The 105,379-nt window shown below is 42.2% G+C and overlaps 2 protein-coding genes across 2 annotated transcripts; both read left to right on the forward strand.

Annotated features, from left to right (window-relative positions):
• The first annotated feature begins 24,571 nt into the window (after nucleotides 1-24,571).
• On the forward strand, nucleotides 24,572-33,824 carry meox2a (mesenchyme homeobox 2a). The gene is made up of 3 exons (XM_041942519.1): nucleotides 24,572-25,474; nucleotides 29,835-30,007; nucleotides 32,876-33,824. The coding sequence occupies exons 1-3, from the start codon at nucleotides 24,916-24,918 to the stop codon at nucleotides 33,092-33,094; spliced, it is 951 nt and encodes a 316-aa protein (XP_041798453.1). The 5' UTR covers nucleotides 24,572-24,915; the 3' UTR covers nucleotides 33,095-33,824.
• Nucleotides 33,825-37,711: 3,887 nt separating this feature from the next.
• On the forward strand, nucleotides 37,712-84,564 carry agmo (alkylglycerol monooxygenase). The gene is made up of 13 exons (XM_041943153.1): nucleotides 37,712-38,108; nucleotides 41,473-41,603; nucleotides 42,176-42,327; nucleotides 56,216-56,319; nucleotides 56,878-56,973; nucleotides 59,758-59,824; nucleotides 59,934-59,999; nucleotides 61,365-61,444; nucleotides 61,842-61,976; nucleotides 64,425-64,541; nucleotides 67,365-67,447; nucleotides 69,378-69,483; nucleotides 84,095-84,564. The coding sequence occupies exons 1-13, from the start codon at nucleotides 38,001-38,003 to the stop codon at nucleotides 84,173-84,175; spliced, it is 1,326 nt and encodes a 441-aa protein (XP_041799087.1). The 5' UTR covers nucleotides 37,712-38,000; the 3' UTR covers nucleotides 84,176-84,564.
• The last annotated feature ends 20,815 nt before the right edge of the window (nucleotides 84,565-105,379 follow it).

Genomic DNA, 105,379 nt, shown 5'->3' on the forward strand with positions numbered 1-105,379 from the left:
GTTACTATTACGATTACGACTAATACCAGATTATAATAATAATAATAATAATAATAATAATAATAATAATAATAATAATAAGCAATACTTGTTTAGCACATTTCATACAAGAATGCAGAAAAGGGTAAAATAAGGAAATAAAGATAAAAATAAAACCCACTGAATTGTACTAGTGCTATGAATGACCAGGTTCCTCCTGCGACAGTGAGGATGAGTTACGGTTCAGTGATGAAGAGCACGAGGTAGAGTCAGACAGGTATGTGCTGTTTTACCTTCAGGTGCGTTTCCTGCACTTCTGAGTGAAATGAACGCTGCAGCATGACCTCAATCCAGGAGCCAATCAATCAGTCAATCAATAAGTAAATCAATCAATCGATCAATCAGTTTGTTTGTTTTTTTTTACAGTAGATTTACTCAAAAGGCCCCCACATGTGTTCGTAAAAATGCCTTTTAACGTTTTCCAGCAAACGGAGACGCCGAGCTCTGCTGATATTTTAATTTACTATTTCCATTATTGCACAATGTTGTCATATGACAACGTACCCCCCCCACACACAAAAAAAAAACCCACCTAAGAAAAAATATTTTTAAAAAAATTGAATATGTTAAAGTTAATTTTAACTGATAAAAAGCACAAAACATTCCCACGATAGTCTAATGCAGTGCAGGGTTAATGACGTTTTTGGTTCTTTGTGAGTTCTTTGTTCGATGTAGTGAAACAAAACGTTTTTCATCGTGTACATTGTTTTGTGGTTTTGAATTTAAAGGTTATTTTGGATAAACTGGTTGTGTCGTAAAAAAAAAAAAAACCCAGGAAGTTTAATTATGTTAATCTTGATTTTTTAATTTACTGAAAGCAAAAATAAAATGAAATAATAATTGAAATAAAAAATACTAAATATTTACACACATAACAACACTACTAATAGTCATTTAGGGTTGTTTTTAATTGTTTGTGTGACTTCCTGAGTTATAAAACAGCTGCAAATAAGCCAGAAGGAAGTTTAGTGCCACTTGAATCCATTATAATAAACCCATCTTCAATGTGCTTTCATTGTATATTTGTAGAAATTTCCCACAGCACTTGAAGGCAACAGAAAAATACTGCGTGGAAAACAAATAGTGGATAAATCCAAGCAGGACCAACACTGTTGGGAAATAACTTTCATTCAGTCTCACCTGCTGGTGTTTAAATACAACTCTGTTATACATTTTTTAATTGTTCTGTCTTCTCCGGCCCCCGTACCCACTCCCACATATTTCCTCCACCCCAGTGATCCGACCGCTCCTGAGGGCCAAATGAATCCCACATTTCTCCCCTCCTGAGCACAGCTGAGGCTCGCCTTATAAACGAGGCTCAGCAGGACGTGGGATCTCTTCCTGACAGCCGCGTCTGACACAACCTGCTGGAAGGGAAGCTTCGTCTGCCCGCTGCAGCCTCGGCACATGTGGACGGGCCCCGGGGCCCCGCGGTGGTGCTGTGGTGCACCGCAACCGTGTGGCGGGCAACCTGGTGTTGAGTGGCAGTGTTGTGAAGATCTGCCGCGGTGGACTGCAGATGAGGGCAGGGTTTCATTCAGTGCTGTAACATGAAGTTTTTTCTTCACCACAAAAAGAGCAGCAGCAAAATCCAATAGAGTGAAGAAAGAAAGAGGCAAAGTGATCCAAACAAGGTTTTTACCATCATGTGTGATATCCTACAATGAGTGGAGGAGGAAGGACTCGAACCCTCCAACCCTGAAGTGAATTAAAGAATAACACAATGAAAGAAAAGTCTGTCATTCATCGATTCACTTAAATATTCACAGGAAAATGCACCCGAATATCCACAGTTCAAGGCTTCAAAAGAGTTTTTTACTTTTGGATGAAAACTTTTGTCCACTTTGGAAGAACTTAAATTCTTCCAGGTCAAGTGAAGAATGGTAGAAGAAAAAGAAAAAGTAGAAATATTTCATCTCACAATGTAACTGCAGCACCAGATAAATACAGTAAAAACAAAATGAAAAAATTAAGTAAGGAAAAGTAGAAAGTCTCTCAAAGCAGAAATGTCAAAGTACTGAATCCTCAAAACTGAACTTAAAGCTGCATTAATTGATTTTTGGCCAGTAAAGGGCGGCAGAAACAACAAGATGACAGAAACACATTACTGACACATTTTACTCTGTGTGACGTTGTTGTCACTAGCATGTTAGCACACAGTCGGCTACATACACATCCAGCAGTTACATTAGCATTCATCTATCTTTATTTTTTTTTAGCTCTGTGTTTGGTCTCTACCAACACCTGAGAGAATATCTGATAAACACACACACACACACACACGTTGTCCTCAAATGTGGTCATCAAACACTTGGGACAGAGATATATAAGCTAATGGAGGCAGAATATAATAAACTTTATTATCGGTGCACTGACTGCATCAATAATAAAAAAAAATACAATTAAACATTAAATTAAACATCTTCTGCATTAAAAACTAGTTTTTATATCTGCTAAGAAGCTCTCTGGTCTTGTAATCTTTGTGGCCCCCCTCACTCAGCAGGACTGAGATCCAAACCTTGTCTACATTAGCGGTGCCAAAGGGGTGGATCAGATGTGAGAGAGAGTTTAGCAATAGGGCGAATTGGTCCAAATTAGGTCCAACAATTTTCTACAATTATGGCGGTGGGAGGACGCGATGGCACATCAGGGCTGATTATTTGTGTTTGGAGGCGGCTGAGCGCTGTGGGTTAATGGGTGCTCCATCATCAGGAAGGGGTGACTCATCTGCTCTGGATCTGAATCTGTGTCTGTGTCTTTTCTGGTGTTTTTGCTGTAATAGTCTTTACAAACGAGGATGCCCCAAAACACATGGGGACAGAAGTGGAGAAAAGAGCATGAAAAACTTTTACTTACAGAAAATAAATAGAAACTGTGCAGAAACAAAAGGAGACACGTGAGAAAAGGAAGAAGATAGATGGAAGGAATTAGATAAGAAAGGAAAAGGGCTGAAGGTGGAAGGAAACAAAAAATTAAGAAAGGAAAGAAATGAAGGAAGGACAAAGTGAAATATGAAAAGAAAAAGAAAATAAGAAATCAAAGAAGCAAGGACAGAAACTATGTAAGGAAGGTTGTATGGCAACACAGAGGGAAGGAAACAAGAACAGAAAAAATGTAGGGGTAGAAGGAAACAAGGAAGGAAGCAAAAAATGCAAGGTTAGAATGAGGAAAGGACAGATGTGGCAAAATATGAAAAGAAAAAGAAAATAAGGAGTCAAAGAAGCAAGGATAGAAAACAGAGGGAAGGAAAAGAAACAAGGAAAGAAAAAATGTAGGGAAAGAAGGAAAAAGGAAGGAAGCAAAAAAATGTAAGGGAAGAAAGAAGGAAGTAAAGAGGAAAAAGGAAAAATGGAAAGAGAAGAAGGAGAAAGGAAAGCAGGAAGGAAGAAATCAAAGGAAAGATGGAAGCAAAATTGGAAAAATGGCAGAAAGGAAGTATATGAAAATTAAGAAGGAAAAATGTAGGGGGGAGAAGGAAACAAGAAAGGAAGCAAAAAATGCAAGGAAAGAAAGAGGAAAAGGACAGATGTGGCAAAATATGAAAAGAAAAAGAAAATAAGGAATCAAAGAAGCAAGGATAGAAAACATGTAAGAAAGGGTGTATGGCAATACAGAGTGAAGGAAAGGAAACAAGGAAAGAAAAAATGTAGGGAAAGATGGAAAAAGGAAGGAAGCAAAAAATGTAAGGAAAGAAAGAAGGAAGTAAAGAGGAAAAAGGAAAAATGGAAAGAGAAGAAGGAGAAAGGAAGGCAGGAAGGAAGAAATCAAAGGAAAGATGGAAGCAAAATTGGAAGAATGGCAGAAAGGAAGTATATGAAAATTAAGAAGGAAGGAAAGAAGGAAGAAGAAAAAGACCAAAAGAGAGAAAGAAGGTTGGATGCAGAAAACAATCAAGAAATGGAAAGACAGTGTGAATAAAGAAGGCGAACAGTTAAGAAATAGAAGGAAAGAAGGAAAGAAGATCAGTCCGTCACCGTGGAGCTACTGAACGTCTCTCTGACAGAAGCTGACAGAAGAGGAGAATGAGATTTAGCACAAAAACACTGATGTCTCCTCTTGAATTGTGAAATATTTCTCTTCACTTTGATGCCAGTGAAGTTAATCGAATCGAGCTGAAACTGAGAGTCCTGCTGTTAGTTGGAAGCAGCTGTGGATTTGGCCGATGGTCCGGCGAACTCGCCCCGCCACCCTCCTCCTCCTCCTCCTCCAGAGGACCTCCATCAGCCGTGTTGCAGCTCTGTTTGTGATTCAGACGATGAAATATCAGCAGAGCTCGGCGTCTCCTCTCCGCATCCATCCTGGCGGCTTTCTTCGCTCCTCGACTCCCCCGGCGCCGTTCGGTCAAGCCCGCCTCCAGCAGGCGAGACAGGACGTCCATCCATCACCGCTCACACCCACACAAACACACTGAGAAGTTACAACATCTCCATATTAATAAATGTCTGATTAGTTGTTCTCCATCAGCGTGGACAGGCTGCTTCTCAGCACAAACGGTACGTATGAAAAAAATCAGTGCGCCACCTACAGGATGTTACGTCATGTGCGGCGGTGGAAGCACTGATACCACAGCCTGGAAATACTCAAGTCCTGTATTACAGATAGTACTCCAGTATTTAAATATAATTTAAAATGTATGTAATGTATGAAAAGTCAGTAGTTTTGTACTGTTTGCTACTTTAATCTACAGAAATGCATACGTTTGTAGCCTTGCTGTCCTGTGGGAACCACGTATCTCTAAAAAAATCTTAAGGCCATCACTTTATCAGAAATTTTCACATTCAAAATCTCCAAATTTGGAGATGCATGGTTTTCAATGGACAGGAAAGGTATGAAAAACTGTAATCTGAAAAGCTCACAAACTCACAAGTACTTCAGATTTGTTCTCACAGCATGTACAGTATCTACATGAATACATGTACTTACTCAGGTACCCACACATCGCCTCTCTCAAAGGGCCATAAATGTGCTTCTAGTGACGGTCAAAGCTCCACCAGACTCCCTGTTTCCCTGTTCTTCCAGCAGAGACAACAGTAGCTGCTCATGGCTAGTTAGCATGTCGCTATCTGTGTTCACGTGGTCATGGTCCCCTGTTTGCACAGAAGACATAACCACAAAGTTTTACTCCTCTGTTGAAGAGGAGGGTCTTTAAATGCACAGAATGTAGTTCCTGTTGTTTGTTGTCGAGTAGCGGATCATAAGAATAACCACCGCTGATGATGAAAATCTATCTGATGTCACTCCGGCAGAAATCGTGTTCACCGACGATGTGACGTATTTAAGTTTTATTCACATTACTAGCACATGTTAGCTAGGTGGTCCGCCGTCTGCCTTCCTCACTTCCTGTCATCTGGTGTTTACTGGAAGTTACAACAACTAGAGGCGCCAAAGGTGACCAGATGAAAACACACCATAACCCTGAACAAAAATACGGATTTGTCCGGGTTTGAACATCATTGGAAACTTTTGAGATAATACACGACTCAACAAAATATATGACATAGGTCTGGTAGTTTCTAGACATTTTAATGCTGAAATGTTACATATTATGCCAGGAAGCAGGAGAAAAACATCCTGTAAACGTCCTCCATTAAAGGTCCAGTGTGTAAGATTTATTTGGCTCTAAATGAAATATAATATTGATAAGGGAGTTTTTTCCATTTTTAGATGCTACTGTAGGGGAGGGGTGAGGCGAGGGGTGTTCAATTAGTCGTAATCTGCAACCTCACCACTAGATGGCACTAAATCCTGCAAGATTCAACCTACAGAAGCTGTTCTGGCCGGGTTACAAGTGTCTCTGTGGTGATTCAAGCAGCCTCGTACAGGCGGCGTTCGAGGTCGGTTGGTGACCACCTGTGTGAAACGGTTGTTGGCTAACATGCGGGATTATGAGGCGGGAGGTGCCTCCTTTCATTACCGACTACATTTATTGTCTTTTAGCTTTTCAGGGAGTCGCCAACACCCACATGAAAACACTCGACTGTGAATCATATCAGCGTTTAAAAAAAAAAACTCAACTATCTTCTTCAGAGAGAGAATTTTTTTTTTGAAAAGATCAGTTTATGCGGACAAAAAACAGAAGCTCAGCACAAATCTGTTTCACACCCACACACACACACACACACACACACACACACACACATTCACAAACTAAGTACACCGTGGAGACAAATCCCCAGCTGATCTTTCCCATGAACATGCCTCTCGGACTCAGCGCTCTCCCCCTTCACCAGGGCCGAGCTCCGAGCCCCGGCTCCCTCCGGACCACGGTGAAGGACTGCAACTATTTTCTCCGCAACGAAAACCTCAAACACAACAACAGCGAGTTAGTCATCGCGACCTGCCATAACATCTTGATTTGTGTTATGGCGTGGGAGCTGCGATGCACACACACCGGCGCTCTCTGCAGCGCCCTTTGAGGGATCAACTCATCGGTTGTGCATGAAACGGACTCGGGGTTTTGGAAGCTCCCCGCATCTCTCCCCCGAAAAATGATTTATGAGGCCGAATCATTCACAGCACTCACTTCCTGTCAGTGAAATCTCCAGACGTCCTCCTCTGTTTTATACTGTCACGTCCCATCTAGATGGCTGCCTGTGGAATTTAGTGCACGGCTGGATTAGTCTTGTCTGCACATGTGTTTCGCTGCGGGAAGCTCTGTACCATTTGACCGTCCTTGTTCGGTTTTAACTGCTTTTCTTTTTTCTTTTTCATGCACAGACTCACTCTGTGTTTTCTTTATATTTCTTAATCATCTCTTTGGCAGTCGGTTAAGCATTCGTACTGACAGAAATACAGTGTCCTGCAAGACTCTCAGGCTCCTAAATTGTTCAAACCTCTGGCTCTGAGTTTGGCTTCATCAGTTGGCTTGACGACTTCCTTTCCGATGCCGCTGTGATATTTTACAGCCTTCTGCTCAGACACTTGAAGATGCTGAAACACTTGCACAAGGGTAGACAGAAGAGAGAGAGAGAGGCAGAAAGTGGCCGGTAATATTTCAGTGACTTCAGCGTTCATCCTGACTGAAGGATCCACTTTGGCTTTTTATTGCAAATTAACTCTGGGCCTCCAAGTAGCGCCATGCCCGGGTGGTATTTATTGATATGCAACAGCCCCTGAGCGCCTAATTGGCTGTTTTGGAACTGACCCGACCTGCGATGGCTCCCTCAGCTGCCAGCTCTCCTCCCAAAATGGCTGCCCCAACCGCAAGCCTTCGGTCGGCCCAGCACTTTTCATGGAGCTCGGCTGTAAATCCTCTTTTTCTTTTCCCTCCTCTCTCCAACGTCTTCATTACTGAAGTCGTTTTGTCAGCACACCATTGAGCGTAACAGAATACCATGCTGACCAACATTTAGGTCATTTCCTCCTCTTAAGACCAGATATTGCGCTGCCGCAAAGGTAGCCGGATTGCCAGATTGGAGCCCTGGGTTGCCAGATTGGGGACCCGGCTAATCTAATTAGAGAGTGAGGGAAAGAGGCCCAAGGGGCCCGCAGGAGTGGGACTGTGGTGGAGCCAGGACTGGTTCCCCCTTTTGAAAAACTATGCACCGCAAAATACAATGTGGTAATGTCTGCGGGCCTAATTCTTCCGGAGGGGAGAGAGCAGGACTCTGTCCTGCAGACAGCCACATCCCTCGCTTCAGAGGGGGGAGAGAGAGGGAGAGAGGGAAGAGGGGGGCAGAAAAAGAAAGAGGGAGCAGAAGAAAGAGAGTCCGAGGATGATTTATGTCCTGCTGTGCAGACGCAGAAATAAATCCAGCGACCTAGCGCAGAGGGGGAAGCAGGTCATAAAGCACAGGATCAATTCAGAACTGGTTCCCTTTTTTGAAAAACCCCAAATGAGCTAAAATCTCCTCCCATGTCAAAGCCAATCGCTTTGTTTTATGTCATCAAGGCCTTTTATGATAGCGTTCCCATTCTTAAGAGGGAGGCGTGGCCGTCCGTCTGTCGATGGCACACGAGGTTCGGGCTTTGGAGCGAACTCGCGGCTCTCGAGCTGATAATTAGGGTCTTCGGTGGTGAACGTGGTGATAGCTGAGTGGGAGGCCTCTTTTAAAAAGCATCGCTAATTTGAGCCGTAGAAGTTATTGGGGTTATTGCTCCTCGCTTTACCTCCAGCCCTCGGCGGTGCGTGGGTCCCGCCTGCTGTCTTAGATGTCACACACACACACACACACACACACACACCCTCATGCACCTCCAGGTGGCTGAGAGCTGCGCATATATTTCACACCCACTCTGCTACGATCAATTTCACCTCCTCGCATGCGTCCAGTTAAGTGTGCAACTTTTACAAGGGAGCGCAGGATCAGTTTCAAACTCCCCCACAAAATCCCAGCTTCTTTCCATCTCTATTAAACGGACCTGATGTTGACCAGTAAAATGATCGCTATGCTTATGAGTGACCTCTGGAATCTGCTGGGGGGGGACACAGAGGCAACATCTATCTGTTATCCTGAAGTACGAAGTGAACTTGTGGCACTTTTTAATTAAGGAGGGGTTGACAGAAGGAAGTAATGAAAGAGGCGAATAAGACATCGTATTAAACAATCAACACAAAATATGCAAACCACAAAAGTTTTAAAGTTTTGAGACCATGAATAAAATGGAGTCTTACGGTGAATGCAGTGGTTCTTTAAAGTCAAATATTCTTATTTCGTTTTTTTTAATTAGTTTTGTTTTACAAAGAAAATTATTATAAGACAATGAAACCCGTCCTCACCAGACTGTGCAAACAGGTTATTACGACCTGCATTATTGGTAGGCTGCGACCTCTAGTGGTGGTAGCAATTATGACAGGAGCAAAAGAGCAAGTCAGGTGATGTAGTATCGAGACCAAAACGGAGCTAAAAGACGAGTGACTATGGTAATATGTATGTTTAACATTGCACATCGTCACTTACAAAATAAATTAAAAAATAAAACGTTGCTAACGTTGCTCCGTGTCTCCGTTTTGCAAATGCAACTTCAAAAACTGATCAAATCTAATCATTGCTGCTCGTTTCTGCTGCCTCCAAGTGACAAAATCAATGAATGCAGCTTTGATATAAATATACATTCGCAATTTTTTTTGTGGTCAAAAATAACAGTTTTCATTCTGTTTATCAGCTGCATCCAGTTGTATTTTTTCCAAATCCCGATTTCACATGAATCTGCTGCGCTCGAACCACATTAAAAAACAAGGCAGGGAAAATAAACCAGGGAAGGTCCATTGTTTTGCCAAAAATGTGTTTCCCCTAAAACATGCTTCCTGCAGCTCTGGCTGATTTCAACACCGTGGACAAAAAAAAAACATTTTAAAACATTTCACAAACTTTTAAGCGTTTGAAGTGACTCCTCAGGTTCAACACGATGTTTCTGATCTTTTTATTATAAACCACACACGTCCATGGACTCGGTGAGGAAGCTTCTGGTCAACAGTTTCCTGGATGTTGATGAACTTGTTATTCACAAAGCAAATTTCCCTTGTTATAATTTCATCGAACAGGCCCCGAAGGAACCGCATTTTCAGCATGATACAAATTCTCTTCCTCGCTCTGTCTTTCTCACACGTTGTAAATGCTGCACAAATCCCCCCATCTCGCCTCCGCTTCATCTCTCTGACGTTGACTAATTGTGCTTTGTTGTGATTAAAGCCACCAGATGCTCCGGAGGAACCGGCCAAAACCCTGTAAACTCGCGGCTCTTTTTCTATCGCCGCTCTTTCTTGTGGAGAGCGGCAGGAATGTCAGCCATCTTCCCATCCACACGGGACACCACAACACACTGGTTTTAAGAGCGTGTTTACAGTGAAACGTTCCGCTGATGTGGGATAGATTTATTACTTATTTACTCTCCGGCTTGGCCCGGCTTTTTGTTGGTCCGATTTCTGATCACTTTCGATGCCTCACGCCAGACCACGAAGTGATGGCGGCATGTAAACACACCCGACACGAGCTGGAATCCAGGAATGTGTGTGTTAGTGTTTGTGTGGGTGTGAGAATGAGGCAGACAATCTGTGTATTTCTACACACGCCTGGGAGTGTGTGTATCTTTGCATGGCTTTAGATACTGTGTGTGTGTACAGTGTGTGTGTTCATGCATTTTGCAAGCATATAAGTGTGTGTTCTTTATAAATTGTCACTTATTACTGTGCATGTGTGCAGGAATGTGTCCTTGTGTGTCCTCTTCTTAATGGTGTGTGTCTTTTAACGCTGCGTGTGTTCCTGCAAGTTTGTGTGTGTGTGTGTGTGTGTGTGTGTGTGTGTGTGTGTGTGTGTGTGTGTGCCGCCTCCCACTCAGCATCGTGCAATTAGTCGGTTGTAATCAGCGCCTTATAAAGGATCAATCAGGTGGAAGATAAACACGGCCTGGTTGTGTAACACACTTCATTAAGAAGGAAAATGGAGCTTCGTGATCACAGAACATCGTTGCAGTATTTAGATTAACGTCTGCACTTTTTAACACTTCTACTGTTGGAATGAAGGATCATTCTGCTTTTACGCTCTTTAGAAACTGGGTGCCTTAAAGGATGACTTTGTTTTATTGCAAATTGGGTCTTATTTTCACAGTTTTAACAGCATAGCCTGGCAGGGCACGAAACACAGGCGGTCAAGCTATCAGACAGGTTGTAACGACAGCTACGGTAAGCGTGGAAGGTCAAAAAGAAGGGACAGTGGTGCATGATTACAGCAGACAGTTTACCGTTCAACCGTGTTTTTGCGTGTGTGTGTTTTTATCATCACCACGGTTAACCTAAAATCATTAATAGAAATTAATAAAGCTACAAAATGACGTCCAAATGGTCATAAATCATAAAAATAATCAAATGAATAAAAGAATAAATAGAACATGTATACATTTTCTCAGTGAAGGCATTATTTAAACAATAACACTAGATATATTACATGCATGACAACTCAAGGTCCACATTCTGTCACAGCAGGAAAAACACATGGTGTAAATAACACAATTAATGATGGCTGAGTTCCATTCAGCTGCTTCAGTTTCAGGGCCCTGGTGTTGCTGGCTCACTGTCACACTGTCATAGTTTAGGGGGACACAATAAAACTGAGCCTTCATTAGCGTTATTGCACGTCTGAATGCCTGCTGTGGAAAAAAGGGTCGACTGGAGGCGAGTTTCACCGCTGTCTGTCAAACTTCGGCTGTCTGTACGCTGCACTTTGTGTCAGGAATACGTTTCTTATTTAGTGATAGGTTTGAAAAGCTGCGTTTAACTTTGTTTGTGAAGCTTAAGAAAAACGTGGAAGGAAAACTTCACATTCAAAAGTGACAAAAAGTAAAAAAAAGTTGATGGTAAAGATGCTCTTAGCTTCACAAAATAAAGCTTAAAGTCTAAAATGAGCAACAGAGCTTCACACTCACCTGACACACTGTGATTCATAATTAAGATACACACAATTTATTTAATAATGATATATTGGATTGTAAAATACTACCTGTTTCACTTTCTTTCCTTTTTAGTGATCGTTTATCACCAAGTTCTCACTGAATCATACAGAAAACTGTTCTTATAAGACACAAATATATATTTGTGCCGTGTCACAGTGCGGAACAGTTTGATCTGAAGTATTTAGTTTGCACAGCGTAGTGGAGTTTCCGACAAATCGCCCGGAAAGTTCTTCGATTGATGAACAATAAAAACAAACGGCTCCAGCTGTTGTTTGTGTGCTTGGCAAATATGCAGCACAAACGCGAAATGCAATTCAAACCAAGGAGTTTAAATAATCTGAGTGTATTTGTTCGGCTCACAACAACATTGATAACGAGGCCAAGATCACAATAGTGATGACTTCGTGTGAAGTTTATGTTCAACAATACCACTGATTGTCCAATTACTGTGAAATATTGTCTTAAAAACGCACTGATTTCACCGCTGATTTCTTGTTTAATTCAGTTTCTCTACTTGTGCATAAAAAGCAGCTCTCACAGCTTGTAGATTTTCAGAATCGTACATAAAATCTCTCTGAGAATGAGTGCAAACGCGGGGTAATCTGACAGTTTTGTAGCTAAAATTCAACATCATGAATGAACCATAATGATGCCTCCAGTTGTGTCTGTATGTCAATGGAAGCGTTCACTTTCTTTATCTCTCTTATTGGATTTATTTTCTAATCATTTCTCTCCTTCCTTGGATTATTCAGGTCACATCGGCCGAACTCTGACACTTCCTGCTTCTTCTTCTTCTTTTTTTTTTTTTTTCACAGGAGAGAGCATCATCTTAAACGCCAACAAATGGAAATATAAATCAGTTTTATAGATGACTATCCCTGGTCCAAGTGGCAGTCGTCCCACGCTGGTTCCTGAGCGAGTCTGTTGTTTCAGACTGACAACATCCCGATTGTTTCCTGCTGCATGATGAACTGCGCCGATGCAGCAGTCAGACTCCAGGTGCTGCTCTCTGCTTCACCCTTCACATCTTCATACAGAGTCATTTTATGTGGTCACTCCTGGATTCAGCTCAGCTTTTTGTTGAGCAGTAGGCAACGTTTTCTGTGACAAAGTAACTGCAGACCGTCCGCGGGGAGTTGCTACGATAGTTTATCATCAGCACCGACTCGTGGATTAGTTTTCCGTGTTGATATTTCTGGCTCTCGCTTTCTGGCATCTTCTCTGTTTTGGAATCAAACAGCATCAAGATGCTTTCCAATCCCCCCCCCCCCCACAAGCTACTTATTGTCCAGTTGTCATGCTGAATAGTGACGCACATAAACAACCAATGTTGCAACAGTAGATTGAAGAAAAAAGGTGAAACTGTGACGTCACTGTGACATCGAAAACATGGACACCTGAGTGACAGAAATGAACCAGCTAGCGTAAACGTGCTACAACGAAAATCTAACGTACAGTACAAGAACTCGCAGTTCCTCTCACCTGTACGGAGCATTTTAGCACCTTTCAGCTCAATGTTTTGTTTTCTTGCTCTCGTCAGGGTCGTTTCCAGCAGCAGCAGGCAGCTACTTTCAGCTAAAAGCTCTGATAAACCCACAGTACGCTACCTGTTCAGCACCACGCACAGTAAGCGACTAGCTAATACTAGTGGAGTATTTAAAGGCTGCTTTTCCAGCAGGAAGTATAAATTCCAGATTTTTTTTTACTTATAATCAAACACAGCATGAGTACTTGCCACAATCTTTGTCATTTACTGAAAGCAAACAATCAAAATCTGTTTTAGACAAGTCAGCAAAGTCAGCTGAGTGTGACTGACTGCCAGACACCGATTTCAGCCACGGCATCTCTTTAATGGAAACAGGTCAGAATCAAAGAGACTCGGACGAAATAAAGCCCGAGCTCTTGCCAGATGTCCCAGGAACACCGGCCACTGGCTTGTTTTTAGGGCAACTTCGAAACAAATGATCTACTATATGTTATGATATGCTGGTGCTATTCCCCTCTGAGCCGGCGGTCGGCTAGTTTAGCTGTAGTTTGGCACAGCTATGGTTCGTTATTGCGTATTCGTAGCCGACCGCCGCAGAGTCAGCCGTGTTGTGGCTGGCTGCTCGCAGCGCCCGGCGTTCAGTAATGACATCATCCACTTCAGAGGTAGTTGTCTAGAGATGGCGGATGTTGATAAGATGCCACCACGGGCTCAGAGGGGAATAGCACCAGCATATCATAACAAAATATTGGAATATGAACGAGTTTCGCCGCAGATTATGCGTTATATAGAGGCTGCACATGGATGCCCCGAGTACTCGCATTATACGGATATACGCGCCGCTCCTCTGGGGCTAATTTCTTCAAAAACGACTCCAAATGCCACCAAAGTTGTCTGGGTCAGTAAATGGTCATATTTAATGCTAGAAATAAGGTCCAGGTTGTAAAAAACGAAAGTTATCCTTTAATCGAAATGCTATTTCTTTTTAATTCCCAAATTGCTTTCAAATCCAGCGAAATTCTGGAAGGCAGTGAATTCTCTAAACCATAAGTCTTCCCTCTCATTTCCCCCTGTCGCCACAGCTGATGGGTGTTCAGCATCAGACCATGAAGAGATTTAGTGGCTGTTTATCTCGATAAATCAAAGCCTTATTTTTAAAACAACAGTAGAGAATGGAAACGTGCATAAATTCGCATTTTCTTTTGACAATTTCTGGAAATTTGGTGAAAACGTGTACGACATTTGGACGGGAAGCGGGGCTCGCTGCCACATCAAGACTAACTATGTTAAATCCATGTTGTTGCAGTTCCTCTTGGTCACCACAAGAGGTCGTCATGGGTTACTTGAGTAGATTAGCTGCAATGAGTTGCTCAGAATAGACAACACAGGCTGTGACTGCTGCATGGTGAAGAAGTCCTGTAATAGACACGCTTGATATTACCACGGCGTGACTGTAGACCTTCTGTCCACATTTAAAGTTGCAGTTCCTATGGGGTCATGGCTGGCCTGTAACATTCCAACAGGAAGTCCCACCTCCTCCTCCTCCTCCTCCTTTTGTTTTAATGAAGCCCCTGGGAGGTTCTGGAAAGCCCTGGAACTGAATCCAGTCGATGCCGTCCAAACCGCCGCCTCCTCTTCAGTCCCAGCAAGCTTGGACCAAACCCTGCTCTGCCTCCTGCACACTGCCCCGTCGCCACGGCAACTGCAAACAGGACGGGGGAACAGGGTCCTGCTGAAAACAGGGCTATGATTTCAGCAGATGTCACGACACACAGGCAAACAGAAACGCTCGGCTCTGGTCAGCTTCTAGCGTGACTCTCGGTGGATCTCATCCACAGGCAACACATTTTCTGTATTATCGAGGTTCGGGCTCCGTATTCTTTTCTGCAGCGTGGGTCGACGTTTTTAACAAGGCAGACCAGCTGGCCTGAGGTGTCACAACGTAAAATTCAGGAAATCCACACTACACAGTCTAACAACCTATCTAACCCTGTCGTCATGACAGAGGGGGGTATTTGCACCCCTACAGCATGCCTCTGTATCCTCCTATTGTCCCGACCATGCGTCATGTCCACACTGAGCCGGCGGTTGAAGCCGGTCTCCTGAATGGGCGATGACATGGGATTGTTCTGGACCACAGTCGGGGGAAATGCTTGGGAACTCCACTTCCCAGCGTGAGAGGAGACGGAGAGCAGAACGGCTCCCCAGAGGCTTAGCCGATGACCCCGCTGAGTGCCAAATATGCAGGGGTCACCGGATTCCTATTGGGCAAGAGCTAAATATGACTGACACCGAGCAGCAATAACCCTTGACTCCGGAGCTGCTGGGGAGACACACTATTTATTTGCAGACAGATAAATGTCAAGCAAACAGTTCTGAATTTCAAACATGCCTTCAGTCGGAAACTATATAAGATGATCATGTGTTTGCAGTGTCGCCGTCCTGTGAGAACCACGTATCAGCTTTGAGACGATGCATTTTCAGCCGATACGAGAGGGGTTTTAAATAGTTCATCTATGTTAAGAAGTAGGAGAATTTTCTCAATCAATCAAAGACACATGTCATCCTTCAGTTTAACACAAACATTCAAAACTGGAGATACTTGGTTTTAAATGAAATGAAAAGGGGAACCTGAAAAGTAACTAGTAACTAAAGCCGTCAGACAAGTGTAGTGGAGTGAAAAGTTCAATATTTTCTCTGAGACGTATAAAGTCTCAGAAAATGAAAATACTCAAGTTAAGTACAAGTACCTTGAATTGGTACTTAAGTAAAGTACTTGAGTGGACGTACATAGATCTACATTTGGCCGTTAAATAATCATGAACATCATCATGAAGTTATCTGTGCATCAGTAGGGATTACAGGCTTGTCTCTAAACACATACAGTACATGCATGGACATTCAGTCACGCATCCCTTTCATCGTCTGCCAGTAGAGGTCACTGTTCTCCTGCTGCACCCTGCACCTCCTGTGACCTCAGGGAGGGTGGTGGCTGCACCTTTGGGTCCTCAGGTCACAGTGTGGAGAACCTCGGCAGCAGAGACAACACTGAGCAGGTTCACTGTGTCTGCTGCAACCTCAGAAAGCACTACAGGAATATACAGCTGGTTAAACAATAAACAATCACCCGAGTGATACGGCAAGAAGACCAGAGCAGGCGGAGGAAGACCAGAGCAGGCGGAGGAAGACCAGAGCAGGCGGAGGAAGAGCAGGCGACATCACAGCTGAATCCATAACTACACAAACTGAGGCTTTAATTCTGTGATGCTAACAGTGAGATTCAGTTATATAGAGATTTTAAGGCTGATGCTACAGACTGACTTTCTGATGGTATTTTGTTGTTGAAAAAGTTGTAGAGCATTTCTCAGTTTCCATGAAAGGTTTTCCAGACAAGGTTCCTCTGAGGCGGTAGCTGCATCAGCAAGGTGACGTGTTTTATTTCCACAGCCTTTCATCACAGAGTGCCTCAAAGACCTCGACACGATCACCCGAATCAACCGTCAGATCAATCAGCAGGACAAAGTGATCCAGAAAACAGAACAAGATACAAGCCCAGCCACCTGTTAAATGACAGTATGTTAGCCAGCGATGCTACGGTGGCAACTCACATCTAAAAAATGTTTGTTGTTCCAAACTTACCTCCATCATGATAAATAATAATGTGCATTAATCAGCAGCATCTTCACCTCATTAAACAGAAAGTCTTCTAAAGTCCTCATCTGGCTTCACTTGAATTTAAGGTTGAAAATGACACTTTAATCAGCTGTCATTAAAAGGCATTTTTTCAATAAATTCACTTTCTTTAATGTCTATGTTGTTTTTTGTTTGTATTGTGTTCATCTGATATTCTGTGAAGGAACTTTAGTTTCGTTTCCAGACCAAACTGTTTTTGACTGTGAGCCACATACAGAAGAATATATGGAGTGACGGGCCAGACTTTTACTTTTTGTTGTGTTTTCAGGTTACACTGCAAGAAAAGACCAGAAAACCTCCACATGCCAGAGAAAATTCATTTTCTATCGGAGTAACTCTGTAATGTTTTAACATTACAGTCTAGACACAATGACTGTGTTTGATTTTCTTCTGTGCCAGGCTACCTATCAGCTAGCTCTTTTAGCATTTTCGTTCATTTTGTTGGCTTGAAAAAGCTGCTGTTTTCGCGCTATCAGGCTAGCTGTCAGTCAGCAGTCAGTTATTCTGGCACTGAAGTCGAACATGACGCTCAAAGGCATTCCTTGCAAAGCGGACACACTTCCTCTTTGACTGATAATCATCGTAGGTTTAGTGGCTGTTCAAAATGGCAGCGCCCTCTAGTGTTCAAACTAAATGCAACGACACAGGTGCTAGTCGTTGTTCAAGATGACATCTAGTGTTTGAACTAGGAAGTGCAACGTACATACAGTGCAATTCATTAGACATATGCTCAGGCCATATTGTAGTCTATTTTTAAAAATTCACCTCAGAACGTTTAAAAACAGGCAGTGGGCTGCAGCTGGTCCACAGGCCATAGTTTGGCCCCCCAGTTCTAGACTATTGATGTAATTATCATTAGTGGTAGTAACTGTGGTAGTTCTTTATCATTTTTACAGAGAATAAAATACAAAATAAAAACTGTGCAGAAGGTGTGCCTATAAGGGTTTTTCCCCAAGAGCACCAAAAGAAGGATCACACAGGAAACTTCTGAGAATGGAAATCAACAATTATTATACATAATTAAATATGATAATACTACTAATACGAGTGGTTGTAGTAGTTTTAGCTTTGAACATCTACCAAATCAGAAATAGGCGACGCTGTCCGCCTGATATTTGCTAAAAATGAAATGTGTTTTTACTTATTCTGCTGATCAAACATCCGGTCGGGCTGCTGGGTGAAGCTACGCTGGAAATCACATGAGGTCCATGCAGTTCGAATGATGAAGGTGTAGCCTCTCCTGCCTGAACAGGTGCAATAAAGCCGAGTGGAGAGTGAGGAAGGAGTCCATCAAGCTCAGTCACACAGTATTTAAAAGAGGAAAAATAAGTGAAAGCACCTGAACTGTGGGTGTTTAACTGAAAACCTGTAGCTGACAGTAATCTTATATACAGTAGATTAACAAACAGTTTCCATGTTTTCACACCACAACTCCTCGAACTTCATTTCTCCAATTATTATAATTTACCCTTCAGATCTGCTTGATGAAGCTTGATGCAAAGTATAGACAAAACAAATCACAAGCTTGCCTCCTACAAATTATGTTTATATATTATTGAATTGTTTTCCCAATTATGTTGTGATTAGAAACGTAATTGCTGGCTGGATTTTTTGGTTATTTTGAGTGAATGAAGCTGCATTGACAGACCGCAGCGAGGTGGTCGGGTCGATGGTGGACTCTTTGACACCAGAGTCCAGGGTTCGCATCCTGAGTGTGCGGTTTAGGCAACTCAAGAATTTGGTTAAGGTCATGAAAAGATCGTGTTTCTGGTTTGAAGTCACTGCAGACTTTCTCTATATTAAACCCAGACCACAGTCTTTCTCGAACCTTCACCGAGAGCTGCCTAAACATAACCATAAAAGAGTTTAATAACGCTGCAGTCACTGCGTGAGTCATTGCATCGGGACGGATATTTTGTCAGAAAACAAATGAAATAAGTTGTCACCGTTTCTCCGATTTGTGAAGTGTCTACAATTTTGCGACTTGCCGGATGCGTAAATTAGCAACATCTCCTCCTCATGTTGATAGAAAACGTAAACTGTGCGACATCTCAAAACATATCAATCGCTTCTAAACATAATTTCTCTGACACAGAGCTGCAAATGAAACACCGTCACTGACCCGACGTGGTATAACCGCGTGATGACGCTTAGCAGGAATCAAACGATGGTGCTGAGTCTGAATTAAGTGCTAATGAGATTCACCAGCACCAACACACTGAGTGAACATTGGTCAGGAAACAGGCCGGTCCCCCGTACAGTAACCTAACGGAATAAACGCTCTGGGAATCACCCAGAAACTCTCAGGAACCTAAAGAGAGAAGGAAGCCGTAAAATCATAAAAGGTTGACTTCACTCTTTTGAATGATTTGCCTTATTGGAACAGCATGTTGAAGCCGGACCATCAGAGGGACGCCGGAGTGATGCAATATGGCCAGAGCTCCTGCACAGACATCACACTGCGCCTGCAGCGTTATGAGCTTTGGTGTTGCGGAGAGGACGCTTAGCGTGCAGGGTGGGTTCGGTTGGATGGTAGGTGGGCGGGCGATCCAATTGAACAAATAAAAATCACTAATGGCCCCGTTCACAAATTGAGAAGTCTGGCGTCGCTCCCCGCCTGGCACCCACTCCCACTTGAAGATGGCGACGAGTGTGAAGGGGGCGAAACGAAGGAGGGCGTTTACAAATTTATTCTGGGAGGAAACCGGCTTAGCACTGTGGCTGGCTGGAGCCGGTGCCGCTTTGGGTTTTGGCGGTTGCACCGAGCCCAGATCTAAATGGAGGCTTTAGTGCGGCGACCCCGAGCCGTTTGAGGTGTGGTCTGACTCGGTGCGAGGCCCTGCACAGCATCACACACGTCTACTCCGGCTCCAATGCCTTCAAGCTGGACGCGGAGGGGAACCGTCACACCAGGCAGCTCCAACCGCCCCCCATTATAGATGATGATCTCACCCGGCTGTCCGTGGCCATTACAGACACAGAAAGTGGCCACCTAAGAGCTGCGCTGCTCGCTCAATGTGGCTCTATGAGAGCAGCAAATCTCACCGTGAAGACAGATGTTTCCAGAGATATCATCGGTGTCACATGAGACCTCTTATATCTGCGAAACGTCAACATTTTAGGGGGAAAATCAGCTTGTTTTTGGCTCAATACCCATCTTAGTTTGAATTTATTAGATGAAAATCACAATCAAAAAGGGTCATCTAATTTTCTTTTTCCAAAGCAGCCAGATAATCATTTAAATTAGGTGAAAACGCAGTAAATTACTACGCTCGGCTCGGCATCGCAGCAGTAATAGGCCAAGCAGCTCTTAAGCAACAGAAGCAAAGTGTGATTAAAAGCGTTTTTGATTCAAAAAAGTCAAAAGTCAAAGAGTATTTATTAAAAAGTAAATCTCTTAATTTCAACAACTAATTTTAAAACAGCAAATAGTCTCAAGAGTCTCATTCAAAGTGCAGAAGAGTCAGTACACAAATGGTTTTGTGCGTTTCAGACCACATAAAGTGAGTTAAAAAATAACAGACGCATTCAAAGCTGTCAACATTTTCCTTCATGCCTTCATGCCGTCACTCCCAGAGAAAGCTGCTGTTCTCTTCATGTGATCGAGCTGTAAACGGAGACAACATTTACTGTCTCACTTCGTCATATATCACTGCCATCCCGCTATCGTCCGGACGGACAATATTCCTGACAACTGCTGTAAATCTGTGGCTGAAGTCTGAAGGAAACGAGCGGCGACGACAGTTTGCTCGCCGGCCGCAGATGTTCATCTCAACACTGCAACGCTGTCACTGTCCCTGCTCTGTTATTAGTCCCAGGATCAAACCCAGGAAACGTGATTTATCTCTGAGGCTGATGTGATCCTGCAGTACGGCCACATTATGGACAATTACAATTAAAAAAAAGTTTGTTTCAGTCAATGAGTCAGATATAAATGTGTCTTCAAACACATCAGCTACTTGTAGGCACTGATCTTTGGATGATATCATGTATAACTTAAATCTAACTTTCATGCCAGCTGTGCTTTTATAAGAGCAGACATCAGGTTTTTCAAAAGGTGGAAATATTATATGTGAAGAGAGTCAAAAACTCCCATTAAGGTCAGAAATCTCTGCTCTTAAAGGTTTCAGTGAAGCCAAAATCCTGCAGGTTTATTTACCAGGATGACATTTGTTGTAATCAAAAGCCTTATTTCGGATATATTGGCTTTACTGCTGTCACAAAACACATCAGCTCTAATCTTACTGTGCTTGGCTACATGCTTTATATATCAGGAGAGGCTCTCTGAGCGTTAGACGCTCTGAAATGTTTCCATATTAGCCGGAGAATAAAAAAAGAGGAAAATGTCTAATAATAATTACGCACACACTGGGTCTTTTTAAACGCTCATATTAGCGTCTGAGGCCGAGAGCTACATCAAAGCCCTCTGCAATAAAGCCTAAAACACACCGGGGGCTGTTAAATTTAGGAAAGTGAGTGCAGCGAGATTGGCAAAGAAAACAGGATGAAATTTTATCATACGGTCCCACAGAGTCCATCCGAGCCTGAAAACCTGATGCTGTCGTGCTGCTGCGATCATGTGAAAAATGTTGCAGTTGTTATTGTGATCAATCCTTATATTCACTTGTCCAATCAAATATTTTTTAAGACTTTTCTATAAGCCACCCATTTAGCATTTATAAAAAAGTACATAAAGATTTAAGACATTATTTATAACACACTGTAATGTAGTTGTACTCAGCTATAAATACTGTTTTGTGTGAGTATTAATGCACAGTTCATGTCAATGAAAGAGAAAGAAATAATATAATATGGTTATTAATTATGTGTATAGCTTCCAGTTAAGGGTTTCCACATGACTTTAAGTTGTTGACAAATACATAAATAAACTCTAATGTGTTATAAACTATTTATTCACTCTTTATTTTCTGCTTCTAACTGCAAAGTGGAGGCATTTCAAGCAAAACGGCGCTGTTTTCTTCATGTGTTCGGAGCTTTTAAGGACACGTTATTGGCAGGGCCGCCTTGCTTTTCTGTGGTATTATCTTTTGATTAGCGTCTGCATGCAGCCTCAGTCTGTATTACATCTCTGCAAAAACCAAAACCAAACCCAAAACATTCAGCAAATGACCGTGTAAACTTTAAGTTCATACGAGAAAAGGCCTAAAGTGGTGGTTGCATGTTTGTTTTGGTGACAGCGGCGCTGAGCTGTGTTTGCTGTAATCCTTCCTGCCTGCGTGACTGACAGCCACAGGTTGAGCAGCAGGTCTACCTTCGGTTTCTGTCTACTGCGGAGAAAACGCCACCTCGACCCCGCCGCCCCCAAGCGCCATCTAGATCATCAGATCCTGCTCACCGTTTTAACCTCTTCACCTCTTTTTCCTCTCCTCTTCATTTCGCTGGTCATCACATGGAAGGTTCGACAAATATGAGCTTTCAGAGGCCAATACAGGTAGCTTTAGAATTATGTCACTGATGCTTTGTGCCAATATCTTGAAGTGGGACCGTTTTCATGTCCAAATAAAAAGTTTCCAATTGGATTTTATTCAGTTCAGACTGGAAAGGCATCTGAAACAGCATTTACACCATCACGGGACACTAAAACTCTTCACTGAATCCAAACTAATAACATTTATTTTGGGGTTAGCAGCTCTTAAAGGAACCACTTGTATTCAGCGGTATGGAGGAGAAACCAGGATATAAAAGAAACATTCTCAAATTAGATGAATAAAAAGTGTAAAGAAAAAAAATGATATTGATGGATGTTATGTGGAACCTCAGTCCCCTCTGAGGTGGACAGCATGAGTGGGTGATCGCTGCTATTTTCAAAATAAAAGTCCATTGTTGGCCTGATATGTGAGTGTAAGTGAATTTCACACACACACTTATTCACACAGTGGGAGATTTTGCCTCATATAGCCCAGGAGGGGCGAAGACTAGGACTGACTGAAAACACCCACGCCACAGGCCATCACTGCAGCGAGACCAGCGACAGGATTGGAAACACATGTGAACTAATACCTGCATAAGGCCTGAGCAAATATATAGCCTGAGCTAACCTGCTAATAGCCTTAATTTGTAAGGTAAACAGTAGAAGAGTTTGACACTCACTCACCTAAGGTGCCTTTCCTCTGCTGTGCTGCCTCTGCTGCCTTCCGAGGATTTGGAGGGACTGGGGGGGGGGGGGCGACAGCGGCAAAGTTACAGCCTGCCTCCGCCATGAAATCTGTTAAAGTAATTTTCTCTCAAAGAGGAATTAATTTCCTTTCTCAGGCGGCCCACAGCGCCTGTGGCACAGCCTGGGTCGTCCACCCGGATCCCCAGAGAGTGGAGTTATTGTGACTGATCTGTAGAACCTGTCTGAGCCAGCAAAACCCTGAAACAACTAAAAAATACTTTTATTTATTATTAGATTTAAATCTGATTCAAACACTTTTAATTTGTTAAATTTACAACATACACTATTAGAATTTTATAGATCTAAAGGAGGGAAATATGTGTGTGAGGTGATTATTTATCTTTCATTTGTAATAAGATATGTAGAACATTTATTTACAATTTCTTAATTATACTGCCTGTATAAATTATACAACTTAAATATTTTAATTACTAGACTAAAACCAGATTTTTACAATTTCCTCATAATATCAACATTAAACCAACACCATACACTTACACACCAGGATTATTTCTCATATTTTAAATCCCATACTGTTTTTTTTATTGTATCAGAAGTTAAATAAATAATTTTGAGGGCAAATTAATGTCTTGAATCTGTTTTAGTTGTATTTGAGTCTCGGTAGAGCTCATTATGACAATAAGAGAGAATAAGAGAAGCTGAGGCGAAGGCATCTTTTGTTCACTCTCGGCCTGTTTACCTGCTTTTATTCCTCCTTCACTTCAAGAAAATGACACTTTAATGGCCAAAATGATCTTGTGACACACTGATGTGATTGTATTGAGTGTATTTTGAGGTTGTCTGTGATTAAAATATTTCATCCTTTACAAACTCAGGAACCATTTCCAGGAGTTTATTTCTGGTCACTCACGATGCCACGAGCCACGGATATAACTCTCTGTCTGCATGCACTTACTGTAAATAATGATATTAAATGTCACAGATTGAGTTGCGTTAAACAATACTGAGCAGCATATTGTTAAAGTAATTAATTGTAATTTTAATTAGTATTTGTGACACTGTTTTGAAATAAAAGCGAATAAAAGCTGTTATTTGTAGATCGTGAACTCATACTGGAGGTCAAACTTGTATTTGTGTTTATCGATTGGATGATGTGACGTGTTTCATTGCACAATAAGTTAAAAAGGGAAAAATTATGGTTCCACGGTCAACTCTGGTTATTGCTTTTACATTTACTTGGAGGGCAATTATTTAGTTTCTTGAGTATAATTTTGAAATACAACTTTTCATATTCCTTTAAAAGTAGTGAAGAGGCAAAGGTACAGTGACTAACTAGAGCTCTTAACGTCACAGGATTTCTGTGACACACAAGCAGACAAAGTGAAGGGCAAAGGAAGCCCTCAGAACTTGCCTTCTTCCACAAGACTAACAGTATTTTAAAGGGTCAAAACTGACAAAGACAGGGTGACACGCTCAGTTAACCCCTGACACCTCGGCCCCCTCTCCCTCCACACTCTCTCACCTCCCCTCATATCCCCCCAGCCCCCTCTCCCCCAGCCCCACCCTTGAACCGTTAAGGCTGTTTTCTTGCAGGAAAAAAAGATGGCCACCGGAGGTCAGATCCAAGTCCAAAATAAATTGCCCTCTTTCCTGAGGCTCAGCCATTTTAATAGTACAGATTTATTGTGCTGTGCTTTTTGGAGGGTGATCATATGTATGTGGTCAGTAGCGCGTATGCAGTCTGTGACCCAGCCTCCCTCTCACGTTACACCCTATTTATAACATCCCCTCCGCCGGCTCCCCTCGTTCTGCAGTTCCTAGGAACCTCCTTCTGCTCCCAGCATCGAGCTCCAGTCCCCTGTTCCTCCTGACATCTGAGAGGCTCTGCTGCAGCTTATCCTGGGCTAACTGTTTATCCTGCACAGCCTGACAACGGGCCACATGCTCCGGATTATCTCAGGACACCCATTTCAAAACACACTTTGCTTTCTGCTCTGAGTCGACCATCTGAACTTTTTAACTGAGGGAAAGAGTTCTGGGATAGTCAAAGGGAAAAGAAGCATCCTGGATATGTGCTTGTGATCTTTTTGTTTTTGCTTGATTTAGTAACTACAGCATTTTAAACTTGCCCTTCTCGCCTCTCCTGGAGGGTCGTGTGTGTTTGCACGCGATGGATCACACACTTTTTGGCTGCCTGCGGAGCCCCCACGCCCCGGCTCAGGCCCTGCATCCCGCCTTCACCCAGTCTCCCCTGACCCTGCACGGACGCTCGGACCACGTTTCCTACCCTGACCTGGCCTCTTCGTCGTCCTCCTCCTCCACCTCCTCACCGTCGCCCTGCATCATCTCCAGCTACCCGGTCGATGACGGCCTGTTCCCCGGGCAGCACCACCACCACCACCACCCCCACCGCGGCCACCTGCCCTCCCAGCAGCATCACCATCCGCCTCAGCACCACGCATCCTGGCATATCCCACAGATGCCGTCACCTGGCGGTAACACGCGCCACAACCTTTGCCACCCGCACTCCCACTCAGCCCACGACAACGGGCCCACACCCCCGGACCTGGGCCACCCCGGTGGGCCCAGTATGTGCGCCAGCACCCCGAGTCTGGGCAGCGGCAGCACCCCTACAGGGGCCTCCTGCGTGGCTGCAGACTTTGGCAGACAGACTCTGTCACCTGCTGAGGCCGAGAAGAGGAACAGCAAGAGGAAAAGTGACAGTTCAGGTAAGAGGAGCCGAGTTTTTACTTAAGCCAGAAGTGACTCTAATGGCAGAGATTTAATTCCTCAGATGCTTGCTCTTCAAATATTAGGAATAAACAAGCTGTTTGTGGCACACTGTACAACTATAGACTTAATGTAAAATTCTCTGGAGGTATTTCCCACCTCTCTTTGTTCAGTCTTATTGTTAGTTAAACATCATCACATACTGTAAATATCAGCATTTGTGAGAAATTCCAAGCAGAGCTCTAGAAAAACACAAACATCTGTACTTGTCATTATAAATCTTTCAACACATAACTGCTGGGAATTTTTCTGCTCTGATAGAAAAACAAAAAAACTGTGTGAAAAGCAGTTTGTAGGTGTCGGCTGACACGCGGGGAGGCTGAAGTGTGGAGCAAAGGCCACATCATAGCTGTGTGGGCACATCTGACTACTGCCATGTTTTGTTTAAAAATCACATCTGGTTTGTTGCGACACTCTTCAGAGGGCAGAAAATGAGGCACACAGTAAAGAATTAATGTCATGGATTGTAAAAGACTACACCGGCGCCTCGCGCCACACTAAACACCCCGACAGACTTTCAGGCTTTTCAGCCCTTTTCCTTGTCTACATCTTGCAGTTAATAAATCACAGTCAGGTTTACTGAAATAAAATGAAACGATTCAATTATCTGTGTAATAATAGGATGCGATGTTGATTTAGTTTTAGTTTTCTTTTTACAACGATTCTAAATTATTTTAATATCTATCAACTAAACCATCATCATGCTATTAATACTTCTTGCTCTGAAACACTTCAGATCCATTAAATTAAGTGAAATACAGACGTAGCAAAAGGATTTATACAGTATATAATACTAAGGTCTGTGACTGATCTCCCGCTCACTGCTCTATTGCATCGGAACATTTTCTGTGCAGTAAAGTGCATCAGCGCTGTGAGCTCCACGGCTAGTTTGTGGTTTTTAGGAAATCAGTGACTTTGTTAAATGTGTGACTCGGCACCTCAAGGCAGGTGTTCATTGTCCTGAAATAGGGACACAATCCTTGAATAACTTTTGCATTCATAATAATATAGACAAATTAACAGTGATTTATCTGAAAAAAAAAAATTTCTTTTGCACATTTCTGCAGAAATCCCTCGTTTAGGACTCAACCGAAATAGGTGACACCTCGTTGACAACCTGCAGGACGTTTCCAACCTGCAGTTACCACAATAATCAATCACTGCATGACAAACCGCCGTGCCGGGTCGCGGGAGTTCTCGCAGGGAACGTGATATTAGTGAGAGCTCTAAGTTTTCCAGGAAAAGAGTTCTCGCCGCTCTCTGTCCATTTGAGGATCGGGGTCGTCAGCGCCGATCCTGCACCCTTTAAAAGGCCTCTTTGTGTGCACAGCATATCACCTGCACTTGACCACTGACTGATACTCCTGCATGTGATCGGTTTTCACTCAGGATGCTGGTGGTCGCCTCAGACCGCGTCCAGTCCCTCTGACAGGCCGGCTGTTGCTGCAGTTTACCAACAGATCACAAAATCTATTGGATTCTTCACTGTAATTAACAGACAGTAACTGCACTGGAAACATGTTTGTAATAGTTTAGGTTATAATACCAAATACTAGAAAGAGCAGGTAAGATTGCAGCAAGATCCATGCAGCAAAGAACATGGCAAAATTATACAACACACACAGTTTATGGAGAGCCGACCCGGCTTCATTTTCAGTTTTATAGTTCTACTTGTGCTAAACGTCCTGTTATTCACTTATAAAATGTTGCGAATGTGTATTTAATCCACATATTCAACGCACCACCTCCTATTTCCTTTCCTCCTTTGTCAAATCATTTGGAAACCGAGCCTCGCTCTCCAAATCCCACTTCCCCTGTAACAATGGTTACTGCATACTCCTGCCTTGTGCTGTGCATTCTCTCCACGCTAACACCAATCATGCCGATTATTAGGCCTAACTAGGCTGCTGACTCAATCAGCTGTCTAAATATTGCACCGCTGCCAGTTGCATGAGATAGAGCCCTGATTAAATTTCACCATCTGGACCAGAAACCTGAATTTAGATACAGAAATAACAACAAAACCTGAGAGCTCATTTCCATGCTAGGTTCACCCCATTCGCGCAAATATGAAGCATCTCAACTTTCTGTCTAACACTTGGTTGTGATTGTTTCTTCAAGGAAGGCCATAGGGTGGGCTAATGAGATGAGCCAGCTCCTTGGTATTTTGGGTGTCTGGTTTCTGCGGAACCGGCTCATTTTTTGTGGCCAAGCTGGAGAGTTTTAGCCCTATAGAGTGTCGGTCGGTGCACCGTGCTAAGTGTCTGGGTTATATTTGCATAGACTCGTCCTGTCATGGGAGTGGTCGTTCTTTAAAAAGTTACTAGATTTTCTGTGTGGAACAATAAAAGGTGCTTGAAGTCTTATTTTGTTGAGGCGGCGCTGTAAAAAGGAGGAGGCCTCTCGCTGGCACACTTTCCCTGAGAAGAAGCTTTAGAAAAACACTGCGGATGTGTTGGTGCGTTTGACTTCATTGTTGTGTGTGCCGCTGCAATAATATTTTACAAAAGGGACATAAAAAAAAAATCATAACTTTCACTGAAGGAAAACAACTAACACGCAATTTTCCGTCACGAGAAAAAAAAATCAGGAAATTAACATTTTCGGTGTCCATTCGTAAAGCGCATTATTTTTTGGAGGGTCCCTGCTGCACAGAGCTCGGTTCATTTGGGAGCCCTAAACGACGTGTCCTGTCTGGGTGCGTGTATTTTTCTCATATTATTCCTCCTTTTTTGTGGAGAGATGAAAGTTACAGCAGGGACCTAATTGCTGTGGTGTAGTGGCTGTGTCATAAAAGCCCGCCGCTCGTTTTAACTCCAGGCCTGCTGGTCTGAACCAGCTGCCTGTGTTATTCTTTTATTTCTCTTTACACAATGTCTGTGTTTACCAGAGAGAGAGCGGATAAATACGCTTCAATCAGCCACACGCTGTTTGGAGCGCTCGGTTTGAAATTACAGGGAGGGAAAGGCAAGGTCAAGGGGGAGCCGGACACAGGCTGCGGGTCAAGCAATGATCTGTTTCATTTCATAAAATTCATGTGGGAATTCTTGCAGTTTATATATCTGTTTGTCCTTGGCTCTAAAAGTGCTCTACAAATATATCTTTTGTAGAGCAGTTTAACTCTCATCTTGTCTTTAGCCTCTCAAGGGAGTTATTTTGTTCAGAAGAAAACAGACATTTAGACCGAAGATCCTCTTTCTGACAGAAAAACAGAGCTGACAGGGCTGGAAGCTTTAGGTGAAGAGATACGTGGCTTCAGGCTTTGCAGCGTTTGTGAGTCTGGCTCTGGGCTGCAGGACTATTTACAGTTTGGCTTGACGCAGGCCTGCTGGATTAACACACACGACAGAACAGGACCGCAGATGAATTAGCATGCAATCACTGCTGCCTTCGAGTGCAATGTGCAACTGAAGCGTGTCCAACAGAGAAACCACAAAGGCTGCTCACAATAGGAAAGTTTTGGAGGGCAAATTAACCGAATGTGTTTTCTTCGGAAAGTTTATGGAAATACCAAAACAAAAAGTATTTTTCCGGGTTGATGAGCTGAAGTGGAGATGACGTGCTGGAGACTTTTACTTTACATTTTTTTTCATGTGTTTATCCCACATTTTTCTGAAGGAAATGCAGAATACGTTGCAAGTACTCTCCTTACATTTTGTGCTCACACGTTTTCATGCTTGTTTTATTTTCACTGAAGACGAAAACATCATCACAATTTCACCAGAACAGGTAACATCAAACATTACCTGACAGTGTGAGCGTAATGTTTCTGAAGATCTTTTCCAATTTTTTTAAATGTTTGTCTTAATATTCCAGGAAGTTTATTGTCTGGCTGGATTTCTGAAATCTGCAAAACATGACTGAAAAGATACAAAGTTGAGAAAGGGAAAAAAAGTGTTGCAAATAGTGGCACTTTTTTTTCACAAATTATCGCCAAAAATAAATTTTATGTATCCTGCAAAACTGTTTTGTTCCATATTTAAAAACTAAGGTTGTAGCAGCAGATTCCTTGAAGACAAATTAAACCCATGTTGGCAGTATGAGAGGCAGCCTATTGTAACAGCACAGCTGCAGTCAGACACACATGTAGCCGCCGTGAGTCCTTCCAGCCACTTAAAGTGTTCATAAACAATGACTGAACAATAAAGTGTGATTGACAGCTCCCATTGTTTCCTTACCTTTCCTCTTTTCTTTCCCTGCCGACTTGCACCTGCCACATAACATTGGCTTTATTTTTATTTTTGTTGCATATAAATCTGCCCTGAGTGGAACAGAAACCTGTGTGGTGTTTGGTTTCAGAGTCCCAGGATGGGAATTACAAGTCAGACGTGAGCAGCAAACCCAGGAAGGAGAGGACGGCGTTCACCAAGGAACAGATCCGAGAGCTGGAGGCCGAGTTTGCCCACCACAACTACCTAACCAGGCTAAGGCGCTACGAGATCGCCGTGAACCTCGACCTCACTGAAAGACAAGTACGTCCCAACCCACCGCTGCTTGTTTCCCCCTGGGATCAGACATCATTGAACCCCCCATTAGCACATTAATGCCATGTTGTGAAAACAGACTCTGCCTCAGGACGACGAGGAGGCTTTTCAGCTCGCTACTGTGTTTTTGTAACTCCAGTGCGAGGGCTATTGTGCTCCAGATGTGGCTGTGTGACGGGACTATCATATTCCAGATGTTCCTGTCTATTCTTTCAAGCAGGCCACAGCCAAGGCAGGGAGACGGGTTGAAGGAAGTGCTGTCTAGCAAGTCACTTCCTCTCTTCTACTACCCCTGCAAGCACAAATTGGTCTCCGAGCGTGGGCCGGCCGCTGTAAAACGCAGGCACATGAAATAAATAACAGGAGACAAATGGTCGGGGGAAGGAAGTGTCGTACAGACTGTTGTTCTCTGACACCCGTTTGGAAGCTATAAGTCACACGTAGTTGACACCTTGCCAGTGATATCTTTCAGTGTGATACAGTGTAGATTGAATGTAAAGAAGAGACTGGAGTCAGGTGAGACCTCGGAGGCAAATCATAACTTAAGATCCCAAAGATATACATGCATGAGCCTTATAGATGTGTGTTTTACACAGATTTATGGGTCTTTTGTCAGGCTAAAAACTATCATGATGGCCTCAGCCAAAGATTTGCTGATGAACCTACACAAACCTTCTGAGCAAGAATAATAACTCAAGTAGACTTTTCTCACTGTGAACATTTTGATTTAAACAGGTGGAACTAATAACATCAGCAAGGGCTCCATCCCATTTAGTAGCAGGGCCCTGCTTTTTATTGTGCATGCTGGTTCAATGGTCCAGCTCACTGGGGCACCTAAATGGAATACAGCAGCGTTATTAGTTATGCCTGCTTTTCCTGCACATATCAAAATTCAAGGTCTGCAGGACTTGAATGGCTGAGAAATGTCAGTAGTATCTCAGAAAGTGAGACAGTTTTCTTCAGTAAATACATCAAATCAGCATTTGGCTGTTATCAGTTGCTCCTCAGTAGACTACTGATCCATTTTACTATAGCTGGTGGCTACTCACTTGGGCTAACCGTGCTAAAAATGTTCATGCAACCACAGTGCTCTGTGTGGAGCTTCAGATGAAAGTGTCCATCTAAGGAAATCTGAATAAAAATGTCTGCAGGTGTGTGTTAAGGGCCTCTCAAAGTAATGCGAGTAGTAAACCTGCACAGACGAGTTTAGGCTCTCACTCCTCAATCTGAGAGCAACTGGAAAGTGTGATGAAAAGGGATGAATGTGTCATAAATCGTGTCAGTAACACTACTTTTCCTTCATATCACAAAGGTGAAAAAAAAACTTCTAAGTGCAAAAGCCCATTTAACTCCATGGGGCCACCAAGCACACAGTTTGCCATTGTAATTGCACTTCAGCCCTCTCCCAGACTGTTGCAATTAATCTTTTTGCGGCTTGAAGCTGCATGAAATGTGCATGAAATTTCTCCAGCTCATGCAGCATATGCTGTGTGTGACCTCAGTTTTGTCAGGGAAAATATACAGCAGGAGATAGTGAGGTAAATATTGGCAATACAAACAGCTGGCCAAGGCCTTTGATTTATGCTGCATGAGCTGTTTGGAGGAATTTGATGGATGTTTTATGTTGTTGTAAGCTGTGAAACCTGGAGTATTTTCAAAGGTGGCAGAGGTGGAGCTACAGGGCTGAATTCAATTGTTTACATTTTTACATGTGTAAGCTTCTGGATCAAACCAGGCTTTTGGCTGAAAAAATGATGTTTTTAAACTTCCAAGTTGCATATAACTCTTGTTTCAACTGCATTTAAATGGCCATATTTCAGTGGGAAGTGAGTATTTATGACACATTGTGTTCTAGTTATTGACATGCCGTTAACGTGCTTCACCTTTCAGCCAAATTTGGCCCAGTTTTAACCTTGATGTAGAGACATCTTTCCACTTGGAAGCCAAATCACAGCAATTTAGTGCTTGTTCTTTAAAGCAAGCAATTCATTATCAGGACTGTGTTTGTTGTTATGTTTTATGCTTTGAAAGCAAAGGAGTTGAGTGGCCCATTAGTGCTCCATGGATTCTTAAACGAGTCATTTTAAACCAGTGGATCTGACCTATCACAGGCTAAAATGAATGTTGGTGTCAGGAGTCTTTGATGCAATGCATTGTGATTTAATTGTGAGTTTCACTGTGGGTGTAATATCAAGCAGGACAGGTACAGTGCTGTTGGGTCTCAATCGCGTATGTGTGCACATAGACCTTGAGGGTCACATGTTTGGTTTGACATTAGAGCCTGGCATATATAAGTGATCCTTTGCTGGACTCTCACCCCCCTCTCCTGCTCTCAGAAAAGGCCCCGAGGCTTGTAAAGAATCCGAGGTGATACTCAGCACGACGTACGCCCCTGACGTTTAAGACAAACGTTTGTGCTGTCAACTAACTTCCTGACCATGTGACCGCTCGGTCCCCTCGGAATGACACTCCCCAAAAATAAACCCTACCCGCCCTGCGTGACAGGAGCGAGCCTCCCCCCTTCCTCCCCCTCCCTTCAGGCGCATGTGTCAACACTCAGAGGGCCTCTGCTGCTACTTGACGTGTAAACCGTTTTAAGCAACAGCTTAATCATCAATCTGAGAGACGTAAATACGGTCAAGGCTGTTGAGTCAGGGAAAAACAGGTAGACGCCAAGTGGCAGATGGAGCACTACATCCACACATAATTGCTGCTGTAGAAATAGCAGCCAAACTTTTAGAGAAAGTTGCTGTTAAGCAGTAAGGCTTCCTAATTGATTTTTGATTATTTTTGTGACGGTTTGCTCTCTCCTTCAGAACTGTGCATTTGACATTTTCTGTCTGCTTCACCCCGTAGGTGAAGGTGTGGTTCCAGAACAGGAGGATGAAGTGGAAAAGGGTGAAAGGCGGCCAGCAGGGGGCAGCAGCTCGAGAGAAAGAACTGGTGAATGTGAAAAAGGGGACGTTGCTGCCGTCAGAGTTCTCTGGCATCGCAGCGCTCCACCACTCGACGGACTCCTTAGCCAATGAGGACAGTCACGACAGCGACCAGAGCTCCGAGCACGCTCACTTATGATGCACACACTCCCGTCCCTGCCCTCTCAGAGTATAGGCCCTGCCTCTGCCTCAGGATTGTCCTTAGAAGGACTGCTGTTTGCTGATTCGCCATCGTCATACAACGATGCTAAACAAGTGTACAAATGTACAGAGGAATGACGTGTGTAACATAATGCAGTCATCATGCAGGCAAAAGGAAATTTCAAGAAGTGAGCACATAAAACGAGGATGCTAACATATTTCAACGTGCCATTGGTTAAAACCTTCCTTGATAAATGCCAAAAAAAAGGAATAAGACAAAAATTGAAATGTGGTGTTTTGGCTACACAGATTCACTGAACATTGCATAACATTTTGGAAATCATATTTAGTGAAACTGTTGTAAACATTCCATGTTGTGTGTCTTAAGAGAAGCAGGCTTAGGCTTTGATTTGCACTGCTGAACATACAGTCTGCACTCCAGTCAGTTTATACTGTATAAAATGTAAATTACGATGTAATTGAGTTATTGATCAAATCACGTGCCAGGAAATCTAATTTGCCTAGCTAATATAAATGATCTGTAAATAATTCTCAGTATTGTCTTACCTTAACAATAATTTTATACCCACACTATCCAGCTCACACGCTAATAAACACAGACAGTTCTTTGGTCAACACTTTTCTGCCTGGAGATGACATTTTGTAAACAAATCTGAAACCTGAAATAAGTATTTTATTAAATCCTTTCAGGGAGAGTTGCAGATCGAATAAAATTTAACCAGTGGTAAATGGAATCCCAGATGACTGAAAAACTTTTTTTTTCCATCTACGCAGCCATCCGTCCAGACAAATCCAGGCTGATGTATGTGTGTTTCATGACACGAGGCTGTGATGAATTAAACATTGCAGAGAGTGTAGAAAGCTTGTGATGGGGGTGCATGCTAAATTCACCTTTGCCTTGGGGCAGGGTCGGCACTCCTGCCAAGACTCTGAGAGAGAACCCACAAAGGATCGGATTCTGTTACAAAATCCAGTTGAAAATAATTTCATGACTTGATCTCATCTTTCACCACATTGTGATTGTGCATTCTAATTCGTTGAGGAGGAATCTCACGTAGCATCTGAGGCTTATTTTTTTTTCTTCTTTGCCCCCAAAGCTACCCACAGGATGCACCTGTAATCTGGTGCAAAGTATTCACAAATATGGAGGACACTCACTCCCTTCAGGCTTTAATAATCTAACTCGTGCACAATATCAGCCGAGTTACCACACACTGTAACCTTACCCATATATGAGTCATAGCACACTCACCTCCAAATATGGTCTTCCAACTTCACCTGAAGCGAACCATTGCCGTAAAACTCCTGATTCTCGGCTGTTTAATGATAAACAAAAATGCGTAAAGAAAGACGTGCTTCAACATGCCCCTTGAAATGTGCCAAAAGTTGGGTGAACATTTGTATGGAAGCACAGCACTGATGTTTAATGATGTTTGGACCCATCATTGGGGCCTACAGTGTGTATCAGGTTATGCAATCATAAATCCACTGAGCGCTCTGACAGGTGACATTTTGTAACCCTGACCGGACCTACCTTTAAACTGTCCTTGAATCCCACCTTGACTCACACAGAGAGCACACACACGCATGTAGTATAGCCAGGCCTCATATCTACATCTGCTCAGGTTAATCTACAATGATTGGCCCCACCAATCGTGACATACAGATTAAACTGCTCATAAAGATTATGAGCAGTTTAATCTGTATGTCACGACCTGAACAGGTATCCACCCCCATCCTTTTTTATCTGACTCAGCTGTCTTACCTCAATTAACAACCCCACTGGCACGAGGAACTTGTCCATTCATGATGTCCCTTGACCTGTCTTATCAGGGAACAAAAAGGTTTTCACAGTGTTGTGTGTAAGTGTGAGAGTGCTGGAAGCCTTCAGGGTCATCAGATGGACACCCTCCAAATAACTGGTGTGAGCTAGCCAGCCTTGCCATGTTGGATGACATGCTAAGCTAACCAGGATAATGAAAACACTAGCAGCGTGTGGCCAAACCATCCACAAACCAAGATCAGCTCCTTCGCCATACACCTGTCTATAACAGCTAACAATATAAGCTAATAACAACCCACAGATACAGTATACACAGATATTACATTGCCTGCTGCTGTTCATCAAAATAATAATAACTCACTGTATTTTAACTGATATTACAGTGGTTTGGTTTGTAACAAATGCCAGTCATGTACAGTATTTATGGTATAAGATACTTGGTAAAATTTTATTGAGAAATATTCACATTTTGCTATTTTTTAATTTAAGTCAGTGTACAAAAGATAGACATATAGATATCAGCAAGGTTGCAGTGTAACAGTTACACATTTTGATAAAATAATCTTAAAGTGTTTTACAAATTAAAATAAATGCCTTGGGGCTGCATGTTTATACAAGACAGATGAACAATGCAATTTTGCTCTAATTGCATATTAATGAGATTAGTATAAAGAGAGTGATGAGGACTGACAAATGATTTTCGGCAACAGCTCCAAAAATATTTTCTCTTTACCGGAATTTATCTTGACAGTCACTTGTGTTATCTTAAAAGAAGGATTACATAATGTGATATATCAAATTCAACACGTTTGTAATGGTACAAAATTGTAAAACAACTTTGCACATGTGACATGTTATTCCCTGTTGCTTGGGTTTGGCATTTTTTTCATTAGAACATCCAAAAGCAGCATTAAAGTCTGGGATATTCGACTATTTGAAGAGGCCAGAACCCTGCAGCAAGATGGTGGCGGTGGCAGAGATGCATCTCACAAGCTGGATGTGGCAGCTGCTGCATATATCTTTGATCTTCAGCTAAAAACAGCTAGTTTGTTATTATTGCACTCTATATACTGGTATATTCAGACTTTTTTGACACTGGTGACCCAAGTGGAGCACTGACTTACGCAGGGGCTGCATTAAGTACACATTGGAATAGCATTAATTTACCATTTCTCTTTCTAGTCCTACCAATGACAACAAAACAGAGTTGCACTACACATACTTTATTCTTAAACCCTCAAAAAGAAACTGTATCTCTAAAAGTAGGGTACGTACAGAAGAAAATGCATAGTAAAAAAAAAAAAAAAAAAAAGGTTGAATAGTTGGTTTGAACTAACATCCCGCCTCTCACCAGGCAGATAGCCAATCATACTTTTGGATGATGGAGTGGCAATTGGGGTAGCAGATTTCCAAGTCCCTGGACACGGCCCTGTGTCCACCAGCTGTGTGTTATGTTAATTTTTTCAAAGTCTACAGAAAATCCTACGTGGCATAATTTGTGTAATAGCTACATCATCCTCTTATCAGCATCAGGTGAGTGCAATTTAAAGTTCCTCTACAGGCAATGATTAAACTCCTAGAAACTAATCTGTTTTCATCACAGTGACATAATTGAACATTTTTCCATGAAAAAATCCCTTCAGGCCTTAAAAAGGCATGCATGACATGCATGTAGGCCTATTTTCAGTACCATTTACCATATAAAATGTCCTGTCAGCATTTGACATGAATCATAATGTAACTTGGCAGGCTAACATAATTTAGCACACAGCAGATTTGTTTGGACTCTGTCAACAGATAAAACACAATAAAAATTAACTCACCAACATGTTGGCTTGTACGCGCTGTGTCCTCAAGAGAAGTGGATGGAACAGTGTACATACAGTGTAGTTACATATTAAAAATTACCACTTGTGTGGTAGATATTCTATAAGCTATTTTTTCAGACTCATATTTAAGTTAAAAAATTAGAATTTTGGTCTGGTTGGTTGGTGTCTTTCTGGTGGAGAGTTAGATCACATGATTGATGCGACTCTAACATCTGTTAGCTAAATATAAAGCCAAAGCCAGCAGGAGGTTAACGTAGCTTAGCACAAAGACTGGAAACAGCTTGCCTGGCTCTTAATGGGAACACCTCTAAAGCTCAGTATTTAACACGTTACATCTTATTTGTTAAATCCGTACAAAGCCAACGTGTAAAACTCACGGTTTTACAAAGGGTAGTGTGCTATTGCTAGGCCTTGATCAGTTCCTAGGCAACCAGTTGAAAAGCCAGGAAGTTACTACGCTGTAGGTAAACTAAGCTAATCAGCTCCTAGCTGTAGCCTAATATTGAACAGACAGATATGAGCGGTATCAGTCCTCGTAAAGTAACTCTATTTAACCACTTTTAGTCAACCAAAAATACATATCCCCACCACAATTTCACTTCTAAGAGTGTGAAGATATGACTCGCTTGAGCGCAGTTTCCAAGGGAACGCATCCATCTACGCCGTCGTCATGCGGAAGTGGGCACGGTTCAATATCAACTGGGTTGTCAAAACGGTAAACGGAGCCCTGTTGAGCAGTCTGCCTTGCACTTTTGATACACATGCACGTCTTGTATTCACATCACGTGTAAACACCACACAACACACTGAACGTATGAATAGAAACTCATGGATAAATTTACGTTGGGTACCGTGGAAACTCTGCAGAGAGATACACACTCACACACAGTCGGCTATACGCGTGAGCTTTGAGCTCTCGCGAGAAAAAAAGTGACACGGAATGCGAGACCTCAAAATATCACAGACCAAAGGTGAACTGTCGTCGTGTAAACAAAGCGGTATTAGTAGTTAAGTGGTCATACTAATGGTACTGTGCAGACTCTGCCTCAGTCACGGACTCGCTTTCTTGTGAGTGAGAAGTTTGCTCATCCGCTGTCACGCTCTCCGTTTCGTAATTGACCTACTTGACTTGCCAGAGGAAAAAAACAAGCGTGGTAAACTGCAATAGCGCAATTATTCTAAACGGATTTAGCCCAGTGTGAACTATAATATCCGCATAGGTAGCAGAGACTCACCTGGAGCAGCGGTGAGCCAGGTCAATCGCTGAAGCTATGGAGCTCGGCTCGGTGTCCACGGGGCTTCGGTCCATGTTTGTCATGCTCACACCGAACGAATCATCTTTTCAGAAAGTGGAAGATGTTCCTCCCTATGTGCAGCAGGTTTGTACAGCATCACCCACTTTATAGGAATATGTGATGATTTGTTGTGCAAATATCAAGTACCAGTCTTTCTGTGCCAGACACCACAGATGCTCTGCTACTGTAGAAATAGTGACATCATGTAGGAAACATACAAGTTCAAAAGTTCACATAAAAATAAGAGCTCAAATCTGAACTAGAGCTGCAAAGGTTAATCGATTTTTAACGCTTGGTCAGCAACTATTTTGATCATTGATTGGTCGTTTTTGTCATATTTCAAGCAAAAAATCCCGAAATTCACCTGTTCAAGATGCTCAAATGTGAGAATGTGTTGTGTTTGTTTCTCTTATATGACAGCAAACGTAATATATTTGGGTTCTGGCGTGTTGGTTGCATAAAACAAGGAATTTGTATACAAATCTGAAATGAAAACTGACTTTTTTCTGTTTTGAGTCTACAGTCATATAGAGAAAAGCAGCACATCTTCACACTGCAGCCAGAGATTTTGACTGAAAAGAAAAAAAGTTGAAGTTATTTTGCAGTACATTCCCATTGTAAGGTGCACAATACCTGAAACCAGTTCAGAACTGGTCTGAGACACTTTGAGAGCCACAGGTGTAACCTGAGCTCAGTTTCAAACTTTCACCAAGTCTTAGCTCTAATAGTCAGACTGCAGACAGACACCTAAATCCTTCTGAAATCTGCTCAATAATTTCCCACTTTTACTTAATTCCCAATTTTAAATACAAGTTTGGGGTTTCTTCTACTTCTTACTGTCAGTTTACAGTGTCTCAGTTGCCGTTTATTACGGCGAATGTCTGGTGCAGGTTTAACAGCAGATGTTTGTTATGAGGTTTTATGGAGCACGTCAGGGGAGGAGAACAATTACCCCCACAGCAGGAGTCCTTATAATCCACTACCAACCCTGATTAAACAAATTTGTTATTGCTGCAGAGCTTGATGGTGATAAAAGTTTGCATGGGTGTGTGTGAGCAGTTTGCAACTTGTGATGTGTCATTAATTATTCTGCACCACTGTTATTCTCTGATCCCAACAGGCCAAATTAATTAGAAAGAAACAAAACACAATCTTCTAATTTTGGAGTTGTTTGGAATTATGGGTTTGTGGGTAGTTTCCAGGTCTTTCAGCTATTCACTGATTTGAATGCAAACACAATATTTTTCTCAGACAGCGGTGATAAAAGTGTATTGTCAGCCTGCATGTTTTCAGCCAACATCAGTCATCCGTGACCCTATAAAATGAGTGTTTGGGAAAATGCAGACATCTGGTCCACAAATGTCACGTTCCATGTAGTGTTGAATTCAGAACAAAATAAAAGTATTAGATGCCACAACAAACAGTCCACACAGGATTTAAGTATGCTGCAGTATAAAATAGGCTTTCTATAGTGTGATCTTTTTTGTCCATTTGTAATAAGAGAAAAAGTGGGATTTAAAAAATATCTCACAGAAACAGAGGAAAAAGAAGATGGAGGACGAATAACATCAACTAAAGGAGGAGAAATGAGCAAAAAAAAGGAGACTGTGATGAAAAGGCCAAAAAAAAAACAAAAAAAAACAAAGGCAAGCTTTTTCCCCTCGCCTTCTTTTTTGCACAGCATGAGAATCAGCTTGCCCTGCTGAATAATTTTGTCCCGAGCTGTCAAGAACGCTGGGCTGCAGAGGTAAAACTATCTGCTAGACAGGAGAGAATAAAGGAGGGAAGGGTTTAGGCCGGCGTCCAGAATGATAATCTCTCTCTCAGCGGGTTTGGAGGAGGTCTGCATGCGCTGCGAGCCCATTTGTTAGCTGCAGCTCTGCAGTCTGCTGCCAGATGTTGGAGCGTTGCGTGTGATCACAGGTCCCTGGTGGTGCTCTCGCCTCTGCTTGTGCACACACACGCACACACACATCACACACCTGCATGCTAAAGTGGAAGCATTCACATGTGGATATGCACACACATGAGTGCACACTCACTCTCACTTGTATCCACACATGAATACACACACACACACTTCCTGCCTCCCCACCTGCAGATGTGCTCCTCTGCGGTCTCGTCACGCCCTTCGCTCCCCCCTCTTGGCGAGCCCATGTGTCCCAGTTAAAACTGCAGTGACTTGGTCAATGAGCGCCTTAAAGCTAAAGCTAACCAGCAGGTCTGACACGCCGCCGAAGTCGCAGTCGTGACCTGTTTGCTAACTATGTCCCTCACTAATTGGTTCCATGTTTGACGGACCCATTAAGAGGTTATTACAATGTTTCCAGCACAGTTAGAATGGAGGCCTGTCATTGACTGGTTGACTAGTGCTCGCCAATTGTTTAGTCATAGCAAGTTACGAAATGTATTTCGTTCTTTTCTACTTGTGGAAAGTAGAATGTTGTTTAGTTTTCATTGTGTCACTACAAAAATGAAAGTCATGTGGCATCTTGTACAAAAATAGCTGCCGGTTCAAATGAAAAATGTTCTATGCTTATTTGTCTTGATGGATCACACGTATGTCAGCCATATTGCGGAAGCATGTGTTTAAAATTGGTAATATGGCAAGCAAGTTGTTTTTGATAAAGAGGAACTTGCTAATTTTACTGAAGCCACTTAATTAAAATCACTTATTATAGAAAAGAGAAATATAGCTACTTGTAAAATCGACTTTCTGCAACCCTGGTAGTTGCTATAGATTTCCAGTCCATGCTTTTAAACAAGCAGGAAAAAAGCTAAAGTTAATGTTCAGGCCTTCATTTTTTAACATTAATGTACCTGTTTCAAATGGAGAAAAAATCTTCAAGAAATTAGAAAGTAGCACACAGAGTCAGAGAATCCCAGCCATCTGGAACAAAACTTTGGTCATTAGCAAACTCAGTTAGCTAGCTCGCTTAACCTGCCAGCTACATGTCATTATGGCTACTTAGGCTAACAGCCTAACTAGCTTCACATTTACTAAAAACCTTTTTGTGGCTGTATTTGAGTGAACATCAAAACAATGGAGTTTCTTATGACATCTCTTACTCCTTGTTTTGTTTTGTGACGGCCCACAAAATCAAAAGATGTGGTTTGTTTGCGCTGATGTTTCATCAACCGGTGAGCTCATTTCTACCTCCAGTGCAGCTCTGCTCAGACAAACGTTTGTCATCTGCAATCTGCCAATACATTGTGGCTTTACACCCGTTGCTTCAGCCTCGCACAGTGAAACAAACATCATGGATCACAAGACATGAAAGTCCTGCAAGCTTTCAGCTCATCTGCCAAGCCAAATATTTAAGGTCAACACAACTGCTAAAGCTAACAGTGGACTTGAAACTGCTATGTTTTTACAGTTTGTAAGAGTGCTGAATCATGATTCCCTGTTTGTGTGTGTGTGTGTGTGTGTGTGTGTGTGTGCATGCAGGCCACTCCTTTCTTTATAGGACTGATGTTGCTGGAGTTGGTGGTGGGCACGCTGAAGGCAGGACCCCCACTGGGCACCATCAGGGATGGACTCACCTCCTTATTTGCTGGAATGGTCTCCAGACTCCCAATGTGAGTGTTTAGGCTGGTGATACTGTAGAAGGGGATAGCTGTGCTGCATGTGATACTAATAATACTTGACTTTTATCGTTTTGATCAGACATTTATGCCATTGTCATGGCTACCTCTCGTAAATATGCGCTGCACACACATACACAGGTAAAATATGAACATGTATCATTTACTGGTACTTGAATTGTGGGTTTTGTATTGAGCACTGACTGTCTCTCTGGTGGACATCTGAGAGCATTTTCTGGTTGACGATTTTACTTGTTTTTTTTAGGAGTCTGTTCACATTGATATAGACTGATGTATTGATTTTGAAAGAGAGTGAAAATATTAAACAATAATAGGATAAATAGGCCAAAATAAATGTAATTAATTGAAAATCTTGCCCCAACAGTGTCTGCTAAGAAAAATTCTGGCCCTTGGACAAATGTAATTGATGACCTACTGTATCCTGTATATGAAGGAATAGATGTGTGTCATGAACTCTCATTGTACAGCGCACCTGTAGCATGAACTGTTGTACCTACATGGACACTCTTTGAACTGACAGAGAGCTCTGACTGGCCCTCCCTCAGGTTGTTCATGAGAGGCTGCGAGCTGACCGCTTACATGTACGTGTGGGACCAGTACCGCCTGGTGGAGCTGCCCTGGGACTCCCCCTGGACCTGGTGGTTGACCTTCCTGGGTGTGGACTTCTGCTACTACTGGGTCCACCGCTTCGCTCACGGTACCAGCACAAAACACTTACACAGCCTGCTAAGAAGGGTTGGGATTCATAGTTGGTGCGTTTTTTCTAGAACTTTTTCATATTATTTTTGTGGGGGTTTTTTGGCAATAGTTTTGTTGCGTGGCATTCAGTGCTGTGTGGTTTCTGCACTGCAAGTGTGCACCTCCTGAATGTTCAGAAGAGCGTTTCTTAAAGTGATGCTCATCCCAAATCATTTATTGAGACTCTGAAATCAGAGCACAGTGGTTGTGGTCAGCTTGGATTCATGGTGTTACTGTGCATTTGCATAGTGGCCACTTTTCCTGGTGGAGAGGCATTAAATGAGAAACTTTTCAAACCATAACTGCAACATAATCTACTTCTCCATTGTCCATATGCTCAGTATGTTTCAAACAGTTGTACTTGTTTCAAAATATGGCTAAATAAGTTGCTTCAGTCGCATTCATGCTCAAGATGCACCTCCTAATTTTTTGCATATTCAGTTTGTAACAATGATGGCCGTGCATCTAGTGACGTGTTTGTGCGCTCAGTGTTAGGAATACTGAGTGTTCGATTAGTTTTCCAATCTAATCCACGACCAACCAGCACCAAACGAACAATCTCTCTCCTTCCTCTTTCAAGTGTCCCTCAGATTATTCGCACAAAAAAACTACAAAGCGAGCTGATGATAAATCGTTGTGAAATGTTGATTTAGTTGCCATCCCTGCAGGGAGGAGTCGTGAAGATAGCGCACACATCATGCTTTCCTGGACGTTGTGGAGGAAGCAATTATTTTTGAGTTACATCCAGCTGGTTTTGAGCCGTGCAGATGTGAAAGGCCGTGGTCTCCAGAGGGCTGCGGTCTCAACCCCCAGCTCTCCACAGCAACAAGCTGTATATAGTCATGGAGCAAAGGCAGCAACGTCCTGCAGCATCACTATAAAAAACAGAAATAAAAAATATACAAATACACAACTTTGTACAGAAGTGGCTCGACGTCTTTCCATGTGCGTTGGCTCACCGATGCACGTGCCAGATGCTCGGCTGCCACACAGAACACCGGAAGAGAGGTATTTATTTGTGGCCAGTGCTGATGTTTATTTGTGTCAGTGGCACATCAAGCCGCCCGCCGTCTAGTCCGCATGGTTTTGGATGAAAGTTCGCTGTGTTGGTGTTAGAATCTGACTAAACAGAAGCTGTGTTTTTAAACCGTCTGCCGCAGCTCGCCAAGAACTGCCCGACATGATTTTGAGGTGACTGAGAGCATCGCCACAGGACGCTCGGTCGAAGTCATTTTTACCCTATTGCACCACTCTGCTCTTTACATGCACCAGAGGTATTTTTAGCTGCCATCACCATGGCACAGGGCATAGTGGACATTATTATTGCCATGGTGGTTCTGCGTAACAGCCAGAGACAGTGTCTTATATCGTCTCAAATGATGATTTACAAGAAAAGAAAGCATCCTACTAACAACTTATTTTCATTATTGATGAGCCTGCTGATTGTTTCCGTCAGAAAACAGTGCAAAGTGTCCAAGATGACATGTTCGTACAGAATGACTTGTTTTTTTTGACCAACAGTCCAAAATCCAAAAGCGCTCAGTTTACAATAATATAAAACTGAGAGAAGCAGGAAATCCAAACATTGGAGGAACTGCAACTATTTTCTTAAATGATTCATCTATTATCAGAATACTTTCCAAATGATTTTCTGGCATTCGATTAAGCAGTTAATCGCCGCAGTGATGCATCATTCATGCAGTTTTTTTCGTCAGATTCTGGGCTTGAAGGACCAGCCACAGTGCTCCAGGTCATCCTTTATTCTACAGATTCACATTTGCCACAGATCCTCAGTGAAACGTGTGTGAACGATGTCGAATAAAGCAAGTTCAAATATCACACAAAAACGTTTGAACAAGTTTTGGACTGAATAATTCAGCATGTGCACTCAGCATAGCTGCACAGTGATCTAATGTTGATGTCAAAATGTTGCCCAACAAACATGCGAGTGTTCTTATAGGGAATGAGCTTTAAATTCCTCAACAGATGACATTAATGGCAGAATAAAGACAATAAAATTTATTTCAATATAATCACGTTCAGAGACGTTACTTTAAGTGTGAGCTTCTTTTATGTGGTTTATTCTGCTGGGCGAGGACAAGATGATTGTTAAGACTGGAAAAAGAAGAATTGGAGGCAGCCATGAGCAGTAAATGACTTACAATACAATTATATGAAGGTTACACTGAAGTCAAGCATCTTAATTTCAGTCCTCTTTAGTGACTTGGTTTGCTTGAAACAAATTCTGTAAATCTGATGAAGAGAACTTGAATAACGTGCAAGATTTCTGCAGGAGAAATCAGTTTTCATTCTATGTGTTTCTGTACAAGACAAAGACCAAGGTCAGTAACAGTATCACTGTGATAGTTGTGTATTGGCATGACAACTCAGTACTTTAAGCTTTGTGCCCTTGAAACTTTAATATTATTGTATTAGTAATGTGGTCCTTAGGGGCCCCAGGTCGCCCCTAAGGACCACATGAGTCGCCCGCTGGCCTGATCTAAAAATAGCCCAAATAGTGCCACTTACCAATTAATTTTTTTTAGTTGCTATTCTTGTTTAAATCGCACTTCCATGTAAACTGAAAATGACAATATATTTTTAAAAATTTCATACAAGATCATACAATGGGCGCAGCGAAAATGAGGAGATGACTGACCCCCAAAAAGATGGCAGAAAAAAGAAAAAAGAAAACATGTCATTTTCACAATGAAGAAGGCCTTTTCAGACGGGGAGGTTGTAAAGGAAGCAATGATGCTAATTGCTAAAATTGTACTGAGATGAGATGAGAAATATGGAACCAATGTATTTTCAGAAGTGTGTATCAAGGTAGCCCTTCGCATTAATCAGTAGCCAGGAAGTAGCTCCCCATTTCAAAAAGGTTGGTGACCCCTGTTGTAGAGTAACCACAACTGCAGTAAATGTAAATACAAATGACCTGAGTAACCTGGTTCCCAGCATGCATGTAAAGTCTTTAACATGTTCATTCTTTTTAATTTAGGTGCACCAGATAGCAGCCTATTTATTCTTTTAAGACAGCTCTACTGTGGTTTGTATGGAAGTTGTTATCTGAAGCGATTACATCAAACTATATTAAAATGCCATGTTTTTCCTGTGAAGGAGAGTAAATTTTATCTAAAGTGATCACCAGGAAAGACACATTTTGGCAAAATCCACATATGTCTGCAATACTTTAGTCAAAAATCCAATCAGAGGACAGAAAAAAACCCCAAAAAATGTTGTCTTGAGTCTTGTCCTCCCATATGTAATGCTTTCCATCCCTGTTTTTGTTCGGATATGGGATGCCATGATTGTCACTCCCTTCTCATGAGATTCTGGGGATTAATATTGAAGGCTTTTTTAAAAATTTCAGTAATATGAGCTTCCTGCCTTCACTGACTCCTGTTAATTTCTTTTTGGCACAGTTAGTTTTGCAAACAGCTTGAATGAAATGGTTGTTAGTCAGACTTTCCACTATGTCAGCTGGGACATGAGACAACAACAGGTAAAAAGTACAAAAGCACATTATAAGTAGTCCTTAGTGTGACATCGTATTGGATTGTCAATGTGTGGAAAAGTGTTATTTTATGGCAGAATAAAACTCTGTACCAGTGTAATCTGTGATTTGAGGAAGTTTGCCTGCAGTGTTAGAGGCTGAATAATCACATTAATCACAAACTCCAGACTCGTGTTCTGACGCTGTTGGAAACCAGTTAAGCAGCACACGTTAATGTTTGGAGGGTTGACGATCCACGTGTGTGACCTTATTTTTAGGGTTGCAGTGGTAATGTGTCTGCTGAGTAATATCCAGTGAAACCTGAAAGAGGTTTTAATGATGTGTGTGTTCCCGTCGTTGGCCTCATTGTCTGACGATGCAGAGAAATGACGTCTGCAGTATCACATATCTGCTCGGTTCATTTGGTTGGAATTCTTTTATTTTTGAGCAGCAGAATCATTTTTATGTCCCAAAAAAAAAGAAACTTTCCACTTACTTTCATTTCCTCTTCTTCCAGCCTGTTGGGGTTGTTATTATGGAACATTGTGGGGTCGCACATAATTGTCTGGTGCTGAGAGGCCACAGCGCTCGCTAAGGATATAAGCTTTTCCCCTTGTTACCGAAGTCCTCCCTGACCGCAGGACAGGGCCGGCACGGTCCTCTCGCCTCACTCTGGTCAGCCGAGGTCATCGCAGTCAACCAGAGTTTGACCTCCGGCTCTTTCCAGAGCAAGATTCAACCGAAATATACCGATGTGTGGGATGGATGTTTCCTATAATGAAGCAGCGAGGGATGAGACAGATGTAGGATGCGGGTAGAAAGTATTTTTCAGCAGTTTAATGAGTGTCAAATTGTCATGTAATGCTGCTTTAGGAGGGCCTGTCTGATTTTATTGCGCTCATATCTTGGAACAGTTTTACAATCTTGCCGGTTTTTGCCTCACAGCAGCAGGAATCCTGCATCTATAATCCCATTGTGTCAAGACATATGAGCTATAAATCTTAATATTGCATAATAAGGGATAGACTACAATAGAAATCTGTAAAAAGAGGCAGAAGTGACATCCTCTGCTGGGAAATATGAGCCCTTATTAGCCTCAGTGTAAAATATCATTTTCAGTTTGACCAGTTTTATGGCCTTTTTTTCATAGTTTCCCTCTCATGACTCCCACATGAAAGGGCAGCTCGAAGATAATTGAGTGGAAAGTACTTTGTCGTCTGTGCTGATGCCATCTGCACCGAGGACACATTACTACTTGACTTCGCTCATGCCAGATGCCGTGCAATCTTGGAGATAGCAACAGATTAAGAGGAGAGTGAGCCACCCCTGTCGGGAGGATGAAAGTCACGAGTCTCATTGAAGTTCTGTGACCAGAACGTATTTGTGGCCTTGGCTTTATTTCGTGTGAATGTTGAATGTTGAACATCTCAGTTATCTTTGCACAGACACAGACTCAAATGAGATGCTCATTTAGCTTATTATCAATATTTGCTTGAACCCTTATCATTGGTGCATGTCTGGGAATCAATATAATGTAGCTTTAGTGAGTCCTGATTTATTAATTCTGTTCTTATTACATTTTGTCTTGTCTTTGAAGAAGCAATGATGTACATTTTGATTGCTGACAAAGCGTACCTCCTCTAGTCCCTGAAGTAATATGACCCTGACCGCTGGTTTATGTTTTCTCAGCCACCTTTCATAAACACATTAGTTCAATAACCTGGATGACTGATAAGAATTAAAAACAAACCCCAGTTTACCCATTTTTTTCTGCTGCTGTCTTCTCTGACCCTCATTCACCGACAGACAGACTATATGTGTTCAAAACCTTTCTATTCTGAACCCGCCTGGAACCAGATGGTTTTGAGTGAGCAGGAGGCCGGCTTGGTTCGGATGCGGCTGTGTTGTTGACAGGCCTGTTGATTCTGTTTATTCTAACCTTATATCACAAACGCCACTAATAGCAGCTCTGCTCTTGGGCAGCATCTATATCCAGGCATACCAGCCAGGCTGAAGCCATTAATCAGCCAGTCAGCTGTCCGTTCTCTGATTATACGTGAGGTAATGGAGTTACGCTGTAGTCGTCTCACCACAATGGCTGCCGCTGCTCGGTGTTACACTTATAGCTCAGCAACATCTGAGAATTACTTAAAGGTCCCCTGAAATAGTATCATTACTACCTTACTGTGATGTGAAATGAAATGATGCAGGATACACCGGAGAGTTAGCATGTTGCTATTGCTAAAAACAGATATACCTCAAAGTCAGGTAGCAAAATCAGCATTTCATATTTCCCTCTTTTCCTGTTCGAGCTTCAGCCTCCTCATCCTCTTTCTGTGCAGATTTCGTAAAAGCACAGAGACACCAGCACAAAAGCCGAAACATCTTCAGTGTTTTGCTGCAACCCAGATTCAGAGAAAGCTGGGACTGAAATCGATCATTAACATACAAGCTGTGTTTACAGACTACAGTAGGTGTCCACATAGGAATCATGTGCTCCTGTCCCAACTTGTTTGGACAAATCAATGAAGCTGATGAGGTCAAACTGTCAATATGTTGTCTTTGTACTGTTGTCAGTTGATCATATACCATAAGGGATTAGCAAATCGCATTCTGTTCCATTTATGTTTTACACAGCTTTTGGAATAAGGGTTGTACAATCATATTCATAATTAAAAATTAACCCATTTTTGGGTTTGATTGGTGACCCAGTGGTTTCCCAGCCGTGACCTCTGGGTAAAGTTAAGCTTCTGTTGTGCTTGTGCTTTACTGAATAACAGCCGGTTTTGATGCAGTCATTTTTTGTGAGCACCTCGAGTGTCTCTAAACGTTTCATGTCACTGTGTCTGTGAAGGGAATATAAAAGCACATGAAAAGTGGACAGAATATAAATAAAAACATAAAAGATTGGAGCAAAAAAATTGTGCATCTACGGAAATATTCTCCAATCTCTTATCCAGTTCATGAATTCAACAGTTTTTCCTCGACTACCCTCAGCTCTTCAGGACCTTGGAACGAGCAGTCCTTTTCAACGTGGCCTTTTTTCCTTTTTTTTGCTCTGCTAGCACCTCACTACATCCTCTATATCTGCCTGCTGGTGTGTCCACACCCCTCCCTCCTTCGGCCTTGCAGACAGCAGCAGTTGTTAAGACAAACAGATGTGCTCAGCACTCCTCTGCTCTCCTCCGCTGTCCTCCGTCCCCGAGGAGACGCAGCCGATGTGGATGTTGTTGTTTAAAGAGGAGCTCCTCCTGGCTGTGTGGCAGGGCGGAGGGGTAGGAGGAGGGGGGTTAACCTGCCCTCGGGCTCCATAAATCTTCACCGTGACGGCGAGTTCCTGGCCCGGTGCAGGTTGCGGGTCCGACAGGAGAATCCGGGCCCCCACTCGGTATGCTGGTTCTGACTGTATGGTTTGGTCAGGATGTGGGGGTCTTGCTCACGGCAGCCGCGGAGATCAAGTGAAAGGCCTCGTGGGAGGCAGCGATAACATCAGCAGTGATCTATAGGTCACTGTGCTCTCACTCTGTCTGCTGTGTGTGTGATGAAAGAGAGAGAGGCTGCTCTGATTGAAGCTAGACATCACAAAGGGATAACATCCACAGGGCCTGTATGTACAGCATTTAAACAAAGTGTAGAAAAGAAGCGTGTGTTATGATCACTGAGAGGGTCGCTGAGCTCAGCAGAGGCCACAGTCCGGCTGTCTGCTGCCCTCGTGTGCTCCCCTCGCTGCACGGACGGACTTCCTCCGTCAGCAGACGAGGCGGTGTGGACAAACCTCCTCTGATCGGACGGATGAAGTGCGAATATGACGGATGAATATGAGCCTTAATGCCTCACATGTGGATTGCTTTAAGTTTCAGAATACAGTTTTTTTCACGGCCTGGATGCTCGTAGTTCTCACCACTATCATAACTTGACATTGGCAGAAGTCCATTAGGGTATGAAATGTGAGTCCAGTGAACAGAGAGGTTGTAAACAATTCCCCAGTTTTGCCAGTAATATCTGAACCACATCAAAAATGAGCAGGAAAGTAAAACTCACTGTCAAACTGTCTGTTATAAACATCTGTTCAATTTTAGGTTTTGCAGTTACCTTCTGTTACTCTACTTTGTTGCACTCATGGTTGGTGTTTTAGGTGTGGACATCTAAAAGATATTCAGTTTCTGTGCACTCCTATCTTTTCCAGTACTGTGTACTATAAAATCTTTATCCTCAGTTTTCTTTTTGTGAATTTTGTGCAGTTTCTGTATTTAGTTTTCTGCGTATCCCAACGTAACTGCCGTCGCCTCTTCCGCAGAGGTAAAACAAATCGCTTCGTGGCTGCAAAGAGCAGTGATTTTGTTTTTCTCTTGATTTGTCTTTAAGCCTAATTTTATCACAAAAATTCCAACCCAACTTCTATAGAAGAGTCAAAAGAAAGAAATAAAAACAAATCAAACAAAGAAATAACATGAATACAATACACAACTTGTTATATGTGCTTTAATTATATTATATATTTTTAATCTTCCATAAACTCTGGGTTCTTAAAGCATCAAGCATAAAATCTGTCATCTTTGTGATGTAAAAGAGAGAGCAAAGACTTAAAAGACTTTTATGTCAGTAAGAATGAACAGAATTGGGAATGTGATCAGTTAATGTTGAACTTTTTATTTAAGCGCTTTCAACATTTTACAGAACACTTAACAAGACATTTCCTGACACATTACACACGCATCACATCACATCACAAAGACAAGTGGTAGACGCAAGCAGCAGAACCAGCTGCCACAGAAACAAATGAACAACCAGGTAGTCAATAAAAATTTATAAATAAGTGACAATAATGGTGAGAAAGAGAGAGATTTCACTCTCATTTCACTCCACTCATTCAACCCCAGATATCTTGAAACGCGAGACCGTCTTTGAACAAAAGTGTCCATTTTCAGCTGCAGACTGGCCGTCATTCTTTCCATCAAATATACAATTTTCAGTCTCTGGGTCCATTGACCTATAGTTGGAGGCTTTATGTCTCTCCACTTTAGGATTATCCTTTTTTTTTTCGCTACTAGTAGGAGAATCCTCAGTGTGCAGCGTTGCTCTGCATTGTATACGTCTTTGGGTATGATTCCTAACAAAAACAGCTTTGGTACTAAAGCCTCATCTCCAGCATAGTATCAATCTCCCTTTTGATGTCATCCCAGAATCCTCGCAATACCGGACAATCCCAAAAGATGTGTGTGGTGTCTCCAATATTTCCACAGTTTCGCCAACATAATGCAGCACTGGAATTCTTCACATACGTAGAAATTATAAGGGGAGTATTAAAAAAATCTAATTTTTACCTTCCAATCAAATTCCATAGTTGACTATTAATTCCCTCATGGCATCCTGCCCATATGTCTTCAATTATAACATTCATTTCTAGTTCCCAGAAATAACAGTTAACAGCGTGTAAAGAAATAACAGTTACACGCAGAATAGACTGATGAGTTTGTTTACTTGACTTGTAAAAATTAAATCATTAAAAAAAAACACAAGGTGAATGACTAACATCTTATTAATTTAGAGAAAATTTTGAGGTGAATCCTTCTGCTCTTTTGCCCTCACATGATTAACTCACGTTAGCAGAAACTGTATTGTTTGAGTCTTTTATTCAGTATAATATATGTCAATAGGAAATATAAGAAACTGCAATTAATGACAACATGAGTGGTCTTGGCTAGCCATTACAAACAGCACATATGTGTTGAGATGCCTCATGAAAATGACGATCCAAAATAAATTACATTTGCCAAGAAACGCACAGACTGGTTGGGATGGGGGGGGGTAGGAGGGTTGGATTCAGTGTAGGAACGGACTGATGTCTAGTCAAATACACCGTGAATGAAGCTCCCAGTTCCTAGTTTTCTTTAATATATTCCGTATTTTGAGAAGTATCCATTACGAGTCTTTTGTATATGTTAGATAAATGTTTTTTGTTGGGTGTTGTTTCTCCAAAATATTAATTAAGTACTCTTCTGTCTCATTGGGGTTATCCTCACCATTTTTAGTTAATGTTGATTTAATCACAAATAATAGAAGATCCGTTTGACCCCACCCTTCACTTTCTGTGCGTAGTTTTTACACCCGGTCTTTGAGAGCTGTAAGTGGGCCTGACCAGGGTTAGTGTGTTTAGTTTAGTGTGTGTGACTGAGCTGTGTGGACAGCATGAAGTATGGCAGCGGCGTGAGGGAGTTGGCCGATTGTCCCTCCGAGTCCGACGCTCGCTGTTTGACTTGGCACCCCATCCAAGAGCCGTCCAATCCAAACACATGATGGCTGTTCACAGGCCATTACCCCTGTGATTGACAGGGCAGCCCACCACTCAGAGGGCTGCACATGACGGACGCGTTAGTCGGTGCCAGGAGTTTGTCGCTGAGGGTGATGATCAGGCAGCTGATTGATGTAACTGTAAGCATTTCAGACGTTTTGGTGGTTAAAGAGAGTGGATTACTCCTTCTATGCTGATTATTTTTCTTTGTCACCGGTCATACTTTCTTTTTATAGCAGCATTATCAAGGTAGAGTTTGATAATTATTGGCACTTACTACACGTCTCTCCTGGACTGAAATAATGGAGCTCAATAGGACTTTGGGCCTTGCGTTTATATGACTCTGGTTATGTAAGCACGGCTCCTGACAGGGTTGAGGTGGACATAAACAGACTCTGTTAAAGTCTAACTCAGTCACGTAACATGACTGATTATGACTTATAGGCCTTGATTATGTGTCATGATATAATTCAGCAGTATAATCTAAAATCGTAGAATTACATCACCCTGCTGCCAGCCCTCTTCCTGTGGCCTTGGGAATCCTGGTGGGGAATACCGGTACAGCACGCTACTTTTAGCTGTACGTGCCTGCTGTAGAATTAGAGTTGGCCTAGATCAGGCATGTCCGAACTAATCCATCAAGGCCGTGTGGCTGCAGGTTTTCGTTCCGACCGATCAAGAGGTCACCTAATTATCCGCTGAAGACTGAGATCGGCTGATTAAATTAGTCCAGCCTGGTGTGCGCCTCCTTGGTTGGAACGAAAACCTGCAGCCACACGCCCCTTTATGGGATAGTTTGGACATGCCCGCTCTTAAATTTTCTTCACTCACCCATTTTTATTTTCTTGTCTTTGTCATCTTTTTCGTAAACCGCTTAAACTTTGATCAGCTGATCAGTGGGGACGTGCGTAGGAATACGTAAGTTCTACGCTTGAGAAAATGTAGTTCAAAGGGAAGTGCTGTCCTATTGTCAAGGAGGACAAGCGCTGAAAAATATTAATAACATAGCGAACACTGAAGCTGATATTGACTATTTTTGGTGGGCCTTTTTTAGGTTGATGAAATGCATTGCTTAGCTTCCGTGTCGGTAATACTCTGCTTCTCCAAACCGGGGGAGTGTCGACCGCCATCTGCTGCAGGTGATAGACTGACTATGGACAAGTTCATCACACAGCCACACTTCAGAAACCCCAAACTATCCCTTTAACTGCTCCTAGCAACCTGCTACCACAGCTTTTGGTTTGAATGATCTCCTCCCCGAAAGGTTTTGTGGTGCTACAGTTGTAACAGTACAGTCGTAAATCACACAGCCACTAGAGGTCCTTATGAGGTAAACATGAAAAAGTGTTTCAGGGATTTGAATAAACGACTAATGCTGTTATTTTTATTGTGAGAAGTCTCATTTAAAGTGTCAGAACTGTTCATCACCTGATTAGTGTGCACTCATCCTTTTTATGCCTGAGAAAGCATGAGTTGAGGCTCGCCTGAGGCCAGATGGAAGTACCGTCCTCAGCGTTTCTCTTGCTGGGAACGTGGGCTCTGTGGCATTGGTTCTCACCATTAATGGGACTTCCCTCCTGAATAGGCCCTGCCAAACTATGCAGTGTCCCGCCGAGTCCGAGAGATGAGGACATGGGCTTGCAGTGAAGCCTAGCGGTTCCTACTTCCTATCAATGACAACGAGCATCAATCTTAGCCGCCCTTGGTCCTGGACCCTGCCAAGCACGAATCCAGCGAGGAGGAGAAAAAAAGCAAAATACTCAGGCTGCTGGAATTAAACAAAGGCTGGATTATCCTCTCAATATGTCTCTTAGCAGGACAGTTCATCTTTGAATCCCCCATGGTTCGGAGAGGAAGAAACGTCATAATTTTTTGTGCTTGGCTGCTGTAGATGCAGTCAGTCTTTTTCTTTTCTTTTCTCTCCTCTCACTCACGCCTTGTCTGCAGACTGTCATCTGCATTGAGAGGGCAAATAAAGTTTGAAACAAAATCTAACCCTGTTGCTTCGAATCCAAAATACGCCGTTTAACACTATATGTAACGCTCCCAAAAACATTCCCAGTGACATTTACTCTCTCACACCTGCTGAAACCAGCAATAACCCTGTTAAATAAGCGAGGTGTGGAGTATTGTCGGGAGCAGTAGTTTTCTCTTGGAGGGCTTTGGGGTTTCCCCAAACGCATGACCTCAAACGCTTGAGGAATTCCACCTGAGTTTCACTGATTGGAAACGAGTCCTGGCAATTCGCGGCGCTCCTCTGCTCGCGCTGCACACACCTTCAGTCCTCAGCTGGGTGTTTGTTCAGGTGCAGCGGACCCTCGACCCGCTGGGGTTTACGACCGCCTGCCTCGATTCAATTCACAAGTTTATTAAACAGCGAGAGAGGAGGAGTTCGAGATGTGGCTTTTGAATGATTTTCTCAAATTAGAAAGAAGTAATCCCACACTGGGTTATTGTCTATGTGTGTGTAAGTGTGTGTATCAGTGGATATGTGTGCTTGAACACTGCATGCGAAAACTTCACAACTTGACATTTTCTGAATATGCATATTCTTTATCTGGCAGAGTCGGATGTTAGATGGGAACATTGATATCACTCTGCATCAGTCTGTCTGTAGGGTAAATAGGAAGTCCAGGGGACGTTTAGCATAGCTTAGCACGTCACAAAAAGGTAAAAGGCTAGTCCAAAGCTAACAAAATCAGCCTACTATCACTTCTAAAACTCACTAATGAATACATGAATACTTGTTTGTTTAATTTCTATCAGAAAAAAAAAAAATTAAAACAATTATTCACTGTTTTACAGCGCTTTATGTGCTGGACTGTTTCTTGGCTGGGTGCAGTTTCCAGGCAACCAGGAGAGACTCCAGGAAGTTACTGGACCTGAAATATTGTGGCATATAACCTCCTGTAAAATGGCAAATTGTTGTTTTTACTGTTGGGTTGTTGTGCCAATTGGCTAGCTGTTTCCCCCTGTTTTCAGTCTTTATGCTAAGCTAAGCTAACCTGCTGCTGGCTGTAGCTACATAATTACAATACTGTATACTGTGTTCTCATCTTAACAGAAAAATCTTCTTGAACAGAAAGTAAATAAGTGAATCTCCCAATATGTCAAATAAGGGATGGTCTTTAGATAAACTGAAAGTTGGATCGTCATCGAGTTTGTGCGCGTGTGCACGTACACACACATATTATGCGTGTCATGTGTGATTGTAACCCTGACATTTTAACTTCTCGGCCGTTACAATGTGACCACATTCATTCATCCTTAATATCTTCCTTTAATCAAGTTTAATTGTTTGATAATTGAGCCCTTAATCACAAATTCCATCACACATCAAGGCTGCCACATAAAACTTAAACCTCATGTAATAACTTAGGCTGCTTTTATTATAACAAATACATTACTATACATAGTCTATATGGGGCTTTGTGGTTCTGCAATATTTGAAGGTTACTGTTCTCTCTTGTACGGCTGCAGAAGCCAAAGTGGACGGGAGGTGCCAAAAAGCACAGACCAGACGGGGTGGTCCGGAAAACGGCCCGGAGATCCCGTGAAACTTAACAAGCATGTTCCCTTTGGATGTTAAAATGAAGTGTAACACAGATATTAATGTAGCAAGTATCACAACACAGCAGAGGAATGTAAACTGGAGCACTGGGACATCAGGCTGGACGCTAACCAACTGCAGCCCCCCCCCTCCCTCAACACACACACACCCCCCCAGTGGCCAGCTACAGTCAAGCCTCGGCTTTTCATCACGGCTGGCCAGCAGCGGGGTTGAAATGACTCCTTCTGGGGATGGAGGTGTCTGGTTACTCATCTGGGGAAGTAGCAGAGTTGATTTTTAAGATAAATCACTTGTGGTGATGTGGAGGCAGCTGAATGCATGCGTGAGGGTTCAAAGCCCGTGCATGGATCTCACGTAAGTGACCTGGTTGCTGGTAGCTCTGTCACACATTGTTGAGCGGGTCAATAAACTGATAACCTCACATGAGATTTGGACTGTGACTCTTGGACTTATATGTTGGATCTATATGTGTGTGTTTTCTCCCCCAGAGGTGGCCTTCTTATGGGCTTCTCATCAGGTTCACCACAGTTCAGAGTTCTACAACCTCACCACCGCCCTCAGGCAGTCCCTCACCCAGCAGTTCACATCATGGGTAAGATAGTGTTCATTCTTATTGTCAGCATATCACGTTTATTACTGAGGAATGATTAGTAAACTACCCCTACTCTCAAGTATTACGTAAGACTGATCTGTGCCTTAATGCTCCATTGTTTACTAAAACTTTCAAAGCACATCAATGAGCCACACTGTTTCACTACCATGAACACACACACTGAAGTTTATTTTGACTCACACCTAAATTCCAGGCACGCCCAATGGATTCTCGGGGTCAGTCCCACGCACACTGTCCTGCTGCTGTAAACAGTTAGTAGAGCACCAAATCTGCAGCTAAAAATAGTTCCCAACTGGCAGTATGCACGCACCAGTGTAGGTGATGCTAGTGATGCTACTAAGGTTGTATCAAAGTGTTTTCAGAAATGTCCCATCTGTTGCACATAAAATCACTGCATGTGTTCTTATATTATGCAATATGTTAATAAAATATGACTATTAGTAGATAGCAGATAGACTTCAGTTTTTCAGCCTTGGTGTGACGACCCCATGAGGAGATTTGTCAGATGTTTACCATCTTAATTTCTCTCCTCCTCAGATTTTCTACATGCCCATGGCTCTGTTTTTACCCCCGTCGCTGTTCGCCGTTCACATACAGTTGAACCTTCTCTACCAGTTCTGGATCCACACGGAGGTAAATGTTTAAACACAGGTTATAGATTCTGTAATCAGCTGCGCTGTTGGAATGTTTGCATCCTAAAAAGAGGAATTTGTGTGTTCGACAGAGGTCAACGTTTGCAGGGTGCATGAACAGTTTCACGTGTTGATATTTGGCTGATGCAGGTTAACTTACCCTTAGCAACAACTCTTTGACTGCAACACTGACCTTTTACCTGTATGTGTGTAGCCCTCTGTATACTGCAGAAGAAAATGCATGATCAATTGATTCATTGATTTGCAGAAAAAAACTGATGAGAATGTGATCATCATTTAATTATTTTTGCTTTTTGGCTGCTTTTTTTTGGGGGGGGAGGGATTTGCTAGTCTTTGCCATCTTGCAGGAATCTTAAACATCATATAAAAAAAATCAATAAAATAATTGATAAAGCTTCATTAAGCATTCAAGCATCATTAAACCTATAAATATATTGTATAATCAGTCAGCATGTAGAACATGTAGCTGTGTATGAATTGACTGTTCCATTCGCTGTTGCCATGCACAGTTAAAAAGGTAATATGACTGAAAAAAGGTCTGTAAAGTTATCTTTCTCCCTGTGCCAATACTAATCCGTCTGCTAAGTCGAGCCTTTGTAGACTCAGTGTTGCAGTGGAACCTGTATTCAATAAAAAATAATGAGATTTTATGAAATATTCCAAACAGAAGCATGACCACTCTGTCTGCCTTTAAAGTGACTGTGAGTATCACTTTTACAATCCCAACAATCTTTAGAGGGAATGAATGGATTTGGAACGCCTTCCATCTTTTAGTGCACTATTAGTGAAAACAGTCGTAATAGTCACAATTTTCTGAAGGGGTGTAATTTATGCCTCCTTTATGGCTTTTTTTTTTTTTTTTTTTGATGTCATGTAATTTATTGGCACGCTATTCGCTGCAGTGCTCCAGCCTCAGAGCGGGAGTGAAGTGGTGGAGACCCTTTTCATTCAAGATGAAACTCTCACGCTCGGCTGCCAGACGCGGCCGTTACATGGAAATAATGAATCACTGAGAAATTCTGTCCAGCCGTGCACATTTCTCCAGACTGAGAGGTCTGTCGTATTGATGCGAAACATCAAAATATGTGAGAGTGGCAGCCAAAAGAGAAACATGAACTGTGTGAAATAACGCTCTGTGACCTTTGTAATCTTTAATGACTCACTGGAGCATCTGTTTGATATCTAAGAAGAAACAACGGTTCATGGTTGATAGTTTTATGCACAGAATGTACTAATGATGAATTCACTGTGTGTGTGTGTGTCGCTGGATTTAAACATTACCATTAACTGCTGTTGGCACTTGTTCCTCATCTCCACTAGTTGCTGCACTACCAGTCCATAAATACTGTTCCTCAGTGAACAGTTGATCCTATTGGAGATTTATAATCAGGAAAACAAACAAGAATATGAATGTCTAGGAATGTATGGAAGTGATTCTCACAGCTCTGTTTTTGTCACCTGTTACTAAAGTCATGCAGCCAAATCCATGAAACATGAAATGTCCCATGATGCATCCTGCCAACAGTTGTAGTCTTATAGAAAACTGAATACCTTTGGGTTTTGTAAGGGTCGAAAGGCCAGCTCAAAACCATGTGACACTGAAACCTTCTGTCATTTTAAAAAGCCCTGACCAAAAACAACTGAAACCAAACAAACAAAAAGGAAAACAAGATAAAATTAAATGCCACTCTTAACACATGGGGGGTCAAATCCCAAAACATTTTCAGTTACCTCAGCATTGCACCCCAATATAAGGGGGGTGAAAGCCAAACAGAATTCCACCCTAAAACAGAATTCAAGATTTATTCCCATCAACCAGTAAACTATTATCTTAGAACATGAATAATTAAATACACTCAACCAGCCATTCTGTGACAATCTGTGATGTCCTTCAAAGACAGATCTTGGAAACTGTATTTTGTGGATGATCGTCTGTCAGTCTGTCATTCGGTTGTATCGCTGTCACCCTGGCCAACAAAAACTATAGTATCCTGAAAAGTAATGCCCTCATAAACAAGAATTATTAAAATCAAACAGGCAGGTTGCTGTGAAATGTAGTGAAGTCATCAATTTGTTTATATACTCCCCAGAGGATGAACCCGTTCCGTTTTGGACACATGATCTTTCGTCTTGTGTCATCCGGCCAAAATGTGAATTTTGCGCACTAGATTTCTCAGGGGTCGAATTCATGAAGCTTCTTCCTACAAAAACTTGTTCCTAGTGACAAAATCCAAGGAAAATTCTTAGAAATATTGTGTTTTCTAATACTTTTCCCAAACAGTCAAAACTAGATCCATCTTAAGGTAAGTTATTCATAAAGCATCTCAGCCCATAAGAGAGCTCCTAAGGTGAAAAACTATTTGGTCTTTGGAGGATGACTATTAAGAAGTTAAGTAAAAGACTTTCTTAGAGGAGAAGATGGCGGACAGAGAAATAGGTACATACTGTCTTGCACATTGTATTCTCCAAATGCTGATTGAAAGTGAGTTGATGAAATGCTGCAGATTAGATGGTGCAGGGATCATGTTTGTGGTTGATCTCATTAGAGGTGTGGTCGCCTCTCCCACCCAACGCAATAATGCTGTAATGCCAGCAATCAGGGAAAACAATGAAAGCTCAGCCTTTTCCCTCCTGTTAATAGCATAGCGTGGTAAAAAATGGCTAAGTTGGGAGCTCTCTGACAGAATTCTCAGAATGTTTGTGAATACAGCCGCAGATTATGAAATTTGATGCCAACCTGCTTTGTTTTATTGTGTTAATTCAGCTGATCAGAGACCTTGGGCCTCTGGAGTGGATCTTCAACACCCCAAAACATCACAGAGTTCATCACGGTGAGATAAACTTTATTTGATGAAGGACAGTGACAATCCAACCTGCTCATAAGCTACATAGACTTTTTTGTTGCGTGAAATCAACATGCCCAAAATATTATCTCAACAGGGAGGAACCTCTACTGCATTGACAAGAATTACGGAGGAATTCTGATCATATGGGATCGATTATTCGGTAAGCGGAAGTAATCAAATATTTGCTTCTATTCAGATGGACTTTTCAATGCGTCCATTTTTGATAACTATAAATTTTAGCTGTTATAGAGATCTGTGCGAGTGTTAGCATGTGAGAATGTTCTCAACATGGCAGTAAATCAGGCTTAATAACTGTGTTTTCATCAATGTATTTTTATGCACATTTTGAAGTATCGCATCAGAAAAGGTTGATGGAAACAAGAAAAAAGATAGAGGGAAGGAAAGAAGAAGGAGAGAAGAAAGGAAGAAAGAAGATGAAAAAGAAGAAGGAAGAAGAAGGAAGAAGAAAAACAAGACACAATGAACAAAAAAGAAAAGAAGGAAGAAAGAAAAACAAGAAGAAGAAAGAAGAAGAAAGGGAGGAAGAAATGTAAAAAGAAGAAAAGAAGAAGAAGAAAGGAAGGAAGAAGAAAAGGGAAGAAGAAGGAAGAAGAAGAAGGAGGAAGAAGAAAAGGGAAGAAGAAGGAAGAAGAAAAAGAAGAGCGAAAGAAGAAGAAAAAAGAAACAAAGAACAAAAAAGAAAAGAAGGGAGAAAGAAAAACATGAAGAAGAAAAAGAAGCAAGAAAGAAAAGAAAGAAGGAAGAAGAAGTTGAAAAATCTTTTTTTCTACTTTTTTTTCAGTGTTTGAGGTGCGACCACTGTTGTTTTAATTACGTCATCTTGGTACTTGTACTACAAAGCCTGCATGTTTTTACAGTGATGCTCATACAGAAGGAGAAGATCAATACTAAATACAGGCACAATTACCATTTACTACTAACTGTTGTTATGATTATTGATTCTTTGGATCATCTTTACGTTCGATTTTGTCCTCAAGGTGTTCAGTGTGTAACATTTCTGACTCGGAATCAGATGTTGGCAGCCTGTGAAGTGAAACTTTAACTGTTTTTGATGTTTGTATCTGTATTGGTGTCAGTGACGCCTGCCCTGTCATTATTTGATACGGAATGGAAACCAAAACCTGTGGTTTGAGCCATTATTACAACAAAATGAAGGGAAACATTGACTCTATAAACTGTAGGTTTGCCTGTGGCCTTTATACTCGACTCAGCAAAAAAGCGTCAGTGAGCGGTAACTCGTTAAAATTTCAGGTTTACACAACATTTTTTTTTCCAAGAGGTTTTAAGAGGTTGATCCCAGAAGCTGTGATTCCAGCTTCCTTGCTGATCTGTAGCAGGGTTTACATTTTAGAGCCAGATATTTCCCTCAGGTGCTGGTGGAGACCAAAACAGAGCTTAAAGGAGAGTTACTGTTGTACTCCAGGTGAATGCTAGCGCTACTCTGTGTACTCCAAACAGTCAGTGTCGCTGCTGTGTTGACATCCTGTCATCCTGTCCTCCTCAGGTACCTTTGCTCCAGAGGCAGACAAAGTGGTCTACGGCCTGGTCTTCCCCATCAAAACTTTTGAAACCCTCAGGGTTCAGGTGAGTCCCGTCTTCCGTCAAAGGCGCTGCTACTGCGAGTCAGTGGTCGAGCAGCTCACCTCCGCCCATCAGAGTGTAAACACCTTCAGTAGATGAGGCGTGAGCTCATGTTTCTCTTGCTGGCTGAGAGGCCATTTTGTAACCATAACATTATTACTTTACTCTAAACAAACTGCCCAGCTGAGGAGAGGGAAGCCAATAAAATAAAATTCCTGGAGGTGGATGTTATGATTATTTTTGCTGCCCTCTCTGTTGGCAGAGCACAGCGTGATGTCCTGCCCAATGAAAGCAGAAACGTTCATACTCAGGAGGAGCTGGGGCTTAGTTAGCACTGATCAATTAAATCTAGCGTTTGATTGTGCATTGGTGTTTGACTCACTGACTCTTTCTCTTTCAGTTGCACTACTATTTGTATTTGAAGAAAAAGTCCAACACCTTTAAGACGATCAGCAACAAAGTGTTAACTTTCCTCAACGGTCCAAGTTGGAGACTCGGTACAGGTCGGCTAGGCGACCACAGCAAGAATCCCAAGGTTAGTGAAAACAGAAATCCTCAGTTTTCATCGCTGCTGCAGGAGGAATATTTTCTCAATGATGCCCTCAGGCTTCATTACCCATCATTTTGACACATGCAAAACACAGGCCCAAATGACTCAGAGCATTCCTTACTGAAGGATTCACATATTCTACAAGTTTTACAAGGAACTGCCACATCAAATAAAAGCTGCAAAGCCTTTGTAGAGGGAACACAATAAGTTCATTTTCACCGTCTTTAAACGCAGTCTGCGGGATTAAAACCGCATGCAGTTGAGTTAAAATGTGTGTGTGTGTGTGTGTGTGTGTGTGCACAGAAAGAAATACAGGCTCCAGTTGAATGCTCCGGCGGTTAGCTTTGAAATAATGCTGATGGTGTCACATATTTAGTTCCCTCATGCTTCACACTTAAACAAAAAAGAGCCTCCCCTTTGCCTTTACAATTAAATTGGCCCCTTAAAACCAGCGGGGGGATTCTAAACATGGACGGAGCCGAAGCTCAGCCGAAATATCTTGAAAGGCTCCGTGTCAGACGGCTGCTTGTTGATATCTGCCGGTGACGGAAAGAGAGGGGAGCGCAGGAGGAGACGGGCTTGAATGTGTTTCAGCTCTTTGAGAATAAGCAGAGCAGCGTGCTGGAATACCTACAGGGTTGGGGATGGGATGCGGGGGGAACCCACATGTGGTGGTTTGGTTCCTCGGGATCCTGGGAAACCCCCTGAATGAGAGACAGGCACCTATGATTGGTCAGTTTTTTTTTTTTTGTACTTCATTCCCAAAAAGGATGCAGTTTCAACATAAAGCCCTCAGGCCTAATTACTTATCGGGAAGAAGCACATTCAGACAAAAACAGGTCAAATGACTCAGGGAATTCTTCCAGAAGGACTCATATATTCCTCTGTGTTTGGGGGAAACCGCTACACCCAATAAATCCTGGATGACTTTGTAGATGGAACACAACAAACTAATTTTCACCAGTTTTGAAATCCAGCCTGCAGGAGACTGAGATGACAAAAGGCCTTTTCTCTTCGAAGAAAATAAACACAGCAGAGGTAGCAAGGAGCAGTTTCAGCATGTTGCTGCGTGACTTTAACAAGTGACATTATGACATTTCTTTCCCTTTTAAAGCCCCAAACATTCACACACCCTCACTGTTGTTTTCTGCTGTCGTCATTTCCATTATTTCATTTTTCTCATTTCTGTTTTTATCGTCCTTTTTTTCGTGTCCTTTTTGGCCACATCCAACTATTACATTTTAGTTTAAACTTTTTTTGACTTTTGGAAAAAATGACGCAGACACCACTGTTCTCTTTCTGTTTGTGTTTCATCAGTCATGTCCTTCCCTGATTTGTCACGCCCCTGTCATGTGACCCTTTTCTAGAAGAAATTAAACAACTCAACCTGCCTTGACTACCAGAGGTTAATTCAACATGGATAACGACGTAAAGGCTTTGCTGACCTTGTTGTCTATGCCAGCAGCTTTTGTGCTAAAATTGTAAAAATCTGCGTTTTATCGTGACACTACTGCCAACATGTGCAGGAGGAGAACATCAAACAACGGCATGCACATGTCCAGTCTACGTGAACGGCCTTTTCTGATGTGTTACTCTGCTAAAATTCAGTTTTATAATAAAAAACATATCAATTTGGATGTAGCCTTCAATTCATAATCCTTGATATTTTCATGACATCAATTGTTCATACTATTTGTGGCATTTTTTCAGCAGTAGCTGTTCAGTGTGTTTAAGTCCCATGCAAGTTTAAAGTTGCACAGAGCATTAACTTGATTTGAAAGATGGCAGCCAGCGCCCGTGCAGTTTTTAGTCCTCTTTATTAAAACACTGTGACGTGATGAATTCTCTCTGCTCAAAGTTTGCTTGGCTGTAAACATTCACACCTGTTGCTTTTCTAACAGAGAATCCATCTGAGGGGTGTTTGCTGCCCACAATGGCTCACACTCGTGTCATTTCAAACAACGCTCAATAAAACCATGCGTGCTGTCGCCATCAGCAACCAAATCAGATGAAGGATTATAACTTAAATGTCCTTGATTTGCAGTTATTGTTTATGTATTTTGTAGTAAAATAGATAGATAGACACACCTCCCACCAACCTAAGCCGAAACAACAACAATTACAGAATGAATAATTGTAATAATATCCATATTTATATAATGAATAGTGGAAAACAACACCCAGTTTATAACAGGTGGTGGTGTAGGAGGTGGACTTCAGCTCAAATAATACACAGAACACGTGATAAGTCATATGTATTTAGACTGATAAGACGTCAGTGTAGCAGCTTCCACTGCTACACTGCTATAAACATGAGGTTAAATGTGAATGAGTTTCTGTCTGTCTGGCGTGAGAAACTGCCAAGAAAATTACTCTACCGACATAAAGATTTGAGATTGGGGAATTAAACATGTTTTCTTTTTCCATGTGCAGATTACCGGAAAGGAAGTTCCTTATAATCCCAGCTGGTCGCATCATTTGCAAGTTTATGTGGTCATACATTTCCTGCTCCTGGTGGGGATTTACGAAGAGTTGTTTCAAAACAAGATGGTACGTATTTTGCCACATTAGGAGAGTTGTGATGAGCAGAGGATTTGTGTTGTTTACTGCGTTCCTCAAAAGCATCTTGACAGAAGTTCTGCAGGAGCGAAGAGCTTTTATGTTCCTTTTCCTTTTCAGCCCTGTAGGAATGAAGCTGGTGTCTGGTCACACACTGGCTACTGGCATGCTTAGGCTGCTGTAATCCTTCATTTAAAGTATGACAAGGTGGTCCAGGGCTCCTAATTTAAGACCGAGTGCTGCGTGTTTGTTTGCCAACATTATTTCACCCAATTATGCAGTTTGTTGTGGCTGGTCCATGGTCGAGCAGAGTCCTCTACTTAGCCAGCAGGAAAAGACTAGCTCGGTCTAACATCATGACAGAATGACTGATCGGCATTCCCCTTTAGAACAACCTTTGTCTATTATTTTCCACTCGACGAGCCAAAAGACCCCCTTCCTCCTCCTTCAGAAAAAAGAAACAGGTCTCCTCAGCAGTTATCTTTGGAAGCCTTTTTTCCCCAGGCATAGTTTTGGTTAGCCAAAAAGTGCTGTCACGCCCAGCCCCTTCAAACTCTCAAATAAAATGGCCTGTCTTTTTGTGATGGCTACCTCCGTGGTTCTCCTTCAGTTGTGGTCCCCACCTAACACGCACACACACACACACACACACACACCCCTCCCCTCCAGGGTCGAGGGTTCTCCTCCCTCTCGGCGAATGAAACACCAGCTGGTGGTCCAGCAGTGAACACAAACGCCTTAATTGTCGAGTCAACCATTTCCCAACCCAAATAGCCTTCAGGATGCAGCAATCAGGACTTGGAGGGAAAATAACAAAGTGAGCTCTCCGGCCCAACGATAAATCATGTCGCTGTTATGTATTTATACCCACATGTCCGCTAGGCGCTTATTTAGCTTGACAATTGATGATACGCTGCCGGACAATTTATGGACTTTGCGTTAATTCGAAGCCATAAAAACATGGTTATTTCAAACAAGTGAAGCTACTCTTTAATTACATCATCAGCAGGCCAATGTGTACATGTTATTATAAGGTTTGCTGAACAGTTAGTGCTACAGGCAGAGAGGGGAATTGACCAAGTCATAAAACAACTCTCCATTAGTCTTTTTATGATTGCAAAATGTGGACTTCAGTCGTTGCTATGTTGCAAGTAACAATTTAAAGCAGAACATCACAAGAACAGCAAATGAAATTGGCTATTTAGCTCATTTTATTGTCTTAAAGCAGCTCAAAATGAGCACATTTGCACTTATTTATAGCTTCAACACCAGGGCGTCAACAGAACATGGTACAGATCATAAAATAATCTAAAACAACAACTGATTAACACCTGATGTTTTGCAACCAGTTTGTCCTCATATACAGCTCAATAAAGATTTCCATTTATGCGTTTGAATTCTGTGCAAATTGCCAGTCGTGCAGGATTATCTTTGCAAGTTAGCGTAGTTGCGTTGCACAGTGATGCACTGGTGTATTTTCTCAGTGGTAACTGTCCAGCAAGCTTTCATGAACTTCATCATAATAACAGCTGTAATCATGGCCTGAATAATGAGTTAATCTGCTCCGTCTCAGGGGACAACAGAATAACACAATCAGTCCGCTGCCACCAGATGTTAATTTTCCTTTCTGTCCTCCGCTGTTATTGCTGCAGTTTGACACTTGATCGCATTAAAAATTAGCACGATGGATGACGTGCGGAACATTTCCCCCTTTCTGTTTTTGAAAATGAGTTCTGCAAACGTGACCACACCGGACGATTTGTGGAGGATTTTCACTCGAGCGTGGCTTCTCGGCTTCCGAGCCCTCTGTTATTAAACACAGATAAGTTCACGTGACCTTTGATACCAAAATATTTCTCCGCTCATTACACCTCTTCCTAAAATAACTGTATCTGTAGCCTTTGAACTGCAATGCAATGATCATTCGGCTTTAATATACTTTGACAGTCTCGGGTGACTCTCGTTCCTTCGCTCTGATAGATGGATCCAGGCCAGATTCCCCACAGTAATCATATCATCCCTCCCTGTTCACATGTGAGGGCTCAGATAATATAACTCTTATGGGGGCTTATGTATTACGACCATTGGATAAACATGAAGACATACAGTTTCACTGCATCCTGTTGATGGCTTGATTTTATGTTTACTATATATGGCCTTCTGGGTCTGTACAGTTTGGGAGCAGTCGGTGAGATTTGGCTGTTAGGCTCTGTATTGAGTGTCAGAGAAATATAAACCCAAGCTGACAGCCCAAAGCATCCTCGGGAGACACCGGGCTTCCAGCTGCCGCCCTCGGCCAAGGCCGTAGGTTAGAGAAGGCGAATTAGACCGTACATCACGTTCTGTTCTTCGTGTGTTTGTGCGAGTCTGTTTTGTGTGTGCGTCTCAAATAGCTTCAGAAAAGGTCAGTGAGAATCTGCATGGGATTTCTGCTCCGATGTTGGTTGTTTTGGCTCCGTTTAGGGGCTATCAGGATTCAAACTGCAGTCTCTTCCACTGTGGTCGAGTCCCCTGTCAGGACCCATCTGGGATGATTAGAGCGTCCATGTAAACTAGGCATGTCAGTGCAAAGTAAGAGGCGGATTGCATTTGCTGCAGGATACTGTATGTGCCAGTACACTTATTCCGAAGGTCAGACATGTTTTGATTGGCAATGCCAAGTAAACAGTCGAACAGCCGTGCGGTTTATGACTGCTCTCCCAGTAAGGTCTCCTGTGATCGTAACTTAACCAGCCATGATATTAATTTAAGGTTTAGATTCTAATGTATTTTTTCCCGACCGCATTTCTCATGGCATGCGTATGTTGATCCTAGATCCTGTCCCAGTTAACCATTCTGGGGATGGCCTGCTACGTTCTGCTCACTCTCACCGCCCTGGGCTACATCATGGATCAGAGGTACAGTACGAGACGTTTGTTCATGTTTTGATTTTTATTGAAGCGTTTGGATGTTTAATGAGACAAAATGTGGAGGGAAGGATTCTTAAGTGAAAGCTCTGGTTATTTACAAGCCGGATTCCAAAAAAGTTTGAATGCTGTGTAAAACATAAATAAAAACAACGATACAACAGGACTGACAACAGTTTAACAAAGTGTTCCTGAGTCCATGTATTAATCTCCTTTATACAGTCATGTGTTCACAAAGTGTTGAACCTCGCTTCATCCTCGCTTGTGAGCGACTGAGCCTTTCCAGGATGCTCCTTTCATACCCAATCATGATACTATCACCTGTTATCAACCTGTTTACCTGTGGAATGATCCAAACAGGTGTTTTTGGAGCGTTCCACATCTTTCCCAGTCTGTTGTTGTTCCTGTCTCAACTTATTTAAAACATGTTGCTGCATCAAATTCAGAATAAGCAGATATTTACAAAAATCAATGAAGCTGATGAGGTCAAACGTTAAATATATTGTCTTTGGACTGTTTTCAGTTGAGTAAGGTTCAAAAAGGATTAGCAAGTTATCACATTTGGTTTATTTTTGTTTTACACAGCGTCCTGATTTTTTGGAATGAGAGTTGCATGTCAGTGGTTCCCATGCTGGGGGTTGAAACTCTCCAAGGGGTCGCAAAATGAACTTGAAGGGTCACATAATGATTCCTAGAAGGGAAAGAGGAAGAAAAACATACTTCTGCAACAAGTGACTGGAAGGAAAATGAATCTACAACATATTTCATCATTTCTGAATAGTTTGAGTTACTTATCAAGCAAACATTCTTGTGATTTGCTGCCTAATAACATTACAAATATCTTTTGGTTACGGCTCACTTGTCATTTAAAAATTCAAACTATTGTGTGAGGGGTGAAGTGAAATGTTCAATCTGCAATATCTTTGAATTCAAAATTCTCAGTGTCTAACTGCCAACAGTGTCTAACTGCCAGTCTGCTTGCTGGCTTTGCATCGTGACATCAGCTCGACACTCAAGTGAGGCAGCAGAGGTTCTGCAAACACGTCACACTCAAAGTTAACTGGCCAGCTCGGGCCAAAAGCAGACAGAGCAGGTCGTCAGTAGGTAGCTAGTGAGGCAACACAGTCGAAAATTAAAATGTTAAATATTTGAGAGCTCCACTCTTTCTGGTGTAGATTTAAATCTGTCTGAACTCTATGCAACTTATGCAAAAGGTTATAGAATAATTTCTCCTGCTTCTCAGTCGCTAAAAATTAAAGGAGGTAGTTTTTTAATAGTTCAGAATGATTTGCCGGTATTTTTTAGTTTCTTTAAAATCAAACTATTTGAACAGACCATTGCAAACTACTGAAATGGCCACTGAAACGGCTGCTGTCTGTGAGATTATAGTGTTAAAAAACGGGGTCTAATTCACATAAAATCAAAGAAAAAGACAGAATATCTGACAGCCAATGAGCTCATAATGGCCCCTCTTTATTTTCCGCGTTCCCAAATAGGATTGGATGAGTTGGCATCTATCAGGGTAGCAAAACACTTTTCTTCTTCTTCTTTGGTTTTCACCCAGAACTCCTGCTGTGTGCTGAGCTGATGAAACTCAGTAACAGGAAAATGAGCATGTATTAAAAATGCAGATGAAAAAAGAGCAGTCTGAATGTGGCTTTAGTCTGCTCAGCATCTCTTGCTGTTGTCATATATCTGCCACGTCGCACTGGAACTGACCTCCTAATAAACCACAAGTCTCCTCATCAACATCAGGGGGCTGTTTGAACTCAATCAGCTCTGGAAATTGAAGCCTCTCCAATTAAAAACTCTATTATTCCTGGAGGTGAAGGCCAGGGGGTCAGTAAGGGTGAAGCTATCAGGCTGAAATGTCATTAAGCCTCAGCGTTGCTCTGTTTGGTTGATGTGTCCTCATGTTCAGGCCAAAGGCGGCTGTCTTGGAGATGCTACGCTGCGTCGTCATGGTGATACTGCAGAGATACGGCTACATGAAGCCCCTCCTGCCTTCGCTGGCTGTGCCCACAGAGGTAAGATGACCTGAAGTGTGTTTTCAGTGCAGACGTCCTGGTTCAAGCTGGATGTCCTGTTTCTGTAAAACTCCAAACTGTCCCAGTTTTCACCACAATTAAAATACTAATATTAAACTCGTTTTCAGTGCTCAGATCGACGTTTATCATGTTCTGTCCCACTCATTATAAAAACATAAACAATGCAACCGCACTTCTTTACTCAACACCGATTTGCCTGCGTTTCTGTCAATCAGTCAATGCACTGTTGTCAAGGCTGTTGCTATCTCATGAGTCATAGGCTATGGCGCTTGGCGTCAGTATGCTAACAGTTAGCTGTCATGCCGATGAGAAAGTGGGTCTTTTCATCAGACTTAGTTGTTCCTTTTTACCTGCCAACTAATGTTCTGCGTTCATGGCGTCCACGGTGTTGAAGGTAGTTGTATTATAATATTGTTGTATTAATGTAAAAACAATGTAATACATTTAATATGTCATATTACAACAATGTAATCTAGTTTTAGTTTAAGTTTAACTGGGATATTCCAACTTCTTCTCGCAGTCTGTCAGTCATTGTTCATTAATAGTTAGATGACAACCAACTCATCAATCACATAATTTCACTCTATTCTATATTTTTTTCAAAAATCAAAATGTGACAGAGTGAGGCCTCTTTCTTAAGGAAACCGTCTTTGACTGAGTATAAACACATACGCAGTAGACAACAGCCAGGAGTTTAATTTGTAGTTTGGCCATCTCGTGGAATGAATGTTAATAAGCTACAGCAGAGATGTTATTTCAGCTGATGTTGACAGTTCATGATTGATAGAGTCCCATAGGAGAGAAATGTGTTAAAAGCATAATTTAAATGGACAGCATTGGTTACGATGTACATTTTGGACACTTCCCCCTTCTAAAAAGCCCTTATATTCCAAGGATTTCATAAAAGATGAAACAGTCTCAACTCCAGTCCCATTTAGAGGCTGTTTTGGTGCTTTTGATCAGATCACATGAGCTTCAGCAGCAGATGGAGTTTGCTCCTTTGTCATGAAACTAGATTTTCCTTTTTTTCCGAACACTTTAAGGACTTCTCGTCCCTGTTTGAGTTCATTCTTGACCTTAGAAACAGCAGCTGACACAACACTCTCACTTCAGGGTACATTAAGTATCCGTTCTGGAGCTTTTGATCATATCATGATCTTCATTTAGGATCATTTAGTTTTTCCCTTCATTTCAAGACTCAAACTGTATCACACACTGTCATTTTGACAGCCTGAAAATCTCTCTAAATACAGCCCTGAACTGACATCAGGATCTGAAAACCTTTGAATGCCCGTTCAAAACTATTATATATAATTTCACATAATGACATATTGTGGAAATCGTTTGTTCCTTTGGATTGATGCTGAGCTTGGCCTCCTCGCTGCCACCCTCCATTAAAATATTGTTGAGCGTGACCAAAAGAACCAAACTAACATCCAGTATGTGCAACACCGAAACTGTCTTTTTATTTTACAACAGTTTAAACACAAGGAACACAAAGTCAACACTCAAGGCCTAATTAGCCTGCTAATAGCTCGTGAGTTTACAGTGGATGTGGAGTGCATATGTACAGTGTGTTGGGCCAGTTACTAAATGTGCTGCATGCCTTTTGTCTTTTACTCCGGGAACATGTTGAAAAAACTCTTCCAGGTCTGGTCTGTGGTCACGATGCGATGGCTCAGTGATGTCAGTGTGCAGTGATGAAATCTTTAAATTAGAAAATCATTGTCTGGGAAAAGTGTGTAGGAGCCGTCCTATGAAAACCTTCATAAGACTCCTTGACAGCATCATGTTTCCCTAGTGTGTGTGTGTGTGTGTGTGAGACTGTGTGTGTTGTGTGGTCTGTTTTGTGTGTGTGAGCCGGGTGCTAAGTCCAGCCCCGCGGCCCTGTGATCTATGAGTCCAGATGCGTCGCCCAATTGACCATAAAATTGGCGTGCCTTTCTGGCTCTGGCAGCCCAACTGTAGATGGCGGCTGACCTCTCATTACTGCCCCCCTCCCCCCCATGCGACCGCCTCCTTTTTCCCCTCTCTCTCCCTTGTTCTGCCCGCCCCCGCCGCTTGCCATCTCAGCCAGTGTGAACGAGAGCAACACTTCTGGAACCAATTAGTGCCGTCTGCCGCTAACTAGAGCTGGCTGATGATATTTGCACGTGAGCGCCGGATCGCTGCTTTTATTGCCTCCACATCTGCTCTGCTCAGGTGTTCAAAAGACAACTAGAGGCTTTCCCACCTTTTCTTTTTCTCACCATAAAATGGAATAAAACCGAATGAATTCTATTTTTTTAAAAGCCGCGTCTGAAATGATGAGCACATCCAATCAGCTTCAGAGTGATGAGCGTCTTGATTTATGCTGCACATGCTGCGCGGCTGTGTCGCTTTGACAGCACTGGAAGTTTTATGCAACCATTTCCTTAAACGAATCATTAGGCCTCATTTCAAGTCGCAGTACATCAGTTTGAGCTAAATAAATGTCTCGCTTGCAGGTGGGGCTCATTGAAAAACCTCACAATTTACTTGAATTGGTTCCTGACGTATTTGTGCCCTTTGCTCAGAACTACAGCAAAGGGAAAAAAATGTGAAACCACCCTCAAACTTGAAGGTTCTTTAATGATATATGGGTCTGACGCGTGAGGTGAACGGCCAGCTCTTTGTTGCAGGGGGGGGGGGCGTGTTTTGAAGTCGAGCCAATCAATTAACAGTCACTCGAAATGGAGGAGGGGAAATTCACATTTAATTGTATTCAGGCTCATGCGACTGTACAGTTGGGAAAAGAGGGGGACTACAAAAAAAACTACAAAAACTAGGTCGGTTTGTGGTCCTTCAAACCCAGTGGTGTGATATACTGCACCCTTAAAGCTCACAGTGGTATTTATAGTGGCTCTGGAGATTTCCCTTGTAAAGCTGCAGGCTTGACCTGTAAACCAGGGCTGCCTCTCGCTCCCAGCCGCCCACTCGCCCGCCCAAACCCACGACTCACATCAAGACCTCGCTGGTTCAGACCAGGCTGGTTACCGTGTGTGAATGAGCCGGGCTGGTGGAGCAGGGGGGGGAGCTGTAGCTGTCTGTCTGTGTTTGGAAGATTCTGGCTTTCTGATGCAGATATTGAGGTTGATTTTTGAGAGTTCTGATCAGTTTTCCTCTTTTAACATAAACACGTGAGATAAACATTTTTAATTTGACGGTTGTCAGTGCTCTCTGGTGCACACACTGCAATGAGATCAGTTTCTAAATTACTACAAACATATCTGTGACATTTCTGTGCTGCAGTTGTTTTACTTGCTGGCTGATATGTGCAGGTGTCCATAAATCTGTATGCTAATGTCAGATTAGCTACTCGTTGGATTTACACACAAACAAAGCATCATAACATAACTAACATTGTTAAAAGTCGCAGAAAATATCAGTGAAGCTGATTGTAAGTTGCACATTGCTTGAAAGTAGTTCCTGTTCTTATTTCGCATGCCCTTGTGTGTCCACCTTTTTGAGCTGCTGGAACTGCAAAATTCTCTTTGGAGATGAATAAAGTATCTATCCATCTGTTTTGATGTCGCTATAACCCCATTTCTGTCCATATTACAGTTATTACAAGAACATATTGCTTAAAGGATAACTTTCGTTTTTTACAACCTGGACCTTATTTGTAGCATTAAATACGACCATTTACTCACCCAGACAACTTTGGTGGCATTTGGGCGTGTATATCCGTATAATGCGAGTACTCGGGGCATCCATGCGCAGCCTCTATGTAAAGCGTAATCTGCGGCGAAACTCGTTCATATTCCAATATTTTGTTATGATATGCTGGTGCTATTCCCCTCTGAGCCCGTGGTGGCACGTTATCAACATCCGGCGTCTCTAGACAACTACCTCTGACGTGGATGATGTCATTACCGAACGCCGCGCGCTGCGAGCAGCCAGCCACAACACGGCTAACTCTGCGGCGGTCGGCTACGAATACGCAATATCGAACCATAGCTGTGCCAAACTACAGCTAAACTAGCCGACCGCCGCAGAGTTAGCCGTGTTGTGGCTGGCTGCTCACTAGAAATAAGGTCCAGGTTGTAAAAAACGAAAGTTATCCTTTAAGATTAATCATTTATGTTGTGTGCTGAATGAACACTGCGGTCTTTTTCATGACTTCCTCAGTTGATATTAGTTTATTATTACTAATAATACTAGGGTTAGGGTTAGGGGTCATATTTTTCAGTTGTGTTGAGGTCAAATAGTGAAACTTTTATCATTATGTTCAGCACCTTTTCACTCTCAGTGGATCTGCCTCTGTCCATCGTGTTCAAGGACTAAAGCAGATATATTTTATTAATTGACACAACATTGTTTGGCAGCTGTGTTGTTGTACAAACCTACTGTGTCTGTCGACTCGTCAGTCAGAACCAGAAGAGCCCGCAGACTGTGTTAATATGCTCCTATTAGCCACACTAGGCTTCTTGTGTAGGCTGGTGCTCGAGGACTCAGCAGACAAGGTTAGATCTGCTGGTGAATGATCATTATCCTGGCAGACATTTTCACAACCGCTTTTTGCTGCATCTGTTAAATGTCACAAAACACCGGAGACATGCCCGCTGCAATTTCCCAGAGCTCAAAGATTTTCAGTTCACAGCGATTTTAAAACAGAGAACAGCAGCAAACTGTTCATCTGAGAGGCTGTGATCTGCAAAGGCTTTCAGTTTCTCCTTTAAAAATGACTTAAATGATTCAATGATTATTAAGATATTTGCAGGTTAAATTTCTCTTGATGCAGTAATCGATTAAGCGTGAATCATTTCATCTGCGCGAGGAGAGGAGATAAATTATGTCACCTAAAAGCCCACCTACATTTTAATCTCTATGTATGTGGAGTTGACAAAATAACAGGAAGTACAGTAACTTAAATCAGCAGCTTTCAGACAACGTGTCAACAACAACTTAACTTCAGAAACAGTTTTTATTGCAGGGCTGCATTATAATGTCTGCTGCTCTTTGGTCCACCCCAAAGAGCGTGGCGTTTGAGCTGTAATGATGTAACACATGGTTGTATTACCGTGTGGGCCCCTGGTTTGCCTGAAGGCAGGGAGAGACGCTGCAGAGCAGAACTCAGACGCTGTATATCCCTGACTAATTAAGCAGCTCTTCTCTCAAAACGGCCTCTAACTGCTGGTGAAGTCACAGTAATTTAAGAGGGGAGCTCATAAAAATACACCTGTCTTTGGTTGAGAGAGAAGGATTGGCTGATTTTAGATTTAACTTTCTGCAAAAACTTTACTTTTTTCAACTTGTCATCACAAGTTTTCTTTTTTGGCAGTCATGAAATGAAGCAAAAATCACCCAAATACCATAATAAAAAGCCCTATCATCGTCTACTTCGCTTTCATTTTTACAATATGACTGAGATGTGTCCTTAATAAATGAGTTCAAGAAGTGATGTATTAGATCATGCAAGTTTGACACTTGAGAAGCAAATTTAAATCTGCGTAATCCAGCCCAATCCAAAATGTTGAAAAACATCTAAATTGTTTTCACACCCCAGTGGATTTTCCATCGTTTCATCTCTGTGCTGATTGTGTTTTCCAATCTCAAAAGAGCCTTTTTCTGTCAGACCAGCAAAGGGAAAGAGAAATGCACCATGGCCAAACGAAGAGGTCAGAACAATATTATGAAGTTCATGTCAAACACAAAGGCCCAGCCTTGGCACAGAGCGGCTTTATCTCCAACACACCACCTGACCCGTCTGCACAAACTGCATATCCCACCCCCTCTTTCCCGCTGCCCCAGCCACGAGCTCGCAGATAAGACAGCAGCCGGTGAGAGGTCGCCGTTATCTGAGAGTGTCGTTTCCATCCGCCAGTAACTCAGGTGCGAGGGGTCAGCCGCCTTTTTTCTTTTTTCCTTTCTTTTTTGGACGCAGGAATTTGCGGTAGCAAGAAGCAGCGCTGAGGTTAACTGGATTGTTTGGAGCAATGGAAACTCAGTGAGCATGACATCATGTGAGAGCTCGCAGGAATGGAAAGGAAAGGAAATCTCCTCCCAGGGAGAAAATGGAGGGATTTGAAAGAGAAATGCTGGGTAGGACTGTTCCATTGGAGTAAACAGTGGGGTGGTCGACTGTACACAGTGTGAAATATTATCACTCAATGTGCAGGGGATCGTGCCCGTCAAAGAGTAACCGCGTGGTTTATGTTGTCAAACCACTTGCCAGGTAAAGCTATGGAAATCTAACAGCAATTGGCCCTCTGGGGGTTCTCTCACTGTATTTAGTTTGGCTTTTGTGGGCTAAGTTTCTGTGGCCAACGTTGACTTTCTTTTGAATTTGTCTTCCTATTTGTGCTTTAATTCATGGGTGAAACACAACAGTCATCCAGTTTATGATGCAGCTTCAGAGCCAACATGTGAACCTGATTGAACCTGATGATAGCTGCTCTGGTATTTCTTCTGACTGTGTTATTCCCCCCTCTTCTAAAATGCACGTGAAGCTGATTTCACAGAAGTGCGGCGTCGATTTCCAGAGACGTTGGCTCGCAAATTCAAAACAAAACAAGTGATAAAAGACTTTCATAAAGTTCAAATATAGTCAAGGATTTTTACCGTAAAATCTATCAGAGTAGTTCTGAATAGAGGCTTAGCAGCATATTAATTTAGCCGTCTTTGCTGCAGTGCAAGCTTTCATCACTCTCCGCTCTGTTTATTAACCTCTCTCTCCGCCACGCTCATTGGCTCACTGGCGAACAATCACACGTCTGATATTGTAGTAAAATTGAATTCTTCGTGGCCCTTTTTCACAACAGTTCAGGCTGCAGCATCTTGCCTGAAGTGAGCTGGAAAATGTCTCCAGCTGCCAGGTTCTGTGAGCGCTTGGGGGTTACAAGTTTGGACGGACTTCAGATCTAAGATTGCAAAATTGTGAATAGCCACTGTCAAACACAGACTGATCCACAGTAAGCTGATTCCCCGCTGTCCCGCTGCAAGGCTTCCACATGTGTTAAAGCTCTACCAATTAATATTTTTAACTTTGACGTATTTCTTGGGAGAGGAAAGGGGAACATCGATCAGACCTTTGATCTCTTGATAAAAGATCCAGTCTCAGGGTTATTGGCTGATAAGAAGTATTGCTATCGAGGCTGCAAGCCTGTGCTCGTCCACCTCCTGTCCACATGTCCAGGTGTCCTTGAGAAAGACGCTGAACCCCAGTCGCTCCCGATGGTTAGGCCACTGCTATCAGTGCTGACAAATACGATAAGCTGTCATAAATGAAACAGAATGTGGTAACTCACCAACCTTTTTGACCTTTACTCAACTGAAAACAGCACAAAGACAATATATTTAACGTTTGACCTCATCGGCTTCATTGATTTTTGTAAATATCTGCTTATTCTGAATCTGATGCAGCAACATGTTTCAAACAAGTTGGAACAGGAGCAACTAAAGACTGGGAAAGATGTGGAACGCTCCAAAAACACCTGTTTGGATCATTCCACAGGTAAACACAGCGAGGACGGAGGCGAGTTCACCACTTTGTGAACACATGATTGGATAAAGGAGATTAATACATGAGCTCAGGTCCCAACTTTTTGAAATCAGGGTTGCCATTTTATTTGGACATTAACTAAAGAATAACATTGAACTTGGATCAGTAGCATCACCCAGCCCTTAATGAGGTCAGTATTTGATACTCATCGAGTGTATCGATCTGTGTTTTCCTGGCAAAGACACTTTACCCTCTCAGAGAGTTTTAGCTGCTCCAGGGCACACAAATTGTTTTCTTTTTGAGCTCCCATAGACATTTATTTGGCCTTCTCTACCTTTTAAAACATATCATCAAACCACATTTAAAGGCCCACTGCATGGTTCTCGTGGCGGACTCCGCAAACTTGCATAAGCGCCCGCAATTACGTAATTTCGTCTGGCTGAAAATGCGAAAGTTCTCGGTGCACAGCTGTGCTGACTGCGCTAAGGTCCGTGTTGATGATTTGCCTCTCACTTCCTCTTCCTCACAAAAGCACACCAACAATCAGGTAGGGAACATATTTTTGACAAACAAAGAGGCAAATAGAAAACACCCGTGGTAACATGAAGCTTCAACAGAGAAACTGAGCGCCTGCTCTCTTCTTCAACAACAACCTTTCAGCTTGCCGTGGATTCGTCCACAGCTTCTGCTACACCCTCAGGGAGAAACTACTGAGTACTACTGTGGAGAGGAAGAGGAGCACACAGCCACAGAGGAGATGCTGACCCTGAAAGGCACTCTACCTGACTCAAGACCTTCACGTCTGATCCGTCACGGCTTTGAGTTTAGGTGCGCAGGCATCTGAAAGTGATCTCTCTTCAACTGCTCCTGACCACAGAAATTATTTTATTTGTGAAGCAGTAACACCAGCTCCTGAGGTAGCATCCTCATACTGCCTCTCTCCATGCTGGTTCCTGTTGGTCATATCCTGTGAACCTTATATTCCACCTGGCAGCTCAAGACCTTCTTCTCCCTCTCCAAACCTTCCTCGCCGAGGTCCTGACCTGCCCCTCAGAACAGACATCTTTTTCTTCTTGAAGCACCTTCCAACCAGCCTTGTGGGCTGAATTATTATCTTTGGAGCTTGTTTTTGTTCTTTAATTAGTTAATTTGATCCTATTTCAGATTTTGCATTTCATGGTCTCGGTAAAATAAACTTTAACTGGGCAGTAGATCTTCATTTCGTGTGTTTGTTGTTCTGCTAACACCTTGAACCAAGCTGGCAGAGACATTTTTTCTCATTGTTGAGCTGATTACAGCCGTACCTCTTGTGTTGCATTACTAATTGGCGTTCATTTATTTCTGCCTCTTTGGACTCACTCAGGAACACAGGATGGCTCCAAACTCCACAGTAGATATGTAAAACAGAGGCTGTTATGATTTTTCTAAATATCAGTGGGTGGATGGAAGGAGTCGGGGTAAAGAAACACCTCTTACATGCCCCCAGGGGGCTCATTCATCTGTACTTCTCCATGTAAATACAAACAGGGCCTTGATTTTACAAAAGCAAATGCTTCCTCCTGTTTCTCTTTCATCCCCCTTCCTGGACGTGTGCCCACTGTTCTGCCTTCCAAATTACTGCCGACTAGCTCCTCACCAACAGGTCCGGCAGCACCCTGGGAACTGTAGTTAGGTTGGTGCAGACACAACAGATCCGTTAATGGATTTTATATTGAGAGCAGGAGATCCGGCCTCCTGTTGCATGATGGATATGGCATGACGAGTTCATGGACAGGTCGCTGTATCTGAATTTGCATAATCCCAACTTTTCCTGCAAATGAATCCATCGACGCACCAGATTCATGAAAATCAGATCAAACTGTCAAACCAGGCGGTGCTGATTAAATATGAATTAAGATTCTGTGACTGCGTTTCCTGTTTCTCACCTGAAGTGCTTTCAGAAACATATTTGTCCTGTTAAGATGTATTATGAGAAAGTTTGCCACCCGGCCGCCATGTTGGATGAGGATGTGCCAAAACCAAGCACCAACCAACTACGTCACCTTCCAGCCGGAGCTTTGAGTCGTCCGGTGCGTTCAGATGCGTCCTCGTGGATTCTGCTTGCGGAGGCTGAAGTGGTGCAAAGCTGCTGCGGTCTGAAGTGAATTACACGGATATAAAACGGCGTACTCTCGTGTTTTCAATGAGACATAGCGGTCTGGATGAGTCGCTGTTGACCTTACATGCGACCTTCTGGCAGACTCGCGGTAAACGAGAACAAACACCAGATGTGGAAAGAAAACATCTAAACAACTCAATTGGCGAATCATCAGACCGCTTTGTGTTTTGCTACACTTTCACCGAGCAGCAACTGCCGTTTCACATGTGTTTTGTCTGGCTGTGTGTGTGTGTGTGTGTGTGTGTGTGTGTGTGTGTGTGTGTGTGTGTGTGTGTGTGTGTGTGTGACGGTGGTATTTCTCATGGCTGTGCTGCAGAGCAGGCACTGACTCTCTGGTGGGACATTAACCTGCTCAGCGTATCCTTCCTGAGTCTGCTCGAACAGCCCGAGCACAGAGGCTGTATATCTGCTCATAATGAACAGACAGGAAGTCCTCTTTGTGCCTGTGTTTACTTGCACGTTTGGATTTGTGTGTGCGTGTCCATGCGTCCGTATACCTGCTTTTTTTTTTTTTTTACAGATTATCTCTTGTTTTAAAATGAGTAAATCAGTTTAAACTGACTTCGTCTCAAACTTGAACCATGTTCCTGTGCATGAAGAATAGAAAAAGAAAAAAGGACAATTTGTAGAAAACACACCAAAAAATGCAGATATTTTATGTGGGTCATTTTCATCAATTTAACAATGTCCTGATGCAGCCAACTCCACCCACTCCGACTCTGCAGCCAGGTTAAAACAAAAAGTTCTGAATTATTTTCCGCCACAGTTCAGTCCAGGTCTGGTGGACTGTAGGCAGCCATATGGAGAGGGAGCTCTGGAAACATCCCATTACAGGTCATATATCACACGCCTGACAGCAGCCATTCTGCCTTGTTTTCATTTCAATCACGAGTGCAGCTGCGCTGGAGAACAGCGAGGCTCTGCCATGTTAACCCGCTGAAGGCTGGAGGACAGTCGCCGGGGGCACCGAAATGCACCGCAGGGCTGTTTAATGTACTCGTGAAATAATCTGCTCGATGCTTCGTATCGATCAACAGCAGTGACTCAGCGTCGAGTTGAGCTGTGTCATTCTGAAGGTCAATGCAGATGTGTTAGTGTTGGAGCTGCAGATGGCCGGTATTTTATATTTTTATATTTTTCCGTGTTTTTAGGACTGAGGGTTTTATTCTTTTCAGGCTGTTAAAGATGTAGAACAGTGTAAAACCCTGCATTAAAAACAGAGCATGGACAATGGAAATGTGGAGTGGAAACATGTACAGCACAGCAACATGGCTAAAAAACAACACTTAAGTGTTTTCAAGCTTGTGCGCGATTCACTATTTCACCATAAAACATGACTGAAGCAACATATTTTAGGTCTTTTTGTGTGAGACAACTGAGCAACAGTAAGAAAAACCTGCACGGCTTTCAAACATACGTTACCTCGTACAGCTGCTGCATGCACTGCCTGCACCAGATGCATGTTCGCAATGAGTTTCTGCACAGTCAGAACGAAACAGTCCACACACTGATTCATCTCCTCCTGCTGTTTGTGTGTCTTAGCATCAGCCTGACACCTGCAGACAGCTGGCGAGCTAACATTAGCTACCTGAACAGACGACAGGGACGCAGGCTCCACCTCAACACCTCAATAACAAATACAAACCGGAAGCTTCAAATCTTTTTTCAGCCTGTAAGATGCAACTGCAAGATAGCCAGCGTGGTGTTTTAGCTTCTGAGCGTTGACCATACGTTAACCAGCACAAGTGTTGGCTTCAGTGGAGAAAACGTACGAGCTGCCCCCCCGAGCAGACAAAAGCTCAACAAAGAAGCAGAAATTCTACGAAAACCACATGTTTGCGGCTTTTTGCATTACTACTCTTAACAAAGTACCTTCTGCCCAAAACAAAGTGAGTGCGAGCCGATTTGCTGAGATCTCTACTTTGGGAGCCGCTGCTGTCTGGCCGTAGTGCTTATTTGTAGACGATCAAACCCGCTTCCTTCCACTATGTAATCTGTCCCACATGGATTTCCGACAGAGTCCATTAAAATGTAGCATAGAGGGGCGAATGGGGAGAGATGGGAACAGAGAAAAATAGGTGCCCTTCCTCTGCCAAAACATGCGGCTTTGATAGAAACTTCTGTCATGTTTCGGTCTGTTTGACTGAAATGTGATTTGCGAGGTTCTGCCAAGCCTCTCAATTCCAGTCCGTCTCTGAGATGGACACAATGCAGCTTGGTGTATTTGTAGTCCTCCATCTGTTTTCCCTTCGAGGAAGTTAGACTTTTAGCCGCCATGTTTGAACTGTATTCACTGGATTGTTGCAGAAGACGCCAAATGTCAGTGTGAGTTTTACTTTCACTTTTATTCCTGATCTCCTTGTGAGAAACTACACAGCCACCAGTAAACCTGTTGGTACGGCTGATGTTTCCAAGGAAACACTGAATAAAATTAGAGAACGTTGCGTCACTTTCTGCTGGTTTATTCATTTGATGTGGCCTTATATTATATTAACGTGTGATGTGTTGATGAGTGGATGCTATTGAAATGCTCTTTTTGTGAATGATGAGATAGTGAAATTCCCATTCAGATCCTTGACTTTTACTGAAACTAGAAGTAGAAATGCCACATTATAGATATATTCCATTAAAAATTTTCTGCTTTGAAAAAATTCCATGTTATTTTTAAAACTACCAAAGTGAAAGTACTCAATGCAGGAAAATGTATATCACTGGATTATTTTCAGTGTGTTAAAAGTACGTTAATGTCGCAGTTGGTTGAGCTGATTTCAACTATTTGATCAGTTTTGTGTATAAATTTGCAAATTTCATAAGCTCATCATGCGTTTAGTGTATGAAAACCTTAATTTTAAAGTAACTGTAGCTGTCAGATAAATGGAGGTATGTGTGCATGTATACGCTGGTTATATTTGATCACTGGATTTCTCTTTAATTCACCAATTGACATATTTTTTGTGGTCCTTTGCTCGAATGATTCAGGCAGAATGTATGAACATATGTTCATGTGAAGGACAAGCGTCATTCAGACCAAAACGTCATATTAAATAAATAAACCAGCACAAAGTGAAACCGCGTGCAGGACTTTCTGTTTATTTTTATTCAAGCTAAGCTGCCGTCTGACGCACCTGTCACGCATTCAGGTGTGCAGAGGCTGTTTTTTTTTGTTTTCATTTATTTTACCAGAGAAGCATTACCAGCTCCACAGTTACCCGTGTTTGATAGAACAGATTGAGGTTTTATTTGTAAACCAGTTTTTAAAGATTAACAAAAATGAGCCAAAAAAAAAAAAACAGTACTTTTGCACAATTGTTAAAAACACTGAAAACTAATCAGTGAGCTCCTTCCTTTGCTGTGAGGAATGAGATAATAATTCCTTCTGAAATATGTTTTTGTCCCCTCGACTTTAGTTTTGTTGAATGAATGAGAGAGTAAGTAGAGAGAAGTACACAGATCCATGACTTGAGTAAAAGTAGCAATACTGCATGATAAAAGTACTCAGTTACTAGTGAAAGTCCTGCATTTAAACATCTTCTTGCATTAAAGTCCAGCAGTTATATCAGCAAAGTGTATTTAAAGTATTAAAAGTAAAAGTTTTTATATGTTATGATGTTGGATTATAGCTGCTGAAGCTCTAACTCGTCATTTTAAAGCTGCAGCTGTGGACGTGGAGCTCATTTTAACACCTTTATGTACTTTGATCTGCAGATAAGCGTCAGATTGTACGAACAGATCATTTTTGTGTCCAGTCTTAATCCGTCCTTTCTCTTCCTTTGTTTGGTCCATGCTGGATCTGGTCTCTCAGCGGGGAGGCGGTTTTCAGAGCAGGTAGTGCGAGTCTGCGTTACGCTCGCTCTCTCAGAGGAAAACAGCTGCCGTGTCCGCGAGGAAACGCTGCTTTTTTTCCCATCAGGCCGCTTTGCCTGTGATGGACAGCGGTCTGGTTTTGGCTTGGGTTGCGATGTAGGATGTAGTTTATGGGCTAGAACGCAGCGAGGGGTGGAGGCGAGGGCTGTTTCTGGCAGAGCCCCCCTCTCTCTGAATAGCGAGGTCACTCGTGATGGTGACCCCTCTGACCCCGCTGTGAGAGCATCAGGGGAGAAGACCTGGTCCTTAACCTCGGAGCCCCCTTTCTGCATCATCCTCACTGTTTTCTTTCAATTAGGAATTCACTTTCAGTGTTTGTCTTCCTGCTCGCCGCCTGTAAACGATACCCGTCACACTTTTTAAGTCCCCTTTTCTTTTTTTTATGCTATGGTAATCCATCCCGCTTTTAATCAGTGTAACGTTTTGCAGCGTATAATTTAGCCAATGCTGTTATCCACAGGAAGTTAGAACCAGTGCACGCTTGACTGTTCACCAACATCAAAAGCAATAATCGCGAGGAGGACGAGTGTCCACGCCTTGGAATTGTTAGCAGCTCCTAAAAGCAGGGTCCGCCTTAGTGAGGTAGGACGAGAATAAATCAGGCCTTTAAAAGAATAGTTATTTTATGAAAAATCAATATGATTAATGACTAAATAGTCAAGGGCTACCCTAAAAACGCTTCTCACATATGAATATCGGCTGGTTTCTTTGTCCTCTATGATCATAAAATGAAATTCTTGTGCTGTTAAAATTTGTAAAAGTCAAAATAAATAATGTCATTTTATTCATCAAATCCATTGATTAAGAAAACAAAATGCAGATTAATTTATAATGAAAGTGATTTTTAGGTAGATGTCTGAATTGATATGATATTACCCTTCTAAAAAACACTGAGAATTTGATTTATAGACATTTAATACATGTGTACCTTCAGGCTGAAGCTGTTGGCTCATTCACACCCTCGCAGACAGCTATCTTCTTTTTCAACCTTGACCCCCTTTCATCAATTTCCGATGCTTTAGTGACACTTTAGTTCATCAGCTATCAGTGTTCAGAGTTTGTACCAGGTGTCACAGCCATCGTTCTGCTGTGTCTGTGTTGTCCAGGCCTTTGTCTCCCTCTCTCTGCTGTACTGGGCTCTGCAGACCGTCTCTCCACTGCTCAGCATCAAGAAGAAGGCCGACTGAGTCAACGCCAGACGACACACACTGAATTTTAGCTTTTGAAGTTATGATTATTAATAGAATAACTTTTAACACTGCACGTTTAGACTGGTTAAAGTCTGTTTATACGTAAAGCTTAATTATGTAAATTTGAGAAAATAAGATGTTCCACATGGTGTTCATGAAATGATGCATTTCTTCTGATGAATTGCTCTTTTTGAATGACTTTTGCACTGCACTGCCTAATTAATCCAAAATTTTTAATATTTCACCTGAGCCTCTTTTGCCTTCACTATGCAACATATACCTCTTAGAAAACAAATGCTGCTCGTACATATGCTTGTTAATTTTATCTTTGGCTTGCACAACAATGTACAGTATGTTCACGTTGCAATAAAACATCTGTAATTTTGCTCTACGTGTCTGCAGTTTTGATGTCCTAAAAATGCACACAGGCCAGACAGAATCAGAAAACCAAAATGAAACCCTGGAGGTTGTGTGTTGACACATTCTCCCAACCTCCACATCTTGTGTGGGCGTGACAAACAGTCCACAGCAGATGGCGCCGTTATCCCCCACCTTTCTCTTTTAAATCAGCATCGTGTTTACAAGTGACACCGGTGCTCAATAAAACCTGCACATCAACATGTCGGAGAGGCATACAAGTTGAGCAAAAACAAGCAGGAAAACAGAGGAATAAAATCAGGATGATGTTAATTTAATTTAATGTAACTGATTATAATTTCCTTTTTTTTAAAGAGACTTAACAAGTGCTCCACAAAAAGCTGAAAAATCCATATAATTTGTATATATAAAGCAAATTATTGAGAGTAAATGCAATAAGAAGCATCACATGTCTTCATTCCTGAGACGTTATCCTTATCAAAGGATTCTTATAATAAAGTGTCAGTTTCGACATTTCATATGAACACCAATAGAAGAACATGTCTTTATTAAGCATCCCAGAGATTCCAAAGACTTAGATAAACAAGTGAAAAACGCGTCTGTCTGACAAAAAGATCCCTAAACACGAGCGACTGTGTGTTGACACACAGGAAATAAGATGAAGACAATTTCAGACATGTCCACTAACAGATACATTTGTGGAAATATGGAGAAACTTGCAGTCATATGCATGTTTTTATCTTTCTGTTCCATAGCGTCCTCTCTAAAGCAGTGTGTAGACATACACATTGTTCACATGTTCACGTCTGAAATTATTTACGTGCATCGGTGTGAAATTGCGTAGTGATCATTCTGAAACCATCACAGATTGCAGATTATGTAAATGACCGTGGGTTCTGTGAAAACTGAAGGAGTGGAAGCAGCTGTGTGAATATTCATGACGTGTCATATGAGCAGGTCCACAGATGGCATTACTCAACTGTACATATGTGCAGAGCGCTCATGGTGGGTTCATTTAACTACCACACAGTTTATTAAATTAGTAAACACAGAACAGAACATCTCTGAAGAACAGTCTGCACAATGACATTATTTAGATGTGTTTGTCTGCAAGCTGTGTGTGCAGTTCATGGTGGCAGCTGGACTATCACATCATCAATAAACACCTCGTTCACCCTGCAGGTGAGTCACATTTTAATCACACAGGTGCAGAAAACTGCTGCTACTCTCTGTGGCTTCAGCTCTGACCACACGGACACAGATATTTTCCAAACATGACCGTTTTACAAAAGATCTTTGTACACACGGGAACGCAAAAAAAACGACAAAAGCATGCCAGGCCAGTAGGTGGCGATAAAGCCTACATGAACTATATATCAAATACCAGCTTATTTTCCTTTGGCGGTAATAACTTATGAACATGAACAATTGTAGTTAATTCCTTATTTATTTTGAGGTGACACTTTTCTGGCGCACAGCTTAGCAGTGCTAACCAAACATAAAGTAGCCAGTAGTCCGCCGTGGTTGTTGTTTAAGACACATGGTCATTACACAAAGCAACAATGGGCATGCACGTATAGATGCTCCATTTCACATGAAACCTGGACGTGTTTCTGTGTGAACAAGAGGCCCAAAATGCAGAAGAAAATGTTCAAAACACGTGTAAACGTGTCATCAAGACCTTCAAACTGTTCAATCCACCTTGTGATTTTTAGAAAAACTCCCACGTGAGGAAATAAACAGCTGTCCGAGCCGATGATAGCAGCAACAGAAGGAGTAAAAGTCGGCCTTTTCTCCTGCTCCGCTTCTCAACATGAGAGAGGATCAGAATCAATAAGCAGCAGCTGCGAGTGTCAGGGCTGAAATCAATGGTTCGTGGTTTCTTCTGCATGTAGCTGGCGGCGTTCGGCATCGACTCATGTTTTCCAAACAAAATACTGCGATAATAGTAAACACCCCAAAAACATAGTTTTGCCATGATTTCTTTCCAGTAATTTCTAGATGCCAAACAAGCAATTTTCAAAATCAGACCGTCCTCCGCCCTGAAAACAGCCCCCGCCCTAAAGACAGTGACCTCTAGTGACCAAAGTAATTATGACAGGAGCAAAGGAGGAAGTCTTCTGAGGGTTTATAAAAAAGCACAAAAGTTAATGCGGGGAGTCAGTGTGAGCTTATTTAAACTTACGTAAGATACATACGTAGTTACACACGTAACTTACAACTTTCACAACAAAGAGTTGTGAAACTGATTTTAAAAAAGAAAAAACGCAGACTCTCACCAAGAAAGCAGGATATTTCAGAGGGATTTGCACCTTGTTCCACTGTTGTCTCTGAGTTTCCTCACACATCGGGATACTGAACTTACGCTACTAACAAACTTATTTAAACCCAAACCAGGCTCTTTCCCTAAACCTTAGCAAGTGGTTTTCGTGGCCTCAACGTTAAGTTGTTGTGGAGTTTTGGGAGTCATTGGCAGATGACCTGTTCTGTCGTTCAGCAAACAACAACCTGTTAAAACTTCACTTTTACACCAGAAAACAAACAGTAATAGCACTGTGGGTCTTTAGAGACCCGCGGTTTGCCTTGGCAGGCTGAGGATCACATTTTCCGGTTCTGTCTCAAAACAACTCACATGTATGTACGCTTGAATTTTCAGTGCACTTCTCTTTCTTCCCCTCTTTCTTTTCTGAAAGAGTCTTTTTAGTATGAAGCTCCCTCAGTCCGTCTGCGCTGAGCTGTGATGGAGGTACAGTTGCAAAGAGAGGAGACTCAGCACTAATAAGACTTCATTTAGAAGACCTACTTAATCCGACTCAGACTGCTCAAGTCTCGTATTGTTGTATTATGTGCGCTTGACTAACCCTATTAAGTCCTTTAATTTTTTAATGCCATTATCTACAGTCCATTTAGTACAACATATCAATCTCGCTGCGACCTGTTATAGTTTCTAAATATTCTCTGTGCTGCTGTGCTCGCTTTTTAATGATCTGCCGGGTTATCGAAGCGATTTGCTGACAGGACGAGAAGCTGACGTATCGATCCGAGTGTAGAAGGATATGGCCTTCACCTTTACATGAAATACCTCTAATAGGCAGTGAGGGAATTCTGCCCGGGGTCTCACTTAATGGAACAAGGAAATGTCGCTCGAGAAAGACGATCAATGAGAAAATCAATGAGAATGAGATCTGGCAGGGCTCGTTCTGATGTGACAGGGAGCAACAACAAACCAGCAGTCGTTTCATCCTCGGCAGCGTCACGGCCGCGTTTTAACTGGCCCTGAATCATTCGTGTGTTAAATCTAGTTATTCAAGTTTGACAGTATTTCATTAATAATCGGACTGATGTGATTATGATTGTATATGACAATAAACAAATCTTCCTCTGAATTCTCTGTGTTTTATTATCTGCAAACTATGATAACTGCTGTCACACAACAAGATAAACAAGCTCTGTAGTCAGTTTCTGAATGTGTGTGTTTAAAGCCTTTTTGTCATCTTGTGGTCATCTTTTTAGTTTTCGTCTTCAATAATATCTAATTTAGCTTTTCAGGGCACTATTTTCTGCTGTGGATTAATGCACATTTGGTACTTTAGTGAGTATTTCCAGCAGCAGGATGAATTACAGTCTTTGTGCACATGGTAATTAAGGCTGATGTCGTCCAGGGTCGCTCATTGATGTGTTTATAGCCACGCAAAGAGCGTGACTCCAGGGACGGGGACGACGTTTCCTGCAGCGGCGGTGCAAAGTTTTCACAAATACGTGTGAAATACATGAACATCTCAACATCTACTGCATGGATTAGCACGAGATTTCGTGACAGACATTCATGGTTCCAGCAGGATGAATCCTACAGACTGCAACGATGCCCTGACTTTTCCTGCGGTGCCACCATGAGGTTCACATTGTTGCTTTTCATTGAAAAGTCTCAACAATTTGATTCTCATGAAATTAGGTGCACACATTCACGCCCCCCTCTGGATGGATTGTAGGTGTAATCACTTTGGAGACCCCTTTACTTTTTCTCTAGCGCCATCGTCAGGCCACATAGCAAACGTTAGCATGCCAACATGCTAAACTAAGATGGTGAACATTTTAAACATTATGCCCAGTGAACATCAGCATGTTAGCATGGTCATGGTGGGTATGTTGCCATGCTATTGTTAGCATTGATTGCAACATTGCAGAACAGTTAGCTCTGACACACTGAAACACTGCTGTTTTTAACTATTTTAATTTCAAACACTGTTGTTTTTGCCCTAGTCTATTTCAGTTTTTTATTTTTATTTTTATTTTTTTATTTTTATTTTTATTTTTATTTTTTTTTTATTTTTTTTTGTTCTTGTATTGTTTTATTACCATTTCATCATTTTGCTTTTATTGCCATTTTGTTGTTTTATTGAAATTTTATTGTTTTGTTTCTTTCTTGATGTCTTTTTATTCTGTTTTGTGAAGCACTTTGGGCTGCATGATTGTATGAAAGGTGCTATATAAATAAAAGTTGAGTTGAGTTGAGTTGAGTTGAGTTAGCATTTCTGTAGCCTCTTTGCCTTGTTGAGCGCTGTGGCACAGAAAAACGAAACATCAGCTTTCAATGTGGTTGCATTAACTCATAGTTGGTTTTTGGGTCTTTTCATTGGATTTGTTGACAGAAAAATATAGAATATCACCACATACAACGCTAAACACAACACAAGACTCAAAAATGAAGGACTGGAACCAAATTCACTGTGAAGAAGATGGAGAGTAAACAAGACATTTTCTTTTCCTGTTTTCCTTCAAACTACCATCAGAGAAAAACAGAGGAAAGAAGCTCCTCTGCTGACGTGAACGAATTTAATCGCATGCCAGTTCGACATCATCAGAGCACTTTTCTTAGTGTAAGAATGTGTTCTGCTCACTGGGCCGAGGACAAATCACATCAGCAGTGGTCAGGAAAACGTGGACGCCTGAATGCACCAGACAACTCCACCAACACCACCTTTTTTTGTGTGCTGGCGACTGCTACGGTACGTGGAGTGAATGCACGATTGTGTTTCCCCTCATGAGTCTTTACGTACGAGACGCTCGTGGTGAGACAGAGGGGCGCAGTTTTAGATCCACCTTTCATGGATTACGGTTCAAATTTACTTTGACATGCCGACGTTAAATTGACATGGTCTAAACAGGTATATATTGATCCATGGTGACACAAATGGTTTAACTCTGATAGATACTGTAGGAAAATAGCATTTAAAGTTCTCCTCCAGATATGTCTGAACTGTAAGAATTCATGTCCAACATTTTCCCCACAAAAAACTTCAGTTGTCTGAGTTATAACTTGAGATTGATACCACGCTTGTGTCTGAACAATATATGAAGTTAAAGCCATAAGATTGTTATCTTAGCTTTGCATAAAGACTAGAAACACCTCTGAAGCTGACTATCTTGCACGCTGTACCTGATTTATTTAAAGACCCTCTCCAATTAAAATCACGTTTTTAGCCTTGTTAGCATGTCCATATGATGGTTTTTATATACTACAAGACATCATGAGCCATAGAGCAGTGAGTCTCATGGCAGTGGACCAATGACCGATTCAGACAGCCAGGGTTTCATACGTCACATACCAGAGAAACCAATCAATCTTAACGAGGGGTATCAGAGGTTAGTTAGGTGTAGCTAATTATCAGTATTTTGCAAGTTAACTATATTAACTATATTTAAAACGATAGCAGACCGGTGACTCTTCGTGTGACAATGCCAGAGGCAAACTGCAGCCTGCAGGCGCCTTTTTGCAGAGCATCATTTTGAAAATTTCACACAAAAACTGGATTTTGCTACAAAACTGACATCTGGCGTTTCATCGATTTCTCCAACATGTTGGTGAGTTTGTTTTTTTTACTCTTAGGATTTATCTGTTGACCGAGACCAAACAAATCTGCTGTGTGTTAGATTTTGTTAGCCAACGTTTGCCTGCCAAGCTACATGATGATTCATGTCAAAGTGTTTTTTTTTTAGGGTTTTTAGGGGTTTAATCAATGCCTGTAATGCTAACTGTCTCAAGCAGATATGATTTCCCAAAATGTGGAATTAATTCTTCAATCTGAGTCTTACATCTTTGTTGTGACAGGCATCTCAAATATCGAGAAACAGCTTATTTATTTATTGATGCAATAATCACCTGATAGCCAGAACACACAAGAGTAATCTGCTTTGAATGCATGCTTACATGTGCAGGCCAGAAGTAGTTAAACCAGATTCAGCTTTTTTGCCAGAGCCTTTAGCATTGGCACCACCACAGCATCCACGAGCCTCATTCAAGTGAAAGAGGGGGGCTGTGCTTTTGTTTCAGGCGGAAAGTTTCCTGAATGTGTCTCTATGCGTAGGACAGCAGATCATGATCTGTGCTGCAGATTTTAACCACGAAGGCTGTTCTTGTACATCAACAGTGAACGGTGGTAACGCGTCCCAAGACATGGAAATGTGTTCAGATGTTTTGTGAGATAGCAAATGCCCCACGTTCCCAGGATTCAAGGTTACACAGAACATTTTGAAAGGCTGGATGTCAAAACAACTCCACATGGTGCCTTAAACATAAGCACATGTGGCCCCCAGATAAAGAAAAGAACAGCAGCTCGAGAAATCCGAAGCCCCGCCCACAGAGTTTGATTGACAGGGGAGTGCAGTGAGAAACCCTGCAGCAGAGAGCGTTAAGCAGCAAAGATGGAAACAACAAAAAAGAAACATTTCACAGCTTCAGTTTGTGATCTACAGTGAACAGTGACGAGTTTCATGTTCGTATAAACACTTAAACTGACTTCACACGTCGGTTGAAACATCGAATCTCTGTCTGCGGCTCCTCTTCTCCTCATTTCACGGCAGATGGGGTGAGTGAACAAATGTGATTTGCTCCTTTGGTGCCACAGAATGTTCTGGTGACTCATGCTACGATAATAGAGTTCAATGCTCTGCACCAACGGTCTGCAGGGGGGCGGAGGGGAGTCCCGCTAAACTCATGCATGAGTGCACAAACGTGGGCACAAAAGCAAAAAGACACCAGACGTACATGCATTAAGATGTGTGTAATGCGCCATGATCATACAGTATTTGCACTTTAACCTAGACGACTGTGCTGGCCTGTGGGCTCAACTGTTTGAACCAGAGGATGATGTGGATGATGGACGCAAACCCACGAATTTACTGAGATGTCTATCGTGTGAAAAATGGGACAAGAGGGCACACAGTCTATAAGCAGAAAAGGACATAAAAATACAAAGAAATGACAGGACATCCACTACAGATAACAGATCACTAACAAAGGGAGTCTCCACTGTGATTCTGTGTTTTGAATGAAGACATGTTTTGAATGCTTACAATCAGAAAACTTATTCTGTTGTGTTAGCATGCTATTATGAACACAATAAAAGACAAAAACTAGCACATACTGACCAATCACAGCGACTGTTAACAGTAACATGACCAGCTGATCACTGCCGCTGTGTGGGAGAACTGAGTTATATGCAAAAAACGGTTGATGCTTGTCAGAATCCCAAACTATAGATGTCAACTACACAAAGCAACACAATCCCCTTTCCTGCGCACACAGGAAGTTAGAAGACAAGACTAAAGGCACAAGATCAGTGCGGCTGCAAAGTGAGAGGAGCTGTTTTGGGGCCCCTGTTTCCAGAAAGTGAAAGTCCCATCAGCAATGTTCTATGACTGACTACTGGAGTGCTTCTACGTCGTCAACGGACATGAAACTCCCAGATTAAATCACTCGTGCAAAAGATTAAGAACTGTGTTAGAAGATGTCTGCTTCCTTGTGAAAAGTCAAAGTGCAAGCAAAAACATGAACGACAACTCCCAACATGCATTTACCAAGAGACATTCAATCAAAAATCACTGTTGAAAACCTTTTATTACTCTGTGGTTGGTCTACTGGGGCTGTGGAAGCTCTGAGGGGGACAGAAAGAGACTAAATAAACTGGTCCAGAGGGCTGGCTCTGTCCTGGACTGCCCTCTGGACACCACTGAGGATGTAGGCGAGAGGAGGATGTTAGCCAAGCTGACATCCATCATTGACAACACCTCCCACCCTCAGCAGCTCCTTCAGTAACAGACTGCTGCATCCACCCTGCAAGAAGGAACACTACTGCAGGTCCTTCATACCAACAGCTGTCAGACTGTCCAGCGTTGCTTAATGTAGCACTGGGTCCATACACAGACTGTTTCTGCACTGATGTGTGATTTATCATTCACATATTACCTTGTGCGGTATTAATTTTTCACTCTCTATGTACTCAATCAATTCACAGATACCAATATTCTGCTGTGACACATATATATTTATTACTGTGCAATAGTGTAAATGCTGTACTTATTTTATCTGTAGCCACCACATGCAATTTCAATTCATGTGCAATTCCTGTTAAAACCGTGATATATTTTTATGACAATAATTTTTTATTGTTTTTTGCAGCAATATATATTTTTTACATATTTTTATAGTTTGTTGTATAAAATGTACATATATAGTCAGCTTTTATTTTGTGGTTTTCCTACTGCTATTTCCTGCTGCCTGTAACACCCAGACTTCCCTAGCTGTGGATTAATAAAGTTGTATCTTACCTTAAAGTTCTGCTACGTACGACACTAAATGTGGAAGCTACAGATTACGGTGTACAACTGAACCAGAATTCACCTTTCTGGTCCAGTTGTGGGTTTTGTGTTTTTGTTTGGGACTAAAAAACAAAGAAACATTTTAATATTTACTGCTCTGATTCGCTCTTCTGACTAACCTCTTCTCCATGGCAACGGCAGCTGAGGCTCATGGTTTTTGTAGTCCGCCATGGCAAAATAGCAGAGCGTGATTTCCTCCACTTTGCAAACGCCACACAGGACATCTCGTGTTTCCCACACAATGTATGTAAGCAAAGCACATTAGTTGTGTGTATGAATGCAGTCCATTCATGTCCTTTCAACATACTGAGTAAAAAGCCATTTCTGTTCATCCGCAGCCTGGAATGAAAACCTTTTTTTAAGACTGGACTCCCCTAACACACTGAGACATTTCCTGGAATGGCAGATGCCCACAGGCTAATCTAAAATGTTTGTACATCAATGTCAGGCTTTCTACACTCTTAATGTGCTTTTGCTTCTGCCCGGGGACGTCTACTCAGTGAGGGAGGCCCAGCTGTCTGTTACCTCGCTCGCATCAGCGTGGCCGCGACCCCACGGGAAGAAGATCTAGGGTCAGCCTGTGTAGACGCACAGGACAGGACCTTACATAATGGCCCCATTATGATACATGGTGTGCTGCACTAGACTCCACACTCGGGCGGCTATTTATAGCACCGGGGGCCAGAAGTGGGGTAGAATTGATATATGTGCTTTGGAGTGCTGTCACAGTCGGGGGGGTCACGGTGGCGACAGAGTTACCAGCTCTCTTCTGAGTAACAGGATGCTTTGATTTGGTGTAAGAAGTTGATTTGCATGGCAATATATTTATTAAACAACACGTCAGGGTTCAGACTGCAATATATACTGTGATAGTGTTAGCATCAGCTGTGTGTATTAGCTGAGTCCACACTTCAAAACAGTTGCTCAAACAGGCTTTGATTAATAATGTCTGACATATAAATACTAAAATTATATTTCACTTGATACTGATTCAACTGCTTAGTAAGAGCTGAACAGAATAAGAACATTTACCGTTTATGTTCACATTTTATCAGTAGAAAATACAAAGAAAAAGAAGTAGCTCTCTCTATTCATTACCGATTCATTCATTAAAATGATCAGACATGTTTCCCCTGATACCTGCCGCGCTCTGTAAAGTAAAGTGGGTTTGCACAATTCTCGTCAGAATGAGAATCACGATTTTCTCCAGTGATTCTGTTTTTTAGAGAAGGAATATTAAGCGCAGTCCACATCGTCTTCATGCAGACAGTGTAAACAACGCAACCACTGTTCTGCCCAGTTATGAATGGAGACGGCTTTCACAACTTTTAATCTATTGTTGGCAAACCATATATTCCCCCCAGCCTCCAGCAGATGTTAAGCTTCGGGCTTGTATGATCCCTGGAGAAAGCACAGTCTGTTGACTCAGACTGTTCATGATGAAGTCAAATGAACTGTCGGGTTAATGTATGATTCCAGAGTTCAGTTCAACCACAAATCTGCTGAGGCCTCAAAATGATGCAATTCCTCGACACTTTATGTTAGCAAATGATGTTAGAGCACGAGGAACAGATGCAGGAAGGTTTGAGTAGCGTTCGTCCGGTAAAGCATTAATGCTTTGTTTTGCAGCATTGACCATATCTTCTACAGTACTTCTAACCCCAAAACAGTCCAGCAGGACTGGAATGTTTTTGAACCATTTGGAGTACATGCATGGTTTTGATCTCTTTTGAAAGGTCACACTCTGAGCTTTTATCACCAGCAGTCATAATCACTGTAAGTGCTACTGCCACTGAGCAAAAGTTTGAACACACTGAATTAAAAGGTTTTTTTTTCTGCAGATGATTATATCTGGGCCTTATTAGCTGAAAAACACAATGGAACCACCACTAATAACCACAGAAAGAAAATATTTCCATGTTTTCTTTAATGGTTTATAGAGGCATCCTCCAAAAAAAAGGCAATTTACAATATATTTATCACCATAAATATATATATTTATAATCATGAGATCAAGATTTTGGCCATCTATATTCATATTAAGGTATCTATACCTGTTCTTTGGCTATGTATCTTTATATTGAGGCCATTAACTGTGTTTATCATTTCAAACTATGTATAGTATCCCTATTAGCATTAAACTCCCTGATTTGAGGGGATTGAGGTGTAAATGCCCATTGAAGGGGCATATCGGCATGTTCACAATTTCACTGGCTACTGGAAATGTCAGTCACCTACATACTCAGTTATGATTGGTTCATTTCTTTACATGTAAAAAGGAGGCCGTGTTATTGGCTTCTCTGGTTGCTAGGCTTCAAATGACAGATCGTGATTGGTCAAGTGAGTTGTAATGCGGAATCTGGGACTCTAGGAGTTAATGGAGAGAAGATGGCACCATTTGTATATTTTTCCTGAAGGCTGCTAATTTTTGTGGATTATTATCATGTTTTAGACTAAATATTTTGACTGCAGTGGATCATCTGGACCTTTGTCAACGTTACCAGACCATTATTGTCTGGGTCTTGTGAATCTGTGGATCATTGAGAGACAAAATCGGTGAGTTGCCTCAATGCTGTTTAAATAAAAAAAAAAAAAAAAAGGTAGCTTTGTCTTCTGTTGACGTTTATTGTGCCTTCTGCCATAAAGTGGTTTGAATCAATCGATTCACAGGAATCTGTGCTTTCTAACGGTGTGTAATAAGAGTAGAAATGTAAACTTAGCATTTTTGTCAACAAGCCTGCTGAGCGTTAACAAATATTAGCTTCTCCTGGGCCCGCGAGTGGGATGTTGGAGCAGTAAGCGGCTCTAGCTTTAAAGTTAGTCATACCAACTCATAACACAATTGATGTTTTCTGTGCGTGCATGTGTGCTGTGACTATAGCTGCTAGCCAAGTGACTGGCTGTGTGTTGCCATTGTTGTTGGTACAGTAGCCGGTGACATTGCCACAGAGCCCCTGTTCTGCACTATAAATACAAGTCGTCACTCTTGTATATCCAGTCGGCAGCCCCCCTTAATGAAATGTCTTCTCAGTCCACATCCATTGCTGCTTTTCTGTGGCTCTGACACGTTTGCATTGTTCTTCTTTCACCACATTTTACTCTGCTGTCTCTCTCACACATGTAATTATATTTAGTTAGTCACAGTCAGGACGTGAGGCTACAAACATGTATCATCTCCCCTGTAGTAAACACTGTGCAGCTCCTTTTGTATATTTTATTCTGCTTGTATATTTTATTCTGTTGGCACATTTCACTGGCATATTTTATTGTTTATTGTTTAGTATATTTTATTGCCCTAGTATATTTTCATTTTGGTATATTTTTAATTGCATTTACGAACATTTTTATTGCATGTTGGTTTATTTAATTGTAGTTATCTTAATTCTATTCTTTCTAATCTTTCTTATCTTTCTTGTTATCTTGTTTCTAACATGGGGGTTGCAATGAAAATTTCATTGACATGTCATACAATGACAATGAAGAATCTTGAATCTTTTTTTTTTAAAATAGATATGTTTTCATTGTAAATTTGGCTTTGCTTGGCTTTTGCAGCAATTGCTTTTTCTTGCCTGATGCAGTTAAGCAATATTTAATTATTACTTTCTTTTTCTCCGGGCTTCAGTCTGATGCCAGTTAGACAGCTGGCCATACATTTCACTCTGTTTCTGGAGAGAAAAGGATTGGATTTGAATTTGAATCCGTGCCGAGTGTGATGCGGTCCGTTTCCAGGCAGGCTTCTCCGACTGCCTGCAGTATGTCTGACCCACATGCATAATGACCTCAACAGATCTCATGATGATGCAGGTCTGATGCACTCAGCAGCGACGGACACGTCTGACGCGCATCTCTTGTGTCATTTGCATATAAAACACAACAGAACAAAACACCAGGGAGGTTTCTGAGTGAAGTCACAATAATCTGTGTTTGCCATGATCTAGATGTAGCACCCTGGCTTAATTAGAAACGCATGCACAACAAAACCCCTCAGAAACGCAGAGGGCTGTCTTTCAGTTCATATAAAGTACATGTTGATATCTCGTGTCTGAGGGTCTTGTTGCCTGAATGTAGAATGTTAATACATGTGAAAATTTATTCGTGTGCAACAGTGGTGTGGTACTGAATATCAGAGCGTGCTTTAAGACAGTATTCAGATTTCAGGAAATACATTTCTCATGTGTGATTTTGGGTTAATGATAGTTCTGTTTTTTTATCACTGTGAAAAGGAGCTCCACAGGTTCAATCTCGAGTCCTGTGTTGTTCACAGTTCATAATAAGAATATTAAATCCTCTATGACAAACCGTCCATCTTTACGAGGATGATACAGTTCTGTATTGCTTTGCTAATACTGCACACGCAAGTCATGAAAACTCAGAATTCATCAACATTTGAAGGCGCTTAACATATGCTCATAATGTAAATCTAATTGGAGAAGAGCAAAACATTGCACAAAAAGGACAACAATATTACTACTACTGCTACTGCTACTATTAGAAAAAGTCAACACACTGTTTTTTTTCCAGTGTTTTCACCACGTCTCACAGGCTTCCTCAGCAGTTTGCTCAGTTGTCACAGTTACATTGACCCTGTTTCTAAGGTCAAGAATGAACTTTCAAACCCAGTAATAATAATAATAATTTAATTTGCGTGAATGTTAAAGCTGCTATATCACTATTTTTATATTGACAATAGATTAGATGAGTAGGTCATCATAAAAGGAATCACTCATGATAAAAAACCCTCCAGTGAATTTATCATCCACATGCAGTTTCCCTCAGCGTTATGAAGCACTGTAGCATCTTTTCAGCTCATTGTTTTGGTTTACAGACCACAACTCTCATGTTGTTGCTGTATATTGGCTCAGTGTTGTTTCAGAGAAACAGCTCTAACAACTCACTGAACACTACCACAGCAGCAGACACTTAGTGACTAGTAGGTGAACATAGCGGAGCATATAGCTGCCAAAGATTGTCCCTCAGGAGCTGAGGAACACCACAACAGAGACACGACTCCAATGTCTGCTGGATGTGTAAAGACACAACTCTTTACAATCACAGTCACCATTACAAATTCACAAGGTGTTGACAGCTCATTGCTTGCTGCCCAAACAACCTTAAAGAATTCCTGCATTTGTTAGAATATAATCCAAATATTCTGCAGTAGATGGACTGAGAGAGTCCAGATGCTGGCTGAGGAGCAGATGCCCTGTAGTTACCCACTGACAGTCAAATGTGAAGGACATGTCAATACTTCAGCTGCCTCTTCCTCTCTGACACAGATGTAAACTACCACATGACCTGCACAGACAGCCTGGAGGCAGCACTAAAACACAAACGTTATTGGCACAATGGTCAGCAACCCCCACACACCGCCCATATCTGGGTCATTGTTCAGCAATCTTTCATGAAACTCAATACACGCTGAGGCTCGTGGAACGGATGAAACGGTGGTTCCTGTAGGCAGACGGCTACATAAAAGGCGTGAGCGATGTAAAGGTTATCTAAAGGTGGGCTGGTAAGTGGATTGAAGATATTAGCTTGGTTCCAGGAAGCTGCTCATAGCTGAAGCCTTTTTGTCCGTGCTTTATTTGCGCCTTCGTCTGAAAGGCAGAACAGCAGGGCAGGAACTGTTATTGAGTAACCTTTATGTCTCCTGCAGAAGGGTTTTGCTGTGAACGTGTCCTCTACAAAGCTAGACATTTATACTGCAGCAGCTCCATTAGTGTAGCTGGGGGTTAAATGTCTGGCCCTGATCTAGACAGTAGCTGTTGTGGAGTGGAGAATAATACTCATTTATTTCCAAGACAGTCCTCTCCAGAAATTTTTATAATAGTAATAATAAATGTTATTTATGCAGCTCTTTTCAAAACAAATTTACAAAGTGCTTCACATGGTTGAAACAGGATTAAAACATTTCTGGACTGTGGCAAGTAAAATCACACACTTAAAATAATACTAAATAAAATGGAATAAAACACCCAGCAATAAAGGCAAGGAAAACAATGATAAAGACAATAGATAGATATGACAGGCAGACACGATATGTTGGTAATAAAACAGAGTGGTGGTAGCATTAATAAAAGTTTTTTAAAAACAGTTGTTCTGCTGCCTCCCATCCTCAGACATGGATCTCCTTGACTGCAAAAGCTTGGCCGCACTAGTTCGTTAGCTGTAGACTGAATCCAGGGGTTTGGGCTGCATAGAGTTAATTTAAACACAAGATACTTGTGCTGAAAAAGAGGATTCATTCTCAGTGAAGAACCTTGGAGCTCTAATCTGCCTCTATACCTGCCAAAGAGCAGTGACTCCTAACATGTCTCTGGGGGTCATCAGGTGGAAACCTCCCTTCAACAGTGTTTCGTCTACTTAGTCCCACAACACCTCCAGGAGGCTAGGCGGTGAACTCCGGCGTCCCAGAGTCACCCCCCCTAGTGCCAGTTCACACTGCTCCTACACAATCCAAACAGCACTGCCCAATCAACTGACCCAGGCCTGTCCAGGTAGTGGCCAGTACCAATGCTACAATTTAGGTATTGCTAATGCTAATGCTAACGGCTAAGAAGAACAGAAGAGTAATACAAAGCATCTGACTTTGACAGCTGGGTTGTGCCCTGTCTCCTTCCAGAGCTGCATTTCATAATAAAGATTAAGTTAAAATCACAGATCATAGTTCATTTGGAACAATGCCATTAGTTTTATTAGCAGAAATTTTCTCGAAGTTGAACAGTTTTAATTCAGGCTCCGTCTCCATCTCTGCACCCCGTCTCCTGTAAATTACATTCTTAAACTGCTGCTTTTTGCATGGACATTTAATAGGTGCATGGACTGGTGGGTGGTGCGGGGGCCGTGGTCACACTGGTTTAAGGTTACAGAGCGATCACTTGGGTTAAATGTTGAGAATGTAAACGAAGTCATGGCTTATGCTTCGAGGCAGTTTTTCACACTCTTTACCGAACCGTAGCCGGGTTCTGGGTGCCTGAACATGATCATGGAAATGCTAATCATGCTAAGCAAAAACAAATGGCACGATGAGAGCGGTTCTTTATGGATGTTCTTCGGCGTGGAAGATGCTCCCAGTCGATATCACCCAAGTTAAAATCAGATCCTCGTTCAAACAGTCACTGAAGCAGCGATTGATGAGTCTCACCTCGATGTTATTTTGTTGTTGCTATTTTTGGAAACGTTTTGATTTTTCGTGTCATGATTGTTGTCTTTTTGTTTGTTGTTTTGGACTCCAGGACTAGTGGCCCCTGTGTGGAAGCTAATGGGGATTTATGTGTCATTACTCTGGTGTGCACAGTATCTGCATGTGCGTATGCATTTGTTTGTTCACAGTATGGGTGTATACGTACACACTGTGGTTGTCCTGTCATAAATATTCATTCTCCCTATTGATTTGTTTTCTTGCTTTATTGATCTGTTTAACTTTAATGTGAGCTGTGCTGAGAAACTGTGCGCACCTTAAATTAACTCACATTTTCAGGAATGCAGTGATTTATCCTTCTCATTTCTGTGATTTTCTCGTCCTGTATGATCATCCTGTGCTAACTGGCCAGATCTCTTACATCTCGTGCGTTGATGCTGTGGCTCTGACCTCAGACTTCATTACTATTGATCGCTTCCAGTGAGGCCATCTAAGAAACTGAGCTCATTTCGACAAGAGCGCTCATCCTGCATCTCCGTGGATGAGGGTGTCGGCTAAATGCCTAAAATGTCAATGGCACTGTTTGGAATATTAACGATAGATGAACACATATTGCCTCATGCAGCTGTGCCTTCATTTAAAAATGATCGAAAAGAGGTTATTTTATCCTTTGTGATGTCACCATTTTGAAATATAAAATAAAGAAGAAATCATTTACCTGGCAGGTAATCATCACCAATCATCACGAGAAAATGTAGATCCCACCGAGGGGAATCGTCATTGTGAAAATGCTCAAAATGATTCACTATACCTCCTCTCCCCCAGTATCCTGAGGACGTACGGCCATATTGGACAATTTCACACCCCAGGATTTATGTCCAATGCCAACACAGAAAGTAATGTACCTTTTATGTAGCGACGTGGAAAGTGAGGATGTGGATGTGCAGCAAATCCCACAGTGAATTAGGAGGCTGGAGAAGGAATCATGTCACCTCCCTGCGATTAACATTTGCCTTTTTTTACCGTAACCATGGTCGTGTGTGTTTTAGTTACCTAATGCTAATCATACCTATGGTTTACTGGCCATATCCACACAATTTCCCCAGCTCAATGCATTAATGTCCACCGTGGAGTTTTATCATTTCCTTTTCATCGCCTGAAGTGCAAGCAGAGCTGAGGACAAACCCACTGAAATTTTTCAGATTGGCCTGACTTTTTCTTGTTGTTGGTTTCTTCTAACACTACTACTACTACAACTACCAGCCATTCTGTTTATATAATATTATATATCTGAATTCTTATATTCAACTGCATTTCAAAATATCTGACTTTGAAATTGAAAAGCAATGCATTATAAAAAAATTGAATAATTCAGTAGACTTTAAATTACGCACTTGTATAGACATTAATTATTCAGAACGGTGCTCACACCATTCAGTATAAACTGTACCATCAGTGTGTGATGAGGTGCTTCACCTGCTCATTGGCTTCATCTTGTTTTCCATCACTTCTAACTGAGTGCATCAGACAGTGGATGTGAAGTGGAGCCTGGCATTTCACACACATCACTGCTGCCCTCTTTCCGCAGTGATGGCAGACCCGTCGCTGCAGTCCTTGTCCTGGATGGTGGTCTCTCCCATCATGGCTACTGTCTCCTAGGCTGCATGGCAGTGCTGGTGGGCAGGACATTGCATAGGTTGCCTTCTGTAGTATTTAATCCAGTAGATCTGAATGCAAGATGATCTGAAGTGGGCAGAAAAAGGGACTCTATGCCCCCTTCCATGACTTCCGTGGCATACACTTTGATGTAAACTGACCCAAAACCTGTTTATTTCATGCTTTGATATGGTTTTACCTTTTCCCTTTCCCATTCACAGAACAAACACAATGGTTCTCTATTGCAAGGTTGATCATTTTCTTCAGTAGGGAAACCTATTAGCACTGTCCCATTCACCCAAACAAAAAAAAGAAAAGAAACATGATATTAGCGCTTTTTTTTTTTTTTTTTTTTTACAGATTTTTTCAGATTTTCCTCAACTAATGCGTTGCAGAGTCAACTTCTTGTTTGATGCTTTCCCTGCCCACCTATGCGATGTCATATCAGTGAGGGTGTGTGATCTTGATTATGTGGTTTCACAGCCAGGACTCAGCAACTAGTTTTTAATCACCACCACCGATGTTGCACAACTGTAATTTTTGCATCTTCAAAATAAATGCATTTCATACTCAGGTGTATTTGTGAGAATAAACCACAACCACAGCCAAGGTTTTTTTCTCGGGTTTCCTTCAAATTGAATGGAACGGGTGACGACCGGTGGAACTTTGAGGGTGCAGTTATTGCAACACTGCAGGCTTTGTGATGATCACACGTGTGTTATTGGTCTCAGTCATTGTTTAAACAGTAGCTGAAAAGACTTTGCTCACACTGGAGAACCCTTGTTACTGCTTGGAGCTTTAATTTTTAATTTGAACCTGGAAACGCTGCTTGTGGCTGTTTTTTATGATGTGTGCATTCTCAGTGTGAATGATGGGGACGATGAGGAAGACGATAGGAAAATGACATAAAAGTTGGTCACAAAAAAGTAAAACGTCTTCCTTCATCTGCTGGCTTCCTGCATCATCTTCATCCTTTCTCATTCCTTCTGTCTCTGTCCTTCAAGCCCTCCTCCCTCTCTGTCTTCATCTTCCTCCTTTTCCCGCCTTCTCGCAGCCCTCTGGAGAGGATATCCCACAGGTTGCTGCACTTACCGCCTGTCGTGTTGAATGCTAATGTGGTGGCTGATGCGCGCCACAGTGACCGGAGCAGAGATGGCTTGAAAGGAGGAGGGAGGTGGGGGGGTTAGCGGAGAGAGGGAGAGATGAGAAAGACAGAGTGAAAGCAGGAGAACGTAGAACCTCGGGGCTTTTCTCAGGGAGGGAGGGGAGGGTGAGGACCTGAGCGAATGAGGGGAGGGATGTGACGTGAGTGAGCGGGAGTATGGAAACTGATCATTGCAGGCAGAGCAGCGTTGGCGCTCTCTCCCCCTCTCTCTCTCTCTCTCTCTCACTGCTCCACATCCCCGGCGATGCTGCTCTGACCAGACACCGCCGGAGAAAAGCAAACACCATCCACGCAGCCGATCCCCTGACATGCAGCGGAGAAAGCTGCTGCCGCCGCCGCCGCTGCTCCTTCGTCTTCTCTCTTTCATCCACAGATACACACTCTCACACTAATTACAAACACCCACTCCTGCCTCGCAGTTGACAGAGGACCCAGAGGAGGATACGGCAGGAATGTGTCTGAGGAGCTTCATCTGAAAACATCTGCCTGGAGGACTCCTCCCTTGTCCTCTCTGGGTGGTTGACTCCAGCTCTGCAGCAGGTGAGCGGCTTGTTGATACCACATCTCATTCATGGTGCTGTGTGTCGCAGTGGCTGCTACTGTATCTTTGTGTCGCGGCATCGGCGGTGTCTTCTGCTAAGCTCTTCTGTCAGTCTGGTGTAGCACATGGATCCACGCTGAATATCCTCGCTGCACCACTGGAGGACAGCGAAGCTGATCTGATACCATTTGCGGAAACGGGTTTTGACTGTTGAAGGGATGCCAGAGGAGCATTCTGCAAGGATGCACTGCAGTTAGGCAACAAGAGAGAGAGAGGATGATTGCAATGCGGTGCACAGCAGGAATACACTGCACACATCAGTACGATGTTAGAGATAGTATGTCTGTTGGAATTACACTCAGTAGAGATTTTAGATGAATAACAATATTCTCCATCAGCTCCTGTTTTGCTGTCGGTGCAAAACGTTAAATAAGGTGCTGCAGAGCTACTTTCAGCTCCAGCGGCGGATCAAAGTTTATGCGAGGGAGGCTGATTCCCACGCACCCAGCATGTGAACACAGAAACACTGGTAGCTGCGCATTGTGTTGACTGCTGTTTTTCTGTCATCTATATAATAATGACGCTTTCTTAATAATCTTTTAATATAGCTTTTGTTTATGCGGTTGCCTTTTCATGCAGGGATGCTTCAAGGTAAAAATGTGGTGCCACATGCACACATGTTCACGCATGAATGCACACACACACACACACTTTTCAATGAACGCGGGCACACGTAGACACGCGAGACCAAACTCAATTAGACACATTCATACCTGACTGAGAAAACACAGCAGTGTGTATTTTTTACACACACATCCATCCTCCACATGAATGGATGTCCACTTGTTGATCCAGGGCTTCTGTTCCCAGTATTCGGGGCAAATGCTTCACCTGCAATGTTAACACATAAAAATACGCAGACACACACACACCTACTCATACACACACACACACATACAGATGCAGCTCAGTACGGCTCTCACAGTGTTATATATTTGTGTTGAACTGATAAATCGGTTTGGCAATACAAAACTTAAGTCTGACACATGGCTTTTATCAAATATCAGTGAGGCGTGTTATCGGCCCCCTGACATGACGGACATTCCTCCTGCACCACGGTTACATAATACAAACATATAAAACCTAAAATTATCATTATTTTTTTTTACATTTTGGTGATTTGTTGATTAGGTGCTCTGTATTCTGCCTTTGTTCGAGTGCATCTGTTTTAAACCCTGACGGCTTCTAATTCGTCTCCAGTGAAACACGTGATGTTGGACTCAGTTCAAAAATATGAGTACCAGCCTACCACAAAGGCTGATTTAGCTCAAACTCGATATGTTGTCATCATAGCAACCAGTCAGGCTGATGCAAAGTCCTTTGAAAAGCAGCACCAACACAGCCTTGAATGCTTCCATGCCTGCATTTTTTCCACTTTTTGCAAACATTTCATGCTGCTTCACTCCCAAACCAAACAGCTGGAAGTCAGATATCTGTTATGTTGTTTGTTTGTTTTCTCCAGAAATGCAACATCACAGCCACATGCTTTTTTGCATGTCTCTTTTTCTTATCAATCAGAAATATCCTGGAATAACCTGGGTATTCCAAATGTTAGCGAATGGGATGGTGGGAAGTATTTCCATTTTTCCAGCTGTTGCATTT

Source organism: Chelmon rostratus, chromosome 8, assembly GCF_017976325.1.
Source record: "Chelmon rostratus isolate fCheRos1 chromosome 8, fCheRos1.pri, whole genome shotgun sequence".
Classification (NCBI taxonomy): domain Eukaryota; kingdom Metazoa; phylum Chordata; class Actinopteri; order Chaetodontiformes; family Chaetodontidae; genus Chelmon; species Chelmon rostratus.

Excerpts from the sequence above, each read along its gene's own strand:
- agmo (XM_041943153.1), top strand. The coding sequence starts at position 38,001 with ATGGAGCTCGGCTCGGTGTCCACGGGGCTTCGGTCCATGTTTGTCATG. Across the intron at positions 60,000-61,364 it reads CATATGGGATCGATTATTCG|GTACCTTTGCTCCAGAGGCA; the intron begins GTAAGCGGAAGT and ends TGTCCTCCTCAG. Across the intron at positions 67,448-69,377 it reads GGCTACATCATGGATCAGAG|GCCAAAGGCGGCTGTCTTGG; the intron begins GTACAGTACGAG and ends CCTCATGTTCAG.
- meox2a (XM_041942519.1), top strand. The coding sequence starts at position 24,916 with ATGGATCACACACTTTTTGGCTGCCTGCGGAGCCCCCACGCCCCGGCT. Across the intron at positions 25,475-29,834 it reads GAGGAAAAGTGACAGTTCAG|AGTCCCAGGATGGGAATTAC; the intron begins GTAAGAGGAGCC and ends GTTTGGTTTCAG. Across the intron at positions 30,008-32,875 it reads TCGACCTCACTGAAAGACAA|GTGAAGGTGTGGTTCCAGAA; the intron begins GTACGTCCCAAC and ends TTCACCCCGTAG.